Source organism: Azolla caroliniana, unplaced genomic scaffold (genome assembly GCF_043228905.1).
Source record: "Azolla caroliniana isolate FFs.n. ecotype wild unplaced genomic scaffold, voAzoCaro1.0.p SCAF_7, whole genome shotgun sequence".
In the NCBI taxonomy this organism is placed as follows: domain Eukaryota; kingdom Viridiplantae; phylum Streptophyta; class Polypodiopsida; order Salviniales; family Salviniaceae; genus Azolla; species Azolla caroliniana.
In genome coordinates this window covers 14,682,687-14,826,865 of record NW_028230442.1, presented here as the reverse complement: position 1 = coordinate 14,826,865, position 144,179 = coordinate 14,682,687, and the positions used below count along the sequence as shown (strand labels likewise).

The window sequence follows — 144,179 nt, the reverse complement described above, 5'->3', positions numbered from 1 at the left end:
TTGAACACCCACTTGTTACGGAGTGCCCGTTTTCCTTTCGGCAACTCCACAAGTTCATATGTGTGGTTCTCATGCAGGGAATCCATCTCCTCCTGCATGGCACTTAACCACCTGCGGCTATGGGTGTCATGCTTCGCTTCTTCAAAGCTCTCCGGCTCCCCCTCGTCGGTTAGCAGCACGTGCTCTGGTTCCGGAAATCTCCGGGGGGCCCTTCTCTCTCTTAGAGGATATCTCCGTTCCGGAGCTTCGGTAACCGGTTCTTCCGATTCTTCTTCATCCGAATCCATTTCGGGATCAGGGCCGGTTCCGGTATCATTTTCATCTTCTTCGGCCGGTTCTGTTTCTTCACCGTCTTCGGCCGGATCTTCGAGTGTTAACCGGTCCCTTGCCGGTCGGGACTGCTCCTCGTAGAGTTGATCCTCACCGGTCGACTTGGAGCTCTTCATCTTCTTCTCCGACTCCCAGTCGGCGAGTGTCTTGTCCTCCATGAAGATGATATCTCGACTCCTGAATATCTTCCTGTCGACCGGGTCCCATACTCGGTAGCCGAACTCGTCATCGCCGTAACCGAGGAATATGCATGGCCGGGTCTTTGGATCTAGCTTTCCTCTCCGGTCCTTTGCCACATGCACATATGCGAGACACCCGAATACCTTCAGATGCCGGTAGGACACTTCCTTACCGGTCCACACTCTCTGTGGCGTGTCTCCGTCCAAAGGTACTGAGGGTGATCTGTTTATCACGTATGTCGCCGTCGACATTGCCTCAGCCCAAAATCCCTTGGGTAATTTCGCATGTGCCAGCATACTCCGGACCCTCTCCATTATGGTCCGGTTCATCCTCTCGGCCAGCCCGTTCAGTTCCGGCGTCTTCGGCACAGTGAACTCGAGCCAGATTCCCATCGAACGGCAATACTCCGCGAACTGCCCTCGGTATTCTCCTCCATTATCCGCTCGTAGTGCTTTCAGCTTCTTGCCGGATTCTCTTTCCACTCTTGCGTGGAGTTCTTTGAAGACGGACAATACTTGATCCTTTGTCTTCAACGGTGCCGTCCACAGCTTCCGGCTGTGGTCATCTATGAATGTTACGAAGTACTGGGCTCCGCCATGTGACTTCGTTTCTACCTGACACACATCAGTGTGCACCAACTCCAATGGTGCACTACGTCTCGTCGGTGGCCTTGAGTGGAAGGAGGTTCGGTTCTGTTTACCGGCCAGGTAATCGGTGCACTTCTCCAGGTGCACATGCTTCACTGGAATGAGGTTGTCTTCTGCAAGCCTCTTCATCCCCTTCTCACTCATGTGGCACAGTGTCTTGTGCCACAGCTCACCGGCAGTGTCGGCTGCCACGTTCAACTCTTCCGGACACAACCGGGCATTCATAAGGTACAGTGTGTTGACTTTCCGGGCCCGAGCCACTATCAGGCTCCCTTTGCTGAACTTCATAACACCGTTCCGGATGCTACCCGTGTAGCCTTCATCGTCTAGCCTCCCGGCCGAAATCAGGTTCAATCGAACCTCCGGAACGTGTCGGACATCCTTCAGCAGCATCTTGCATCCGGTTGATGTCATCAGCCACACGTCTCCTATGCCGGCAATCCGGCATGTACCTTCATTTCCCATCCGGACACAGCCGTGCTCCCCGGCTGTGTAGGATGAGAAGTATTTCTTCTCCGGGGTCAGGTGGAACGACGCTCCGGAATCAACCACCCAGGTCATCTCTTCACCGGCAAGGTTCAGCTCCCTCTCTTCAGTAATGAGCATTATCTCTTCTTCACTTGCCGCGAGTGCCGTCGTTCCTTTCCGGTCCTGCCCTCGCCGATCCGGACCTCTCCGGTCCGTGGCTCCCCGGTATGCACCGTTTCTCTCCGGTGACTTCTTCGAATCGGTGTCGTCGGCTCCGTTGTCTTTTCGGTAATGCCGACAATTCTTCCGGAAGTGCCCCGGCTTCCCACAGTGGAAGCATGTGGGTCTTCCTCTTGACTGCGACCGGGTCCCCGACTTCTCCCGTCTTTGCAGACTCCGGTTCCATTGTCTTCCCCGTTCCGATTCGGTAAGCAGCGCCTTCGAGTCGGAGGCCGGTTCTTTATCTCTCCGACGCGCTTCTTCGTTCAAAATACTTGTCTTTACCGTTTGTAGAGACAAGTTATCTTCGGTGCAGGAGGTGCTGAGAGTCACCACCAAGTTCTCCCAGCTTTCCGGCAGTGTACACATCAGAATGATGGCTTGCATTGCATCCTCCAACGGGAACTTGATCGCCGCAAGCTGGTTCACAAATCCCATGAACGTGCTTACGTGTTCCACCATACTCTCGCCGTCGCGGTACTTGAGGTTCACTATCTTCCTCATCAGGGAGGTCCGGTTCAACGCATTCTTCCTCTCGTAGAGACCCGACAGCTTCCGCCACATCTCATATGCGTTGGTGTCGTTCGCCACATGTTGTAGAACGCTCACGTCGACGTATTGCCGAATGGTTGCAACGGCTTTCCGGTTCAGAAGCCTCCATTCCGTCTCAAGTACCCCCTTCGGTATTTCCGACCTGTCAATCGGTTCGTACAGGTCCCGAACAATCAGAAGATCCTCCATCTTGATCTTCCAGTCGGCGTAATTCTGCGCATTCAGCACCATCATCCCCGGCTGTCCGCTGCCGCCGCCTTCCATTTTCTGCAGCAACTCGCTCTGATACCACTTTGTTGCGAATCGACGCTCCGATTCACCTTCACCACTCGGCCACAACCGAGGAAACACACGAATCGTTGTTGCAGAGAATGGGAAGTACAGAGAAAGACACGATAACACAGGGATTAGCGTGGAAAACCCTATACGGGAAAAAACCACGGGAGTGCAAGACTCCAACTATCACTATGAACAGAGATGTACAATGGTGAAGCTTCAAGGCAACAACCTTGAGCTCACTGTCTTCGCCACAGGCGGCGGTAATACACAGAGGCAACGACCTCCTCGTCTCTCACGCTCTATCTCTCTCTCGGCTGCTCTCTCTTCACTCCTCTTGAGTGGAAAAACAGAAAAAATGAGTAGCGACAGTAAAACGGTTTGCCCTAAGTCATATTTATACACATATGACTTTCGGGCTATTTACAAATATAGCCTCAAGGGCCCTTGGCAAACATATTCACAAATATGTCCCTGCATCCGGCTCCGTAGCCGGGGTCTTCATCATCCGGCTCCGTAGCCGAGTCTTCATCATCCGGCTCCGTAACCGGGTCTTCATCATCCGGCTCCGTAGCCGGGGTCTTCATCATCCGGCTCCGTAGCCGGGTCTTCATCATCCGGCTCCGTAGCCGTAACCGGGCTTGCCGTCATTCATCTCCGGACATCCTATCCGGAGGGACCGATATCCCAACATTTATAATCAAAAACCCTAATCAGAAATTTCAATCAGAAACCCTAATCAAAAATTTCAATCACAAACCCTAATCAGAAATCCTAAGCAGAAATTTATAAACAAAAACCCTATTCAGAAATTCTAATTTGTAATCAAAATTTGTAACCAGAAACCCTATTCAGAAATTCTAATCAGAAATTTATAATCAAAAACCCTAATCAGAAATTTCAATCACAAACCCTAATCAGAAATTCTAATAAGAAATTTATAAACAAAAACCCTAATCAGAAATTTCAATCAGAAACCCCAATCATCACTAAAGACAGGATTAAACACAAAAAAACTAATATAAACACACCTGTTGCTACTCCCCGATTTGCGAGACATCCTTGTATGGGACTCCAAGGACTTCGCCCTATTCGATTTTGGGGAAATATGAATCGGCACCAAAGTTCAGACAGTAGTCAAAAAGAAAAAACAAATGTTTGGGGTTTCTGTAACTGAAACATACCTGGACGATGATCGAGCGGGTTGTGTTGTAGCTCTCAATCTGCAATGTCGATTTTTTGCTGTTGCGGGAGCTACGTCTGCGTTCGTGCTCTGAGTACTCCATCTGCGTTCAAAATCAGACTTAGGCTAAACAAGAAATTGATGACATTGAAGTCGACCTTAGATGATGGTGATATTCCCCAAGTTCCACTACGTCTGAAACAGAAGTTCAAATATTTGAGTTTTTTCATAAATTAGTTTTTCAAATATTTGATTTTCCCACAAAAAAGACTAGCTAAACAAATAGCTAATTAGCTATGGCCATTTTAGTAGCTAATTAGCTATAATAGTGTTTTCACTCGCATGCTTTTACCCATATTTGAAGTGCCCTTCAAATACCGGAGTATCCATTTGATAGCGTTCCAATGCTCCTTGCCGGGATTGCTCATAAACCGGCTCACCACTCCGATTGCATATCCTATATCCGGTCGGGTACACACCATTGCATACATCAAGCTCCCGACGGCAGAGGCATATGGAATCTTCATCATATCCGCCTTCTCTGCTTTCGTCTTCGGGATTTGCTTACCGGATAGCCTGCAGTTTGCCGAAAGTGTCGATCCGACCGGTTTCGCTTCTGACATGTTGAACCGGTGAAGCACCTTTGTCACGTACTTCTCCTGTGACAGCCATAATTGCTTCTTTGATCGGTCCCGAACGATTTGTATCCCCAGCATCTATCTTGCCGAACCCAAGTCTTTCATTGAGAAGGTCCGGTTGAGAGCCTTCTTCAGCATCCGTATTTTGACTTGGTCACGTCCGACGATCAACATGTCATCCACGTACAGAAGGAGTATCAGGAAGTCGCCTGCTTCGAACTTCTTCACAAACACGCAGTGATCGGCCTGCGTCTTGTGGTACCCTTGATCGTCATGAAGGAATCGAACTTCCGGTACCATTGTCGGGGAGCCTGCTTTAGTCCGTACAGGCTCCTCTTCAACCGGCATACCAGGTGCTCCTTCCCTTTCTCCACAAATCCTTCCGGTTGCTGCATGTAGATCTCCTCTTCGAGGTCGCCGTGAAGGAATGTCATCTTCACGTCCAGCTGCTCTACCTCAAGGTCCATTCTTGCCGCTATACTCAGCACCGTCCGGATGGAGGTCATCTTTACAACCGGGGCAAATATCTCGTCAAAGTCCACACCCTTTTTCTACTGGAACCCCTTCACCACGATCCTGGCTTTGTATCCCGGGGGTTTGCCGGCATCTCCCGGTTTCAACTTGTACACCGACTTGTTTCGGAGTGCCCGCTTTCCTTTCGGCAACTCCACCAATTCGTACGTATGGTTCTCATGCAAGGAATCCATCTCGTCCTGCATGGCACTTAACCATTTGCGGTTGTGGGTGTCATCCTTCGCTTCTTCGAAGCTTTCCGGCTCCCCCTCATCAGTCAGCAGAACATGATCTGCATCTGGAAATCTTCGGGGGGCCCTTCTCTCTCTAAGAGGATATCTCCATCTTCGGGCTTCGGTAAACGGCTCCTCCACTTGCTCTTCATCCAAATCTGATTTGGGGTCTTGGCCGGTTCCGGTTTCAGCTTCCACTGCTTCTTCTTCAGCCTGTTCGGTATCCTCACCGTAACCGGCTGGTCCCTCGAGTGCTAACCGGTCTCTTGCCGGTTGGGTCTGCTCATCGTAGAGTCGATCCTTACCGGTCGACTCCGAGTTCATTATCTTCTTCTCCGACTCCCAGTCGGCGAGCTTCTTGTCCTCCATGAAGATAATATCTCGACTCCGAAATACCTTCTTGTCGACCAGGTCCCACACTCGGTAGCCGAACTCATCGTCACCGTAACCGAGGAATATGCATGGCCGGGTCTTTGGATCTCACTTTCCTCTCCGGTCCTTAGCTACATGCACGTACGCGAGACACCCGAACACCTTCAGATGCCGGTAGGACACTTCCTTACCGGTCCATACTCTCTGTGGCATGTCTCCGTCCAAGGGTACTGAGGGTGATCTGTTTATCACATATGTCGCCGTCGACAGTGCCTCGGCCCAAAACTTCTTGGGTAGTATTGCATGCGCTAGCATACTCCAGACCCTCTCCATTATGGTCCGATTCATCCTCTCGGCCAGTCCGTTTAGTTCCGGCGTCTTCGGCACGGTAAATTCGAGCCGGATTCCCTTCGAGTGGCAGTACTCCTCAAACTGCCCCCGGTATTCTCCTCCGTTATCTGCTCGAACCGCCTTCAGCTTCCGGCCGGTTTCTCTTTCCACTCTCGCGTGGAGCTCTTTGAAGATGGATAGCACCTGATCCTTCGTCTTCAACGGTGTGGCCCACAACTTCCGGCTGTGGTCATCTATGAACGTCACGAAGTACTACGCTCCGGCATGTGACTTCGTGTCTGCTTGACACACATCCGTATGCACCAACTCCAGTGGTGCATTACGTCTCATCGGTGGCCTTGGTCGGAAGGAGGTCCGGTTTTGCTTACCGGCCAGACAATCAGTGCACTTCTCCAAGTGCACGTTCTTCACTGGAATGAGGTTGTCGTCTGCAAGCCTCTTCATCCCCTTCTCGCTCGTGTGACACAGCCTCTTGTGCCACAGCTCACCGGCAGTGTCGGATGCCACGTTCACTTCTTCGGGACATAACCGGGCATTCATCAGGTACAGTGTGTTGACCTTCTGGGCCCGAACCACAATCAGGCTCCCTTTGCTGAACTTCATGACACCGTTCCGGATGCTACCCGTGTAGCCTTCATCATCTAGCCGACCGGCTGATATCAGGTTCAGACGAACCTCCGGAACGTGTTGGACATCCTTCAACAGCAACTTGTATCTGGATGGTGTTGACAGCCACACGTCTCCTATGCCGACAATTCGGCATGTACCTTCATTCCCCATCCGGACACAGCCGTGATCATTGGCTGAGTAGGATGAGAAGCATTTCCGGTCCGGGGTAAGGTGGAACGATGCTCCGGAGTCTACCACCCAGGTCATCTCGTTGCCGGCAAGGTTTGTCTCACTCTCCTCGGTGATGAGCATCAACTCTTCTTCACTTGCCACGATTGCCGTCGTTCCCTTCCGGTCCAGCCCCCTCCGGTCTTTACCGTTCCGGTCCGGGGTCCGCTTCGAATCGGTACCGTCGGTCTCCTTATCTTTTCGGAAATGCCGACAGTTCTTTTGGAAGTGTCCCGGCTTGCCGCAATAGAAGCAAGTGGGCCTCCCTCTTGACTTTGACCGTGTCCCCGACTTCTCCTGGTTCTGGGGACTACGGTTTCTATGTCTTCGGCATTCCGATTCGGTAAGGAGCGCTTTGGAGTCGGAGCTCGTATCTTTATCTTTCCGACGCGCCTCCTCATCTAGCAAGCTCGACTTTACTCTTGCTAGGGATAACCGTTTTCCTTCCGGCCCGGCGTTGCCCAAAGTGACAACCAACGTCTCCCAGCTATCCGGGAGGGAACAGAGCAGGAGTAGCACTAGTACCTCATCGGTGAGAGGTACTTCCAATGACGTTTCCTGGTGTATCAGCCTCTGGAAAGAATTCATGTGCTCCACCATGCTGTAGCCATCTTGGTACCGGAGTCTTACTAGCTTCCGGAATACCGAAACCTGATTAACAGCATTTTTGTTTTGAAACATAATGTCTATCTTCTCCCAGAGCTCATTAGCCTTGCTCTCTTCATTGAAGTTGTTGTATAGGCTCATATCGATGAAGCACCGTATGTACGCCGTTGTCTTCATGTGCATCACCTCCCATATCGCAGCGTCGATTTTGTCCGGTCTCTTGTCCCCGAACTGAACCGGCAGCCAGAGGTCTTTAACCACGAGCATGTCCCTCATCTTCGACTTCCACACTGAATAGTTGGAGCCGGTGAGCTTGAACATGCCACCAAACGATTCGTCCATTTTCTGTGTCATTTCGCTCTGATACCACTTGACGAGAACTCAACGCTCCTTATGCACAACGCTCGGCCACAACCGAGCTTAGAATCATACACAGAAAATAGGAAACGGAAAAACACGACACAAAGGAGAGAAAAGGTACACAGGATGTTTACGTGGAAAACCCAAACTCAAGGAAAAACCACGGCAGCCCACAGCTGTAAACTATCACTATGTAGGAATGTACAAACAGTGAGTTCACGGAGGCAACGACCTCTTTCTCACGATCTTCGCCACAGGCGGCGGTTACTACAGAGGCAGCGACCTCTTTCTCTCTCTCTCTCTCTGTACACTGTTACGTTGTCGTGAAGATTTTCGTCCACAAGTGGAAACCCGAGCAACGAGAGCCAAAGAGCGATGTGCAACGTTGCACAGGTACATAATGTATTTGTAATAGTAATAAAGGTATAAAGGTGATGTGGTTGTACGCACATCCACGCGAGAGAGAGAGAGAGAGAGGTACTATGCGGTACATAGGTACCTAGTTGTTTGTGAGGAGGTGGGAGTTAAGGGGCCATCAATCTCACCCTCCCCCAAATCAAGGCAAATATCCCCTTTGAATGAAAGGGGATATTTTAGTCTCACCTTTGTAAGCGGTCTTCCCTCCTTGTGCTATAAAAGGAGAGAGAAGGCACCATTGTGGGGGTTGCCTATTTTGAGTGTACGAGGTATACCACATAGGTCGAGCGTTAGGGTTCGGTTAGGGTTTTCTTCTTGGGTTTTCATTTAGGGTTTTTCATATAGTCGTTTGGTGCGGCCACGGCGGCCACCATTTTGTTGTAATCATTCATTTCTTAATAGAACTTCTTGTTGAGTATCTTGATTGCATCTTCTTCTTCTATCATAATATCATATTCGTTCTCTTCTCCTCTTGAGCTAATCTTTCTCCTCCACTCCCTAGTCCAAGACCCCCGTGGTCCCGCCCTTCTACACGCACGCGCGTAATAACGTGACATATTTGGTGAACCCGACGTGAAGGGCGGCAAGGGAGCATGGAGATGGAAGAAGACTTCGACTTCGAGGAGATGATGGAAAAAATCGTGATGGAAGCCGGACGGAAGATGGTGAAGCGAGATGCGGCTCAACAAGCCGTCGAAAGGGTGGTCGATCGAGTCAGCCGGTTCAATGGGAATGAGGTCCCAAAATTTTTGGGAGCCTACAAGGCCGAGATGGTGAAAGGGGGCGTAGACAAGGCGATGCGGCTAGAGTATTTTCCTCGCGTGGCGGCCGTATCGGTGCAAAAGGAAGTCAAGGAGCTACGAGAAGCTCATGAGTCGTGGGTGTCCTTTGAGGGAGCCCTATTGGAGGCGTACAGGTACACGGAACCGGAAGGAAGAGGTCGACATGAGTTCGATCGGTGGGTTTGCCGGCAACATGATGCGAGGCGGTCGGCCACAACACGGCCCGCGAGCAGTGGAGAAGAGAGAGCGGTGAGTGGGTATGCACTACTGCCGGAAGAGAGCTCAACGCAAAACGGTTCGGAGGAGCTCGACCTAGAAGCGCTAATACGGGAGGCATGCGAGCTTGTGAAGGGGAAAATTGAAGCTGAAGAAGGGCTTATTATGGAGTCGGGCCGGAGGCGATCGAAGGATGAGGAGGCCGAAAGAGAATGGTACATCGGTACCACGGGAGAGGGTGCGGAGCGAGCCACCCTCTCGACATGCGGAGAAAGATCGACCGAGGATGAGGTCGGGGACGGTGAGGCGGTGATCGCCGATTCGAACGGACATGAGGAAGTTCGGGCACGGAGGCCCAAAACATCGAGTGGGGAGAAGACGAGCGGTGGTGCCGCGACCTTACGCACACCGGGCCTAGAGACTCCGGCAACCGGCCCGAGAGCCGGTGTGAGACCTAGAGTGACGGGCGGTGGCGGTGGCAAGGCGGGCGACCACGACGGCGACGATGTGGGAGAGGGTGCGGAAAGAGAGACTCTCTCGTCTTGCGGCGAATGGACGGCCATGGAGGCCGGTAACTACGGATTCGGGACATGGCGGCCCGAAACATCGAGGGAGGAGGAGACAAGCGGCGGTGCCGCGACCTTACGCACACTGGGCCTAGAGACTCCGGCAACCGGCCCGAGAGCCGGTGTGAGACGTAGAGTGACGGACGGTGGCGGCGGCAAGGCGGGCAACCGAGACAACGGTAAGGAGACCGTGGAAGAGGAGGCGGCAAGCATAATTGATGCTTGCATATACGGAGGCGGGGTAGCCACGAACGACGATGTCCGAATGGAGGTGGCTACGGGCATAGCATCGATGAGCGGCGGCGTTGCTACCTTACACGCACCGGTTCAAGAGACCCCGGCGGACGGCCCGAGTGCCCGCGTGAGACCTAGGGTAATGAACGGTGGCGGCGGCAAGACGGACGACCACGGCGACGATCTGGGAGAGGGTGCGGAGCGAGCGACCCTCTCGACTTGTGGAAAGCGGACGGCCATGGAAGAGGTCGATATCTACGGAGCAATGGACGCCACTTCGAGAGTGGGCGAAAGTTTCGGGACGCGGTTGCCCGAAACGTTCTACGAGGATTTCGCGAGCATACTCGAGGCTTGCGAAATCGAGGAAGAAGAGGAGACGAGCGGCGGTGCCGCGACCTTCCACACACCGGTCCTAGAGACTCCGGCGACCGGCCCGAGAGCCGGTGTGAGACCTAGAGAGACGGACGGTGGTGGCGGCAAGGCGGGCAACCGAAATGACGAAGAGGAGGTTTGTAGCGGACAGAGGTGAGATCCCTCGACACCGGGGCCGGAGACTTCGGCGGTTGCGCACGAGCACGGACATAAGACCGGGGTGATGGGCGGTGGCCGTGAGGATGAGAGGCCCGGAGTGGGCACGTGCGAAAAGACCGAAGCGGACAAAGTTATCGGAGCGGGTATCCGGTATAAGATAATGGACGAGCGGGTCCAAGATGGCGAGCTCGGGTCGGAACGGGCTACGGTGACAAAGGAAGAAGTGGCTGAAGCGGAGGTCGGGTCTACGGTAGATGAAGGGCGTAACACGAAGCATGCACTACGGTCGGTGAAGGGCCCAAGAACGAGCATGCATCCGAGAGAGCGTCAACGAGTGACCGGAAACGGTGGACCGATTGAGCCTTTGAGAGGCGAGGACTCGGTGATGAACCGAGAGTGGGAGGAACCCTCCACACCTACCCGAGAGGCATCGGCGGTCGCGGATCGAAAGGAGAACGAAGAAGCGGTGGGTTGGAGACCGACGCGGAGGTCGGGTCTACGGCGGAAGCACGACACGAGACGCATGCAATACGGCCGGTGGAGGGCCAAGACACAAGCATGCATACGGCGGATGGGCGACAACGATTGACCGACGATGACGGTCGGGTCAAGCCTTCGAGAGGCAAGCGCGGGACGAAGGACGGCGCGGCGAAACACCACCGGAGGATGTGCGGTTAGGTGGGGGCGGATGTCGTGAAGATTTTCGTCCACAAGCGGAAACCCGAGCAACGAGAGCCAAAGAGCGATGTGCAACGTTGCACACATACATAATGTATTTGTAACAGTAATAAAGGTATAAAGGTGATGTGGTTGTACGCACATCCACGCGAGAGAGAGAGAGAGAGAGGTACTATGCGGTACATAGGTACCTAGTTGTTTGTGAGTGACAGGAACTCAACGCTCCTTATGCACAAAGCTCGGCCACAACCGAGATTCTTTTCATACACAGAAAACAGGAAACGAAAAACACAACTCAAAGGAGAGGAAGGTACACAGGAGGTTTACGTGGAAAACCCAAGGAGGGAAAAACCACGGCAGCCCACAGGCTGCAAATTGTCACTATGTGGGAATGTACAACAGTGAGTTCACTGAGGCAACGACCTCGTGCTCACAGATCTTCGCCACAGGCGGCGGTTACAACAGAGGCAACGACCTCTTTCTCTCTCTCTCTCTCTGTACACTATTACGTGCTCTCTCTTCTTCTTGCACCAACAAAGAAAAAAAAAATGACAACAACAACAACAATTGGTTTGCCCTAAGTCATATTTATACTAATATGACTTTTCGGCTATTTACAAATATATCCTCGATGGGCTCTCAGAAACATATTTACGAATATGTCTCTTCATCTGGTTCTCACCGGGTCTGTACCATCCGGCTCTCCGTAGCCGGGTACTCCTCATCCGGTTCATACCGGGCCTGCACCATCCAGCTCTCCGTAGCCGAGTACTCCTCATCCGGTTCATACCGGGCCTGCACCATCCGGCTCTCCGTAGCCGGGTACTCCTCATCCGGTTCATACCGGGCCTGGACCATCCGGCTCTCCGTAGCCGGGTACTCCTCATCCGGTTCATACCGGGCCTGCACCATCTGGCTCTCCGTAGCCGGGTACTCCTCATCCGGTTCATACCGGGCCTGCACCATCCGGCTCTCCGTAGCCGGGTACTCCTCATCCGGTTCATACCGGGCCTGCACCATCCGGCTCTCCGTAGCCGGGTACTCCTCATACGGTTTCATACCGGGCCTGCACCATCCGGCTCTCCGTAGCCGGGTACTCCTCATCCGGTTCATACCGGGCCTGCACCATCCGGCTCTCCGTAGCCGGGTACTCCTCATCCGGTTCATACCGGGCCTGCACCATCCGGCTCTGCGTAGCCGGGTACTCCTCATCCGGTTCATACCGGGCCTGCACCATCCGGCTCTCCGTAGCCGGGTACTCCTCATACGGTTTCATACCGGGCTATCGGCCTCAGCCGAGTTTGTTCATCGGCATTGTTCTTCTTCCTTCCCATCCGGAGGGACCTGTTTCCCAATAGTGAGGAGGTGGGAGTTAAGGGGCCATCAATCTCACCCTCCCCCAAATCAAGGCAAATATCCCCTTTGAATGAAAGGGGATATTTTAGTCTCACCTTTGTAAGCGGTCTTCCCTCCTTGTGCTATAAAAGGAGAGAGAAGGCACCATTGTGGGGGTTGCCTATTTTGAGTGTACGAGGTATACCACATAGGTCGAGCGTTAGGGTTCGGTTAGGGTTTTCTTCTTGGGTTTTCATTTAGGGTTTTTCATATAGTCGTTTGGTGCGGCCACGGCGGCCACCATTTTGTTGTAATCATTCATTTCTTAATAGAACTTCTTGTTGAGTATCTTGATTGCATCTTCTTCTTCTATCATAATATCATATTCGTTCTCTTCTCCTCTTGAGCTAATCTTTCTCCTCCACTCCCTAGTCCAAGACCCCCGTGGTCCCGCCCTTCTACACGCACGCGCGTAATAACGTGACATATTTGGTGAACCCGACGTGAAGGGCGGCAAGGGAGCATGGAGATGGAAGAAGACTTCGACTTCGAGGAGATGATGGAAAAAATCGTGATGGAAGCCGGACGGAAGATGGTGAAGCGAGATGCGGCTCAACAAGCCGTCGAAAGGGTGGTCGATCGAGTCAGCCGGTTCAATGGGAATGAGGTCCCAAAATTTTTGGGAGCCTACAAGGCCGAGATGGTGAAAGGGGGCGTAGACAAGGCGATGCGGCTAGAGTATTTTCCTCGCGTGGCGGCCGTATCGGTGCAAAAGGAAGTCAAGGAGCTACGAGAAGCTCATGAGTCGTGGGTGTCCTTTGAGGGAGCCCTATTGGAGGCGTACAGGTACACGGAACCGGAAGGAAGAGGTCGACATGAGTTCGATCGGTGGGTTTGCCGGCAACATGATGCGAGGCGGTCGGCCACAACACGGCCCGCGAGCAGTGGAGAAGAGAGAGCGGTGAGTGGGTATGCACTACTGCCGGAAGAGAGCTCAACGCAAAACGGTTCGGAGGAGCTCGACCTAGAAGCGCTAATACGGGAGGCATGCGAGCTTGTGAAGGGGAAAATTGAAGCTGAAGAAGGGCTTATTATGGAGTCGGGCCGGAGGCGATCGAAGGATGAGGAGGCCGAAAGAGAATGGTACATCGGTACCACGGGAGAGGGTGCGGAGCGAGCCACCCTCTCGACATGCGGAGAAAGATCGACCGAGGATGAGGTCGGGGACGGTGAGGCGGTGATCGCCGATTCGAACGGACATGAGGAAGTTCGGGCACGGAGGCCCAAAACATCGAGTGGGGAGAAGACGAGCGGTGGTGCCGCGACCTTACGCACACCGGGCCTAGAGACTCCGGCAACCGGCCCGAGAGCCGGTGTGAGACCTAGAGTGACGGGCGGTGGCGGTGGCAAGGCGGGCGACCACGACGGCGACGATGTGGGAGAGGGTGCGGAAAGAGAGACTCTCTCGTCTTGCGGCGAATGGACGGCCATGGAGGCCGGTAACTACGGATTCGGGACATGGCGGCCCGAAACATCGAGGGAGGAGGAGACAAGCGGCGGTGCCGCGACCTTACGCACACTGGGCCTAGAGACTCCGGCAACCGGCCCGAGAGCCGGTGTGAGACGTAGAGTGACGGACGGTGGCGGCGGCAAGGCGGGCAACCGAGACAACGGTAAGGAGACCGTGGAAGAGGAGGCGGCAAGCATAATTGATGCTTGCATATACGGAGGCGGGGTAGCCACGAACGACGATGTCCGAATGGAGGTGGCTACGGGCATAGCATCGATGAGCGGCGGCGTTGCTACCTTACACGCACCGGTTCAAGAGACCCCGGCGGACGGCCCGAGTGCCCGCGTGAGACCTAGGGTAATGAACGGTGGCGGCGGCAAGACGGACGACCACGGCGACGATCTGGGAGAGGGTGCGGAGCGAGCGACCCTCTCGACTTGTGGAAAGCGGACGGCCATGGAAGAGGTCGATATCTACGGAGCAATGGACGCCACTTCGAGAGTGGGCGAAAGTTTCGGGACGCGGTTGCCCGAAACGTTCTACGAGGATTTCGCGAGCATACTCGAGGCTTGCGAAATCGAGGAAGAAGAGGAGACGAGCGGCGGTGCCGCGACCTTCCACACACCGGTCCTAGAGACTCCGGCGACCGGCCCGAGAGCCGGTGTGAGACCTAGAGAGACGGACGGTGGTGGCGGCAAGGCGGGCAACCGAAATGACGAAGAGGAGGTTTGTAGCGGACAGAGGTGAGATCCCTCGACACCGGGGCCGGAGACTTCGGCGGTTGCGCACGAGCACGGACATAAGACCGGGGTGATGGGCGGTGGCCGTGAGGATGAGAGGCCCGGAGTGGGCACGTGCGAAAAGACCGAAGCGGACAAAGTTATCGGAGCGGGTATCCGGTATAAGATAATGGACGAGCGGGTCCAAGATGGCGAGCTCGGGTCGGAACGGGCTACGGTGACAAAGGAAGAAGTGGCTGAAGCGGAGGTCGGGTCTACGGCAGATGAAGGGCGTAACACGAAGCATGCACTACGGTCGGTGAAGGGCCCAAGAACGAGCATGCATCCGAGAGAGCGTCAACGAGTGACCGGAAACGGTGGACCGATTGAGCCTTTGAGAGACGAGGACTCGGTGATGAACCGAGAGTGGGAGGAACCCTCCACACCTACCCGAGAGGCATCGGCGGTCGCGGATCGAAAGGAGAACGAAGAAGCGGTGGGTTGGAGACCGACGCGGAGGTCGGGTCTACGGCGGAAGCACGACACGAGACGCATGCAATACGGCTGGTGGAGGGCCAAGACACAAGCATGCATACGGCGGATGGGCGACAACGATTGACCGACGATGACGGTCGGGTCAAGCCTTCGAGAGGCAAGCGCGGGACGAAGGACGGCGCGGCGAAACACCACCGGAGGATGTGCGGTTAGGTGGGGGCGGATGTCGTGAAGATTTTCGTCCACAAGCGGAAACCCGAGCAACGAGAGCCAAAGAGCGATGTGCAACGTTGCACACATACATAATGTATTTGTAACAGTAATAAAGGTATAAAGGTGATGTGGTTGTACGCACATCCACGCGAGAGAGAGAGAGAGAGAGGTACTATGCGGTACATAGGTACCTAGTTGTTTGTGAGTGACAGGAACTCAACGCTCCTTATGCACAAAGCTCGGCCACAACCGAGATTCTTTTCATACACAGAAAACAGGAAACGAAAAACACAACTCAAAGGAGAGGAAGGTACACAGGAGGTTTACGTGGAAAACCCAAGGAGGGAAAAACCACGGCAGCCCACAGGCTGCAAATTGTCACTATGTGGGAATGTACAACAGTGAGTTCACTGAGGCAACGACCTCGTGCTCACAGATCTTCGCCACAGGCGGCGGTTACAACAGAGGCAACGACCTCTTTCTCTCTCTCTCTCTCTGTACACTATTACGTGCTCTCTCTTCTTCTTGCACCAACAAAGAAAAAAAAAATGACAACAACAACAACAATTGGTTTGCCCTAAGTCATATTTATACTAATATGACTTTTCGGCTATTTACAAATATATCCTCGATGGGCTCTCAGAAACATATTTACGAATATGTCTCTTCATCTGGTTCTCACCGGGTCTGTACCATCCGGCTCTCCGTAGCCGGGTACTCCTCATCCGGTTCATACCGGGCCTGCACCATCCAGCTCTCCGTAGCCGAGTACTCCTCATCCGGTTCATACCGGGCCTGCACCATCCGGCTCTCCGTAGCCGGGTACTCCTCATCCGGTTCATACCGGGCCTGGACCATCCGGCTCTCCGTAGCCGGGTACTCCTCATCCGGTTCATACCGGGCCTGCACCATCTGGCTCTCCGTAGCCGGGTACTCCTCATCCGGTTCATACCGGGCCTGCACCATCCGGCTCTCCGTAGCCGGGTACTCCTCATCCGGTTCATACCGGGCCTGCACCATCCGGCTCTCCGTAGCCGGGTACTCCTCATACGGTTTCATACCGGGCCTGCACCATCCGGCTCTCCGTAGCCGGGTACTCCTCATCCGGTTCATACCGGGCCTGCACCATCCGGCTCTCCGTAGCCGGGTACTCCTCATCCGGTTCATACCGGGCCTGCACCATCCGGCTCTCCGTAGCCGGGTACTCCTCATCCGGTTCATACCGGGCCTGCACCATCCGGCTCTCCGTAGCCGGGTACTCCTCATACGGTTTCATACCGGGCTATCGGCCTCAGCCGAGTTTGTTCATCGGCATTGTTCTTCTTCCTTCCCATCCGGAGGGACCTGTTTCCCAATAGTGAGGAGGTGGGAGTTAAGGGGCCATCAATCTCACCCTCCCCCAAATCAAGGCAAATATCCCCTTTGAATGAAAGGGGATATTTTAGTCTCACCTTTGTAAGCGGTCTTCCCTCCTTGTGCTATAAAAGGAGAGAGAAGGCACCATTGTGGGGGTTGCCTATTTTGAGTGTGCGAGGTATACCACATAGGTTGAGCGTTAGGGTTCGGTTAGGGTTTTCTTCTTGGGTTTTCATTTAGGGTTTTTCATATAGTCATTTGGTGCGGCCATGGCGGCCACCATTTTGTTGTAATCATTCATTTCTTAATAGAACTTCTTGTTGAGTATCTTGATTGCATCTTCTTCTTCTATCATAATATCATATTCGTTCTCTTCTCCTCTTGAGCTAATCTTTCTCCTCCACTCCCTAGTCCAAGACCCCCGTGGTCCCGCCCTTCTACACGCACGCGCGTAATAATGTGACAACGTGCTCTCTCTTCTTCTTGCCTCAACAAGAAAATGACAACAATAGTTTTACTAAAAGTTTGCCCTAAGTCATATTTATACTAATATGACTTTTCGGCTATTTACAAATATAGCCTCGATGGACTCTCAGAAACATATTAACTAATATGTCTCTTCATCCAGTTCTCACCGGGTCTGCACCATCCGGCTCTCCGTAGCCCGGTACTCCTCATCTAGTTCTCACCGGGTCTACACCATCCGTCTCTCCGTAGCCGAGTACTCCTCATCCGGTTCTCACCGGGTCTACACCATCCGGCTCTCCGTAGCCGGGTACTCCTCATCCGGATCTCACCGGGTCTGCACCATCTGGCTCTCCGCAGCCGGGTACTCCTCATCCGGATCTCACCGGGTCTTCACCATTCGGCTCTCCGTAGCCGGGTACTCCTCATCTGTTTCTCACCGGGTCTGCGTCATCCGGCTCTCCGTAGCCGGGTACTCCTCATCCGGTTTCGGCCGAGGCTGTTCATCGGCACTGTTCTTCTCTCTTCCCATTCGGAGGGACCTGTCTCCCAACACGGCCCTAGATCTGTGCAGCCCATTAGTGGTTCCATTCCCTCTAAGCAAGTTAGTGATGTGTTCGTAGCCCAAGTAATAGTTAGTACTAAAAGTACCCCTCCAGTACATGTCCTAGCACTCCTAGATTCCGGAGCTAACTCTTGCTTTATGGATAAGAAATTTGCTCAAGCTCATAAGATATCCCTAAGAAAACTCCAGTGTCCAGCCTTTGTAGTAGTCATTGATGGACGTCCCATTGCTTCCGGAAATATCATAGAAGAGTCAGAGCCCATTAATATTGTCCTAGATAACTTAGCATGTATAGTATCATTTAATATTGTTAGTATCCCAGAACATCCCATAGTTTTAGGATTACCGTGGTTCGAGTTACATAACCCAAACATAGATTGGAGAACAAGAGAAATCCAGTGTCGACAAACCCAAGGGTCAACTCAGAAGATGGCAACCATTTCGCTACGTTAGTTGTGTAAAGAAGGGCACAAGGAGGAAATGTTCCTCTTTGCAATATCAGTAAACCCCTCCAACACCACTAAAGAAGGATCCACTGTTCAACTTCCCGAGAGGTATCGTCATTACGCCGATGTGTTCGATAAAGTACAAGCCAACACACTTCCTCATCATCGACCGTACAATTGACCCATCGATTTACAACCGGGAAAAGAGCTGCCATGGGGACCGATCTACAATTTGTCACCAACCGAGCTGGAAGTCCTTCGGGCCTATATAGAGGAGAATTTGGAAAATGGTTTCATCCGACATTCGAAATCTCCAACCGGCGCGCCCATTTTCTTCATCAAGAAAAAGGATGGATCGCTTCGTCTTGTTGTAGATTACCGTGGCCTGAATAAGGTTACAATCAGGAATAGGTATGCTCTTCCCCTTATCTCAAGTCTTTTAGAACGGATCAATGGTGCCAGGTTCTTCACGAAGATCGACTTACGGGGAGCATATAACCTCGTACGGATCCGACCAGGAGACGAATGGAAGACGACGTTTCGCACCAGATATGGGCACTTCGAGTATACGGTCATGCCGTTCGGCCTCACTAATGCACCGGCAGTCTTCCAGCACATGGCTAATGATATATTCCGAGATCTATTGGATGATTGTTTGATCATCTATTTGGATGATCTACTGGTTTATTCAAAGACCCAAGAAGAACATGATTCTCATGTACTATTAGTACTAAAACGACTTCGAGAACATGGTCTGTATGCAAAGCTGGAAAAATGTAGTTTCGAGTGCAACCAAGTGGAATTTCTTGGCTACATCATTTCGTCAGAAGGCATCTCCATGGACCCAGCTAAGGTCAAAACGGTGGTAGAATGGCAGACTCCACGTTCGGTGCGGGATGTGCAATGCTTCCTAGGCTTTGCCAATTTTTACCGGAAGTTCATATAAGATTACTCAAAGATCGTTCTACCTCTCACACAACTTACCAGGAAGGGACAACTGTTCATTTGGTCTGAAGAAACGGACGTGGCTTTCGAGAGTCTTAAAAAGGCATTTACATCGGCTCCAATTCTAGCTCATGTCGATCCGGAAAAAGCATTTATTATCGAATTGACGCATCGGATTTTGCATTGGGGAGCATTCTGTCACAACAGGGGAATGATGAGAAGCTACATCCTATGGCTTTTCACTCACGCAAGTTTGACGCCGCTGAAATCAACTACGAAATTCATGATAAGGAGCTATTGGCAATAGTGGATTCTTTTATGCAATGGAGGCATTTTCTGGAGGGATCCTCTCATCCGGTCACCGTATTTAGTGACCACAAGAACCTTGCCTACTTTCAGGATGCTCGTGTGTTGAATCGACGTCAAGCTCGGTGGGCCCACTTCCTCACGCGTTTCGACTTCACGGTGTCGTAGTGTATTTTGTACACTACGTGAAAAACGTATATAGTATTAGATTCAATAAAAAATGAAGAAATAGAAGAAAATAGCAAAATAAATGAAACATGCATAGGGCAAGATTCGAACCTTGCACCTCCATGTTAATAATGTAATGTCTTACCATTACACTAGCATTTCATTAGTGTTAAAGCATAGATGTCCCACATAGAAAGGTAAATTCACGCTAGGATAAACATTAGAAAAACGCATAACAAAAGAAAAAGCTACACATACACATCTAGCGTGCATGATAAAAAACGCACAAGTTAGAAAAAAAACATGATCACTTTAGATAAAGCATATAGTCTATCTATAGGAAAAGCATGGGGTCTATAGTTAGAGAAAAAGCATGGGTTGCAAAAGACTCTCTCATCTCTATATAAGGATGAGGAGCACAATGTAATTGTGTGTGAAATATTTGGAAATTGGATATATTTCCGAAAACACCAACCGATTAATATAATCGTGGGATTCACGAAAATAATATAATCTATACTTGTGGGATTCACAAGTTTCTTATATCTTTCTAATAATATATTCATTACTAGCCTCATCTCATATTCTTCTTTCTCCTAGTCCAAAACCTCGGCGGTTCCCACCCGACTCACGCAACGATCCGGAGCCGAAAGGCACGACAACGGCGTTCGTACCTAGCACCCCGTCCCGGCGAGCCAGCTTTCGATAACCAAAAACAAGTCATCTTGGGACCGGCCCATGGATCTTTGACATGCCGATGGATTCCCACGTTATCGATACCATACGCGAAGACTTGAAGACAGATGCGTTCGCCCAAGCTATACTAGCACAAATTGATCCCTCTCGAACGTCGTGTTCACAGTCGCAACCACCAGGTACGGACTATCGGCAATTCAAATACCATGATGGATTACTCTTCTTTAAAGAACTTTTGTATGTTCCTAATGGTTCTTGCCGCCTTCAAGTAGTACAAAACTATCATGACACATATACAGTAGGGCATTTTGGTAGTACTAAAACACTACATTTAGTACAACGATCATTCTGGTGGCCCTGTATGTGACAATTTGTCAAGGATTTTGTTCGGACTTGTGATACATGTTGCAGAGCGAAAATGCCAAGGCATCATCCATATGGTTTATTAGAACCATTACCAATTCCAAGCAAGCCGTGGCAATCCATTGCTCTAGACTTCATCACTGATCTTCCAGTCTCTAAGGGGTTCAATGCGATTCTAACGGTGGTCGATCGATATACGAAGATGGCTCATTTCTTGCCATGTACTAAGGAGATCTCCAGTGAAGACATTGCCGAAATTGTCATGCGTGAAGTATGTCGGCATCATGAACTTCTCGATAGTGTCATCAGCGACCGTGGACTCCAGTTCGTGTCAAAATTCTGGAAGCACCTTTTTAACATGCTCAAGGTCACTTGTAACCTCTCCTCCGGCTACCACCCACAAACCGACGGCCAAGCCGAACGAACCAATCAAATGCTGGAGCAGTATCTGCGGTGCTTTCTCAGCTATCATCAGGATGACTAGGCAGATATTCTCCACTTCGCCGAATTTGCGTATAACAACTCTATCCATGCATCCACGAAAGTTACGCCATTTTATGCTTATACGGGATGTCACCCCCGGTGGTGTGTACTTGAAACCCAGAGGTGTCCACAAATCCTTGCGCAAAGGATCGTTTGGAGAGGTTACGCAAGATACAAGCGGATTTATCTACTCATCTCCAACAAGCTCAACAAACACACAAGGTTTATGCGGATCGTCATCGACTCCCATCTAGTTTTAACATTGGAGATTGGGTATGGCTACTCCGATGACACATCAAGACTACTCGCCCATGCGAGAAGTTGGATTATCGGCGATTAGGTCCTTTCCGTATTATCGGAAAGATTAATGATGTCGCTTTTTGTCTTGATCTACCTCCACAACTTCGGATACATCCGGTGTTTCATAGTTCTCTCCTCGAACCCTATCAAGAAAGCACCATTCCAGGACGTATTACACAGCCTCCACCCCCGATCGAGCTTGAAGATGGACCTGAGTACGAGGTTGCCGCCATCCTTGATTCCAAGCTTGTTCGCAACAAGCTCTACTATCTAGTTGACTGGCTAGGATATAGTCCCAACGAGCGTACTTGGGAACCGATAGAGAATGTCACCAATGCTCGTGCTCCTCTTGAATACTTCCATCGTCAATATCCAGACAAACCGAGTCCTCAATCCAAAACGACTCGTTACACTCGTCGTTTTAAAAGGGGGATAGTGTCATGATATGGAAAGACGCGAACCCATGACCTTATACTACATGGGTCGAGCTCTCGACCATTAGACTATACATTGTAATACATAAAATATTATTTTCATTTATGTTTTATTATAGAAAATTGATGGATATTCCAGATTTCTCTGGAACATTCTTGAAACTTCAGGAGTATTCTTTAGAACACTATAAAAGGAGGCACAAGGCATTATTTCGAACCAAATCGATTCAACGCCAGTCTTAAGCCTCCTAGCTACTGTACATTTTCTTCACATAATATATATCTTTTCTTATCATCACACTCTCTCGATCGATCGATCTCTCTGTCCCTCCCTCTCACTCACTCTTTCCTTCTCTCGAGAGTTCTTCACCTCTCTTAGTACTAATACTTCTTTTAGTACTAATTCCTTCTCTATCGTAGTATTGTTCCTGACAGTGATAGTCATGGTGATGTTGTTATGTCGAAAAATCCGGTTCATCACAACGTCTCCAACCATATGGACGTTCAATATCACTTTGTTTGGGACTGCGTAATCTTAGGAAAAATCGGCCTCGATATCTACATCCGAAAATGTCGCAGATGGGATGACCAAATGTCTTTCGACGGATTGATTCCGATCCCGACGACACCAGATGGGCGTAACTAAGAATCAGTCTCATTAAGTCGGATACTCAGGATGTTTTTCGAACAGTCGACTTCGACAGCTCGAAGCTCGGTCTTAGTTTTCCCAATCTCACCCAGTTCACCCTTTTGTTGTCGAAGCTCACCGACTCGAACGAAATTTTCCATTTGTTCGAAAAATCTTGTATCAATCTGTATTGTACATTTATTTTGATCTACAAATTTTCGATGTATACACCCATTACAGGGGAGTGTTGAATACGGGTCTCTAATGAACGTATTCACATTGTCTCCCTTTGTACACACTAGGTTTAGGCTATTTATGTAAATAGTGAGAAGGGCAGTCGCCCTAAGTTAGTTAGTATATAAACTGACTTTGTAACCTAGCCTTTTGGTTGTTGCAAATATAGTTCATCTTGTGCCTAACGTCTCTCTCTCTCTTGCGTTCTTGTTGATCTTCCTTCTTGATTCTGTTTCTAGTTGCGATCAATCTTCTTCATTGCATCTATTAACAATCTCCTAACAAAAGAGTGTTGAGATTGTTCCGCACCTAGACGACTGCATTGTCGTGAGGTTGCGTGTCCAATGGGAGAAATTGTGAAATAGTATAGTTCCACGCACATTACACAAACGATTATAAATATGAAAATTATCCTAGGGCCTAGTGGCATTCGAGTGCATATAGAGGGGTGCAAGCAAGATTTGAACCTTGCACCTCCAAGATAGAAAATATTCATCTTACCATTAGGGCTATTACCAAGTACTTTAAATGTTATGTATTTCTTTTCATATTCAAAAGGCATAGGAAAAAAACCGTACAAAACCGTGTGCACAAAACCATGTTCCAAGCCCATGGTTTTGTGCATGCCACAAGAAAAACCATGTGCCCAAAAAACCATGGGTCCAAGCCCATGGTTTTGTGCATGTTAGAAGCATGCATAGACCTATAAAAACCCTCGTAAGGCTTGTGTAAAGGGGGGTTTGAATATGTGATATCATTATCATCACTATCAATATAATCTTCTTCTTGAGTCTAAAACTCTTTGTTTTTTTCAAATGTGACATTGGTTTCCTTGACTGTAACATCCACATCATCGTCGTTTGGACAAATTCGTGAACGTCCTCCCTGGTTCGTGGCCCCGGTGGTCCCGCTCAAGTAGCACATGCATGCGAGCATCTTCGCAACAACGTTCTCAAGATCTTTCTGGATTACTCATGTATCAACTTATTGCCCCCATACTGGACTTATCAGCTTTCTGTCCCGAACTATGTGCATCCCTAAAATCTGTTTAGTCGGTTCAAGATCTTTCATGGCAAACGACTTGCTTAATGCTTTCTTCAAGCTCACGATCTTCTTTGTGGCTTGTCCGACTATCAACATGTCATCAACATATAATACGAGAATTAAGAAGTCACCTTTATTATACCTCTTTACGTACACACAATGGTCAACCTGGGTTTTCGGGAACCTATGTTCCAGCATGAAGCTCTTGAACTTATTGTACCATTGGCATGGAGCTTGTTTCAACTCATACAAGCTTTTCTTCAGTCGACACACCAACCTCTCTTTCCCTTTCTCCTCAAAGGCTTCGAGCTGTTGCATGTAGATTTCTTCATCTAGCTCACCGTGCAAGAATGTTGATTTGACATCCAATTGTTCGATCTCCAGATACATGCTAGCAGCTATGCTTAGAATAGTTCTGATTAATGTCATCTTTATGACTAATGCAAAAATTTCGTCAAATTCGACACCCTTTTTGTGTTGAAACCCCTTCACCACTATGTGGTCTTTATATCTGGGTGTGTTGTCGACTTCTCTAGTCTTCACCTTGTAGACGCATTTATTTCTGAGTGCTCTTTTACCTTTCAGTAACTCTACTAGGTCATAGGTCTTGCATTGCACTTTGCCATTTCTCCTTGTGCTCATCGACAGTGGCTTCATCATAGCACTCTACTTCACCTTCATGAGTCAAGAGGATGTACTGACTAGCATATGTAGTTGGTGCTCTTCTTTCTTTGAGTGGGTATCTTCATCCACCCGTTGTCGGCTCCAGTCTGAATTTCTCTACCGACTCTACTCTTGGCTCGGGTTCATATGTGTTGATCGGTCGTTGAGGATTAGCCGATTGCAACGTAGTGCTCGATCGACTTCAATAGGTCCACCGACCCCGACTCATCTGTATTTGTCGGTTGCTCCGAATTGACCGACTCGGATTCGGCTCTGCCGACTGGCTATCTCCGAACAACTGATTGTGTCGGTTCACTTGGCCTTAAGTCGGTTGTAGTGGGAGAGACTTTTGTTGCTTCCAATCCTCCATCTTCTTGTCTTCCAAAAAGACTACATCCCAACTCCTCGCTACCTTCTTGTCGACTAAATCCTACAGCCTATAGCCGAACTCATTCTCTGAGTATCCCACGAATATGCATGGTTTCGACTTACTGTCGAGCTTCAACCTCTGATCCTAAGCCACATGCATATACCCCAAACATCCGAACACCCTCAGGTGTTGGTAGGATACATCCTTTCCTGTCCACACCCTATGTGGGACATCACCTTTCAATGGTACTAAGGGAGACCTATTGATCAGATAAATAGTTGATACATCGCCTCAGCCCAATAAGGTTTTGGCAGTTTAGCATGCGACAACATGCTCCTTCTCTCTCCATGATCATCTGATTCATTCTCTCTGCAAGCCCGTTCAACTCAAGGGTTTTCGACACTGTGTATTTGATTCGAATACCTTGGGCCTTGCAATATTCTTTGAACTGCCCTTTATATTTGCCACCATTGTCAGTTAAGACAGTCTTCAACTTCCGACCTGACTCTCTTTCAGCCCTTGCTTGGAACTACTTGAAGAATGACAATACTTGGTCCTTCAACTTTAGTACGAAATCCCACAACTTTCGATTGTAGTCATCAATGAACGTCATGAAGTACTGTCCACCTCGATGTGATGGAGCATCTACATAGCACACATCTGTGTGTACTAGTTCCAGTGCAACTTCTCTTCTCTTTGGTGGTCTTGAGTGGAATGCAGTTTTGTTCTGCTTTCTGACTAAGCAGACGACACACTTCTCCAAGTGCACTCCTTTCACTTCTAAGAGAAGTTCCTAGTCAGCTAGGATATGCATCCCTTTTTCGCTCATGTGGCCTAGTGTTTTATACCATAGCTCTCCACTCGAGTCGGCTGCCACATTCACTTCCGACTAGCACAGTCGGCCATGCATCATATACAGTGTGCCCTCTTTCTGTGCTTAGGCCACTATGATGTTTCCTTAGCAGAACTTCCACTTGTCGTTTCGAAAGATACCACTATAGCCTTCATCATCCAACCTTCCAATTGATATCAAATTCAATATGATATCGGGGACATGTTGAACTTCCCTTAGAGTCAGTTGACAACTTGTCGACGTCATTAGGCTTACACTTCCTATGCCGACTATCTTGCATTCCTCATTGTTTCCCATCTTTACATAGCCATGATCACAAGTTGTGTAAGTCGAGAAACACTCTCTCGACGAAGTTATATGGAAAGATGCACCAAAGTCGATAACCCATGTGTACTCTTCACTTGCAACATTTGTGCTTGCCTGCTCACAAATGAACATGATCTCCTCTACACTTGTAGCTATGACTGATGTGCCCTTTTCATCAGGAATCTTCCTGGGTTCGACACTCTTGTCCTTCTTGAGGTGTCAACAATCCTTCTGAAAGTGCCCAGGCTTTCCACAATAAAAGCCTGTCAGCTTTCCTCTGGACTTGGACCTGGCTTGAGACTTATCCCTTCTCTATGGACTTCTTTGTCGGTATGTTGAGTCAAGTTTGACTCCGACTGGAACATGACACCCTTGTCCTTCCTCCTTGTCTCCTCGTTCAAGATGCTTGTTTTTACCATTTGTAGAGACAAGTCCTCTTCCTGACACGAGGTGCTGAGAGTCACCACTAGGTTCTCCCAGTTGTCCGACAGGGTACACATTAGTAGGATGGCCTGCATAGCATCATCAATGGGAAACTTGATTGCCACAAGTTGGTTCACATACCCCATGAATGTGCTTACGTGCTCCACTATGCTTTCTCCGTCCTTGTATTTCAACCTCACAATCTTTCTCACAATAAGATGGAAGACCTTCTCATAGTCAAAGACCTGTACGAGCCCATCGACAGAGGAGAAATACCCATGGGGGTATTAGGGTTAGAATGGAAACTTCTGAACAGAAAGGCAGTGGTCACCATAAGATAGTGCATCGATGTAAGTGTCCTTCAACATATGGCGAACGACACAAATGCCTACAAGATGCAGCAAAAGCTGTCAAATCTATATGAGAGGAAGAATGCCCTCAACAAAACATCTTTATCTTCTTGTCTACATAATTCTGAGAGTTTAGAAATGTCATACCCGGGAAGCCACTCACATCTCCTTCCATCTTTCACCTACGCTCTAATACTAGTTTGATGGGTTTCGATCCCTTAGATTCGTGAGAAAGAACGACTGTGAAATACACAATAATGCGGAAATAGAAAACAACAAAAATAGACAGAGATATACAATGCACACAGTCTTATGTGGAAACCCTAAACGGGGAAAACCATGGGAGAACAAATCTTCCACTATACACGGAGAGTACAAGAAAACGGTTACAACTCTTCTTTGATGCTCAAAGGATAACCACTTAGGGTTCTTAATAGGTTAGCTCAAACTCTTCCACCGGTCTCTCTCACGTACTCTCTGCACTCTCTTTAACTCACAGCTACAAGAACTCATAGTATTTATCCTGTTTTTTGTTTTACTATATTGTTCTACTGTCTAAAGCATTGCCCTAACTGTATTTATACTTATACACCTTATGGGCTATTTACAGATATAGTCCCTACTACTCTCACTTCTATTATTATACTAATAATAATAGCAGTTAATTACCCGACTAATCGACTAGTCGATTTGACTAGCCGACACTAGTGTCAGCCCGACTAGTCGGTCATGTCTTCGACTTGGATCACTTACTATGTTGTCGACTCCCCACAACATCGATTTTCGGCTCTTGGCCCGACTAGTCGACTACTCCTTGTCTTCGACTGTCGACTCTTGGTCCGACTAGTCGGCCCCTCCCATGGGAGGGACATATTCCTAACACTGACCTCAACGCTTGAGGCCCGTCTTCGCTTCGGTTTGTGTCAAAATCTCCATGATCCGATGCATCTTTGTCTGTGCCATACTCCGGCATCTTCATCTTCCCCTTTTCTTTGCGCGTGAACCGTCTCCGCGGTTCCTTGCGCGGGGAGAGCACGGCCGAGTCGTCACTGCTCGCCGATTCTTCATTCAACTGGTCATTCCAACTCATGTCTTCATTCAGCGCACTCAGCCGAAATGACATTAGACTCTCTTCCAGAGTGCTGAAGTCTTCTTCTTCTTCTTCTTCTTCTTCTTCTTCTTCTTCTTCTTCTTCTTCTTCTTCTTCTTCTTCGGGGATCATGTCAGCCTCACTGACCTCATCCTCATTAATCAGGAGGTTCGAGTTCTCGGGGGTTGGAGTCGAAAGTTAATACTAGGACGCCAACTCGTCGAAGACAACATCTTGGCTCACTCTCACGTGTTTGGTCTGGGGGTTGTAACACTTATACCCCTTCTATTAATGTGAGTGGCTGACCAATATGAACATTTCCAATTTTGCGTTGTCGTGCCTTTCGGCTCCGGATCGTTGCGTGAGTCGGGTGGGAACCACAGAGGTCTTGGACTAGGAGAAAGAAGTTCGTGAGATAGAGATTAATTATGAGTAAATAGCAAAGAGAAAGATAAGAAACTCGTGAATCACACGAGTATACTATATTAATTGGTACTTAGGGTGTTAAGAGAGAAGTAGACGTATAAATCGTGAATCCCCACGAATAATTTTTGTATTGATTAATACTTAATCCAAATAATCAACAACCCTTTACATATTTCTCTCCTCCTTATATAAGGAAAGAAGAGCTAAGCATGGCTTCATGCTTTTTTTTTTTTACAAAAAGTGTTCATGTTCACTAAATGTGCATGTGATGCTTTTTTATTTCCTAAGTATAGGGCTCATGCACGCTAGATGTGCATGAGTTATTTTTAGTGTCTCGCGTTTTTTCTTTTTCATATATTAAAAAAATACACGATTTACCTTTTAATAAAGGTATGCATAAATAAAGGTCTTATACATATTAAATCTATATTTAGAACACTTAAGATAAGTTAATGTAATGGTAAGGTTGGGGTTTGTCAACGTGGAGGTGCAGAGTTCGAATCACGCCCTGCGCAGTAGTGAGTATTTCCTTTCTTTTTACATTTATGTCTCTTTATCCGGCTCTTCCTTGCCGGTATGCCGTTTTCTTCCTTGCCGGTATGCCGTCTTTCCTCCTTGCCGGTATGCCGTTTTTCCTCCTTGCCGGTATGCCGTTTTCTTCCGGTTCTCACCGAGCACTCCATTCTCTATCCGGAGGGACAAAAATATAATTTCCACATAGTGTGCAACCTACACTACGACACTCGCCCCCTCCAAACCCGCACATCCTCCGGTATGTGCCGAAGTTCTTGATTCTTCGTATCCGTCTTCATCCGAAGCTTCCTCCGATTCTCCCCTTATGTCGACTATGAGTTGTAATCCACTTTCTTCGCTTCCCGCATCATTGTGGTCTTCGTCCGATTGCTCCTCGTTGTCGGCCTCGACTTGGATCACATAAGGTTTGTCGTCGGTCCGCTTCTTGAAAATCTTCACCCGCTTCCCGGCTATAGGCACTCGTAGTATTGTTCCATCCAACTCGGACAGTCGGTACGTCCCGTTGTCGAAGACCTTCCGAACCTCGTACGGCCCGAACCACCTTTTCGCGAATTTCCGTATCGTTGTATGTTGATGGTCCAAGCTACTATCATAGACGATCACCCAATCTCCTTCTTCAATCCTCCTCGGTCGTAGTCGGTGCTTTGTGTCGAACCGGCTTTTGTTCCGGAACCGTGCTTCTTGTTGTCGGCGTGACGCTTCCGCTACATCTTTCGGTCTTCCCTCCAGTTGTCGTATCCGGACCGCTAGTAGTTCTTCCCGGCTCATCTCTTCCTTCCACGGTAGTATTGTCCATGTCGTGATTGCGGTTTCCGTTGGCATTACCGGTGCTTGTCCGGTCATGAGTTCTGCCGGCATGTAACCGGTCACGGAGCTATGCGTTGTCCGATCCGCCCATAGTGCATACGGAAGCATTTGTGGCCAATCCTTCACCCTTCCGTCGCATGCCTTCGCAAGTGCTTTCACGATCGGACTATGTCCTCGTTCGATCTTCCCGTTGGCCTCCGGATTGTAGGCCGTTGTCAACGTTAACCGAACTCCATGTTTGGCGAAGAATCCCCTAGCTTTGTCCGAGTCGAGTTCTCCCCGGTCCGCAATCACTTGTCCTACGCAGCCGTACCTACAAAACACTTCTTCCAAAAGAAATTGGCACACCGCGGCACACGTTTTCCTCCGAAGCGCTCGACCTTCAACTTGGTTTGTGAGATCTTCTCGAGCTAACACCAAGTATTTCTTTTGTCCAATCCCGGTCGGCATAGCTACAATGTCGACCATCCACTTGAAGTTGATTGTCGGTGAGAATGTCGGATGCAGCTCATCTCGGTGTCGGACCCCGGAGTAGACTTGACATTTCTCGCAGCTTTCTGTGAACTCCGCGACATCTTTATACATGTTCTTCCACCAATATCTTTGCTTGATTTTCACAAAAGTTGCCCATGTTCCTCGATGTCCAGCCCAATCGGATTCGTGGAACTCGGACATTATCCGGTTTCGTTGCTCTTTCGTCCCGACTACTCGAAGTGGTATCCCATCCGGTCTTTTCGGCGTCCTCCATATTAAACCGTTTTCCAAGAAGAACCTTTGGACTTGCCTCTTCTTCCTTCGGATCTCGGCTCTCCTTTCTTTATCATTGGTTGAATCCTCGACCTCTTGTAGCATCTTCCCAATCATCAAGGTTTCCCCCTCGTATTCTTCTTCCCGGAATTCTCGGATCACGTTCACTCGGCATATGTGTTCTGACGTGAAGTAGTCTTCGGAAACTTCTTCATTATCTGATTCGGTTATGTCGTCTTCAAACCGCGCCCTCGATAACATGTCCGCTACCGCGTTGTCCTTCCCCGAGATGTGTCGAACCTCCGGATTAAGTGACTTGACATATGCAATCCACCTTAGCATAGCCACATCCGGTATCGTACAACACCGCATCATCCCGAGTATCGGAAGACAATCCGTCTCGATCACCACTTCAGCTCCGATCAAATAATCCCGATCCGATTTTATCGCCGACACGACTCCCCACAATTCTCTTTTGACTTGTGCATATCCGCGTTGCCTTTCGTTGAGGACCTTTGCTCCAAATCGGATCGGATACCGCGAACCATCCGAGTCGGCTTGATTGATGACCCACCCGATACCGGTTGGACTTGTATCAACCGTTACTATGATTGGCCGCTCGTAGCTTGGCTTCTTAAGTGATTCCGCCCTCCATAGTGTCTTCTTGAGCTTCCTCATGGCTTTAGTGTGTTCCAGTTTCCACTCGAATTTCTTACCTTTCCGCAACAAGTGATAGAGCGGGTCCGCTATATGTGCATAGTGCGGAATCCATATGTGATAGAATGCACACGCACCCAGAAACCTTCGGACTTCCGATGTTGACTCACATACTTCCTTCATAGCTTGAATCGCATCGATCTTTGTTGGTGACGGTCTTCGGCCGTAGGGTCCACATAGATGTCCGACCACCAATATTTCTTCTTGCCCGAATGCCGATTTCTCCCCGGAAAGTGTTAGGTGCACATCTTCTAGCTTTCGCAACACTTTCTCGCAATCATGAATATGGTTGACCACGAACTTTCGGCATCCCCGATCATCCATAGTCTCATCTTTTTCTTCCACCGCGCATCCTTTCATCGGAATGTCATCTAGAAATGGCATCGTTATCTCCGGGATGCAATCTCGAAGCACCTTGTTCATCGCGTTCATCATATGTGCAACCGAGTTTGTCGCTCCTTGTGGTAGTGTGCACATTCGAACTAGTCCTATCGGTGTCCGCATGGTAGTGATGTCTCGGCTCTCCACGGCTAGTTGGAATTGGTCATACCCCGAGTATAGGTCCCCGATGGAGTATATCGCACGTCCGGCAAAAGCTTCCGCGAATTCGTCCACTATCGGACCGACTCCCGAGTTCCGGATCGTGACCTTGTTCACCGGTTGCAAGTCTTGGATGAATCGGAGTGACCCATTCTTCTTCGGAACCGTAAACCATCGATTTGAGTACGGAGCACTTGATGGCTCTAGAATCCCCATCGCCACCTTCTCCTTGAGCAAGTCGATGACTTTCGGAATATGTGCCCGTGGCACCGGAATCGGCTTCAGGTTCCACGGTACATGATCAATCGTGAAAATCACCATCGGCTCCACTATCTTTGGATCAATGCATCCGATCTCCCTCGATGTGAACGCGAATGCTTTGCCATGTTGCTCCAACATCTCTCGAAACCGTTTTTCTTCTTCTTGTAACAGGAACCCACCTCCACCGATCCGAAGTTTCTTCCGGGTCTCATCTGTGAAGGCATGTCCGATATCCACGGACTTCCGAAGTGTCGGATCTCCCGAGACTTCTTTCTTCTTTTGTTCGCTATCGGCGGGTAGTGGTCCCGCGGCCGGTTTCACCTTCTTCTCCACGGTCTTGTATTTCGTACTTACCATTGCTTCTTCTTTGCGGAGCGCATCCGGCCCCATTTTCGCAATGATCTCGTACATCTCGACCGATTCCACCGGGACTACCCGGTTCCCTTGGCTTTTATCTTCCGCAAGCTCTTCAAGCCGTTGTAGTGTATTCCCATAGAACACTTCCTCGATCACTCCCACGATTTCTTCGTCTTCTTTTATTATTGATGCCGACCGTAACTTATCCTCCACTTGTCGGTATTGTTTCTTCATTCCTCCGGTTACGGCCGTGTACGTAGATGCCCCATCCGGGCCGATTCGTACTTGTTTTGCTCCGAGAGTTTTCTTCCTGTGTGGGGTATCAGGGCTTCTCGGACTATCACTTCCCCACTCCGCAACAGTCCGCTTTAAAAATCCATTCCCACTTGGGACAAGAGTTCCCTCTTGTTCCTTTCGTGATTTGCCGGCACCGTTAGGAATTGGACGGATTTCCCTCCGTTTTGGCTCCGAATTCGCGCAAAAGCCGCACCACTATCGAGCACCTTCGTCTCCATCCGTGAAGCCGTGATAAAGGGTTGGCCGAGGATGACAGAATGTGAAACCTCATCCTGCACAAAGAAATTTTGGTCAATTTCGACATCCCCGATCTTTACCGTCACATCCGGACAAGCCGCAAATAGGTCTTCTGTCGTTTTCGTGGCTGCCCGAATCTTCCATCCATGGTTGGTGTTTATAGGCCACTTCCCCTTTCGGTAGAACTCCTTGGACATCAAGTTGATCTCCGATCCGTGATCAATCAATGCTAGCACGGGTTCTTTGATGTTGCCGATTCGGACCGGAGTCTCCGTAGTCGCACGTGCCCAGTGTGGCCTTGTATAGTGGGAGTTCGGAATTTCGCCTTCCACTTCGGTGTCGTTCATTGAAACGGTATTTGCATTCACCCTTGGAGCATTTTCCTCCGTACTTTGTCTCTTCCTTTTCACGAGATCCACGAGAAGATCGTGAAACTCCTTCTTCGCTATTCCGAGTAGTTCCCGCAGCGAAAAATCTACCCGGCTATCCAAGATTCTTTCCTCGAACACTCTTTTCAAGTCGGTTTGTTGTTCTATGTCCGAGGCGAGCTTGAATGCCGGAGTCGCCTTTTCTTTTCCCTTACCTCCGGAGTTCCAGCTTTCCGGTATCTTCGATGGTCCGGCCGCATCCTCCGTGCGCCGTCGTTTCTCGTCCACATACACCTCATGTAATTGACACAGGGCGTATATGCTATTCTTGTCGACAGGGCACTCCCATCCCGTAGCTTCCCGGACGCCTTCCGCGGTGTTTCGGATATCGTTGGAGTCGGTTTTCTCGGTGTTTCCTAGCACCTCCGGCCAGAAAGACGCCTTCGCTCCCGATGATTCCCCGACACATATTCCCGCGGTTGTCGCATAGTTGCTTCTTGCCGCTAACTCCTCCTCGAGCACCTTCTTCATGCCGCCTTTCCGGAAGTTCGGTCGGAGTGGCTTCCGAGAGTCCATCGAATGAATCCGGTTTCCCTCGCAGTAGATGAGATCCCGTCGTAGTGCCTCCTTATGGTCGTCGCAATCCCTCCGATCGTGTTCGGCGCTATCGCACCATATGCACCGTCGATCCGTATATTTGGAGCTTGTGGGGCGGTCATCCGACTTCTTCACCATCGCGATCTTTAGATTCTCCATCTCCTTCAGCAGCTGCTCCACCGTAGACGCGTCGACTCCCTTCTCGGCCGTAATCTCCCGAGCCCTCGGTTGATGGTCTTCCAGTCCCGTTCTCGGTTTCGGAATCGGTTCCGAAACCCTCTTTTCTTCGTTGGCAAGCCATTGCCCCCTCTTCGTGTACCGCGCGACGATATCCCGCACGCTTTCCCATGTTTCGGTGAGGCCGCTTTCGGTGGTCGTGTCCTCAAGAAGCACTCCGAGATCTTTCCGGTCCCGGACGTCCACAGCTCGCAAAAACATGATGACTTTGTCCGGTGCAAGAATAGTTTGATCTCTCGCGGACAACCTCCCGAACCGACTTTCGAATGTCGAAAACACTTCGAGGACCTTCAGCCCCTTACCTGACGTTTCCACCCAATCCTCGAATCCCCTCCGCGTTGCCTTGGAGGAGTCCTCGATGGCGAACGTGGTCTTTAACGCCTCTTCGAATGCTTCCCACGTCGGATTTTGTTGTTGCAACCCGTGGATACTCCCTTGAAGCCCGTCGGTCGCCACCCGGTTAAAGGATGTCACTTGCAGTCCTTCCGAAGCCCGGCACCGGAGCATCTCCGCCTTGTAGTCCTGCAAATATCGCGACACATCCTTACCATTAAATTGCCCGTTGCGTTGCACGAGCCGCTCTACTGATGCCGAAATCTCCGACATCGTGCGTTGTTCTTGAAGCATCCGTTCGAACATCGCCATCATATTGTTAGCTTGTTGAGCCTCCATCTCCTTGCCACCCGTCTTCACGTCGGGTTCACCAACTGTGTCGTGCCTTTCGGCTCCGGATCGTTGCGTGAGTCGGGTGGGAACCACAGAGGTCTTGGACTAGGAGAAAGAAGTTCGTGAGATAGAGATTAATTATGAGTAAATAGCAAAGAGAAAGATAAGAAACTCGTGAATCACACGAGTATACTATATTAATTGGTACTTAGGGTGTTAAGAGAGAAGTAGACGTATAAATCGTGAATCCCCACGAATAATTTTTGTATTGATTAATACTTAATCCAAATAATCAACAACCCTTTACATATTTCTCTCCTCCTTATATAAGGAAAGAAGAGCTAAGCATGGCTTCATGCTTTTTTTTTTTTACAAAAAGTGTTCATGTTCACTAAATGTGCATGTGATGCTTTTTTATTTCCTAAGTATAGGGCTCATGCACGCTAGATGTGCATGAGTTATTTTTAGTGTCTCGCGTTTTTTCTTTTTCATATATTAAAAAAATACACGATTTACCTTTTAATAAAGGTATGCATAAATAAAGGTCTTATACATATTAAATCTATATTTAGAACACTTAAGATAAGTTAATGTAATGGTAAGGTTGGGGTTTGTCAACGTGGAGGTGCAGAGTTCGAATCACGCCCTGCGCAGTAGTGAGTATTTCCTTTCTTTTTACATTTATGTCTCTTTATCCGGCTCTTCCTTGCCGGTATGCCGTTTTCTTCCTTGCCGGTATGCCGTCTTTCCTCCTTGCCGGTATGCCGTTTTTCCTCCTTGCCGGTATGCCGTTTTCTTCCGGTTCTCACCGAGCACTCCATTCTCTATCCGGAGGGACAAAAATATAATTTCCACATAGTGTGCAACCTACACTACGACAGCGTCCAGTTTCTTTCTCTTCTCATTCGGCACATGCACATAGGCAATGCTACCTAATACCCTCAGGTGTTTCAAGTTCGGCTTTCGCCCGAAATACAACTCGTGTGCGGACACCTTCTCTCTGATTCAATTATGGATGTAGACCGTTGTCCGAACCGCTTCGGCCCAATAAAACTTGGGCATGCTTTTCTCCTCCAACATTGCCCTTGCCGCTTCCAGAACTGAGCGGTTCTTCATTTTGGCTACGATGTTCAACTTCGGCTTATATCTACAGTTGAATTCTCTCCTAATTCCCATTTGTTGAAGATAACAACTGAATTGGCCGGAAAAGTACTTTTTCTCGCCATCTGACCACAGGCACTTGATCTTTCTCTCTGTTTCCCTTTCCACTAAGCTTTTTAGGTTCCAGAAACAGTCCAAGACTTCACTCTTCTTTTTGATGAGGTAGATCCAAGTGTGCCTGCTATAGTCATCGATGAAGGAGACGAAGTATTGACTCTCATCTAAGCTCACATTCAGTGTTAGTCCCCATACATATGAATGTATCAAGTCGAGCTTGTTCCGGCTACGATTTCGCTCGTTGGGGAATGGAAGTCGGTGTTGCCTCCCTAGTTGGCGGCAGGCTTCACAAACTTGGGCCTTCCAGCCACTGAACTTCAGCAAACCAAACTAAACTTGTTTCGTTTGCAACTCCTGAAGCCTTGGTAGTTGACGTGGCCAATCCGCTTATGCCACAAGCCGATGTCTGATTCGACATTTTGTCCCTTGGCGAACAATGCGGTGCCGACATCATTTGTGTCGAGGATAAATATCCTCCCTTCTCTGCACCCTTGCGCGATGATCTGGCTTTCCTCTTCGATGAAGCACCCGAGATGGGTGAACCGGACTTGCATCCCTTGGTCGACGATCTTTCCGACTGACACTAAGTTCTTTGTAATTGTCAAGATGTGTAATATGTTCATTAGTCTCCCCTTTTGTCCGACATGACTTAGGGGCACATTGCCAACATGTTCGATCGGATGTGATGTGTTGTCACCGGTTTCTACAACTCCCGGTTGTTCCTGTTTCTCCAAATATGAGAACCACTCTTTGTGGCTCGTCATATGATTCGATGCTCCGAAGTCAATGTACCACACCTCGTTCGGTTTTGAGGTGCTCTTCTTCATCGAATTTGCCTTGTGCTTCATCACAAAGGTTGGGCCCTTTCCGGTTTTGGGTCCTTCCGACCATTCGGCGTAGTGCAATCGTTGTCGATTCCCTTGTTCGGCTTTGCCAGACCCGGACTTGTCTGAATCCGCTTTCTTCTTTCAACACTCGCTTTCTCGATGACCCTTCCAGCCACAATACCAGCATTCCATTTCGGCTTTCCCTTGCTAGTTTCCGGCGTCGCCTTGACTCCCACTACTCGTGGAGGGTCCAGAACAATTGTCGGCATGTCGATTATGCCTTTGATTCTGCTCTTGTCAGCTGCTTTTCTAACCTAAATTATGTCATGCAAAATTGGGTAACTAAATGTTTGCAATGTTCAATGGATAAGGCTCAACGACATAAAGTTGTAGGTCTTGCACATCCATTAGATATTTTTAATAATAAATGGGAAAGTCTATTGATTGATTTTAATGTTAGCTACCCTTAAACACAAACATAATGGAACAAGTAAAATGACGATAATAGCGCATCAATTGGTTTACCAATTCATTGATGAGTTACCAAATAGACATTGTAGTAAGTGATAGAGATTCTATGCTTACTAATGAGTTTTGGACTTAGGTCTTTAAAAATCTAGAAACTACTTTGAGCATAAGTTCTTCCAATGATCCTTATCCCGATGGTCAAAATGAATGAATCTATCAAATTATTGAGGATATGTAAGCCTATGTGACAAAGAAGCCTACAAAATGGGAAAAGTACTTCTCTTTATTAGAGTTTGCTTACAATATAGTCCATCTACTTTGATATAGTCCATACTTTAAGTACATTTAGTCCATCTACTTTGATATACGGTTTTAAGTTGTATACGAAGTGAATTTTAATTGAGATAAATTGCATTAACATTTCCTAGAGATATGTGAGAAATGTTGCATATTGCATGAGATAACATTAAGGTTGCTCATGATAAAGCATGTTTTTATGTTGATCATAATAGAAATCCTCATGTTTTGAATCCTACTAAAAAAGGTCTTCTTCATGTACCTCCTACTGCCAAAACTTTCTTTACAATTAGTGCGCTAAATTAGCCCCATAATATTGTGGATCTTTCATACTCCATTGATTTCCTTAAATCTCTTAATAATTTTTTTGTCTTTAGTTTGATCCATAATAGTCAAACCCTAATAATACACATACCTACCTCTTACAATGTGATTATGACCTTCCACTAAAATCACATCTTACATCAAGTGATTGATAGGTATTTAAAGGCTGGTCTTACAATTGACAAGCTATGTCTTTATTTATCTATCCCATAGTTTTAGAGATCCACATTGTTGTACTTACATGTCTCTCCGTCACATGGCTAGAATTTGGTGGAGTCAAAAGTAAACAAATTGATTTTTATTTTTATTTTTTCCAAAAAAAAACTCCTTCCATTAGTTATAAAATTTTACAAATGAGACAATTATGTACAAATCCCTGAAGGGACACAATAGTTCCATCTTATGTGGATGCCCACTGACTCAAGAAAGGGAGAGGACGACCATTGTTGGATGAAGGCTATTCATTGTCTTTCAACTCCCTTGGAGCCGCCCTTAAGGCCATCATATTGGCTCTACAAAGTGGCTACAATTTCACTCCATATCTCTTGTAGTAACCTTGTTGGATGTGCGGTTTGGTTGGAGAAGACTCGTCTACATCGTTGTTTCCATAGAATCCAAAGAGTTATTGGGCTGACCAATTCCAACACCTCTTGAGATTTGTCATTAAGAGGAGTGGAGTGGACATTGCTGTTGGAGGAGAAAAGGACCTCTTGTGCTTTTATCATCAAAGTCATCCCCTCCTCCTGATGCTCATATCTGCCAATTGCGGCCTGCCATGATAGCCAACATATATTTCCCCACTTGATTGAGCCTTGCACCTGGCATAATTGCGATAAGCGGCCAAACCCCCGCCATATTCGATGGGAAGTTGGGTCGTCCCACCGAGTGTGTTGTATTGATTCTACTACATGTGGGCACTCTACACATTTAGGAGAGCTAAGGTTCCCACGTTGCCATGCTCCCACCGGTAGGGACTTATGTATTAATAGCCATTGGAACGTGGTATTTCGCCTCGCGTGTTCTTGTTTCCAAATTTTCTGCCAAAACTTGGTGATTATTGTGAGAAGAACTTGAAATGTGTGCCAGACCTTCGCGGCAGCCGGTTCTCGAGCGGTTTGAGCAGCTAGAATGTGGCGACCCAATCTAGTTGTGAATTGGAAGAAAGGGATGGGTTTGCTTCCTTGCCCCACGTAGGGATCACGCCATATCCATTGTAAAGGGTCCCAATTGACCATACGTAGCCATGTGTTTTCATGAGTACATATGTGCCAATCTGGTTGTACTTTGATTGGATCAAGATCTACAATCCATTTATGACCAGTATATGCGAGTACTCGAATTGCGTTATTCTATGTTGGTGTCTCAATGTCTCGCAAATTCAGAGCCTTCGAGTCTGTCTGGTGGTCCCCTATCTCTCGGGATAAGAGATCCCTCCTCCTCGTGGCCTATCCATTTCTCCATTGTCGTCCTTTGAGTAGCGGAGTCCCTAATCAATAGAGCGTTAATTATTTCTGATCTCATAGTCCATCCGCCCCTGATTCCATGGAGTATGTTCGCCTGATCTTGTAGTGGCATTAACATAAACTGTCGCCAACATTCTATACTTTTTCCTAGACCTTCTGCAATGTATCCCCATGACAACCCCTTACGTGATCCCAGTAGTTGATTAGATTCATCCTTGATACATGGGTTCCATAGGATACGTTGACTGCGCCAAGCAAGTTTGGATCTCGGTTGATCACACTTGAGCCCTCGACGAATGTCACACCATGCCTTCCACATGGATGCACTGAATCTATCCTCCAATTGGTGGGAGAAACTAGGTTTGAGATCCATGTTTAGAATCCATCCTGATTGGGGGGCCCAATTGACCCCTTTTCGTGGCCTAAAGTAAGCGAAACGTAACCTCAATAGCATTTTCCAACAGTCATTTCCTGGTTGGAGTCCTCTCACCACAAATTTGGCAAGTAAGGCTTTTGATTATGAAAGGGGATCAATAAGACCCAATCCCCCTCTCGACTTAGGCGTTGTGAGTATAGCCCATGCCACCTTGGCGCGAGCTACATGGTCTTCCTTACTAGACCAAATGTAGTTGCGGACCAGTCGTTGAATCTGATGTATACTTTCCTTGGAGATTGTCTAGCATGATAAACTATACCATGTTGTTGCGAGTAGTACCTGATTTGCCACTATGATGCGACCCGCTAACGACAATTTTTTCGAGCTCCAATGTATCAACTTTTGTCGAATGGAATGGATAACGGGTGCAATCATAGTCTCCGACGGTATGTTGAAACCAATTTGGAAACCCAAATATTTGGTGCTCGCTCCTTGATTGGTCCATTTGAAAGTGGGATGTGGGTGCCACACCGGATGTGTTTCCTGAGAGATCCATATTGTGTAGGATTTGTGCCAATTGATCATGGCATTGGATCTCTTGCAAAATACAGCTAGCCCACTTTCTAGCTTTTGGAGGTTTTCCAAGTCCCCTTGCAAGTAGACTGTTGTGTCATCTGCAAATTCTATATCCAGCATGCTTTGGTGAGAATGAGGTATAGGAAGACCACGTAGGTTGAGATGTCATGAGTTGAGAGGGGTCTTCCTATAAAGTCCTGCAATGCCTTTGATCCATGTCTCTTGAAAGCCGAGTTTCCTCATCACACTTTCTAGAAAGTTCCAGCTACCCTATCATATGCTTTCTCAAAATCTAGTAGCACCACCACTACCTTGTTGTTGGTACGCTTGGCAAGGGCTACTGCTTCGCAGAATGAGAAGAGGTTGTCTCGGATGCTCCGATTTCTAACGAAACCTGTCTGGGACGGATGAATGAATTGAGGGAGAAGTGGTGTTAAACGGCGTGCCACGATTTTTGCTAGCAACTTATAGACAGTATTAAGAAGAGTTATGGGCCACCACTTGCTAATGTCGTTGGCCTTCCCACCACTTTTAGGAATGAGATGTATCATCCCCTGTCCAAATTCCTCCGGCATGCTTCCAAAGGTGATGATCTCCTCATATGCCTAGAGGAGGTCTTCTTTAATAGTGTCCCAAAGGCATGTGAAAAAGTGCGGGGTGAGGCCGTCGATTCCGGGGCAGCTATCGGCATCTAAATTAGTGAGGGCCTCCCATATCTCGATGATTGATAGGGGACGCACGAGCCATGTATTCATTTCCGGCGTGACTTTCTCGGGTATGCTTTGGAGGATAATATCTTCTCTTATGTCTTCCCCTATAACTATAATATCTTCGGTAAGTAGGTGGCTATAATAACTTGTGGCAATATTCCTCATTTCGTCGCCATCCTCAGTGGTCATTCCATCCTCTCGGTTGAGGCTGCACATCACAATTCTAGCATGCCTTGGGCCATTGGAGCGGAAGAATTCCTTTGTAGTTTTGTCCCCTACTTGAATCCATCGCGCCATGCTTCCATGAAACTCCATGTCATAGATTTCCTTTTCCACCATGCTAAGTTCATGTTTGGCCGTGGCGACTTGTCCTGCGATCCAAATACAGGACGAGTATCTCTGTTTGAGTCGTTGTAAGGCTATTAGTCCCCGTTTTGTCCTTTGTCGCTTCTCTTGAGCATTCTTGCTTCTGGTCTTGACAATCTCATGTAGGAGAGTAGAACCTCTTGTTAATTTAGCTAAAAGTTTGTCCGATGTTGATGAGCCATTGACGGGTAATGACCATTGGTTGGATAGTTGGTCCTTCACGTCTATAAGTGTGTAAATAGTGTGTGGGATGCGAGTCTGGAATGGGCCCCATTTTCGGTGCAATTGAAAATGACCAGCTACTGGGTAATGGTTAGAGAAAGTCGTGCCTGGAGTTATGCGACACCACCCTCCCTTCACTTCTAGAGCTTCCCCCACATAAATGCGGTCAATGCGAGATAGGGTGGGCCCACTATTCCGCCCGTTTGATTGGGAGAATAGGAGAGAATCCCTTTTCCATTGGAAGTTGGCAAAATGCCAGATGTCTCGCAAATTAAGGTGGACACATAGCTTCTCCCATTGTTTACGTTCCCTTCCTTGTAGAACTATGGGGTTGTTGTTGGAGCTATCGTGAATGGATTCGATCATATTAAAATCCCCTCCAATGCAACAATCTTCCGCACCCGCTACTTGTAGGCGGATGCGATCCTAGAATGTTGCCCTTTCTGTTCTGCTATTTGGAGCATAAACATTCATGAAGTTCCATCATTGCCCTTGGATGGCCAACGTGCAAAAATGTGCCCTACTAGGTATAAGTGATTCTTGGTGTATTAAGCCTTGGGCTAGATGTTCTCGAATCAAAGTGCAAATACCACCATGATTTCCATCCTCCCCAATTGCTAGCTCACCATGATCCTGGTAGAAGGTCTCCGATTTCCTTTAACAGCGTGCTATCGAGGTGGTGTTCCTGCAACATGATGATGTCATCACCACTCCCTAGTAAATATTCTTCAAGATCCCTTCTCAGTTTCCATCCATTTTGTTGGTCTAGTCTACTTGTGAGCCCTTGCATGTTCCATGTTATATTCTTCATACTCATGGAATGGGGTGGGAGATTGCCAGTTGTTCCTGGTGCTTTGCACAATAAGTCGTGAGTGGGGAGCACTCACCATTTAGACATCCAGTCATTTCCAAGGATGGAATAGTGGTCCACATCCATGAATGGAGTTTGTGGGCTATCTTGTGAGCTTCAATAACCCCTTCATGCTTCTCATAGAAATAGAAAAAGCTTGGAGTTAGTTGGGTGTCTATGATAGTCCGGAATGTGGCGAAGATGAGGTTCCTCTTCATCCATGATGCACCAGAATTCAGTGTTATGCCAATGCTACTTTAGTTCGTTCATGAGCTCTTCATCTCTTATTTGTGCTACAAAGCACGCTGCTTGGATACATAACGTATCTTTAATCTTGGATTTTGACCAATCTTCCTATGTCAGAAGCAAGAGTAGAAAGGAGATTGAGGTCGTCAGAACTCCGTTATTGTGTACCGCTGATACATGTACCCTTATTTTTTCCACTGTCTTGAGCCCTATACCTAGCCATTTCAAGGCGTTTTGCAGGTGTGGTTCAAGGTCTTGGCTAGAGGAAGCACACTCATTTGTGTCCGGGAAGACTATGATCTGAGGCATGACATTCAAACTTCTGCCTTGGTTTGTTGCTTCTGCATTGGGTGTCGTTCCACTAAAGCTCCTTATTAAGGTCTTTACATGACTTATTCGTCTTCGCTTCCCTGTTTTGTAAGCTTTAATGAGAACTTTCTCTTGTGTGCTTGGTGTCACCTTAGGCCATTCCTTGGGGCTTAAGAAAGAACTAGGGGAATGCCCGTCCGTGGGGGGGAGCTCTTGTAGTAGACCAAATTGATTGGGGCTCATAGGCGATGGAGGATTTTGTGCCGATGATGTTTTTGGAAGGACATGGGTTTTTTCCACCACTCGTCATTCCATCACAGCCTTATCGGGTCGTGGTGGGGGAGGCTTCTGATGTCTTATGGTGTCCTGACCTTCCAAAGTCTCCTTTGTAGGATCTTTAATACGTCTTGTGGGGCAGTTCTTTTTTAAATGACCAAGTTTTTTGCATGCAAAACATTGCCCCGGTGCACCAATCACTTCTATGTGTTGTTCAATCTGCATTCCGTTTTTCCCGAGAATGAGGATCTTGGAGGGAAGTTTATTGATGTCCTGCACCAAGAGGCGGATAGAGGGAGGGCCTATGTGCTTCTTTAGCCAGTCTGCTAGCGTTAGTTCCTCATCCAACATCATACCAAAGGAGTTGCCAATAGTAGGAAGTAACATGTTGTATTCTAAGGATAGTCCAGGAAACAACATTGTTACCTTTTTAATGGAATCATCCTGTTGTGCGTCATTCTCTGGGTTAAAACCATGCGTCCATTTACGCATGAACAACCATGTGTACAAATTGATTTTTTGAAAGAACCTGTAGCTTTATATTTTAATTTTGCTTTTTGGTATGTCCAAGAAATATATTCAATTTTGTGCTAGCAACTTGAGGAAATTCACAATATTGCTTAATTATTTCTTGTCACTTAGAATTTGAAATTGCCTCCATGAGTATGCGTATCACAAATTTACAACCTTGAATTATTGGAGCATGGTTATCCTAAATTGTTTCAATTTTGATCCCAATAACCTTTGATGGATCATTCCCAACATCTTTTTCGACCACATTCATACTCCTATAAAACTCCCACATTTTTACTTATATTTCCTATCCTTCTGTTTCTTCATATCTTCCCTTCACTAAAGTAACAAACGTTTTTTGTTGATGTACTGAAGCATTCTTTAGCAAAAAAAGTTCACATTTCCGGCATCAAGCGTTATAAAAATATTTCATTATTTTCATGAACACTAAATAATAATTTTTGGCCTACAATGTTGACATTAAGATCCTTTACTAAAAGGCTAAGAATGACATCGGGCATTATAAAAATATTTCATCATTTTCATGAATACTAAATAATAATTTTTTGGCTAAAGAAATGGCTCTACAATGTTGACATTGAGATCCTTTACTAAAAGGCTAAGAAAGACATTGGGCATTATAAAAATATTTCATTTCATGAACACTAAATAATAATTTTCGGTTAAAGAAATGGCTCTACAATGTTGACATTGAGATCCTTTACTAAAAGGGTAAGAAAGAATGTCCGTACTCTTGTCTGTTGAATGGCTCAAACTTGGTATGGGCAAAAGAACTTTGCAATTAGGGTGAAATGAATGGGATAAAGATGTTGTGTACCTAAAGAGATGAGGGATTGATATTATATAGACTGAAAAATTCAATGGCATGCCACTATTCCAACGTATATTTTCTAAATATCCTTGTGACAAGTTAAGATGTGTGGATTGTGTATTCAAGATATTTACATTAACTCTCTTTTTCAAAGAGGCGCCTTCTTTGCCATGCAAACACCTTCCAGAAGGGATAGTGACCATGTGATAGAACTTATAGATATAACTCCTAGGAATATGTTATGATTGTTGTATGTAGTGATCAGAATGACGGGACATAAAAATCAATGTGGAATGGATGTTCATTGACTCTAAACAATGTTCAAGTTGATGGGGTATTTGTGGGACTTTTTTTTACTTGGAGGTGTTATCATGGCAAGGGAATGATTTTATTGCATAATTTGATGATAAACATAGTTCAAGTAAAGGAGATTTTCTTTTGGTGACGCTTCAGTTAACTCCTTCCACATTTGTTAGTAGAAAACTGTATGGGCAAGATGGGAATACTTTTTTGTCAAGTATGTTTTCTGGAGATAGCACACAAGTGATTGGTATTTCGGGAGCTCATAATATTGTGGTGTACCGAGCAAGAAGTAAGACAAGCTAGTTTGGGGTTCTCTCTATGTGCATTTCACTATATAATTAGAATTGGTATGTTTGCTAGAGGGAAATAAGTAGTTGCATGTGTTCATGTAGGATGCCAATGGTGACTAGTAGTGTTGAAAGGAGAGCCAATGATGACCAAGCTAGAGGACATGATGAGGGCGAGGGTGTAGGTGTGGATGAGGAAGTTGTGAAACTGAAGTTGTAGACCTTGGTACCATTGGGCCAGAAGAGGCCATAATTGCGCTCGGACACAGGGCCGGGCTTTTGATTCTCGTTGAAGAGGGCGAACAAGTAGATCTCGGGGGTTTTGTCCGGGCGCAACGGTGTGCCTGATTTGGAAGCGACGTGCTGGACAAGATTGGTATGATAGGTCTGTGCATTCGCCAACGTGGCGCCCGGTTCATCGTCCCCACCAAGAGATGGCCACCCGGTCTCCGATACCAACAACGTTATGTTGTTAAACCCGAGGGCCGAGATGGCCGAGTAGACGGCGTCCATCTGGGCATCGAACATGTTGTAGTAGCGGAGGCCTGTGGTGGGGTCTAGGACCCCGGCATTGGTCTGGAAGAGGACATATTCGAGGGACACGGTGGTGGGGTCGGCCTTGTAGGCGAAGAAAGGGTAGACATTGATCATGAAAGGTGCACCCGTTTCAGACAAGAATTGGAGCACGGGCTTCATGTAGGCATTGGCAATGGAAGGGTAGAAGGCCCCCGCGGACGGAGGGTACGACACGGACAGCGTAGAGAAGGCGTGGGCAGTCGATACGAAGATCTGGTGCTCGAGGCCGAGGCTACGGAGGGCCGCGTACACATTTTGCATGGCCGGGAGCACGAACTCCATCGATGCCACGCTGGCTTCATCGGTCGCGGATGTGAAGATCTCGTTTCCCACTACGATCCCAATGATTGTTGTGTTTGGGTAGAATGACAGGATATTCATCTTGACCCATGCGTCCGCATACCCCGATTGTTGGGCGAGAGGGACTAGGTCACTGTTGAATGTCCCGACCACGAATGAGATCCCCGTGTGCTTGAAGGCCGACAACACAGTCGCGTTCGTGTCGTAGAGCTTCGACTTGGTTACCGAGACAGAGCTGATGAGGTGGACCACTTCTTGGGGAGGTGGCAAATTGTTGGCCAATTGGCCATAGTTCACGCCCAACGTGATGGTTGTCGCCCCAGCCGTCAATACCCACAGATTTGTAAAGTAATTCTGTGTCACCACCAACACAACTGAACCCATAAACAAAAGAAAATCCATAAGCAAGGTGAATCGGGTGTTATGTGTAGTGATGATATTAAAAATCATAAGAGAAGGCAGGTTACAAAACCTCAAGGGATTAAAGTTACCTCGTTTTTTTCACGAATTTGTGTCTCACAAAGAGCCTACACTTGTAGGTTGTTTTTCCATGAGATACATTGTTTCCCACTCAGATTGATCACTACCCATTCGACATCGTGAGGGGCCTAAAGCTAGGACCTTTAGTTGTTCAATTCTAAGCATAGGGGACCTAAAACTATGAGCATTTGTAGGTGATGCAAGACATAGGTTTTCCCTAACAATGTGTAATGGAGAGGATTGGGTTCAAATCCCTATGGTTTCTCTCATCGTACGATTATGGGGATTAGGAGTTAGGACCTAAGATTGTGGACCTGAACCGGCAACACAACACATGAATAACTGGGTGGGGTGGCTAGCAAGGGTCCATCTTTAAAGTAAGATAATTGAATCTTCCTCCCCTTGGATGCCCCATTTGTGCACTATCATTTCCATAATGCCGACTCATCTCACCACCACAATCCCCACACTGTCAGTTAGTACGTTACTTGTGTCAAGAAGGTGAAGCATACCTTGCGAAACAAAGATCAATATATGATTCCTACAAAGGAAATGATGTGGGGGATTCCATCTTGTCAATCACTTATCCAAAGGAAAACACAATGAAAATTTCCACTGACCAAGGGAAATGTCTAGCAAGGGTAGAGAGAACATTATGTATTGATTTTAATTTTCGAGTTCTGAGCATTTGCTATATTATACCTGTTAGTATGTTTGTAATGATTGCATTATTCCTAATCGCCATTAATGTTTGCTATGATGTATTTGGGGAAAATCTATGTAAAATTCAATTGTGAAGCACTCTTGGATGTGTCTTTGGATCTTCTCTTATATGTAACAAAGCCAAATGGAATCAAAATTAAATATATTAGCAACTATGTCAAACGAGAATTTGTCATATCTCTAATATGCTTAAACATGTCTATTAAACTATTTTGGCTCTATAATTGACAAGTAAAATAAGTTTAAGTCACCCACCCATTGAATATTGAACTATTGATCAAGTCGTCGCCACTCTTGTGCCTTATTTAAATACGAATTTCTTTACCAAAGGATCAAGGTTTCATTTTTATGGAAATGTGACTTATTTAAATGAACAATAAATTCACACGGCTTTTGTGGACAAAATTAGTTATGTTTTTGCTTTCACACCTTAATTTATAGGAAAAGGTGGAATTTAGGTGCATGAAGCATCATTATATGATTTTTTTGAATTTGGTTCTATGCAGAGACATATGTCCAAAAGAGAATCTCAAAAGTATGCCCTATTGAATGATCTTTATCATATATGATTAGATGTGTCTGCCCTATGTCATATTCGTACATCAACTCCCTCATTTTGAATGTTCAAATACAACGGCTCTTTCATGTCCAGCCAAGAGTGTATATTTTGATTATAAAATGTAGCAATGAATGAAGCCCAAAGTTTCAACCACCGACCAAAACTTTTTGGAAAATAATGTATATGCACACAAATATACATACATACACACATTATTATGTAGTTATATATATCCTCACTCACAATACGAATATTGGATCCACTTAATAACAATGGGCTTCGGGGGGTCTCCATTATGCTAGGGTTGCATTGAACATGTCCACCATTAAGGCCATTTGATAGTGTACTATTTTATCTTGTCCACCATTATAAAATTGCATGTGTGCATCTCACTCTTGCACTATGGAGGCACGAGGTTCCTCGCAATTCAGATTTAGAAACCATCCTAAAACATGTACGTGTTCACATTGACTTTTGTTCACATCGAGGATATGATATGTTTTGAGGAATCCCGGAAGCCCCAACAGTTGTCAAACATTTTAAAGAAAACTACTTCAATTTTGTTTAAAAGTTTCCACCAAAAATACTAAAACAATGTTTGTATTTCAAACATGTGGTAAAATCTCACACACCCTTTCATTCTAGAAGTCACTTATTTGATAAGAAAAATGTTTTTGTTGAGGACATAAGATCAGTTACTTGTTTCTACAATAGGGTTTACTATTGACCTTTATCTAATTAGTATCCATTCGCTAAGTACATCTATCATGACTTGGAAAGCATAGACATAATGTGATGTATATATATATAATAATATTGGACATATAGTAATTATCCTAAATTCAATTGAAGAATTAGATTTACAAAATCCTGTTTATGAAGGAAAGGCACTTGAACATTAGCTACTTATTTGATAAGAAGAATGTTTTTGTTGAGGACATAAGATCAGTTACTTGTTTCTACAATAGGGGTTACTATTGACCTTTTCCTAAGCATTATCCATTCGCTAAGTACATCTATCATGACTTGGAAAGCATAGACATAATGTGATGTATATATATATAATAATATTGGACATATAGTAATTATCCTAAATTCAATTGAAGAATTAGATTTACAATAGCCTGTCTATGAAGGAAAGGCACTTGAACATTAAAGTAGCATCATGTGTCCTTAAAGCATTCAAAATTAAAAAAGTTTTGCCATTTACCCAAAACTTAATTACTTCTCCTTAGTTTGATATGAGTATGATAACGCGAGACGTTTCAACATATTACACCCAATTGTGGATGTTATGGGTTCATATAGTGTGGCACACATTATTTTCCCTTATGAAATAAATGGCCTTATAAAAGGAGTGATAATCCCTTTCAAGTTTGTGGAACATATGTCATCGCTTATTCACTCTATTATTTCAAAAGTCCTTAGTTATTGAAAGTGTTTGCAAGTTTTATTAAAAGAGTATGGTAGACGACCAAGCAAGGTTCTTTAAACATAGTTTATAAACATGAATATAATGGAACATTAATAAAAGATGCTATATTTGCATGTGATTTTGTGTGCATGAATTATATATATTTGAAGAATGTTAAATCCATTACTAATAACGTGACATAGAAAACCTACATTCTTGTATCAATATTTGCCGCATCCAATAAAAAATCACAATAGATATCTAAAGGATGAGAAGCAAGTGCACGTTGCAACTTAAACTTTTTTACCGTACATTGCTATGAGATATAACTTTATAAGTTAGTATACATCATGGACTAATACAAAAATTAACATTCAAGTCAAAGTCAAGTGCTTCAAGAAGTTGATTTCTATAAAGGTAACACATTTTTTTTACATACCAAGCTTAATTTCATTCATATGAAAATCATGGAAGATTTCTCAATTAGAGTGTTGGTGAAGACTACTCAATTTAGGAAATTCTAGTACTACTTAGGCTAGATTCATATGAGAAACATAAAAAAAGAGTCACTCATGTTGGTATGAAGAAAAGACATAGTGTTAAAGCATTGCCTATATAGAGTTAACTAACAAATTATTGTGTAGAGATTTACCAATTCATAGTTTTAAACTCTTACTAATGTTTGGTAAATATTACATAGTTTATATATTTAGTAAATATTTCAAAAAATTCCCCGAAACAATTAAGTTGTTTAAGCCATGGTTCCAAGCAGGATAAATTGCAAGCCATTATACCAGTAGAGACATAAATTGAACTCGCTCTTAAACCCCCAAGCCAAACTAAACCATCAATTCACCTCAAAATGAACCATTGTTGATTCCTACGTGTCACACTACTTCAAACATTATGAGCCCTCAAATATGGAACATTGCTACATTACATACCAGTTATGAATTTCATTAATTATTTGCGGCCCTTCAATTTTTAGTCGATAAAATTTTAAACGTTAACGAATCAAATTGTCAATTCAACACAAGTTGAACAATTGCCAATTCCTATGTGTCACATTATTCGAGACATTATGAGCCTTCAAATATGGAACTTTATTGCAGTGCATACCCATTGCAATATGCTATGAGAAGAGAATATCCATATATTTTTTTCATCCATGTCTTGTCTCTATTCTCATGCCTCTTTCACTCATATATATTATAGACTTCTCCACACATAATTCATGTCAAACCACATTTCTCTTCATATTTGGAGGCCCACTTTACATTTCTTTATGCTAAAACTCCAATGAATGTTTAAGGTTTGCATGTATCATAACATTATGATCATTATTTACAGAAAAAATATTTGACAAAAATGCCAGAAGCATAATCATTTATCATCACTTCCAAGATTATCATTATCATCACCATTATAATTAACATTTCATCATCATCACTCTTTTGGTAATGAATTTGGTTCTTACTTGTTTGATTTTGTCCTTCCTATATTATCCATGTAGTATAATATATTATCCATTTAAAACATATAACTTATTATATTGAAATTTATTTAGTATACATGCATTAGATACAAGCACAATAATACTCACTAATTTGATGTGGTGGATGTTAGCCACATTTGGGTCGTGATGGCTTCATCCACACACAATCTTCCACAAATTGTGCACCCACTCACTCACAATGTGCTACTTACACTCTTTGGCTCAAGATCATTTATACCAACAATATGAGAACAAACAGAATGAAGGGATCAAATAATGGTGACCAACACTAAAACTACTTAATCCACCTTGCCTAAACATTTACAATGCAAGAGGATAACCTATCCCTCAACTCCACAATATCAAGTTCACTCTACCTTAAGGTTGTGTGGAATGGGGCTCGGCCACAACCGAGTCTTAAACACTCAATGGAAGAAAGCAAGAAATGAAAATAAGAATAATGCACTTACGCAGAATGAGATGACACCAGATGTTAACGTGGAAAACCCTAAATGGGGAAAAACCACGAGAGCCCACAGACTCCAACTATCACTATGAGAAGAGGATACAAAGAGAAATTCAGAGGCAACAACCGCGAGCTCTATGTCTTCGCCAACCAACGGTTACAACAGACAAGCTTTTATGTTTCTCTCTCTCTCTCTCTCTCTCTCTCTCTCTCTCTCTCTCTCTCTCTCTCTCTCTGTGTACTACAACAATAATAACACCTCTAATGACCACTATATCTTTTATAAGTGGTTGCCCTAAGTCATATTTATACTTATATGACTTTAGGACTATTTACAAATATGGCCATGACAAGCCCTCTAGAAACATATTTACAGGTATGTCCCTGGATCCGGTTCACACCGGATTCATCCGGAAAGCTTCCGGTTCCGTCCGGTCCAGTTCCTTCCTTTGGCTCATTCGATCCAACTCGTTCGGTTCTCATTCGTAGGGACCGAATTCCCAACAAGCTCCCCCTTCACTCTGACATGGGATGTCTTGTCACTTCGATCCGTCTCCTGCACACGTCTAGCTTGTCGGTTGACAACACCTTGGTCAGCATGTCTGACCCGTTCTCCTCTGTATGGATCTTCATCAGTAGGAACTTTTTATCTTCTACCGTCTCCCGGAGCCAGTGATATCGCCTCTGGATGTGCTTGGTCCGGGAGTGGTAGGTCATGTTCTTCGAAGGTGGATGACACTTTGACTGTCCTAGTGGAGCCGGATTTCCTCTTGTTGAATCCCTAGCTCTCCAATGAAGTCCTTCATCTAGATTACCTCTTTACCGGCTTCTACGGCCACCACGTACTCCGCTTCTGTTGTTGATAGTGCAAAGACTTCTGCAACCTCGATTGCCACGATACAACTCCCCCTGCATATGTCATAATATAACCGGAAGTTGACCGACTGGTATCCGCATCAGCCAACATATCTGAATCCGTGAATCCTTCAAGTTGGGGTTTTCCAGAGCCGAATTTAGAGGCACAACTCGAGGTGCCTTTTAAGTACCGGAGTATCCACTTGACCACGGTCTAGTGTTCTCTTCCGGGATTGCTCATGAACCAGTTGATTACTCCGATAACGTATCCAATATCCGATCGGGTACACACCATTGCATACGTCAAGCTTCCGATGGCAGAGGCATATGGTATCTTCATCATTTCCGACTTCTCTGCCTTTGTCTTTGGACTTTGCTTTTTGGACAACTTGCAATTTGCCGAGAGTGTCGACTCGACCGGCTTGGCATTCGACATGCTGAACCGTTGCAGTACCTTTGTCACATACTCCTCCTATGACAACCACAATAGCTTCTTCATCCGGTCCCGGACTATGTGCATCCCCAATATCTGTCTCGCTGGGCCCCAATCTTTCATTGAGAAGGTCCGGTTCAAGGCCTTCTTCAGATTCCCGATTTTGGTTTGGTTTGGTCCGACGATCAACATGTCATCCACATATAGTAGGAGTATCAAGAAGTCTCTTCCGTCAAAATTTTTACAAATACACAATGATCGGCCTATGCTTTGTGGTATCTTTGATTGGTCATGAAGGAGTCGAACTTCCGGTACCATTGCCGGGGAGCTTGCTTCAGTCCGTATAAGCTCTTCTTCAACTGGCATACTAGGTTCTCCTTCCCTTTCTTCACAAATCCTTCTGGTTGTTGCATGTAGATCTCTTCTTCGAGGTCGCCATGTAGGAACGCCGAATTGACGTCTAGTTGCTCTACCTAGAGGTTCATGCTTGTCGCTATGCTCAATACCGTTCGGATGGATGCCATCTTCACTACCGTGGCAAAGATCTCATCAAAATCCACTCCTTTCTTCTGTGGGAAGCCCTTCACCACAATGTGGGCCTTATACCTTGGTGGATTTCTAGAGTCTCCCGGTTTTAGCTTGTACACCCACTTGTTCCGGAGTGCTCTCTTTCCCTTCGGCAACTCCGTCAGCTCATATGTGTGGTTCTCATGTAGGGAATCCATCTCATCCTGCATGGCATTTAACCACTTGCGGTTGTGGGTGTCTTTATTTGCTTCTTTGAAGCTTTCCGGCTCCCCCTCATCGATCAACAACACATGTTCTACATCCGGAAATCTCCAGTGGGCTCTTCTCTCCCTGAGAGGATATCTTCTTCCGAATCCGATTCGGGGTGTTGTCCGGTTCTGGTGTCCTGATCTTCTTCTTCTTCGATCGATTTGGTCTCTTGTCTGACTCTGGCCGGTTCTTCGAGTGTTATCCGACTTTCGGCTGGATGGGTCCCATTGGTCGATCCGGAGTCTGCTATCTTCTTCTTCGACTCCTATCTTCTCTTCCATGAAGACTATGTCTCAAGCTCGGAACACCTTCTTGTCGACCAAATCCCACACTCAGTATCCAAACTCATCATCGCTGTATCTAAGGAATATGCATGGCCGGGACTTCAGATCCAATGTCGCTCTCTTGTCCTTTGCAACATGTACGTAAGTGAGACAATGAACACCTTCAGATGCCGATAAGACACGTCTTTACCGGTCCATACTTTCTGTGGCGACTCTCCTTCCAAGGGCGTTGAGGGTGATCTGTTTATCACATAGGTCGCCGTCATTAGCACCTCAACCCAAAACATCTTAGGTAACTTTACATGTGCTAGCATGCCCTAGACTCTCTCCATTATGGTCCAGTTCATCCCTTCAGCCAACTCGTTCAGTTCTAGCATCTTCGGCATGGTGAATTCGAGACGGATTCCCTTCGACCGAAAATACTCCTTGAACTACCCCCGGTATTCTCCTCTGTTGTCCGCTCGAACCGCCTTCAGCTTCCGATTGGTTTCCCTTGTTGGGATTACGGTCCCTCCGGATGGGATGGTCGGATGTCCGGAGATGAATGACGGCAAGCCCGGTTGCGGTTACGAAACCGGAGCATGAAGAGTACCCGGCATGAAGCCGGATGAAGAGTACCCGACTACGGAGCCGGATGATGAAGACCCCAGCTACGGAGCCGGATGATGAGTGTACCCGGAGAGAGATCCGGATGCGGGGACATATTTGTGAATATGTTTGCCAAGGGCCCTTGAGGCTATAGTTGTAAATATCCCGAAAGTCATATGTGTATAAATATGACTTAGGGCAAACTGTTTTATTGTTGTTGCTCATTTTTCTGTTTTCCACTCAAGAGGAGTGAAGAGAGAGCAGCCGTGAGAGAGATAGAGCGTAACAGAGGAAGAGGTTGACGCCTCTGTGTAATACCGCCGCCTGTGGCGAAGACAGTGAGCTCAAGGTTGTCGCCTTGTAGATTCACCATTGTACATCTCTGTCTATAGTGATAGTTGGAGTTTGAGGACTCCCGTGGTTTTTCCCACTTAGGGTTTTCCACGCAAATATCCTGTGTACTCTTCTCTCTGTTGCCTTCGTGTTTCTTTTGTACTTCCCGTTTTCTGTGAGTTGAACCTATTCCTCGGTTGTGGCCGAGCACTGAGTGTAACAAAGTGGTATCAGAGCGACGGTAACACAGAAAATGGAAGGCGGCGGCAGCGGGCAGCCGGGGATGATGGTGCTGAATGCGCAGAACTACGCCGATTTGAAGATAAAGATGGAAGACCTTCTCATCATTCGAGACCTGTACGAACCGATAGACAATGCTGAGATACCCAAGGGGGTAATAGAGTCGGAGTGGAAGCTCCTGAACCGGAAAGCCGTAGCGACGATCCGGCAATATGTCGATGTAAGTGTCCTGCAACATGTGGCGAACGATACGAATGCCTATGAGATGTGGCAGAAGCTGTCCGGACTGTATGAGAGGAAGAATGCTCTGACCCGGACCTCCCTGATGAGGAAGATAGTGAATCTTAAGTACCGGGACGGCGAGAGCATGGTCGAACACGTCAGCACATTCATGGGATTCGTGAACCAGCTTGCGGCGATCAAGTTCCCGTTGGATGACGCAATGCAAGCCATCATGCTGATGTGTACCCCTCCGGAGAGCTGGGAAAACTTGGTAGTTACTCTCAGCACCTCCTGTAAGGAAGAGAACTTGTCTTTACTAACGGTAAAGACAAGTATCCTAAATGAAGAAGCGCGTCGGAGAGATAAAGAACCGGCCTCCGACTCGAAGGCGCTGCTTACCGAATCGGAACGCGGAAGACAACGGAACCGGAGTCCGCAAAGACGGGAGAAGTCGGGGACACGGTCGCAGTCGAGAGGAAGACCTACATGCTTCTACTGTGGGAAGCCGGGGCACTTCCAGAAGAACTGTCGGCATTTCCGGAAAGACAACGGAACCGACGGTACCGATTCGAAGAAGTCACCGGAGCGAAACGGTGCATACCGGGGAGCCACGGACCGGAGAGGTCCGGATCGGCGAGGGTAGGACCGGAAAGGAACGACGGCACTCGCGGCAAGTGAAGAAGAGATAATGCTCATTACCGAAGAGAGGGAGCTGAACCTTGCCGGTGAAGAGATGACCTGGGTTGTCGATTCCGGAGCGTCGTTCCACCTGACCCCGGAGAAGAAATACTTCTCATCCTACACAGCCGGTGAGCACGGCTGTGTCCGGATGGGAAATGAAGGTACATGCCGGATTGCCGGCATAGGAGACGTGTGGCTGATGACATCAACCGGATGCAAGATGCTGCTGAAGGATGTCCGACACGTTCCGGAGGTTCGATTGAACCTGATTTCGGCCGGGAGGCTAGACGATGAAGGCTACACGGGTAGCATCCGGAACGGTGTCATGAAGTTCAGCAAAGGGAGCCTGATAGTGGCTCGGGCCCGGAAGGTCAACACGCTGTACCTGATGAATTCCCGGCTATGTCCGGAGGAGCTGAACGTGGCAGCTGACACTGCCGGTGAGCTGTGGCACAAGAGACTGTGCCACATGAGCGAGAAGGGGATGAAGAGGCTTGCCGAAGACAACCTTATTCCAGTGAAGCATGTGCACCTGGAGAAGTGCACCGATTGCCTGGCCGGTAAGCAGAACCGAACCTCCTTCCACTCAAGGCCACCGACGAGACGTAGTGTACCATTGGAGTTGGTACACACTGATGTGTGTCAGGTAGAAACGAAGTCACATGGCGGAGCCCAGTACTTCGTAACATTCATAGATGACCATAGCCGGAAGCTGTGGACGGCACCGTTGAAGACAAAGGACCAAGTATTGTCCATCTTCAAAGAACTCCACGCGAGAGTGGAAAGAGAATCCGGCAAGAAGCTGAAAGCACTACGAGCGGATAACGGAGGAGAATACCGAGGGCAATTCGAGGAGTATTGCCGTTCGAAGGGAATCCGGCTCGAGTTTACTGTGCCGAAGACGCCGGAACTGAACGGGCTGGCCGAGAGGATGAACCGGACCATAATGGAGAGGGTCCGGAGTATGCTGGCGCATGCGAAATTACCCAAGGGGTTTTGGGCTGAGGCAATGTCGACGGCGACATATGTGATAAACAGATCACCCTCAGTACCTTTGGACGGAGACACGCCGCAGAGAGTATGGACCGGTAGAGAAGTATCCTACCGGCATCTGAAGGTGTTCGGGTGTCTCGCATATGTGCATGTGGCAAAGGACCGGAGAGGAAAGTTAGATCCAAAGACCCGGCCATGCATATTCCTCGGTTACGGCGACGACGAGTTCGGCTACCGAGTATGGGACCCGGTCGACAAGAAGATATTCAGGAGTCGAGATATCATCTTCATGGAGGACAAGACACTCGCTGACTGGGAGTCGGAGAAGAAGATGAAGAGCTCCAAGTCGACCGGTGAGAATCAACTCTACGAGGAGCAGTCCCGACCGGCAAGGGACCGGTTAACACTCGAAGATCCGGCCGAAGACGGTGAAGAAACAGAACCGGTCGAAGAAGATGAAAATGATACCGGAACCGGCCCCGATCCCGAAATGGATTCGGATGAAGAAGAATCGGAAGAACCGGTTACCGAAGCTCCGGAACGGAGATATCCTCTAAGAGAGAGAAGGGCTCCCCAGAGATTTCCGGAACCAGAGCACGTGCTGCTAACCGACGAGGGGGAGCCGGAGAGCTTTGAAGAAGCAAAGCTTGACACCCATAGCCGCAGGTGGTTAAGTGCCATGCAGGAGGAGATGGATTCCCTGCATGAGAACCACACATATGAACTTGTGGAGTTGCCGAAAGGAAAACGGGCACTCCGTAACAAGTGGGTGTTCAAGCTGAAACCGGGAGATGCCGGAAAACCCCCGAGATACAAAGCCAGGATCGTGGTGAAGGGGTTTCAGCAGAAGAAGGGCGTCGACTTCGACGAGATATTTGCCCCGGTAGTGAAGATGACCTCCATCCGGACAGTGCTGAGCATAGCGGCAAGCATGGACCTCGAGGTAGAACAGATGGACGTGAAGACGGCATTCCTTCACGGTGACCTCGAAGAAGAGATCTACATGCAGCAACCGGAAGGATTCGAGAAGAAAGGGAAGGAGCACCTGGTATGCCGGTTGAAGAAGAGCCTTTACGGTCTGAAGCAGGCTCCCCGGCAATGGTACTGGAAGTTCGACTCCTTTATGACAGACGAAGGGTACCACAAAACGCAGTCCGATCACTGCGTGTTTGTGAAGAAGTTCGAAGGAGGAGACTTTCTAATACTCCTCCTGTACGTGGACGACATGTTGATCGTCGGACGGGACCAGGTCAAGATACGGATGCTGAAGAAAGCACTTCACCGAACCTTCTCAATGAAGGACCTGGGTCCGGCGAGGCAAATACTAGGGATGCACATCATCCGGGACCGGAAGAAGAAGCAGTTGTGGCTGTCACAGGAGAAGTATGTGACAAAGGTGCTTCACCGGTTCAACATGTCGGAAGCAAGACCGGTAGGTTCAACCCTCCCGGCAAACTGCAAGTTGTCCAGCAAGCAAAGCCCCAAGACAAAGGCTGAGAAGGAGGACATGATGAAAGTGCCATATGCCTCTGCCGTTGGAAGCCTGATGTACGCAATGGTGTGTACAAGACCGGACATAGGATATGCAGTCGGAGTGGTGAGCCGGTACATGAGCAATCCCGGCAAGGAGCACTGGAACGCGGTCAAGTGGATACTCCGATACCTGAAGGGCACGGCAAACGTGTGCCTCCGATTCGGCTCCTGTAAGCCCGAACTCGATGGCTTTACCGATTCGGATATGTCAGCTGATGCAAATACCAGCCGGTCCACATCAGGATATGTGATGACGTATGCAGGGGGAGCTGTTTCGTGGCAGTCGAGGCTGCAGAAGACGGTTGCATTGTCAACCATGGAGGCGGAGTACATGGCGGTTGTTGAAGCCGGCAAGGAAATGATATGGATGAAGGACTTCATTAGAGAGCTCGGTATCCGGCAGGAGGAGTACCGACTCTACTGCGACAGTCAGAGTGCCATCCACCTTGCGAAGAACGCGGCCTATCACTCCCGGACGAAGCACATCCAGCGAAGATATCACTGGATCCGGGAAAGGATAGAAGACAAGGAGTTCGTGCTGACGAAGATCCACATGGACGAGAACGGGTCGGATATGCTGACCAAGGTGCTCACACCCGACAAGCTGGAAGCATGCCGGAAGAGGATCGGATTGGAGAGACATCCCATGCCGAAGTGAAGGGGGAGTTTGTTGGGATTACGGTCCCTCCGGATGGGATGGTCGGATGTCCGGAGATGAATGACGGCAAGCCCGGTTGCGGTTACGGAACCGGAGCATGAAGAGTACCCGGCATGAAGCCGGATGAAGAGTACCCGGCTACGGAGCCGGATGATGAAGACCCTGGCTACGGAGCCGGATGATGAAGACCCCGGCTACGGAGCCGGATGATGAATGTACCCGGAGAGAGATCCGGATGCGGGGACATATTTGTGAATATGTTTGCCAAGGGCCCTTGAGGCTATAGTTGTAAATATCCCGAAAGTCATATGTGTATAAATATGACTTAGGGCAAACTGTTTTATTGTTGTTGCTCATTTTTCTGTTTTCCACTCAAGAGGAGTGAAGAGAGAGCAGCCGTGAGAGAGATAGAGCGTAACAGAGGAAGAGGTCGACGCCTCTGTGTAATACCGCCGCCTGTGGCGAAGACAGTGAACTCAAGGTTGTCGCCTTGTAGATTCACCATTGTACATCTCTGTCTATAGTGATAGTTGGAGTTTGAGGACTCCCGTGGTTTTTCCCACTTAGGGTTTTCCACGCAAATATCCTGTGTACTCTTCTCTCTGTTGCCTTCGTGTTTCTTTTGTACTTCCCGTTTTCTGTGAGTTGAACCTATTCCTCGGTTGTGGCTGAGCACTGAGTGTAACATCCCTTTCCACTCTTGCGTGGAAGTCCTTGAAGACGGATAATACTTGGTCCTTCGTCTTCAATGGTGAGACCCACAACTTCCGGTTGTGGTCGTCTATGAACGTCACGAAGTACTGTGATCCGGCATGTGACTTCGTGACCATTTCACATACATTGGTATGCACAAGTTCTAGCGGTGCATTCCGTCTCGACGGTGGTCTCGACCGGAAAGAGGTTCGGTTCTGCTTGCTGGACAAGCAATTGGTACACTTTTCAAGATGCTCGTCTTTCACTTCCGGAATGAGTTTAACTTCTGAAAGTCTTCTCATCCCCTTCTGGCTCATGTGACACAACCTCTTGTGCCACAACTCACCGGCAATTTTGGATGCCATGTTCACTTCCTCCCGGCATATGAGGGCATGCATCAGATACAATGTGTTGATCTTTTGGGCTTGAGCCATGATCATGCTCCCTTTTCAAAACTTCATGACTCCGTTCCGGATGTTATCCGTGTAGCCTTCATCATCTAGCCGACCATCTGGTATAAGGTTCAACCGAACCTCCGGAATGTGTCAGACATCCTTCAGCAGTAGCCTGCACTCAGTTGATGTCATCAACCATACGTCTCTTATGTCGATAATTCGGCATGCAACTTGATTTCCCATCCGAATAGAACCGTGTTTTTCAGCTCTGTAACATGAGAAGCACTTCCGGTAGGGGGTTAGATGGAACGATGCTTCGGAGTCGACCACCCATGTCGTTTCGTCGCTGACAAGATGCAACTCACTCTCCTCGTTGATTAACAACAATTCTTCTTCAATTGTCCCGATCGCAGACGTTCCTTTTCTTTCCGAAATCTTCTTCGGTTCCGGAATGTCAGATCCCCCTTTGGATTTCCGGAAGTGTTAGCAATTCTTCTGGAAGTGCCCCGGATTTCCACAATAAAAGCAGGTGGGCCTTCCCTTTTACTTCGACCTCGTCCCCGATTTGTCTCGATTTTGGCCTCTTCCCTGGTTATGGTCATCTTCTATGACCAAGGCCTTCGGATCGGTTCCAGACTCCCGGTCCTTCCAGCGAGGTTCTTCATCTAGCAAGCTTGATTTTACCCTTGCTAGGGACAACTGTTTTCCTTCTAGCCTGGCGTTGCCCAAAGTGACAACTAGCATCTCCCAACTATCTGGGAGGGAACCGAGCAGGAGCAACGCAAGTACTTCGTTGACTAGAGGTACTTCCAACGAGGTTGTTTGGTTTATGAGCCGTTGGAATGCATTCATGTGCTCCGCCATGCTGGATCCGTCTTGGTACTGGAGTTTTAGTAGCTTCCGGAATACCGAAACCCGATTTACGACGTTCTTGCTCTCCAGCATGGTGCTGAGTTTCTCCTAGAGCACATGTGCCTTACTTTCTTCATTAAAGTTGTTGTACAATCTCATGCCAATGAAACACCGAATGTATGTTGTTGTCTTCATATGCATCACCTCCCACATCATGGCATCGATCTTGTCTGGCCTCTTGTCTCCAAACTGCGTCGGCAACCAGAGATCTTTGACCATGAGCATGCCCCTCATCTTCGATTTCCACACTGGATAGTTGGAGCCGGTGAACTTGAACATGCTTCCAAATGAATCTTCCATTTTCTTCAAGGTTTAGAACCTTGGCTTTGATACTAGTTTGTGCAAAATGGGGCTCGGCCACAACCGAGTCTTAAACAATCAATGGAAGAAAGCAAGAAATGAAAATAAGAATAATGTGTTACCCTGTACGAGATGTACGGAGAGTCAATGTGATGAGCGAGGGTCGAATGTTATCATGATGTTGTTGTGTATGTGTAGGGGACATAAATGTAATTGTGAGTCTGTACGTATGTGAACACATGCACACGTGTGTGCATGTGGATGGATACGAGGAGGTGTGAGTGAGTGTCCAGTATGAATGCTCGAGGGGGCTTACACCCCTATGTATCTACCCCCTCTTGTACTATTTAACCCCCTATGGGGAATGAATGAAACATGAATAACCATTTCTCTCTCTCTCTCTCTCTCAATCTCTCTCTTGTCATCTCTCTCTTCTATCTCCCCTTACGTTGAACCCCCTTGGGAGGGGGGTGGAGCCATTCTAGGCACCACCCCCCACCCCGCAATGCTTCTCAATGCACATCATGCTATCACCCATAATGATTCTTATCGCCATCACCATTTCCATCTTCATCATTGTCAATGTCATAATCAATCTCTCAATGCTTATCACCAATCATCATAAATGTTAACCCTAAAACATACAACACCTTTTGGCGACCACAACGGCGGACCCCCTTTGATGAAGAAGTCCAAGAAGAGAACGTGGCAGCATGATGTGCGAGAAATGACAGAAACATGCAAATGACGGCGACGATGTTCAATGTATGTGCAAGCGAAGAAATGGAAACGATGACGTTTGTGTACGAGTGCAAGAAATGTTTGTGTACGAGTGCAAGAAATGTTTGTGTACGAGTGCAAGAAATGATGATGCGATGGAGGAATGCATGAATGGCCACAATGGTTGTGCGAGGTTGCGATTAGTGTCAATGTGCGGGTTTCCGATGCGGTTAGCGACAATGTGCGTGTTTTTGAAAGCGTGGTGCAAGACGCACGGCTGTACAAACTGCGATGCAGTGGGAACCGGTGCCAGCACGACCGGAAAGAGAAGCCCACCAGGAGACTGCGGAGAAAATCGCAGTGTGTGGAGCGGAGACCGGCAGGATGTGCTGAGAATGCACGAGAGGTGGTTCTAAAAGAAGCAACACAGAGAGTCGAAACCGGAATCGGAACCAGAACCGGAGCCGGTTAACACCGAAGGGCCGAAGAAGAAGGAGGAGATGCAGATGCAAACCAGATATCAACTAATAGCGCTGGAAAGATACGGACGGATGCACTAGACAAAGGTGACCAAAAAGACACAAGACACGGTAGGATGGGTCAAATGGGCCGAACAGGCGACCACACAGACGGACAAACCAGACACACGATTGGAAGACAGTGGGACGACTGCCGGACAGAGCCGAAGAGCGACAGAGACGATATCCGAAATTCACAGCCACGACAATGGCAACAGCCAAACGATGGGACATGGACACCGAAAAGCGACGGAGCCGACGACGAGGACAGAGCCGCCGAAAAGCGAAGGAGACGATGACAACGACGAACAGCAATTCGAGCGGTCGGATAGGCCGGAGAGTGACCGAACATGAGCAATCGGAGCGGCCCGAGAAGCGCCTGGACAACAACCAAAACAGCGACACCGCCGAAAAGCAACAAGAATGGCCGGAGAACCGACGGCCAGAACGGCGATGACGTTGAAACGACGGGCCGGACAGACAATAACGGCCGGATTTGACTGACTGACCGGACGGAGTCGGAGACACAGACAAACAGCCGAGAACGGACGGGCCGAACATCAACGATTGGAGCGGCAGGATGATGCGGTAGCAGGTGTAAGGACCGGACAGAGACGGACAACCACGGTTGGGCAACGGAAATGACGGCGGCAGCACAAAGAAGGAGATGAGTGCAAGCAAAGGGAGAGTGACGGTCGTGTTTCCTCCCTACCCCGAAACACCAAAATAGAACAGGAAGAAGTGGAAGAAACAAAGGAAGAAAGAGAGAAGATTTGCAGAAGACATCAAACAAGAAGAACTCGCAAAGAAAGAAAGAAGAGAAACGATGAAACAAAGTGGAAAGAGAAGCACCATTAGCAGTGGAAGAACAGAGAAAAGGAAATGAAAGACAAGAAGAACAGAAGATGCAGCAGTTAACACCAAGAAGAAGGAAGCACGCAAGAGTAGAAGACTAGAGAAGACGCAAAATGTAAGGGGGAAAAAAAATAATGTAAGAAAATGAGTAGAAGACAAACAGAAAAATGGAAAAAATGACCTAAAAGTAAAAGTGAAATTATAGATGAAATCGAAAAACAAGAGAGAGGAAAAAAGAGAAGAGAGGGGCATTTGTGAGATTTTAAAAACTTGAGGTTAGCAAATGAAATTTCAAAACCGTGAGGGTACAGAACGAAATTTTAGAAATTTGAGGGTATAATACATCATTTTAAAAACTCATCAACTTGAATGAAATCAATGTAATTGAATCACGATAACTCACAAAATAGAAAGAAGAACACACAAACACACAATGTTATTTTAGACCCATGACGAAGTTCGTAAGCCGACAGAACGAGAATGTTGTGTCGCGGAAAGATTTGTTGACCGACAAAGATGTTCGAGTCAAGCACTCCGATTGAGGGAGTCGATCGTTGAAAGGACCGATGGAAGTTCCGGTCGAAGAAATATCATCATCAAGGCATGTGGGATCGACGTGCAAGGCACTCTCCCACGGGCGTGCCATATTGTGTTACCCTGTACGAGATGTACGGAGAGTCAATGTGATGAGCGAGGGTCGAATGTTATCATGATGTTGTTGTGTATGTGTAGGGGACATAAATGTAATTGTGAGTCTGTACGTATGTGAACACATGCACACGTGCACGTGTGCATGTGGATGGATACGAGGAGGTGTGAGTGAGTGTCCAGTATGAATGCTCGAGGGGGCTTACACCCCTATGTATCTACCCCCTCTTGTACTATTTAACCCCCTATGGGGAATGAATGAAACATGAATAACCATTTCTCTCTCTCTCTCTCTCAATCTCTCTCTTGTCATCTCTCTCTTCTATCTCCCCTTACGTTGAACCCCCTTGGGAGGGGGGTGGAGCCATTCTAGGCACCACCCACCACCCCGCAATGCTTCTCAATGCACATCATGCTATCACCCATAATGATTCTTATCGCCATCACCATTTCCATCTTCATCACTGTCAATGTCATAATCAATCTCTCAATGCTTATCACCAATCATCATAAATGTTAACCCTAAAACATACAACACCTTTTAAAATAGTGTTGTCTGTCTGGCCGGACTAGCCTCAACACAGGTGTCTATCCGACACTTCTCCAAAGGGGTGGTAAGGATTGGATGTTAGGTTACACGCATCAGATAATTACAATAAGCACGGACGGCAAACAATACGAGATACAGATAAATACACGACAATTACTATTGTATTACTTCCGTCAAAACACTTTACAAATCATCGGATCCTTTTATAGGCATCCGGCAAGGTTACAATCGGTGCGCTTAGGCAACCGACATGCGAATCGGTTCGGATCCGGATCGGTACAACTGTACCGAATCCGTCCCTCCGAATAATAATTCTACTATTACTTCCTATTATCCGATCCGCCTTCCCACTTGTCCTTGCTCTTCTGACCGGCCAACACATGGCACGCCCGTGGGAAAGTGCCTTGCACTTCGAATCCACACCCGGCCTCAGTCTTCCTCCAAAATATCGAGCACACTTTGCTCGATAGTGTCAAGTGGTGCTTCTTCCTCCTGTTCCTGTTCCTTGCCTTCCTGGTCTCCGACCTCCTGTTGGGTAGGCTGTTCCGTAAAAATTTTCTGCTCCGGCTCTGCTTGATTCCGTGGTGCCGGTGCTTCCTCACCGTTTCGTCCGGGTTCTTCCTGTTCTCCCTCCGTTCCTGGCTCTGTTCTGTTACCGGTGTCGTTTTCTCCGGTCTCGACTGGTCGACTTGATATGCCTCCTTCCTCTGCTCTGGTGTCTTCCGGTCTCAGCTCTTCTTCTTCTCCGGCATCGGTCCGCTCCTGCTCTTCTTCGAGTTCGTCTTCAGGTATTCCTTGTCGGGGTTGTTCGGTGTCGGTTGGTTCATCTTCATCCGGTCGCGTTCCCTCACCAATAGTGGTTGGCGTCGTTCTTCCCTTAGCTTCCTGTCGTACCCGGTCCTGTTCGTATCTCTCCAACTCCAACTGAGTTGCGAGCTGCCCGTCATCCAACCTCTCTACCAACCCTCGGATTTCTTTGAGGTGTTCTTCTGCTAAAGTGTAGAAATCCTCCGACAATTCCTCCCGAATGGCGACGATACTTTCTTCATCCATCTTGTAGAACCTGTCGCCGGTCTTCTTCCGATTCTCGGCATCCGCTCGGAGTGTATGCAGCTCGGCTGCCTGTTGTGACCACTCCTTCCATAGCTTTTCCGTACTTTCGTTGATACTTGCCTGAGCTCGGGTACTCCATCCTGACATGATGAGCTTGATCCGGTCAACTCCTGCCTTAGCATGCGCATAAGCTTCCTGCTTTTCCTTCCTTGCCCGTTTTATAATGTCGGCCATTATCTGAGCCTGGGCCTCGTAATCTGCTTTCTGCTTTTCATAGGTACTCTGCAGTTTGCTGATCGTGAAGGTCGATTTTTCCTTTTCTTCATTCCTGATCTTGGTCAGGTCCAGCTTTTCCCGCCTTAGCGCCTCTAATTCCTTCCTTCTCTCCGTTGCTTGGGCTATTTCCGCCGACAATGCTTCCTTGTTGGCACTGACCTCATCCATCGCCTTAGCCAGGTCTAATCGGGTCTCTTTGAGCTGCTCTTTCAGCTTCTCTATTTGCCGGTCGTAGTCTGCTGCTCGTTTTTTGTTGTCCGACTCGGCCTGCTTGTGATCTCGGTAGAGACGGTCGAAGTCCTCCGTCTTCTGCTTCAGGCGTCGGTTTGCCTGAGCTCTTAACCGATCGTCCCGGTCCTTCTATTGTCGGAGTTCTTCCTGCAGTCGTTCTATCTCTTGTTCGGCATGTCGACGTAGTCGGTCCTTCTCCTTCTGCAGCTTCTCTTTTTCTTCTTGCAGTCGGTCATTAGCGGCTCGACCTTTCCGAAGGCCTTCTTCCATTTTTCGTCTGTTATCCTCCACCGCTTTCCGCTGCTCCCTTTCTCTTTCCCTTAATACCTCCTGAGCTTGTAACTCCTCTCGTAAGGTTTCTATTATTTTTTCCGTCTCAGGGCCGGTTTGCAAGGCTACCGGTTCCGGTTCTGGTTCTGGTTGCTTCCTTGTTGTCCCGACCGGCTCGGTGACAGCTTGTGCTTGTTGGATTCCTTCCCTTGCCTGCAACAGCTCCCCTTGCATTTCCTCAATCTGTGTTCGGAGCACGACCAACTCCTGCGTTGTTGTATGCGTCAGCTGTTGCCGACACGTTTCTTCTTTCTCTAACTGGTCCGCTACTCCCGATAACTGCTCCGAAAGCCATCTCAACCATTGTGGCTTTGTTCTTCCGATTTCGGGGTGGCCTTGCTCACTTAAACCAGGCTGATTTTCCGGCCTCTTCTCTGGCTCTGGCTCTGGCGCTCGTTCCTTCTTCTTCTCTGGGATGACCGGTTTTCTGAAGTCCGGCCCAACCGGTGTCGGTGCTGCTTCCCTGGGTACAAGTTCCGGTGCTATTTCCGCCTCGGCTATTGGAGATGGTCCTTGCGCCCTCTGCTGAGTTCTGTCCACTGGTGGAGCCGGTCCTTTCGCCCGTTTCTCCCGACCTTGTCTTGCTGGGAGTCTTACTAGGGGTTCGGATGAGTCTTCTGTTTCAGTTTCCTCCTCCGGTGTGGGTACCAGACGAACCTTTTGTCTAGAGACCTCTGGTTCCGGTTCCGGCCGTCGCAGCGTTATATGGATTGGTTTGCGCGCTACCGGTTCCTCCTCAGCCGCTTTCCCTTTGCCTTTACCTGCCGGTTTTGCCTTTGTGGCCGGTTCCTGTTGCTGTCGGGATGGTCCTTCCCCCTGCTGTTCTGCTTCTTGCGGGGTCCATCCGGGGGTGTGTTTCTCCAAGATCTGTCGGCGCTTTGTGACCTGTTTCGGCGTCGTCTCCTGCCGACCTCTTTTCTTTTGTGTGATGGGGAGTACCGGTGGGACTAACACCGTTAGCCATTGTGCTATCCTGGCCCATGGCCTTTTTCCTTCCACCAGATTTTTGATGGCCTCCTTCAATCCTTCGGTTATGAAATGGAGCCAGTCTATTTGTAAGCCCTCGTACGCTGCTATCAAGAATGCTGCCCGATACTTGGCTATGGCTGGGGGACGGGGATTCACGAATCCGTATTCCATCATAGCGCGGGCCACTTCTCCGAACAGCAGGTTCTCTCCGCCCTGCGTTCGGTACGCCTTGCTACTGATAGAGTATTCCCCGAAATATTCGAACAGGATTTCACTGGAAGGGTTTTCGATTGTTTGCAGTCCTCCCGCTTTGATCCCCGTGAGTGCCTGCACCACTCCTTCCGTGACTTCTGATATATCGATCGATGCTGCCGCCTGCTCTGGTTCTGCGTGTGGTGGAGCGTCGGCGATCCGCAGCAAGCCTTTTAACCCATTTTCCCTCATCCATTGGCGTGCCTCTTCCGACAGTACCATTGCTTCGAATTCTTCGTCTGCTGCCTGGTGTTCGGGATCGTGCTGTGTGTGCTGTGTGCGTCGGGTCGCTCTTCTGTGCTTCTTCGCCTGTATGTAGGAAAATTCGTAAAACGTGAGCCCTTCGCAGGCCTGTGTCTTATATAGTGGGTTGTGCCTCGAGCCGTCCTTTTTCATTTCCCGCGCATGTTCCTCTCCCGCCATAATTAGTATGTCCTTTCTTGTTTGCCGCGTGTGAGTGCCCACGTTCTCTGCTTTAAATAGCAAGTGCGCACATGTTCTTCTTTAATGCATGGCGCCTCTTCGTTGCATGGTGGCGCTCCCACCTCTTGTGATCTCCCCATCATTACGATGATTCACGTCGATTCTGCCCACGTCATTTTTTATTTTATTTTATTTTTATTTTTTGCTTGGACCATGTCATTTGCTGGTCCCCCCCGCTTTGTTCGGGTCGGTTCGGGTCGGTTCGTGTCGGTTTTCCGGGATGGTCTTCGTCAGTATCGGTGTCGGTTCTTCCTCGGTCCGAATGTCTTCAGCAGCATCTGTCGGTATCGGTTCTTCCTCTTGCCGGATTTCCGGGTTTCGCTTGAACGGGTTGGCTGGCATATTTCCTTTATACGGCTTTAGCCAAAATCCATTTGCCCACTTGCCGATGACATCTCCAGACAACATGCCGAGCTGATACGACCCATTGTACTCCTTGGTGATCCAGAACGGTCCGGTCCATCGAAACTGCAACTTTCCCGGCATGTTCTCCATCCTTGTCTGGAATAGTAGCACCGGTTTCCCGACTTCGAACTCCTTTTCATTGCCACGCCGGTGTCGGTCCACGAAGGCTTTTCTCCTCCTTTGCTCCAGTTCGAGTTGTAGTAAGCTGGCTATTCGGTTTTCCTCTAATTCCAACAGCGTTGCCAGTCGGATTCGTTCGGACTCGTTCTCACTTAAGTGCTCCTTTACCTGAATCCGTAAGCTGGGGATCTGGAACTCTACCGGCATGACCACTTCTAACCCGAATGCTAGTCGGAACGGGGTTGTCCGGATGCTGGTTTTGTACGTTGTTCGGTATGCCCATAGCGCGCTTTGCAATTTCGTATCCCAGTCGGTCCGGTTCTCGTTGACGATTTTTCGTAGGATGTTCTGCAGAGTTTTGTTCGTTGATTCCGCCAGTCCATTGGCTTGAGGGTAGTAGGGTGTACTCTTTTTATGTACCACCGCGTAAAATGACGTCAGGCTTTCTACTACCTGCCCGAGAAAATGTCCTCCTTGGTCACTTATAAGCTCGATCGGGCATCCATACCGGCACCATATGCATTCGTACAGAAACTTTGCCGTGGAAGCGGCCGTGTTGTCCCGTAAGGCCTTTGCTTCTACCCATTTGGTGCAATAGTCGGTCGCCACTATGACATACCGATTTCCGGTTCGCATTGCCGGTGGTTTGAAGGGACCGACAAAGTCCAACCCCCACTTTTGAAACGGTTCTAAGGGCAAGACCGGGTGGTGTGGCATCCGAGCCTGCTCTGTGGGTTGGCCCAGTCGTTGACACAAATCGCATTCTCTGCTATACTTCACGACATCTTTTAGGGTGGTCGGCCACCACAGTTTGCTCTGCCATATTTTCCGAGCAGTGGCGTCGCCGGCATAATGCCCGCCGGCAATTCCACAGTGGGCTTCCCTGAGGATTAGATCCTTCTCATCGCTCCGCACTGCTCGTCTCCAGATGCCGTCTGCCCCCTTGTGATAGAGGGTGTCTGCAACCAAGCAGAAATGTCTACTTCTTACTGCTACCCTTTTCCTTTCATCGCGGTCCATGTTGTCCGGGGGAACTCCGGTGCTCAGGAACTGGTGCATCTCAGTTAGCCATGTGTCTTCGTTGGCTACCGTTGTATCCGTTGCCGGTTTTGTCGTGATCCGGAACAATTTGGCGTCGGGAAACTCATCCTGGACGCCGTCCCCTGCTTCTCCGGATTCAAGTTTGCTTAGATAGTCCGCAACCACATGCTGCGCCCCGGGTCGGTGGAAAATGTCGAATTCAAATTCCTGTAGTAGCAGTGTCCACCGTGCAATTTTTCCCGTCAGGGATGCCTTCGAGACCAGGTAGAGTAGTGCCGAATGGTCGACATGGAAGGAAAACTTCCTTCCGAGCAGATAGTGCCTGTACTTTGTGACACTATACACCATTCCCAATGCCTCGCGTTCCGTCGTAGAGTAATTCCGTTCGGCTTTTGAGAGTTTCCGGCTTGCGTAGTACACCGGTCGGTACCATTTCGGCTCTGTGAGTTGCATCAGAACGCTGCCGATTGCTACGTCCGAGTGTCGACGAAGACGTGAAAGCTTTTACTCCAATCCGGCGGTTGCACCACCGGAGCTTGCGACAGCATGACCTTCAACGCTTTGTAGGCTTCCTCCTCCGTCTCTGCCCATAGGAAGGGTACCCTATGTACGGCGGTATGTAACGGTGTAGCGAAGTCCGCGAGGTGCCGTATCATCCGGCTATGCCACCTTATCTGGCCCAGGAACCGGCTTAAAGCCTTTGCGTTACTTGGTGCTGGTGCATCGAGAATCGCCTTGACTTTATCCGGATCTACTGCGATTCCTTCCTTACTCACCACGTGCCCTAGCAAGTTGCCGCTTGCCACTCCAAAGACGCACTTGGCCGGATTCAGGCTCAATCGGTACTCGCGGCACTTCTCCAAGCACAGCCGGAGGTGATCAAGATGCTCTCCGTGCCGGCTGTAGACAACGAAATCGTCAAGGAAGACCTGCATAAAACCGGGGATATATTCCCCGAAAATTTCCATTATTATCCTTTGAAAGGTCGCTGGAGCCGTCTTTAGTCCGAACATCATTACGACCGCGACGAACACTCCCCATTCCGTCACGAACGCTGTCTTCTCTTGGTCGGCTGGGTTCATTCGTATTTGGTTGTAGCCGCTAAATCCATCCAGGAAGCTGTAAACTTCGTGCCCGGCTACCGCATCTAACACCCCGTCCGTAAATGGTAGTGGAAACGCATCGGTCACTGTTGCGGCATTTAGTTTTCGGTAGTCCACGCATACCCGGATTTTTCCGTTCTTTTTCGGGACCACCACTATCGGACTCAGCCAGGTTGCCTGCTTGACCGGTCGGATAAATCCGACCCGGAGGAGCTTATCAATTTCCTCCTTCACCTTTGCCGCATAATTCGGATTCATCCGGTACCTGCGTTGAGCAATCGGTTTCGCGTCCGTACTTAGGTGAATTTGGTGCTGATAGAGCTGGGGGTCCAACCCTCGCATGTCTTCGTATGACCACGCGAACACATCCTTGAAGTCTGTTAACAATGCTACCATTGCCTTCTTTTCTTCCTTCGGCAATTCCTTTGCCACATTTACCGGTCGGGGCTTGTCTGCTGTGCCGAGGTCCACCTCCTCGAGTTGGGATGCTTTTACCCTCTGGGATATCGTCATTTCCCTCTCTAGGGATTCCTGCGCTTGTCGTAGTTCCCGGATCGCCGCTTGGTCCGGTTCTTCCGGCGTCGTAATGTACGGTTCTACTGCCGCCGTGATATCCACCTCAAATAGTGGGACGATTCGTGGGTGTTCCTCGAGGTACCGCTCGACTTCCTCGTCCGGTAATCCCTCCAACATGTTAATGCTTTCCGCATACAATGGAGTTGCTTCCTTACTGGTGATCACCCGTGGTTGCGTCGTTACTCGTACCTTTGTTTTCCCTCGCCGGAATGTGATCATGTTCTTTTGCCAGTTCTGCTTGATATGCGCCGTCCGCAACCATGGTCGTCCTAGCAGTAGGGGGTACGCGCCTTGTACATTCAGCTGCAGCACCACGGCCGATATCTGGAATACGTGGCCTCCGATCGTGATTTCCAAATCCCGGATAAGCCCGGTCGGTCGGACTTAGCTAGTATCCGCCATGCGTAACCAGAAGGGGCATGGTTCCCATTCCCGGATGCCCAGGTCGTTGCATATCTGTTGGCTGATGACATTTACCCCGGAGCCTCCGTCAATAATCGTTCCAGCAATTTCCTTTCCTTTTACGATTGTCGTGATCGTCGGGCTACTTGTATCGACCACCGCTGGTCCTTCCTCCGGGTTGGAGAAGAATGCCGGTGCTGGCGTCGGCTTCGGTTTGCTGACGGATGCCTGTAAGTCTGCCGTAAATCGTGGCACTAACTGTAGTAGTCGTGCTAACGGCAGCACGATTTGACAGTCCTGTAGCGCTTGCCACGTCGGGTTTTCTCCTGGCTGTATAATTTCTTCGTCTTTTGGCATATTTTGGTCTCTTACTTCTGCCGCCTTCTGTTCATTGGCCTCCTTGATCCATTGTGTCGCTTGTTTTCTGATTGCCTCTTGGGCTTCCCACTCGGCGGTCTTTCCCTTTGATCGGGTTGTGACCTGCTGTACTTCTGTTATTTCGGCTGTAACCATGTTGACTTCCGGCTGCTTGTCATAGCTTTTGCTTGGGCATTGGTTACTATAGTGGCCTTCCTTGCGGCAGTAATAACAGTACACCTTGTGACTGTTGCTCGTTTCTCCTTTGTCCCCGGTTTGGAGGGTGGGTATGCTCCGGCGGTCGTCTTCGGTTTTTCGGTTATCCGGTACGGATATCGGGTTGTCATTCCTTGCTGCCTCCCGACGTTCCTCTCTTCGGAAAAATCCACGCTTCTGATTCCGTCAGAAATTTCGGTTCCCTTGTCTCCTCTCTTCTCTGCGTCGGTCGTATTCCGGGGCTCCGTCTCGGTCGTACCGGTCCCGGGGGTAGCTATCTTTACGTCTCTCCTCTCGGTCATAGTTGTCGCGTCTTCTATCAGCATATCCTTGTCGCCTCTCTTCTCCGCATCTGTCGTCTTCCGGGGATTCGTCTCTGTCGTACCGGTCCCGAGGGTAGCTATCTCTGCGTCTCTCCTCTCGGTCATAGTTGTCGCGTCTTCTATCAGCGTATCTGTTACCGCGTTCGCGTTGGTAGCGGTCGTCTCTCTGGAATCGATCCTCTTCCGGGTTCTGATTGCGCGGTTCTATGTGTCGAACCGGTGCTGCTTGCCGATTTAACAGGTTGTATTCGCATCGGTCCGTTGTATGAGCTCGAGAGTTGCAGATCACACATTGTGTCCGCAGGGTGCAGTCTACTGTTGAGTGCCCCTAATTCAGGCATGTTGTATATTGTAAGGCCTGTCGGAACCTCAGGTCTTCCTCTTTTGGGAGTGCCTGGTGTAACATCCCCATCGACAAAAGGTGTTGTATGTTTTAGGGTTAACATTTATGATGATTGGTGATAAGCATTGAGAGATTGATTATGACATTGACAATGATGAAGATGGAAATGGTGATGGCGATAAGAATCATTATGGGTGATAGCATGATGTGCATTGAGAAGCATTGCGGGGTGGGGGGTGGTGCCTAGAATGGCTCCACCCCCCTCCCAAGGGGGTTCAACGTAAGGGGAGATAGAAGAGAGAGATGACAAGAGAGAGATTGAGAGAGAGAGAGAGAGAGAAATGGTTATTCATGTTTCATTCATTCCCCATAGGGGGTTAAATAGTACAAGAGGGGGTAGATACATAGGGGTGTAAGCCCCCTCGAGCATTCATACTGGACACTCACTCACACCTCCTCGTATCCATCCACATGCACACACGTGTGCATGTGTTCACATACGTACAGACTCACAATTACATTTATGTCCCCTACACATACACAACAACATCATGATAACATTCGACCCTCGCTCATCACATTGACTCTCCATACATCTCGTACAGGGTAACATAATGCACTTACACAAAATGAGATGACACCAGATGTTAACGTGGAAAACCCTAAATGGGGAAAAACCATGAGAGCCCATAGACCCCAACTATCACTACGGGAAGAGGATACAAAGTGAGACTCGGAGACAACAACCTCGAGCTCTATGTCTTCGCCAACCGGCGGTTACAACAGACAAGATTTTATGTTTCTCTCTCTCTCTCTCTCTCTCTCTCTCTTTGTCTCTATCTCTGTACTACAATAATGACATCTCTAATGACCACTATATCTTTTATAACTGGTTGCACCAAGTCATATTTATACTTATATGACTTTAGGACTATTTACAAATATGGCTAGGATAGGCCCCCTAGAAACATATTTATAGATATATGTCCCTAGATCCGGTTCACACTGGATTCATCCGGATACCTTCCGGATCCGTCCGGTCTGGTTCCTTCCTTTGGCTCGTTCGATCCGGCTCGTTCGGTGCTCATCCGAAGGGACCGAATTCCCAACAAAGGTTTCCATGTTACTCTAAAAAACATCATGGGATGGACTTGATCAAAAGTAAGTGTTGTGATGAAGATGGGGGAACAATGTCTTGTTTCACCTTGAATACAGACCACATGAAAAGGAGCAAAGAGGAACAAACATACAATGATCCCACATATTTCATTCACTTGAATCTAACCAAATCTTAGTTGTTCAACTACTTAGACCCAATACACAATGTAGCATGCGAGTTAGGGGGATGTAAACTCCTTTATGTACCTTTGTAAATCAAGGAGACAAACATAACAAGTCTAGTGGACAACAAGGCAATGATTACCATTTTCTCCTTTGAGATGTGGGTCACACTAAATTTCTTGCACCTAGAACATCGTGATGATACCTTACAAGGATTCAAAGGTACAACATCTTATTGCCTAATGTCATTTTTGTGTCAAAAATTTGTCCACATAAGAGAGATTACACAAGGATCTTGAATGAATCGTGCATCTATCAACAAGTACAAATGAGAGATGCAAAGATCGAGACAATAGTGAACAAGAAAAGTACAGAGATACAAGATCATTTAACGTGGAAACCTTAAACGGGAAAAACCACAGAGTCCACGAACTCCAAAACAAATCACTATAATTGGATGAATACATAGGAGACTCTAAGGCAACAACCTTAAGCTCTTCTTCTTTTGGCGATGGTTACAGAGTTACAACTCTCACTCTCTCTATCTCTCCAACTCTCTAGTTACACCCACTGATGCACTAGTTATAATGCTTCTACGCCCATCATGATTTGCCCTAGATATATTTATACTAATACATACTATGGGCTATTTACAAATATGGTCTATCTTAGGTGTACCAAAACCTATTTACAAATTTGTCCACTTCCGGATACTCCTCCAGATCCGGCTAGATGCCTTCCAACCGGTTCGGCTCTGGATTCGGTCTCTTGTCCGGATCCTCATCTGGCTCTTTCCCTAAACCTCAAAGTGAGGTGAAAACCCACAAAGAATAAAAAAAATATACAAGTGTCAATTAGAAAGTAAAGAGCTTAAAAGCACTCAAAGTAAAGATTGTAAATTTGTAGTGTGATGTCTCTAAGTTGCGGACAATCAAATAGAGATTGCCTGAGGGATTGCTTAAAGAAGCTAACTTCATGCAATTAGATTCAATCAAAGACCTTATTATTGTGGGATGTCCAAATGGTCCAGAGTGCCAAAATCGTGTCCATTGGAGAAAATAGGCATTGTTGGATAGGGTGCACGGAATTTGTCCAAATAGCCAAAAGTGTTTTCCAAACCTTCGGCCAAGAAATCTGTGATAAAGAGACACACTTAGTCTTTGTAAAAATGTTGTAGTGAATCAGCAAGTGCATAATAAATGTGGGACCGTTTCCAATCGTCTACCACATCTTGCACAATGCGGCAAGGCTATCGATCTCTTTTGAAGATTCGACCCAGTCGGGAGAACACCCAATAGACATCTCCATAAGAATACCCGTTGCTTAAGTGGAAGAATAGAGCTCCATAAGCTTGTAAGCATGTTTTTCCATTAGGATTGTGTTTTGTGTAGGTTCCATAATGCATTTGCATGTTCATGAAACCACGGCACACATTGCAACAACATATACACTGAATGTGTTCTAATGTTATTCATTGGAATAACAATGTTCCCTTTTTGTAACATCCAGTCCTGAATCCTATGATCTCCATCTAGAGGTGGCATAGGTACTAAGGAAAGTACCAACTCTATGACTTGATTCCAGATAATGCAATGATGTGGCCCAAGACTATAACGGCATGCCATGTCATTGAAGTGTAATAAGTGACCTTGGTCATTTACCACATCTACACTTCATTTCAGTCCCTTCTTTGCTAAAAAATAAGTTTTCCTAGGCTCTTGTTCAGCTAGTGACCGTGGGAATATAACACTCCAATGTAAGCTTTCGAGGCATAAAGAGTGAACCATGATTCTGAATTCCTACCTCTCCATTTTATGTGGTGCAATACTTCCTTCCAGTGCTTTAGAAGCTTTGAGCTAAACAGACAACCTTTGATGTGCCTGTCAAGCTTTCCAAACACTGCATCCCAATGGTTAGTATCCCATGAGCCAAATGACTTGGTTTTCAAATGATCAAACATATCATATAACATTCTTGCCCACGAAATGTTTTTTCAGCAAATTTTGGCAGTAAAGTAGCTTTTCTAACCAACATATTCAACTGCAAATTAAGAATATTTAGCCCTCCACTCAATTGTGGAGTGCATATCTTCTCTAGTGATATGAGTCGTATACCTCTATGGGATTGCTTAGAGCACCAAAAGATTCTTAAGATTTCTGAGTTAGTTTTTTGTAGCATATGTTTCGGCCAATCAATCTTAATTAAGTAATACTGCATGTAAGCCATTAATATAGATTGCACTATCCTCAATCTGAGATGGAGCAACCATGTTGCAATCTTCCAATAGCTCAACTTTTGTCTCACTTTTTGTAGCACTCATTCAACCTTTCTTTTCCCTATTGCATTCCATCCCAATGGATAGCCAAGATGTCTAACCATTTCATTTGGGCTAACAACTTGACCTGGCCACAAAAGTTGATGCCAACTATATGGTGTCAAGGGTAGGAGTTTGTTAGGAAAATGTTCCTCATATGGGAGGAGCTGACTGGTCGGGTCGAGAGTTGACAATTGAAGTCATGGAGAGTCAACTGGGTGATTCGATTGAGAGAGAGTCAACATAGCAGATGATATCGGTCAAAGACTAGACCGACTAGTGGGGCCGATGGGAGGGTTGATGACAAGGCCAATTAGTCGAGTCGACTGGACAATCAACACTAGAGTTGACTGATGGCTACTTATTAGTATAGATAATAATAGTAGTAATGTATAGTAGGGGCGACACTTGTAAATAGCCCATATGATGTATGAGTATAAAAACACTTAGGGAAAACCTAGAGAGCAGAACATCTCATGACTCCTTTAGTTTCAGTCTTAGAGCTCTCTGATCCAGCTAAATCAATTAAATTCTGCCACACCATTTTAAGTGTTCATCATAAAAAATACACCTAAGTTCTGACTTTCAGTATTAAAGTTATCTAATCCAGAAAATCTAATATACATATGCATATGAACACGTGAAAATAACATTGCTTCCATCCAAGAACAGATGCACTGTTTATACACACACACAAATGTTTATATATAAAAGAATTTAGTAGGAATCTAGATGTTTCTATAATTTAAACTACTACTGCACATGATGCATACTTACTAGCAGTGATAATGTTACATTTTTATCGTTAACGTCAGATGAATGAGGGCTGCTTTCAATTGTCTAATATACATATGCATATGAACACGTGAAAATAACATTGCTTCCATCCAAGAACAGATGCACTGTTTATACACACACACAAATGTTTATATATAAAAGAATTTAGTAGGAATCTAGATGTTTCTATAATTTAAACTACTACTGCACATGATGCATACTTACTAGCAGTGATAATGTTACATTTTTATCGTTAACGTCAGATGAATGAGGGCTGCTTTCAATTGTCTGACCAAAACAAGGTTAATTGATAAGCCATCAAGAATAATATTGCCAGTTTATTTGAGATACACACTAAAACTACTGTGAAATATCACCAGTGTGAAAATTGTATGGCTTCTATTGCTAAACATATTGAAGTTGTTTGATCCCACGTGGTGATCTTCTGATTGGAAGAGTAAACACATCTTTAGGCACATGAATGTTCATGAACTTCCTTTTTTGTTTGAAATTTACATTACCTTCTCCAGCTGCAATAATGGAAAGGGCGTGGGCAGGTGACAAAACAACTTCTTCCTTCACACCTTCAACATATGTTCCCTGCATTAATCATGAAATATATAAAATTCCTCAAACATTATCAATAAAAAGCACCAACTCCAACATGTACAAGAACACCCAAAAATTTCCAAAATATTTAACAAAATGCCCCTTTGCAATGGTCAAATCATTGTGGCAATTTCTTAAGGGTATTGTGACATGTTCCATTTCGGGATTCAAAACTAACCCGCTTGTTGCAATCTTCTTTAAGTGGCCGTGGTCACGTTTCTGTATGTTTTTTCTCTTCGTTGTTTTTTGTAATGAAAGTGGAATTCATTTGTATGTAACCGACATTGTTTGTAATGATTGTGGGTTTTGTAGCTAATCTGCAAAATAAGGAGTGAGTGTTGTTGCAAAGCGTAAGAGAGAGTGAGGAAGAAGAGAGAGAGAGAGTGGCGCCATAACTGTGTTCGTAACAACAGTCGCCAATAGCCCTGTGAGGCTGATACACTCCATAGTCAAGAGTTTTGTAATATTCTCATTTGTATATCCACTGTATATTGAAGCTTTGTTCTCCTGTGGTTTTCTCCCGTTCTAGGGTTTCCACATTAAATCTGTGTGCATTGTTGTCTATATTTTTGAGCTATGTATTTCAACGTATTCTTTCTTGTGGATTAATGATTCGTTTCTGAACAGAGTTTGGACTTGGTGAAGTTAACATGCAATTGAGTAGCTAATCCATACAATTTGAGCGAATTCATAATCACCCTCATATCATTTGGATTGTTTTGTGACAGGAATGAAGTGTCATTTGCATATGCCTGAGCCATGAAATCATGTCAGTCTTTCACTTGCAAACCGTGAAGTTGACCAATTGATACTAGATGATCCATGTACAATAGAAGTGGATGATTTGCGTTTGCATACAACAATGCACTTACAAGACAACCTTGTCGTACTGATTTGGTTAAGCTCCATGAATCTGTCAATTCACCCTCAATACTGCATGAAGATGTGCTAGACCCATAAAGCCAATAGATTACTTGAGACATTTTCGGACCAAATCCCAGTTTGACCATTTTGGCTACCACAAAATCCCATTGGATGGTGTCAAAGGCCTTTTCAATGTCAATTTGCATGAGTAATACATCTTGTTTGGTGTATTTGGCATACTCTATTCCAATATAGGAATTATATGTTGAGAAATCGTTCGGTCAAATCACAATAAGTGAACTGTGCTGAAATACGAATCACAGATATGCCAGAAAACAGGACAACAATGGTGCACAGAGATTTAACGTGGAAAACCCTAAAACGGGAGAAAACCACGGGAACAGAGCTTCACTATGTATAGTGGATATACAACACAGAATGTTACAACACTCCTTCGAGTGTATTAGCCATGCAGGGCTCTCGGCGTCTGCTGTTATGCACACAGCTATGGCACCACTTTCACTCACTCTTTGTCTCACACGCTCATGCGCTACTTCTGTTCTACTCAAACACACACATGTTTGCCCTAAATGTATTTATACTAATACATTGTATGGGTTATTTACACGTGTAGCCCCTACTACATATTATCACTATTATTATCATTACAATAATAATAATCAACTATTGAGAATCAACGCTCCGATTCACCTTCACCGTTCGGACCCAACCGAGAAATCAGGAATCAATGCAGCAGAAAATAGGAAACACAGAGAAAGACACGATAACACAGGGATTAACGTGGAAAACCCTATACGGGAAAAAACCACGGGAGTGCAAGACTCCAAACCAAAACTATGCTCAGAGAAATATACAATGGCGAGCTGCAAGGCGACGACCTTGAGCTCGCTATCCTCGCCACAGGCGGCGGTATTACACAGAGGCGTCGACCTCTCCCTCTCTCACGCTCTATCTCTCTCACGGCTGCTCTCTCTTCACTCCTCTTGGCTGAAAACATAAAAATGAGCAACAACAACAAACAGTTTGCCCTAAGTCATATTTATACACATATGACTTTCGGGCTATTTACAAATATAGCCTCAAGGGCCCTTGGCAAACATATTCACAAATATGTCCCCGCATCCGGATCTCTCTCTCCGGGTACATTCGTCATCCGGCTCCGTAGCCGGGGTCTTCATCATCCGGTTCCGTAACCGTAACCGGGCTTGCCGTCATTCATCTCCGGACATCCCATCCGGAGGGACCGATATCCCAACAAACTCCCCCTTCACTTCGGCATGGGATGTCTCTCCAATCCGATCCTCTTCCGGCATGCTTCCAGCTTGTCGGGTGTGAGCACTTTGGTCAGCATATCCGACCCATTCTCGTCCGTGTGAATCTTCGTCAGCACGAACTCCTGGTCTTCTATCCTTTCCCGGATCCAGTGATATCTTCGCTGGATGTGCTTCGTCCGGGAGTGATAGGCCGCATTCTTCGCAAGGTGGATGGCACTCTGACTGTCGCAATAGAGTCGGTACTCCTCCTGCCGGATACCAAGCTCTCTAATGAAGTCCTTCATCCATATTATTTCCTTGCCGGCTTCAACAGCCGCCATGTACTCCGCCTCCGTGGTTGACAACGCAACCGTCTTCTGCAGCCTCGACTGCCACGAAACAGCTCCCCCTGCATACGTCATCACATACCCTGATGTGGACCGGCTGGTATCTGCGTCAGCCGACATATCCGAATCGGTAAAGCCGTCGAGTTCGGGCTTACCGGAGCCGAATCGAAGGCACACGTTTGCCGTGCCCTTCAGGTATCGGAGTATCCACTTAGCCGCGTTCCAGTGCTCTTTGCCGGGATTGCTCATGTACCGGCTCACCACTCCGACTGCATATCCTATGTCCGGTCTTGTACACACCATTGCGTACATCAAGCTTCCGACGGCAGAGGCATATGGTACTTTCATCATGTCCTCCTTCTCAGCCTTTGTCTTAGGGCTTTGCTTGCTGGACAACTTGCCGGGAGGGACGATCCGACCGGTCTTGCTTCCGACATGTTGAACCGTTGAAGCACCTTTGTCACGTACTTCTCCTGTGACAGCCACAACTGCTTCTTCTTCCGGCCCCGGATGATGTGCATCCCTAGTATTTGCCTCGCCGGACCCAAGTCCTTCATTGAGAAGGTTCGGTGAAGAGCCTTCTTCAGCATCCGTATCTTGACCTGGTCCCGTCCGACGATCAACATGTCGTCCACGTACAGGAGGAGTATTAGAAAGTCTCCTCCTTCGAACTTCTTCACAAACACGCAGTGATCGGACTGCGTTTTGTGGTACCCTTCGTCTGTCATGAAGGAGTCGAACCTCCGGTACCATTGCCGGGGAGCCTGCTTCAGACCGTAAAGGCTCTTCTTCAACCGGCATACCAGGTGCTCCTTCCCTTTCTTCTCGAATCCTTCCGGTTGCTGCATGTAGATCTCTTCTTCGAGGTCACCGTGAAGGAATGCCGTCTTCACGTCCATCTGTTCTACCTCGAGGTCCATGCTTGCCGCTATGCTCAGCACCGTCCGGATGGAGGTCATCTTCACTACCGGGGCAAATATCTCGTCGAAGTCGACGCCCTTCTTCTGCTGAAACCCCTTCACCACGATCCTGGCTTTGTATCTCGGGGGGTTTCCGGCATCTCCCGGTTTCAGCTTGAACACCCACTTGTTTCGAAGTGCCCGCTTTCCTTTCGGCAACTCCACAAGTTCATATGTGTGGTTCTCATGCAGGGAATCCATCTCGTCCTGCATGGCACTCAACCACTTGCGGCTCTGGGTGTCATGCTTTGCTTCTTCAAAGCTCTCTGGCTCCCCCTCGTCGGTTAGCAGCACGTGCTCTGGTTCCGGAAATCTCCGGGGGGCCCTTCTCTCTCTTAGAGGATATCTCCGTTCCGGAGCTTCGGTAACCGGCTCCTCCGTTTCCTCTTCATCCGAATCCATTTTGGGATCGGGGCCGGTTCCGGTATCAGTTTCATCTTCCTCGGCCGGTTCTGTTTCTTCACCGTCTTGGGCCGGATCCTCGAGTGCTAACCGGTCCCTTGCCGGTCGGGACTGCTCCTCGTAGAGTTGATTCTCACCGGTCGACTTGGAGCTCTTCATCTTCTTCTCCGACTCCCAGTCGGCGAGTGTCTTGTCCTCCATGAAGATGATATCTCGACTCCTGAATATCTTTTTGTCGACCGGGTCCCATACTCGGTAGCTGAACTCGTCGTCGCCGTAACCGAGGAATATGCATGGCCGGGTCTTTGGATCTAACTTTCCTCTCCGGTCCTTTGCCACATGCACGTATGCGAGACACCCGAACACCTTCAGATGCCGGTAGGATACTTCCCTACCGGTCCACACTCTCTGCGGCGTGTCTCCGTCCAAAGGTACTGAGGGTGATCTGTTTATCACGTATGTCGCCGTCGACATTGCCTCAGCCCAAAACCCCTTGGGTAATTTCGGATGCGCCAGCATACTCCGGACCCTCTCCATTATGGTCCGGTTCATCCTCTCGGCCAGCCCGTTCAGTTCCGGCGTCTTCGGCACAGTAAACTCGAGCCGGATTCCCTTCGAGCGACAGTACTCCTCAAACTGCCCCCGGTATTCCCCTCCGTTATCCGCTCGTATCGCTTTCAGCTCCTTGCCTGATTCCCTTTCCACTCTCGCGTGGAGTTCTTTGAAGACGGACAATACTTGGTCCTTTGTCTTCAACGGTGCCGTCCACAGCTTCCGGCTGTGATCATCAATGAATGTCACGAAGTACTGGGCTCCGCCATGTGACTTCGTTTCTACTTGACACACGTCAGTGTGCACCAACTCCAATGGTGCGTTACGTCTCGTCGGTGGCCTTGAGTGGAAGGAGGTTCGGTTCTGCTTACCGGCCAGGCAATCGGTGCACTTCTCCAGGTGCACATGCTTCACTGGAATGAGGTTGTCTTCTGCAAGCCTCTTCATCCCCTTCTCACTCATGTGGCACAGTCTCTTGTGCCACAGCTCACCGGCAGTGTCGGCTGCCACGTTCAACTCTTCCGGACACAACCGAGCATTCATAAGGTACAGTGTGTTGACTTTCCGGGCCCGAGCCACTATCAGGCTCCCCTTGCTGAACTTCATTACGCCGTTCCGGATGCTACCTGTGTAGCCTTCATCGTCTAGCCTCCCGGCCGAAATCAGGTTCAATCGAACCTCCGGAACGTGTCGAACATCCTTCAGCAACATCTTGCATCCGGTTGATGTCATCAGCCACACGTCTCCTATGCCGGCAATCCGGCACGTACCTTCATTTCCCATCCGAACACAGCCATGCTCACCGGCTGTGTAGGATGAGAAGTATTTCTTCTCCGGGGTCAGGTGGAACGACGCTCCGGAATCGACCACCCAGGTCATCTCTTCACCGGCAAGGTTCAGCTCTGTCTCTTCGGTAATGAGCATTATCTCTTCTTCACTTGCCGCGAGTGCTGTCGTTCCTTTCCGGTCCTGCCCTCGCCGATCCGGACCTCTCCGGTCCGTGGCTCCCCGGTATGCACCGTTTCTCTCCGGTGACTTCTTCGAATCGGTGTCGTCGGCTCCATTGTCCTTTCGGTAATGCCGACAATTCTTCCGGAAGTGCCCCGGCTTCCCACAGTGGAAGCATGTGGGTCTTCCTCTTGACTGCGACCGGGTCCCCGACTTCTCCCGTCTTTGCGGACTCCGGTTCCATTGTCTTCCCCGTTCCGATTCGGTAAGCAGCGCCTTCGAGTCGGTGGCCGGTTCTTTATCTCTCCGACGCGCTTCTTCATTTAGAATACTTGTCTTTACCGTTTGTAGAGACAAGTTATCTTCGGTGCAGGAGGTGCTGAGAGTCACCACCAAGTTCTCCCAGCTTTCCGGCAATGTACACATCAGGATGATGGCTTGCATTGCATCCTCCAACGGGAACTTGATCGCCGCAAGCTGGTTCACGAATCCCATGAACGTGCTTACGTGTTCCACCATACTCTCGCCGTCCCGGTACTTGAGGTTCACTATCTTCCTCATCAGGGAGGTCCGGTTCAACGCATTCTTCCTCTCATAGAGGCCCGACAGCTTCCGCCACATCTCATATGCGTTGGTGTCGTTCGCCACATGCTGTAGAACGCTCACGTCGACGTATTGCCGAATGGTTGCAACGGCTTTCCGGTTCAGAAGCCTCCATTCCGACTCAAGTACCCCCTTCGGTATTTCCGACCTATCAATCGGTTCGTACAGGTCCCGAACAATCAGAAGATCCTCCATCTTGATCTTCCAGTCGGCGTAATTCTGCGCATTCAGCACCATCATCCCCGGCTGCCCGCTGCTGCCGCCTTCCATTTTCTGCACTGCAGTCGCTCTGATACCACTTTGTTTAGAATCAACGCTCCGATTCACCTTCACCGTTCGGACCCAACCGAGAAATCAGGAATCAATGCAGCAGAAAATAGGAAACACAGAGAAAGACACGATAACACAGGGATTAACGTGGAAAACCCTATACGGGAAAAAACCACGGGAGTGCAAGACTCCAAACCAAAACTATGCTCAGAGAAATATACAATGGCGAGCTGCAAGGCGACGACCTTGAGCTCGCTATCCTCGCCACAGGCGGCGGTATTACACAGAGGCGTCGACCTCTCCCTCTCTCACGCTCTATCTCTCTCACGGCTGCTCTCTCTTCACTCCTCTTGGCTGAAAACATAAAAATGAGCAACAACAACAAACAGTTTGCCCTAAGTCATATTTATACACATATGACTTTCGGGCTATTTACAAATATAGCCTCAAGGGCCCTTGGCAAACATATTCACAAATATGTCCCCGCATCCGGATCTCTCTCTCCGGGTACATTCGTCATCCGGCTCCGTAGCCGGGGTCTTCATCATCCGGTTCCGTAACCGTAACCGGGCTTGCCGTCATTCATCTCCGGACATCCCATCCGGAGGGACCGATATCCCAACATCAACCTATTAGAAAAACAATCGGTTCTGTTTTCGACTCTTCAAATGTCGGGTATTTCCGAATAGTCGGTTCTTCCCTGTCTTCGACTGTCGGCTCTCCTTGGTCCGATCAGTCGGCTCCTCGTAGTTATTGACTGTTAGCTACTCTGGACAGTCGATTCCTCCTCCCACTGGAGGGACATATTCCCAACAAACTCATCCTGTCTTCTGTCGACAGACTCTAAGTCTGTCCATAGGTAGGTTCTTCGTGAGCATGTCGGATCCATTGTCGTCAGTATGAATCTTCACAAGACAAAAATCTCCTTCTTCGACTCTCTCCCACAACCAGTGATACCTTCTCTATATGTGCTTGGTCTGGGAGTGGTATGCAGCATTGTTGGCAAGGTGTATGGCGCTTTGGCTATCACAGTGAAGCAAGAACTCCTTTTCTTCATCCCTAATTCATTGAGAAAATTTCTCATCCAAACTAGCTCTTTGCCGGCCTCTACCGCTGCCATATACTCTCCCTCTAGAGTCGACAAGGCTACAGACTTCCACAGTCGTGACTGCCATGACACTGCTCCCCCTGTAGCATTCTTAGCAAGGTGTATGGTGCTTTGGCTATCACAGTGAAGCAAGAAATCCTTTTGCTTCATCCCTAATTCGTTGAGAAAATTTCTCATCCAAACTAGCTCTTTGCCGACCTCTACCGCTTCCATATACTCTGCCTCTGGAGTCAACAAGGCTACAGACTTCTATAGTCATGACTGCCATCACATTGCTCCCCCTGCATAGGTCATCACGTACCTTGACGTGGATCGGCTCGAGTCGACATCTGCTGACATGTACGAATCGGTAAATTTCTCATCCAAACTAGTTCTTTGCAGGCCTCTACCGCTTCCATATACTCTGCCTCTGGAGTCAACAAGGCTACAGACTTCTATAGTCATGACTGCCATCACACTGCTCCCCCTGCATAGGTCATCACGTACCTTGACGTGGATCGGCTCGAGTCGACATCTGCTGACATGTACGAATCGGTAAAACCTTCTACCATAGGCTTTTAGACATTTTGTGGTCGAGGCATATGGTACCTTCCTCATCTCGGCCTTCTCCTTCTCCCCTCTCGGGCACTGCTTCGCATTTAACCTGTAGTTTGTGGGCAACACTGAGCCGACCGGTTTTGCATCTGACATGTTAAGTCTCTCTAGGATCTTTGTCACATACTTCTATTGTGACAACCATAGCACCTTTTGAGTTCTGTCTCGAACTCTGTGCATTCCCAATATCTGTTTGGCCGGTCCAAGGTCTTTCATGGCAAACGATTTGCCGAGAGCTTTCTTCAAGCTTCCAATCTTACTTGTATCTTGACCGACTATCAACATGTCATCAAGATATAACAAGAGAATCAAGAAGTCTCCTTCTTCGTACGTTTTGACGAATACACAATGATCGGCATGTGTTTTCTAGAACCGGTGTTCCATCATGAAGGACTCGAACTTCTTGTACCATTGGCATGGAGCTTGTTTTAGACCGTACAAACTTTTCTTCAGTCGACACACCAGGTTCTCTTTCCCTTTCTCCTCAAAGCCTCGGGTTGCTGCATATAGATTTCTTCTTCTAGCTCCCTGTGCAGAAATGCGGATTTGACATCCAACTATTTGATCTCTAGATCCATACTGGCCGCTATGCTTAGAACAATTTGAATGGATGTCATCTTTACGACTAGTGTGAGTATTTCGTCGAAGTCGACCCCCTTTTTTTGTTGAAAACCCTTCACCGCTGTATGGGCTTTATACCTGGGCTTATTGTCGTCTTCTCTAGTCTTCACCTTGTAGACCCATTTATTCCTGAGTGCTCTCTTACCTTTCGGCAGTTCTATCAGGTCGTAGGTGTAATTTTTCCCCATAAAAATATCCTCCATTGGTATTAAATAAAGTGGCCAAAGGCAATATACAACAAAACAGTCCAGTATTACAAAAATTCAACAGAGTTAACTAACAAACTATCGAACACTCATGCAGCCAACAATGGGCTCTTGAGACTACATTCCAAACCAAAAGTTCATCAACGAATTCTTAAGACTTATCCCGCATTCCACATTTCACATACATAGTGATATTTAGTTTTTCCCTCCAATATGTCCTTCTTCAGAATGTCATCATAAATCTCTGCTCCTTTATTGATGGTTGTCCTGGTAATATAGGCCTTGAAGATACAATTGTATGTGATGTCATCCAATACGCATTGTGCAACTGGCCGAAGAAATCAAGAGTGTCTTCATTGCAGCCATGTTGGAAGCAATCTTTGATGATCCTGAATCTATCATGATATTTTTGGCCTGTATGTTATCATCAAGATTCACTTCTTCAATATGCTTGGCATTGCCACCACTCTCAATCTTCAAATCCGTAAGCAGGTCAATATTCAGATTTGACATCTTAAAGTGAATGCTTTCAACTGTAGTTTCACTACCCAAAAGAGCTCCGTTCTCTTTATCATTTGACACCTCATCCACAGAAACATTATTTACCTTTCCAGAAGTGTTCTCTTTAAATTGTTTTACCATCTGTGGCTGTTGTTGCTGAACTGATACTCCTAATAAAAATGCACCAAAAAAACGAAGTAAATTTAGAGTATTTCCTCACCCCTCATGATTGCTTCAGCCCCCACACCGTCGTCACTCATCTTGTCATCATACTATTATGCTTCAATCCACACCACCATCTGTGGCTGTTGTTGTTGAACTTGATCCTCCTGATAAAAATGCACCAAAAAATGAAGTAAATGTAGAGTATGTCCTCACCCCTCATCATTGCTTCAGCCCCCACACCGTCGTCACTTATCTTGTCATCATACTATTATGCTTCAATCCAAACCACCATCTATGGCTGCTGTTGCTGAACTTGATACTCCTGATAAAAATGCAACAAAAAAACGAAGTATATCTACAGTATTTCCTCACCCCTCATGATTGCTTCAGCCCCCACACCATCGTCACTCATCCTGTCATCATACTATTATGCTTCAATCCACATCAAAGTTTCCTCACCTACTCATGGTAGCCGGCTTTGACCCCCCCACCATCTTCACTCATCCTTATCATAGATAAGAAATTCTTCATTCAGTCCACATCAACCATCCCACCGATTACCACCTAATATATAATGAGAAACCTAAAAACTTCTTTATTCAATCCACATAACAAAGAAAAGAGAACAACAGTCTCCAAATCTGAAAATTAATGAAGACAAGCAATTCTCCCTTTCACTCCCTAAATGCTTCATCCTTCATAAAAATCATCCATCCCTTCCATTGATTTTACAAAACTTAAGTTCATATGTAAAGAAAATATATTACATCCCAACTTTAAGAATGAAATAAGAATGGACTAGGCGGAGGAAACAACCATCGTGGGGGCATGTAATTCCAACTATTTTCATGTGTCCCATCCAACCATAGAGGTATTGGGCACTATATTTGACGAAATTTCCTTCTTTTCTTACATACCTTTTCTGTTGTTCCTTTGATATTATCATACTCTCCCTTAAATGTGTGTATCAAGTTGTTCCAGAACATCTTTATCATATCCACCACAGTATACTCGATTCCTTCATATTTCTTGTTGCATCGACACTTCCACCATACCCATAAAGCATTAATTGAAACAATATTCCAAACCAAAGACTTTTTAAAATATTTAGCACCTTCAATGTTCGGGACAACCGCTTCAATTCTATTCTCCGATACACGCAATGCTTCTGCACATCGTTCCCCTTCGTACATGGACACCTGCACATCTAAAGACCCCCAAAAACAGCTCCCCATGTAAAAATTGCTCCTCTATATTTACACGAAAACATCCTCAATATTCTTCCCCAATATTTTCGAGCTGCACTACAAGTCCAGAACAAATGTTTCAAAGTCTCCTCTTGTAATTGGCAACACACACATTGACAATCAACAATTTGTCCTTTTAAATGAAAACCTACAAGTAACGCATAATGAAGTAATAACCACTTAAAAGAAATGGCTCTCCGTAGACATGGTAGAGCCCATAAACTCTTCCAATAAGCTGCCAAATATTGAGACGATATTGCACCTGACTCCCAATATTTTTGTGCAGCAGGAGGACTTACGCAATGCCGATGCAACAAGAAGCGTCTCCCATAAGCCACAGAATATCGGAAAAAAGGGATAGTCCTACTTTGTTGTTCATTTATCGAAGACCTTCCAACCAACAACCATGCATAATCAGCCGGATCCCAATTCAATTGTTCCACCGGCTTGCTTTGAAATGCCCATAGTTGTCGTGCCTGATCTTCCAAAAAAGGGTTAGGATCAAGGAAAATCTTCTTGTCTAACCTAGCAATGACCCTAATGGGTTTTTTAGCGGCTAGATGCATAAGTTCAACTTCTTCTTCCACTAAATATAAAAAACCAGCATCTCCAACCTCATAAAATCTTACTCTATCCTCGTTAGTATATGCCCTGGCACCCAATAAAATACCCAAAGGAGAGAAAAGACCATACCATGTATAATTATTATGTAAGTTAATTTGCCTTTGACAATTCCAAAAAGCTTGTTGAATGTGAGCGGGCATCAAACATCCCCCTCATAATGAAGACAAGAGTCATTGTTTGTCCTCATTAGAGAGAAGTTGAAATCGCTCCCAATCAGCCACACTTGCAGCTGGTCCTAAGTCCATTTTCCCCCACGATAAATGTGGTCTAATACCTAAAACACAACCAGAGTTATCTGTAAACAAAGGATTCCATAACAATGGTTTCCTTAGAAACTAGGCTTCTGTTGATGGCAATTGAAATAGAAGAGCCTCTCTAATGTCCTTCCATGCCCTCAAAATGCTTGTAAAAAATTTCCTAGAACCAAAATTTTGAGGCTTAATTGGAAATTCAAAATTAAACAACAATCTAAAACTATCTTGCCACTGTCCTCCTACAGTAGGCTTAATGTTGCTAAGATACAACAACCATAACTTTTTCCACAACTCATCCCTAGGCATAAATGCTCTCACAACATGCTTTGCAAGAAGAGCCTTACTTTGGAGCATAGGATCTATTAAGCCCAACCCTCCTTCACTTATTGGTTGGATTAACACCGACCAAGCAACTTTTGCAATAGCCCTTGAGCCTAGAGAAGCACCCCAAATAAAATTACGAACTAATCATTGTAATTTTAATATAATGGAACGTGAAAATAACCAAGTAGATGCAACATACCAAATTGATGCAAGCAAAACCGAGTTTGCCACAACTACCCTTCCTGGTAGAGACAAATTAGTTGTATCCTAATACAACAATTTATTTCTAACCTGTAACAAAAGGGGTGTTACCATATCTTCTGCTGACAATTCTAGCCCCACTTGACAGCCCAAATACCTTACCGCTTTACCTCGGGGGACCCAAAAAAAACCTGGGGTTGGCACATCTTGTGGAGGAGGGGAAGACGTGACCCAAAATCCCATAGACTTGTCCCAATTAATCAAAGCTCCTGAAGCTTCACAAAAATTGGTTACCACTTGTTGAAGATTCAACAAGTTCTCCTTTTCTGCAGAAACATATAACGCAGTATCATCAGCAAATTCTGAATCAATAACCGTGGCTGCATATCCCTGTGTAGGTAAAGCTATACCATGAATATTGACACTCCTACTCCTAAGGTAATTAGAGAAAGCTTCAGAAACTAAAATAAACAAAAAGGGAGCCAACGGACACCCTTGTCTTACTGATCGTGAAATTGAAAATCCACAACCAACATCGCCTGCAAACAAAAGAGAACTATGAGCAGCCCTATACAACGCTGCCACCGCCCTAATCCATTGCATTGGAAAACCCATTCGCATTAATGTCCCTTCCATGAAATCCCAATCCACTCTATCATAAGCCTTCTCAAAATCTAGAAACAAAATAGCCAATTCCTGTTGTTGTTGCTCTCCAATAGCCACCATTTCCCAAAACAAAAAAATATTATAAAAAATACTTCTCTCTTGAACAAAACCCGTTTGCGAATCATGAATTAAGGTAAAAAAGGTTGCACCCTCCTTGTTATTGTTTTAGCTAAAATCTTATATACAACATTGAGGAGTGTTATAGGTCTCCATTTTCGAATATCATCCAGAGGGCCACCCCCCTTCGGAATCAAATATATTAGGCCTTCTGTCCATTCCTGAGGCATATAACCATGATCAATAATTTTTGGTATCATAAATCCATTGCAAGATGGATTAGACAGGCTGATATCATTTGTAAAGAGTTTTTTCAACCTAACTGTAGAAAATCAAATAAGTCGCAACCGTCAAGTATGAGACGAGTTGATGGATCTTTGACATCGGATGTGGTAGAGATGAGGGACATAGCATCAACTTTTTATAGTCATTTTGTAAAGAATCAAGAGATGGATTCTTGTGAAGCGGAATAGGTGTGAACTGTGTGTGTATGAGAGAGAGAGAGTGAGAGAGAGAGACAAGGAGTAATACATAGAGAATACGCAAGGTAAAATTATATTGACAAAGGAGAAAGACTTAACATTATACAAGGTGGGAGGAGGGTGCTTTATGTAGTCACCCTTTCTCTTCATTAACTACAAGTCTCATGGAGCATGGGGAATGTGAAAGCTCATAAGTTATGTGTCATAGAATATGATTCTATGACTCATACTAAATGCTAGAATACAAAGTGGTGACATAATGGTGACTCTTGACCATTGGAGTGTCTCTTCACTCTCAAGGTGCGTAGTTGCGAAGTCTGTGCTTCGGCTTGCGTCTTTCTTCGCGGCTTTGTTTCGTGGTTGCGGAATCCACGCGTTATTGCATAGTGCCTTCAGTACTCCCCCTCAAGCTTGGCAGGTCAGGGATCGTCAATCCGAGATCGGTCATGAATTGCCATAGCTTGTCGGCTCCTAAGGCTTTAGTGAAGATGTCAGCCGTTTGAAGATTGGTGCTAATGTGTTGTAGGTTGACATCGCCAGCTAGAACGCGCTCTTGGATGAAGTGATAGTGCACTTCGATGTGCTTTGTCCGCGCGTGGAACACCGGGTTCCGAGCAGATAAATACTGCTCATGTTGTCGCAGTAAAGGGGAGTCGGATCCTTGATGGGAACGCCCAAATCCTTCAAAATACTCTTAAGCCATACGGCTTAACATGCAGCTACAACTGCTCCCCAATATTCTGCCTCCGTACTCGAAAGAGCGACGGTAGGTTGCTTCTTGCTACTCTAGGATATTGCTCCGCTGCCGAGGGAGAAAACAAATCCGGAGGTTGATCTTCTATCGGCTTTGTAGCCGGCCCAATCAACACTATGTACCCCTTGAGTCGTATTGGCATTGCGGTTTTGTAGAGGATGCCGCAATCCATTGTGCCGCTCACGTATCGTAGAACTCGCTTAGCGCAATCCAAGTGAGTATCACGCGGTGTTTGCATGAATTGGCTAAGGAGACTGACCGGATAACTCAGATCGGGTCGTGTGATCGTGAGGTAGATGAGACTCCCAATGAGTTGCCGATACTGAGTCGGCTCACACGCCTTGGAGCCGGAGTTCGCATCTAGTTTGAGATTACGATCGAGCGGGGTTGCCATGGATTTGCACTCAGCCATCCCGAACTTGTATAACAAGTTGTGTCATGATATGGCAAGACTCGAACCCATGACCTTAGGTTATATGGGTCGAGCTCTTGATCATTAGACCATCTATTATAATACGTAAGATATTATTTTCATTTACATTTTATTATAGGAAATTAGTGTATATTCCAGATTTCTCTCGAACATTCTAGAAGCTTCAGGATTACTCCTGAAAACACTATAAAAAGGGCACTAGTCATTATGTTGAACCAAATTGGTTCAACGCCAGTCTTAAGCCTTTTAGCCACCATTGTATATTCTCTTCATATTATACATATCTTTCTTATCATCACTCTCTCCCTCTCTCGATCTCTCTCTTTCTCTCCGTCTCGCTCACTTCTTCCTTCTCTCGAAGAAGTTCTACACCTCTCATACTACTAATCCTTCGTTTAGTACTAATTCCTTCTCTGTCTTAGTACCGTTCCTGACAGTTTGAACCAAATTTTCCTACCTTTTATCTCTCTCATTTCCTACTAATCTCTTATTCCTCTTTTCTTTCATCTCATGGCCACTGTTAGCGCTGAAGAATACCAATATGTTTTCTCGGAATTTCAATGCTTGAAAGAGAAGTTCCATGCTTTGGAACAAGAAAACCAACGGTTGCTGGGGGATCTTCAACAAATCTCCTTAGAAAAGCAGCAAACGCGACAACAACATGGGGAACTTGCGTTACGCGTGCAACAACTCGAAGCAACCATCGTAGCGATGCAACAACAAGGGCCCGGAACACAAGGGATTCTTAAAGAACCCAAGATTGGCCTTCCCACGAAGTTCGATGGAACGCGATCACAGTTTAGAGGGTTCCTTAACCAAGTACGATTAGTTATCCAAATGCATCCTTCCCGATATCCCACCGATGCATCACGAGTGGGTTTAGCAGGCACTTTGTTAAGTGGCTCAGCGTTGTCATGGTTCGCTCCACTATTAGAAAAGGAATCTCCGTTACTCAACAATTTTGAAGAGTTTCTAGGTGAGTTTAAAGCATGTTTCGGAGATACTGACAGCATCAGGACCGCAATCAACAAAATTCGGCAATTACGCCAAGGTGACCGTCTAGCCTCCGCATACGCTGCAGATTTTCGCCTACTCGCCGCCGATATCCCTTGGGATGATCAAGCATTGATGGAGCAATTCCGTTATGGTTTACGCAACGACATCAAGGATTTACTCTTGACCTTCCCCGAAGAGTCAAAGTCCTTAACAGAAGCAATCAGTCGCGCGGTGAGATGTGACAACCACCTCTTTGAGCGACGTTCGGAAAGACAACTACAGATGTCGAGGCCAAGATCAGAGCCCACCTACGCCTCAGTGGTAGCAAGACCTTTTCTGAGGGAGTGATATAATGCGCCTCCAGCGAATACTCAGACTCCGATGGAGATTGACACTACACGTCGTCGAGGGCCATTATCCGAAGAAGAAAAGCAGTGACGCTGTACAAATCGACTATGTCTTTACTGCGGTGGACCAGGACATATCGCAATAAATTGCCCCCATAGGCCAAGAAGACAGGTAAACCAAATAGTCACTAGTTCTAATTGTACTAAACCTGAGCCTATTTCAGTAGGGATATCCGATAGTCCTAATAGTACTAATAGCCCAGATCTAGCAAACAAATTTGATGTCCTTGGTCAGTAAGAAGAAGAGTTAAACGACTAAGTCCAGCCAAAATAGGAGCCGTTTGGTTGGACAGCCCTAGATCTATGCAGCCCATTAGTGGTTCCATTCCCTCTAAGCAAGTTAGTGATGTGTTCGTAGCCCAAGTAATAATTAGTACTAAAAGTACCCCTCCAGTACATGTCCTAGCACTCCTAGATTCCGGAGCTAACTCTTGCTTTATGGATAAGAAATTTGCTCAAGCTCATAAGATATCCCTAAGAAAACTCCAATGTCCAGCCTCTGTAGTAGTCATTGATGGACGTCCCATTGCTTCCGGAAATATCGTAGAAGAGTCAGAGCCCATTAATATTGTCCTAGATAACTTAGCATGTGTAGTATCATTTAATATTATTAGTATCCTAGAACATTCTATAGTTTTAGGATTACCATGGTTCGAGTTACATAACCCAGACATAGATTGGAGAACAAGAGAAATCCGGTGTCGACAAACCCAAGGGTCAACTTAGAAGATGGCAACCATTTCACTACGTTAGTTGCGTAAAGAAGGGCGCGAGGAGGAAATGTTCCTCTTTGCAATATGAGTAAACCCCTCCAGCACCACTAAAGAAGAATCCACCGTTCAACTTCCCGAGAAGTATCGTCATTACGCCGATGTGTTCGATAAAGTACAAGCCAACACACTTCCTCATCATCGACCGCACGATTGCCCCATCGATTTACAACCGGGAAAAGAGCCGCCATGGGGACCGATCTACAATTTGTCACCAACCGAGCTGGAAGTCCTTCGGGCCTATATCGAGGAGAATTTGGAAAATGGTTTCATTCGACATTCGAAATCTCCAGCCGGCGCGCCCATTTTCTTCGTTAAGAAAAAAGATGCATCGATTCATCTCGTTGTAGATTACCGTGGCTTGAATAAGGTTACAATTAGGAATAGGTATGCTCTTCCCCTTATCTCAAGTCTTTTAGAACGGATCAATGGTGCCAGGTTCTTCACGAAGATCGATTTACGGGGAGCATATAACCTCGTACGGATCCGACCAGGAGACGAATGGAAGACCGCGTTTCGCACCAGATATGGGCACTTCAAGTATACGGTCATGCCGTTTGGCCTGACTAATGCGCCAGCAGTCTTCCAGCACATGGCTAATGATATATTCCGAGATCTATTGGATGATTGCTTGATTTTCTATTTGGATGATCTACTGGTTTATTCAAAGACCCAAGAAGAACATGATTCTCATGTACTATTAGTACTAAAACGACTTCAAGAACATGGTCTGTATGCAAAGCTGGAAAAATTTAGTTTCGGGTGCAACCAAGTGGAATTTCTTGGCTACATCATTTCGTCAGAAGGCATCTCCATGGACCCAGCTAAGGTCAAAACGGTGGTAGAATGGCAGACTCCGCGTTCGGTGCGGCATGTGCAATGCTTCCTAGGCTTTGCCAATTTTTACCGGAAGTTCATACAAGATTACTCAAAGATCGTTCTACCTCTCACACAATTTACCAGGAAGGGACAACCGTTCATCTGGTCTGAAGAAACGGACATGGCTTTTGAGAGACTTAAAAAGGCATTTACATCGGCTCCAATTCTAGCTCATGTCGATCCGGAAAAAGCATTCATTATCGAAGCTGACACATCGGATTTTGCATTGGGGAGCATTCTGTCACAACAGGGGAATGATGAGAAGCTACATCCTGTGGCTTTTCACTCACGCAAGTTTGACGCCACCGAAATTAACTATGAAATTCATGAAAAGGAGCTATTGGCAATAGTGGATTCTTTTATGCAATGGAGGCATTTTCTGGAGGGATCCTCTCATCCAGTCATCGTATTTAGTGACCACAAGAATCTTGCCTACTTTCAGGATGCTCGTGTGTTGAATCGACGTCAAGCTCGGTGGGCCCACTTCCTCACGCGTTTCGACTTCAAAATTATATATCGTTTGGGGAAGCACCAAGGGAAGGCAGATGCATTATCACGACGTTCGTATCTAGCACCCCGTCCCGGCGAGCCAGCTTTCGATAACCAAAAACAAGTCATCTTGGGACTGGCACGACTACAAGCAACACAGATCTTTGACATGCCCATGGATTCCCCACGTTATCGATACCATACGTGAAGACTTGAAGACAGATGCGTTCGCCCAAGCTATACTAGCACAAATTGATCCCTCTCGAGTGTCGTGTTCACAGTCGCAACCACTAGGTACGAACTATCGGCAATTCAAATACCATGATGGATTACTCTTCTTTAAAGAACTTTTGTATGTTCCTAATGGTTCTTGCCGCCTTCGAGTAGTACAAAACTATCAAGACACATATACAGCTGGGCATTTTGGTAGTACTAAAACATTACATTTAGTACAACGATCATTTTGGTGGCCCTGTATGCGACAATTTGTCGAGGATTTTGTTCAGATTTGTGATACATGTTGCAGAGCGAAAATGCCAAGGCATCATCCATATGGTTTATTAGAACCATTACCAATTCCAAGCAAGCCGTGGCAATCCATTGCTCTAGACTTCATCACTGATCTTCCAGTCTCTAAGGGGTTCAATGCGATTCTAACGGTGGTCGATCGATATACGAAGATGGCTCATTTCTTGCCATGTACTAAGGAGATCTCCAGTGAAGACACTGCCGAAATTGTCATGCATGAAGTATGTCGGCATCATGGACTTCTCGATAGTATCATCAGCGACCGTGGACCCCAATTCGTGTCAAAATTCTGGAAGCACCTTTTTAACATGCTCAAGGTCTCTTGTAACCTCTCCTCCGGTTACCACCCACAAACCGATGGTCAAGTTGAACGAACAAATCAAATGCTGGAGCAGTATCTGCGGTGCTTTCTCAGCTATCATGAGGACGACTGGGCAAATATTCTCCACTTCGCCGAATTTGCCTATAACAACTCTATCCACACATCCACTAAAGTTACACCATTTTATGCTTATACGGGATGTCACCCCCGGTGGAGTGTACTTGAAACCCCAGAGGTGTCCACAAATCCGTGCGCGGAGGATCGTTTGGATCGGTTACGCAAGATACAAGTGGATTTATCTACTCATCTCCAGCAAGCTCAACAAACACACAAGGTCTACGCGGATCGTCATCGACTTCCATCCAGTTTTAATATTGGAGATCGGGTGTGGGTGCTACGATGACACATCAAGACTACTCGCCCATGTGAGAAGTTGGATTATCAACGATTAGGTCCTTTCCGTATTATTGGACAGATTAATGATGTCGCTTTTCGTCTCGATCTACCTCCTCAACTTCGGATACATCCGGTGTTTCATAGTTCTCTCCTCGAACCCTACCACGAGAGCACCATCCCAGGACGTCTTATCCAACCTCCACCCCCGATCGAGCTTGAAGATGGGCCGGAGAACGAGGTTGCCGCCATCCTTGATTCCAAGATTGTTCGCAACAAGCTCTACTATCTAGTCGATTGGCTAGGCTATAGTCCCAACGAATGTACTTGGGAACCGATCGAGAATGTGACCAATGCTCGTGCTCTTCTTGAAGACTTCCATCGTCAATATCCACACAAACCGGGTCCTCAATCCAAGACGACTCGTGACACTCGTCGTTTTAAAGGGGGAATAGTGTCATGATATGGCAAGACTCAAACCCATGACCTTAGGTTATATGGGTCGAGCTCTTGACCATTAGACCATCTATTGTAATACGTAAGATATTATTTTCATTTACATTTTATTATAGGAAATTAGTGTATATTCCAGATTTCTTTGGAACATTCTAGAAGCTTCAGGATTACTCCTGAAAACACTATAAAAAAGGGCACTAGTCATTATGTTGAACCAAATTGGTTCAACGCCAGTCTTAAGCCTTTTAGCCACCATTGTATATTCTCTTCATATAATACATATCTTTCTTATCATCACTCTCTCCCTCTCTCGATCTCTCTCTTTCTCTCCGTCTCGCTCACTTCTTCCTTCTCTCGAAGAAGTTCTACACCTCTCATAGTACTAATCCTTCGTTTAGTACTAATTCCTTCTCTGTCTTAGTACTGTTCCTGACAAGTTGAGGATGTAGTGCCGTTGAGAGATCATGATTCCGTCCGGAGTCCGAATTACCTCGATGCCGAGGAAGTAGTGGAGCTCCTTCATGTCCGTCATCTCGAACTTGTCGGAAAGGAGGGATTTGACTTTATTGATTTCGACGAGATGCTCACCTCCAATGACTAGGTCATCCACATATAAAATGATGACGATCTGACTTGCAGAATCGCTTCGTATGTAGAGGGAGTTGTCCGATTTTGACATACGGAAGCCGATTTGATGAAGATATTGCATCTTCGAATGCCAAGCACGTGGTGCTTGCTTGAGGCCGTAGAGAGGCTTCTTGAGTCGGCAAACAACTTTCGGATGGGTGCTCGAATTGAAGTCTGCACCGTTGTCATCTTTGCCACCGGGGCAAAGGTCTCTTCATAGTCGACGACATGCGTCTGAGAGTATCCTTTCGCTACGAGTCGAGCTTTGTAGCAGTTTATGGAGCCATCATCGTTATACTTCACCTTGTAAATCCATCTGCATCCGATCGCCTTTTTGTGTGGTGAGGTGGGAACGAGATCCCACATCTCGTTCTTCCGTAGTGCCTGCATCTCCTCGTTCATTGCTTCGATCCATCGCGGGTCCTTCGCGGCTTCGGAAAAGGTTTCCGGCTCCCGTACTGTTGCTACCTTCATCATAAAGGCGTAATGGTATGCCATATAATCGTTGTAGCTGAATCGACTTACGGGGTTCTTTTCATGAGTGGATCGGCGGAGCTTTTCATTTGCAGAGATGAGGGCTTTCTTTGCTCTGATTGGGACCTCGAAACCGTTGAACTCACTGTTGAGTGAGTGAGTTGACTCATTGTTGGTGAAGCGATTGTCTTCGTATTCCGCCATTTTCGCCTTGCCTTTGTCCATCTTCGGGCTAGGCCGTGATGTGCTTTGATCGCTCAAAGGCTTTTGTGGTCTGCTCAGTCCGGTCGTGATCGAACTTTCTTCGAACATGCGCGTAAGGTGATCTTCATTCTCTATCTCTTGTCCGGTGGATTCCGGGTCGAGCGGAGTCGGAGGCGAAGTTGTCTCTGGTGCGTACTAGGATGCAAAATCGTCAAAGACGACGTCTCGACTTACCCGAGATTTTCGAGTTGAGGGGTTGTAGCACTTGTACCCCTTTTGCTCCAGTGAGTATCCTATGAGGATACATTTCTCTGACTTCGGGTCGAGCTTTTGACGCTTCTCGTCGGGGATGTGTACGTACGCAATGGAGCCGAATATCCGAACATGTGATAGGTTCGGCTTCTTTCCGAAGAATCTTTCTTGCGGAGTGACCTCGTGCACGCCGGATGTGGTGCACCGGTTCATTAGGTAGACGGCCGTATTTGCTGCTTCGGCCCAATATGACTTGGGCATATGCTTCTCGTTCATTATGGCCTGCGCTACTTCGAGGATGTGCCGATTTTTGCGCTCGGCTACTCCGTTTTGTTGCGGAGTGTGTCGACAAGTGAATTCTCGTCGAATTCCTTCCTTTCAGAGATACATCATGAAATCGTTCAAGAAGTACTCCTTGCCGCCATCCGATCGAAGGCATCGTACATGTCGACCCGTGGCTTTCTCGACTTCATTCTGGAAATTTTGGAAGTGTCCGAACACTTCGCTCTTTTGCCGCATCGGGTAGATCCAAGTGTGCCTAGAAAAGTCATCGATGAAGAGCACGTAATACCGGCATCTGCCGAATGTCGCCGTTTGGGCTGGACCCCATACATCGAAATGAATTACGTCGAGTACGCCTTTGCTCACATCCCGCTCCTTCGGGAATGGGTGTCGGTGTTGCTTGCCGAATTGGCACGCTTCGCATACACCTTCAATCTCCTTCTCTTTGAATGTCGGGAGTCCAATGACAAATCCTTTCGACTTCATTGCTTTGAGTTTGTTGAGATTGATGTGGCCGATTCGCTTATGCCATAGCTCTATGTCGGAGTCGACTTTCGTGCTTTTCGTGAACATGGCGGATTTCATCTTGTGCGAATCGAGAATGAACATCCGGCCCTCTCTTCTTCTGCGTGCGATGATTCGGCCTTCTTTTTCGATGAAGCACCCTTCTTGGTCGAATTGTACTTGCATCCCTTGCTCAACCATTTGGCCAACTGAGACCAAATTCTTTGTGATGGTGGGTACATGCAAGACATTTTTAATGTATGTTTGCTTACCTCTTTTTCCGAACGGAACATTGCCGATGTGCCGAATCGGGTGCGTAGTGTCATCTCCGGTTTCGACATAACCGGGTCGCTCCGGCTCTTGAAGTTCGAGAAACCATTCTTTGTGGGATGTCATATGGTTTGAGGATCCGGAGTCAACAAACCATACGTCCTCCGGATTGAGGGCACTAGTTGAGGTAGAGGCCGACATAGACTTTGCTCTATGTTTCATCATGAACATTCCGCCACGGTAGGAGTTGTATGTGTACATTCCGCCACGATCCTCGTAGTCGGAGTTGTGCCCATACATTCCGCTATACTCTTCGTAGTTGGAATTGTGCGCGTAATTCGTGAGTTGTCGGCTTGTGGAAGCCGATTCACGCATCTTCTTTCGGCACTTTTCTTCGTGGTGGCCAAGCTTTTCGCAATATCCGCATTCGGTTGCGTTTTGACGGCTCAGGCCGGAGTGGAAGCTCCCCCTTCTTGCGAAGGTTCCTCGTTGGCCTCCATTTTGCGGCCGAAATTGGGAGTTGATGTTGTAGGTCGGACCTCGTCTGCCTTGTCCTTGGCCGAATCGGCCTCTCGCTTGTCCGCGTCCTCTTCCTCCATTAGAGTGCGTGTAGAGCATGTGGCCTTCCGACTCATTTCTCCTTGTACGCACGTGGTTTTCTTCGACCAATAGCATTGATTGGAGCTCGAAAAAGGAGGGAGATTTCTCCCGTGCTAGAATGGCGGTTCGCATCGCGCCGAACCGTGGTGCGAGGCCGCCGAGGCATATTTGCACCATCTCATCATCATCTATACTTACGCTTATTGAGCCGAGCGAGTCGCAAAGCTCCTTGATCTTCAAGGTGTATGTCGTGATGGACATGTCCCTTTGTTGAATGTTGTTCAACTCTTGGCAGAGTTGAAGCTTCCTTGTGGTCGTGTTGGCGGCGAAAATCTTTCGTAGATTTTCCCACGCTTCCTTCGGTGTATTGGCTTCTCGAATGTAACCGAGCATGTGGTTGTGAACACATGTCGCCAAACAATACATCACACGGCTTGTGGCTTGCTCCCATGTCGTGTATCCGGGAGCCGCTTCGGCGGGTCGGTCTTCATGCGCTCCTTTGATGTAGCTCCAATAGCCTTGTCTGACAAGGTATTGGTGCATCTTGTACTCCCAAGATGCGAAGTTGTTTCGATCCAACTTCTCGGTAGGGAGAGCGCTCCCCATTTGAGTATTCATTATGTCGATTCTTCTTCTTCTTGTTCTCTCTTTGAATGCGAGCTATGTAGCGAAGCTACGATAGCGATGAGCCGGTTCTTGGTTGTCGGCGTAGAGCACAACACACGATCACGATGAGGCGAATGGGCTAGATCGAGCTACCAAATCGCTCTGATACCATGTAAAGAATCAAGAGATGGATTCTTGTGAAGCGGAATAGGTGTGAACTGTGTGTGTATGAGAGAGAGAGAGTGAGAGAGAGAGACAAGGAGTAATACACAGAGAATACGCAAGGTAAAATTATATTTACAAAGGCGAAAGACTTAACATTATACAAGGTGGGAGGAGGGTGCTTTATGTAGTCACTCTTTCTCTTCATTAACTACAAGCCTCATGGAGCATGGGGAATGTGAAAGGTCATAAGTTATGTGTCATAGAATATGATTCTATGAATCATACTAAATGCTAGAATACAAAGTGGTGACATAATGGTGACTCTTGACCATTGGAGTGTCTCTTCACTCTCAAGGTGAGTTCATACACTAGACCAAGTTGAGCTTGATTCTCAACACATTTGTTGTCAGCAACTCCAATTTCAAGAAATAATTGGATTAAGAGGGATTTGGTGTGGGTGTCGGTCTCTAATCGAGTTTCATTTGAAATGCAGATTCCTTTGCTTGCTCCGTTGCAATCTTCAAAAGTTTTATTAGCAGCAAAGGTTTTAGGTAAGGATGTTTGTCCAGGTGTTGATGGGATGGGGGTTTCATGGTATATAGAGTATTGGGATTTGATAGGTAATGTGTTGACTTCTGCCTGCCAGCAAATTATTGATCAAGGTCGTAGGTGTAATTCTCGTGCAAGGATTCCAACTCATCTTGGATCGCGCTTAGCCATTTCGCTCTGTGCTCGTCGGCAATGGCTTCTTCATAGCACTCCGGTTCACCTTCATCAGTCATGAGGATGTATTGACTAGCATATGTAGTCGGTGCTTTCCTTTCTCCGAGTGGGTATCTCCTTCCACTCGTTGTTGGCTCTCTTTCAATGTCTCTACCAACTCTTCTCTTCGCTCGGGTTTCTGCACGTCAATCGGCATCTCTAGGTTGGACGACTCCAACTCATACTCTTCAATTGACCTTAGCAGCTCTGCCGACTCTAACTCACAGTCGGTCGGTCTCTCCGAGTCGACCAACTCGGATTTGGCTATGCCGACTGGCCGTCTCCGGACAACCGACGTTGTTGGTTCACTTAACCTTAGATTGAAGATAGTCGGGTTTGACTGGGGAATCGTATCCGACTTGTGTTGCTTCCAGTCTTCAATCGTCTTATCTTCAAGAAAGACTACATCCCGACTTCTCACTACCTTCTTGTCGACCAGATGCCAAAGCCTATAGCTGAACTCATCTTCCGAGTATCCCGTGAATATGCATGCCTTCGACTTACTGTCGAGCTTTGACCTTTGATCCTTCGGTACATGCATATACCCCAAACATCCAAACACCCTCAAGTGTTGTTAGGAGACATCCTTCCCTATCCACACTCTCTGTGGGACATCACCCTTTAATGCTACTAAGGGAGACTTGTTGATCATATAAACAACTGTGTACATCACCTTAGCCCATGAGAAAGCATGCTCCGTACCCTCTCCATGATTGTTCGATTCATCCTCTCTCCAAGCCCGTTAAACTTTGGGGTCTTTGGCACTATGTATTAGATCCGAATACCTTGGCACTTGCAGTATTCTTCGAATTTCCTTCTATACTCGCCACCGTTGTTGGTTCGAACAACCTCCAACTTCCGACCTGACTCTCTTTCGGCTCTTGCCTGGAACTCCTTGAAACACGACAACACTTGATCCTTCGACTTCAGTATGAAGGCCCATGTATTTCGACTATAGACCTGTCCACCTCGATGTGATGGAGCATCCACATAACACATGTCCGTGTGTACTAGTTCTAGTGGCTCTTCTCTTCTCCTCGGTGGTCTTGTGTGGAATGCTGCTCTATTCTGCTTTCCAACTAAGCAGTCGACACACTTCTCCAGGTGCACTCCCTTGACTTCTGGTAGAAGTTTCTTGTCTGCTAGTAGGTGCATTCCCTTCTCACTCATGTGGCCTAGCCTCTTATGCCATATTTCTCCTGCCGAGTCGGCTGCCACATTTACTTCCGATTTGCACAGTCGAGCATGCATCATATAAAATGTGCCTTCTTTCTGTGCTCAAACCACTATAAGATTTCCTTGGCAGAACTTCCACTTGCCATTCCAAAAGGTACCACTATAGCCTTCGCCATCTAACCTTCCAATCGATATCAGATTCAATCTGATATTGGGGACTTGTCGAACATCCTTCAGAGTCAGTCGACACCCTGTCGACGTCGTCAAGTGGACACTTCCGACTCCGGCTATCTTGCACTCTCCACTATCACCCATTTTCACATAACTGTGATCTTTGGCTATGTAAGTCGAGAAATACTCTCTCGATGGAGTTATGTGGAACGATGCCCCGGAATCGATCACCCAAGTGCATTCTTCACTTGCACGATTTGCCCTTGTTTGTTCACAGATGAACAACAGTTTTTCATTGCTCGTAGCAATGACAGAAGTGTTCTTCTCATCAGGAATCTTCCTGGGTTTGACATTGTTTCCGACACCTTTGTCTTTTCTCATGTGTCGGCAGTCCTTCTGGAAGTGTCCAGGTTTGCCACAATAAAAGCACACTAGCTTACCTCTGAACTTTGATCTGGCTTGGGACTTTTCTCTCCTTGGTGGACTTCTTTGTTGGTTCCTTCCTTTGTCCGAATGTTGTGTTACATTCGACTCCGACTGGGAGAGGACTCCCTTGTCCTTCCTCCTTGCCTCCTCATTGAGGATGCTTGTCTTTACTGTTTGTAAAGACAAGTTCTCTTCTTGACAGGAGGTGATGAGAGTGACCACCAGGTTCTCCCAACTATCCGGCAGTGTGCACATCAGCAGGATGGCCTGCATCGTATCATCCAGGGGAAACTTGGTTGTAGCAAGTTGATTCACATACCCCATGAATGTGGTGATGTGTTCGATGATGCTCTCATCGTCCCTGTATTTCAGCCGTACAATCTTTCTCATCAGTGAGGTTCTATTGAGCGCGTTCTGCCTCTCATATAGACCCGACAACTTCTGCCACATCTCATGTGCATTTGTGTCGTTTGCTACATGTTGCAAGACACTTACGTCGACGCATTGTCGGATGGTGGCCACTGCCTTTCTTTTAAGAAGTTTCCAATCCATCCAATACCCCCTGGGTATATATGCTCTGTCGACTGGCTCATACAGGTCTTTGACTATGAGAAGGTCCTCCATCTTTATCTTCCAGTCTGCATAGTTATGTGAGTTTAGAACTATCATGCCTGGGAAGCCGCTCACACCTCCTTCCATGCTTGCACCTCAAGCTCTGATACCAGTTTGTTGAGAAATCGTTTGGTCAAATCACAATAAGCGAACTGTGCTGAAATACAAATCACAGATATGCCAGAAAACTGGACAACTATGGTGCACAAAGATTTAACATGGAAACCCTAAAACGGGAGAAAACCATGGGAACAAAGCTTCACTATGTATAGTGGATATACAACACAGAATGTTTGTTGTTCGGTCGATAACGAATATTGTCGACATAGTATAAGTAGAACGTTCTACCAATGAATTGTGGTTAAATGAATAGATACTAAAATGGTTGTAAACTTATCGATGTTAAATAGACATCGAGATCATTATTTACGTAATAAAGTTGTGACAGAAAGGAAATAGATTGACAGAGCGTTTGGTACAGAGAGATTTCCTAAACTAACTTTATGTTACTAAATAAAATGATAGATCTTTACACTACCTTTGGTTCCTTTTATAGGCAACCGGAAGAACTTTCTCATCAAGAAAACATATTGCCAAAAATGGCAAGAACTAGAAAATCTCTAACTAACTATAATTTTGGTTTTAATTTAATTCGGCAAAATGCTGACTCATCGATCCTCTATACCGATCCGACTCGGACTCGGACTCCGAACCTTCTACATTTCCGACTTCAACGCTTTCCCACTTGTCCGGGTAACACTTGGCACACCCGTGGGCCAGGGCCTTGCCTGGCGAACCCACGGTACCCCTTCTACTCCTGCTGTTCCGAAGGAAGGTCCTCGTCTAATTCGTCCTCCATATCATCCTGCAGAATATCGAACAATGAAGGTTCAAGTTGTTGCATGTCTTCTTCGTCTTCGTCTTTGGATTCTGTAAACTTGTGTGTATCTTCAGTCGATGGTCTTGGTTTCTTTGTTTTCGGGGCTCCGAGTCCTGTGGTGTGGTTTCACCTTTTAGATTTAAGGTTGTCTAGTTGGACAGTTGTGTCAACATCGTGTTTGTCGAATTCCGACTTCTTCTTTGTGACAAGCCGCTATCTCATACAAGTCTTTAGCAATATCCTCCTGAACAGTTGATATTGCCTCTTCTGTCATTTTGAAGAAACCTTAGCCGTGAGCCTTCCTATTGTCTCTGTCGGCACGTAACAGTTGAAGTTCGGCTGCTTGTGCCGACCAGGTTTTCCAGCCCTTATCTATGGACTCATTCACCATTTTCAAGGTGTTAAGCTTATGGCGTTTTAGGATAGCTCGAATTCTTTCCTCGGTTATACTTGCCTGAAACTGTGTTGCTACTAATGTTTTTCATAAATCATTAATTTGAGCATTATTTTCTCCTTTTGTCTGCAACAGCTTGTTTTGCGCGAGTAACAGGTCAAGTCGCCTTTTTTCAGACACAACTTCCACTTCTGAACACCTTCTTTCCAGAGTTTCCCTAGCTGATTCCCATTCTTCCTACTGTCGATTATATTTTTCGTTGAGTTCATTCAGCAAGGTTTCTTTTCTGACCAGCTCTTCTACAAAATATTCTTCTTGTATTTTTACATATTCTTCAAGCTCCTCCAGTTTCTCAGCGTTTTGGCACATGGCTTCCTGTTGCTGTGCTAACTTTTGGCACAGCTGTTGAATCAATTCATCCTTTGCATCGAGCCATTTTCCGATTTCCGTCTTTGCCAGTTGTATCCGATCCAAGAATGCAAAGGATGAATTGATTGAACAGCTACGCCGAAAGTTAGCACACTGTGTTGTTCGGTTGACAACGAATATTGTCGACACAGTATAAGTCGAACATTGCTCACCGAACGTTCTACCAATGAATTGTGGTTAGACGAATAGATACTAAAATAACACTAAACTTATTGATGTTAAACAGGACATCGAGATCGTTATTTACGTAATAAAGTTCTAATAGAAGGAAATAGATTGACAGAGCGTTTAGTACACAGAGATTTCCTAAACTAACTTTATATTACTAAATAAAACGATAGATCTTTACACTGCATTCGGTTCCTTTTATAGGCAACCGGAAGGACTTTCTCATCAAGAAAACATACTGCCAAAAATGGCAAGAACTACAAAATCTCTAACTATAATTTCGGTTTTAATTTAATTCAGCAAAATGCTGACTCATCGATCCTCTATACCGATCTGACTCCGATTCTGACTCCGAACCTTCTACATTTCCGACTCTGACGCTTCCCCACTTGTCTGGGTAACAATGTTACAACACTCCTTCGAGTGTATCAGCCATGTAGGGCTCTTGGCGTCTGTTGTTATGTTGTCGTGATGTTCTCAACACAGTGTGAAACCACCCTCAAAAGAGAATAAATAGTGATCCAAATAAACTAATTTTCTTAAGTCAACTATAGTAATAAATGAAAGGCTAAAAAGTTAGAAGAGGTTTTCGAAAGTAGACAAAAATAGAGAAAAAGATGGGAAAAGAAAAGCTAGTCGTGGATATGAGGAGCAAGGTTGAGTAAAAAGCTCATAATTTCCTCGTCAAATGTCCAAATTAGAAAAGAAAATATTCATAAGAAAGCTAACCCAAAGAACTTTCCAAGATTATCTTGCATATGAAGAAAACAGAAATAGTGAGGAAAAGAAATGTTGACTCATATCGACAAGCTTTTTTTAGGGGAAAAAGACAAGCAATCCTAAACCTATAAATAAGAGCCTATTCTAGTGAAGAATGGGGGAAGGGAGAAGGAACGCGGAAGCGCTACTCAATTGGAAAGTGGAAAAAGAAGGATCAACAACATCGAGAGGCATCATCAACAAAGAAACTCCTTCTAAACTCCACTCTCTTCTTTCCTCCACCTCTCTTCCCCCATTCATTTATAAACAATCCTTCATATTCGCATCCAACCCATTGTAACATGATTCTTATATTATAAAAGAATCTATTATATTGATATAAACTAATGTTTTCTTTTATCTACTTATCTTATGTGTAAATCTTGATTGTGCTTATTTGTTATCGTCATTTGTTCTTTGTTTGTTTGTGTGTCTTGTGACAATGGAGCGTTTCGGGCTTGCCCATGCAGCTTTCCTTTCACAAAGGCATTCAAACCTACATGTCTTATATGTTATCGTCGTTTGTGCTTATTTGCTTGTGTGTCTTGTGACAAGGGAGTGTTTCAGGCTTGCCCATGCACCTCTCCTTTCACAAAGGCATTCAAACTTACGTATATTGCGTGTTAGTGTAAATCTTGCTTTTGTGTTTGTGCGACTTGTGGCAAGGGAGCGTTCAGGCTTGCCCATGCACCTCTCCTTTCACAAAGGCGTTCGAAATTGTTTCTCCCGTGTGTAAACCTTGCTTGTGTGTTAGTGCGACTTATGGAAAGGGAGTGTTCAAGCTTGCCCATGCACCTCTCCTTTCACAAAGGCGTTCGAAATTGTTTCTCCCGTGTGTAAACCTTGCTTGTGTGTTCGTGCGACTTGTGGCAAGGGAGCGTTCGGGCTTGCCCATGCACCTCTCCTTTCACAAAGGCGTTCAAAATTGTTTCTCCCGTGTGTAAACCTTGCTTGTGTGTTCGCGTGTTTTGTAACAAGGGAGCATTCGGGCTTGCCCATGCACCTCTCTTTTCACAAAGGCATTCGAAACTCTGTCTCTCATGTGTGTAAGTAAGCCTTTTCCTTGTGTGTCTGTGTGTAAGCCTTCCTCACGTGCCTTCATTCGCCTTGTGACTAGGGGTTGATTCGGGCTTGCCCATGCACCTCTCATTTTCACAAACATGTTCGAATACTCATTCCTAGTTTGTTTAAGCCTTCCTTGTGTTGTGCGTGTAAGCCCTAATTCCTTCCCGTCCATAACCCCGGCGGTTCCGCCTCACGATCCGCACATAGTGATGGATTTTCACGACAACGCACACAACTATGGCGCCACTCTCACTCACTCTCTGTCTCACACGCTCATGCACTACTTTTGTTCTACTCACACGCGCACACGTTTTCCGACGCACACGTTTTCCCTAAATGTATATATACTAATACATTGTATGGGCTATTTACACATGTAGCCCCTACTACATATTATCACTATTATTATCATTACAATAATAATAATCAACCTATTAGAAAAACAATCGACTATGTTTCCGACTCTTCAATTGTCGGCTATTTCCGAACAGTCTGTTCTTCCCTCTCTTCGACTGTCGACTCTCCTTGGTCTGATCAGTCGGCTCCTTGTAGTTATCGACTGTCAGGTACTCTGGACAGTCGGCTCCTCCTCCCACTAGATAGACATATTCCTCCCATTATCTGTAATTTTCCTTTGGGGAATGAACCTGTACTGGTTTACGTGGATGCCTCCCAACAAAGTGTCCTTAATACGATTAGCAATTATCTTTGCAATAAGTTTATAGATCATTGGCATGAGAGTGATTGGTTGCCAATCCAAAAAAGATTCACACAGTTTCTTTTTGGGTATTAATTTGACCAAACCTTCTTTCCATGAGATGGGCATATCCCATTGTTGCCAAGCATTGTTTGCCATAGATAGGATTAAGTGTTAGGAAACAGGTCCCTCCGGATGGGAAGTGAGAAGACCTGGTGAGAACCGGATGACGAGTGCCTGGCAAGAGCCGGATGTGCATGCCCGGTGAGAAGCGCCCACCGGATGAAGGGACATATTCGTAAATATGTTTCTGAGAGTCCATTGGGGCTATATTTGTAAATAGCCGAAAAGTCATATTAGTATAAATATGACTTAGGACAAACTTAGAGAGTTAGTTGTGTGATTATTGTTGTTGCGATAATTCTGTACGTAACTGTGTACAGAGAGAGAGAGAGAGAGAGAGAGAGAGAGAGAGGAAGAGGTCGTTGCCTCTGTTGTAACCTGTTATGTACACATAACGTTGGTGAGGGTAGGTCACTAATATTTACATTAGTGAAGGGTATGTTCACTATTATTAAAAAGGGGACTAATGATTGGATAGAATGAATGATATGTGCATGCACTATCATGATTTAGACAACCAATGAATAGAGAGCCTTTTAGAAAGGCACATCTATTCAAGGGGCCTAGGAAAAGGTATAAATATGAGGCTTAGCTACCCTCATAGGAATCACGTCGGAAGGCTGCTGTCGTAGACACCGGTGGTGCGGGCTAGGCTTTCGTCTCGACGATCGTGTTTATCTCTTCCAAGGTATTAGTCATCCTAATATCCGGCGGTATGGGACGTCGGTGGTAGGTTGGCTATGTCTAGATCATAGATCGGGGGTGGTCGGGTGGAACGGGTTCTTCTATCCAATCTATTTTCTTCCTTTTTACTTGATTTGGTCTATTGATTAGTAATAGACTCTTAACAGTGGTATCAGAGCTTTTACTAACAATTTTTTTGTTGTTTTGATGTTTTTTGCGTGTGAGCGAGGGGGATCTAACAAGGCTCGTCATGCTCTTCTCAGGATCAAAACAACACTCTAAACCCGGTATTCTTCTTTTTTGATCTCTTCTCTTTTTCTATTATGCGTTCTTTATGGTCGAATCAAATTGGTATTACGTTTTATTCTCTTTCTTTCTACCTCCTACTACGCTACGATTTTACTTATTATTATGCATCGGGCCGAGTGTGTTTGCTCTAATCGCACACGCTCAACTCATGGCCTTTTGCATATTGCGATATATATCCCACTCTCTCCTCTCTTGAACTCTTACGATAATAATTATTCTTGTGCATTGGGTCGAGCGTGTTTGCTCTAATCGCACACGCTTATCTCATGGCCGTTTTGCATATGATGTTGAGTATACCACTCTTCCCCTCTATTGAGCCATCACTTGGCCGATTCTAAGGGATGATGTGGCCTTGACGAGGTGTATGTTGCCTACCTATGCCACTCTACTCTCTATTAAGCCATCAATTGGCCGATTCTATGGGATGTTGTGGCCTTTACAAGGTATATGTAGCTTACATATGCCACTTTCCTTTTTAATTAGCCATCAATTGGCCGATTCTAAGGGATGATGTGGCCTTGACGAGGTATATGTCACTTACCTATGCCACTTTCCTCTTTAATTAGCCATTACTTGGCCGATTCTAGGGATATGTGGTGGTCTTGAGGAGGTGCATGTCAACTACCCTAGGGTTTCGTATCTTAGGGCATGTTTGATTTCATACACCTAATTGTTGATTATTCTAATTAAATTTTAATTTCATAAGTATTGTTTCACTTATATGATTTTCTAGTAATTATTATTTACCCGCCCACAATTAACTCTCCTTTTTCCACTTCCTTTTCATGTATAAAGTATTTACATCATTTATTTTTAATGTAACCTTTACGTGTAGACTATTTTTTTCGTATGGAGTGGCTTGTTGAACGATTTTTTTTTTTCAACGGGTCATCTAGGTTTAACTCTTATCATTAAGCCTTAGAAAACGAGTAAAACCATATGAGTTCCCTTATTGATGTTTTACTCATGGATTTGAGTATTACATCTTTGCGCACAACACCGTCATCACTTGTATCAATTTGTGGCTTATGTCACAATTGTGCAAGTTATAACAATCATATTGGGATGTATAAGTGCATACCTTGCACTTCCCATTTATTTGTGACATTGTTTTTTTCGTAGGTAACACATGGGTTCTTTTTTTTTTACCCTTGTTTTCGTCACTACTTAACTCTTATGAGTAGTGCCTTATTTTATCATTTTATCATCACGTTTGCTTATTGCTCGCAAGACTAGAATATTACTTGTGAGTGCACTTGTTTTTTCACGTAATACACTTTCTCGACCATATAATACATGATGGGTTGGCATTAATATAAGGCTATCTAGGAAATTTCATTGATGTAAGAACCATGGTTGAGCCTCGGGGAGCCGCCATGATTACTCAAGATAGAGATCCGAGAAATACATCTTAGCTATGTTTTCCCCCATGGTTTTTAAAACACCATAGTGTTACCATAGTTATCGGATCTCGAATCACATCTCATATGTCTAGAGGGGTAAAGACATGAGATACTTTCTTGGATAAAGTTCTTTCAATCAAAATTTCAAGCATTCATTTTGCTTGTGTATTTTCTGAACCTCCTTATTTTATTGCATACCCACAGCGTGCATCATGGAACAAGTTTTGAACGCAGTTGGAACGATCTCTCCAAATAAGACCTCTCAACCCCAATCCGCATCTCGCACACAAGCTGAGATCACTATTGAGCAATTGCTCACTACTACCTTGAATCAATTGGCCGAAATGAGACAGGCCAATATGGCATTGGAAAAGAAATTCCAAGAATTAACTATTGAGTCGAAGAAAGAAGGTGAACCTTCCTTCGTAGTCACGCCTTTCAAGGGAGATAAGAAAGAAAGAACCGAGGAGGCCATTAGCACTTGGCTTGGTCGTTGGGAGTCTCACTTTGAGCTTCATCCCAAGCCCGATGCAGTAAAAATTGGTTATGTCGGTCGTGAGTTAGGTGGTCGAGCTGCTGCTTGGTGGCGTGGCCTAAGGACCGCAAAAAACTTACCCACAACTTGGGAAGGTTTCGTTGATGTTTTTAAGAAACAATTCTTGCAGCCACCTTCTCAAACCGAACAAGCGCAACACTTGCTCACATTGTCTAGTAAGCCATTTACCTCTCTCGAGGATTATGTGCATCACGCTCGGACCCAGATCCAAAAATCGGGACTTACGGGTGAGAAATGGTTTGTCGCTTGTTTTTTGAATGGTATTCCCAATGGGGATTATCATTGGATTGTCCATGACAAGGACCCCACAACTTTCGAGGAAGCCGTCAACATTGTGCTGCGATACCATAGTACTTCCAAGAAAGACCACAATAAACTTGAGTTCGCCAAAACTCCGAATGTCAAGTTCATTGGGAAACGTAAGCAATCCAGTGACACTCTTGACCGCGACTCAAAGAAACCGAACCTCTTCTGTGCATATTGCAAGAAGCGGGGCCACACAAAGGATACCTGTCGTCGTCTTGAGAGGAAGTCAATGAACACCCCTCCTCAAGACAAATCTACGAGTCACACAGGTGAGTCTTTTGATATTGTTGAAGTTCATACCAATCACTTAAGTTTATGTGAATGCACTTTTCCTTCACATTTACTTGGACCTAATGATTTACTCCGAGCAGTCGGATATATCAATGGAACACAAGCACATTTCTTGTTTGATTCCGGTAGTTCTCACAATTTTCTTAATGATCACTTTGTGCAGCAAATGGAGCTCCACATAAACGCAAGTGATCATATCTATCAAGTTCACATGGCAAATGGAAACGTTCAATACATCAGTGGCATTGTTTGTCAACTGCCAATTCAAATAGATACTTATTTGGAGAAGCTTGACTTTCATGTTATGAAATTACAATCCGCAGATGTCATCTTAGGATATCCTTGGTTTTTTAATAAAAACCCTTCTTTGTCCATTGATTGGGTTAATCACTCAATCACATTTGAACTTAATAATTGTAAACATTTTATTCAATGTTCCAAACTTCCTTCTCATTCACTTGTGTCTTCTAAATCTTTAAGTGAGTATTCTAGTTCATTAATTTATTCGTGTGTAATTGATCCTGCGGTTCAATTTTATTATTTTAATATTGATGCCACACAATTACCACATTTTGAGCAACGATTACTCGACTCTATTTTAGAGGATTTTCAAGATGTGTTTCCTACTGAATTACCGCTTACTTTACCACCTAAACGTAATGTGGACCATCAAATTGAACTCATCCCTGGGGCTGCTCCTGTGAGCATTCCACCTTACCGACTTAATCGATTAGAAGAGGATGAGATCGCTAAACAACTTAAGGAATACTTGAGTATGGGCCACATTAGGTATAGTAAATCACCTTGGGGTGCGCCAGTTCTATTAGTCAAGAAGAAGGAAGGTTCGTGGCGAATGTGTATCAATTATCGCCGTTTGAATAAAATGACAATTAAGAAAGCATATCCATTACCTCGTGCCGATGATTTGATTGATCGTTTGCACGGGGCTCGATATTTTACGAAAATTGACTTACGAACTGGTTATCATCAGATTCGCATCGCCGAGGATGATATTCCTAAAACCGCTTTTCGTACGCGCTATGGCCATTATGAGTTTTTAGTCATGCCGTTTGGGTTGACTAATGCTCCAGCCACATTCCAACAAGCGATGAATGATGTTTTCCGAGATCAACTCGGTGATTTTGTTGTCGTCTTCTTGGATGATATTTTGATATATAGCCGTACCTTGCAAGATCATGTTCAACATGTTCGATTTGTTTTGCGAAAGTTGCGTGACAACTCTTTCTATGCAAAACATTCAAAATGTGACTTCTTCCAAAAATCTATTGTGTACCTAGGTCATTTAATTACAGAAAATGGCGTTGAAATTGAACCTTCTCGTATTGAAAAGGTTAAACTTTGGCCCATTCCTCGTAATATTCGTGAACTTAGATCATTCTTAGGGTTTGTTGGATTTTTACGAAAATCAATTCGTAACTATTCCAAATTGACTACGCCATTAACTGACCTTTTAAAAGGTCATCCACATAAGTCTGTCAAACCAATTTCATGGAATGAACAACTTGACAAATCATTTGAGACAGTCAAGGAGCATGTGTGTCAGGCTCCGACTCTTCTATTACCAGACCCTTCTAAGCCTTTCTCAATTGAAACCGATGCTAATGATTATGCTATTGGTGCCGTTCTTTATCAAGGTGGTCACCCTATTGCTTTTGAAAGTAAGAAGCTTGATGCTGCTCAATCTCGGTATTCGGTTCAAGAGAAAGAGTTGTTTGCGGTGATACACGCACTTAAAACATGGAGGCACTATCTCTATGGAAATAAATTTGTGGTTACAACAGACCATCAATCATTAAAGTATTTTTGTGACCAGCCCAATCTTGTTGGTCGTAAAGGCCGTTGGGCTGACCTTATGCAAGATTTTGATTTTTCCATACGATATCGCAAGGGTTCTATGAACACCGTTGCTGATGCTCTTAGTCGCATTAAAGAAGTTAACATGCTTAGCTTCACGGAAATAAAATCTGATCTTTTAGATCACCTTCGAGGGAAATACCTTGATGACAGTTATTTCTCAAAATACTAGACGAAAGCCGAATCTGGTTTAGATGCCGATACTAGCACCCTACCCTCGAAGGCGACCTTTCACATTACAAACGGTTTGCTCTACTGTAGTGGAAAGGTCTGTGTTCCAGATTTACCAAATGTTAAACAGAAAATTTTTCATGAATGTCATGATGCACCATCTGCTGGTCATCCTGGAATACAACGCACACTCGTTCTCATCTCGTGTACTTTTTTCTGGCCTAAGATGCGCTCTGACGTGCATAAATACGTAACTCAATGCTTACAATGTCAGATTAATAAGTCGGAACGACTTAAAGCTGCTAGTCTTTTACATCCCTTAGATATTCCCAACAATAAATGGGAAAGTATCTCGATGGATTTTATTGTTAGTTTACCTCGTACACAGAGGGGTCATGATGCCATATGGGTTGTCGTTGACAGGCTAACAAAATTAGCTAGATTTATTCCTACAAAAACCACGGTAACCGCTCAACAGTTGGCTTATCAATTTGTTGATGAGTTATTTCGTTTTTATGGATTACCGATGGATATTGTTAGTGATCGAGATTCCAAGTTTACTAGTGACTTTTGGACTCAGGTCTTTAAGAAACTAGAAACTACGTTGAGCATGAGTTCCGCAGATCATCCTCAGTCTCATGGACAAACTGAACGAGTTAATCAAATTATTGAGGACATGCTTCGAGCTTATGTAGCAAAAACCCCTTCTAAGTGGGAGCAATACCTTCCTATCTTAGAATTTGCCTATAATAGCTCTAAACATACATCCACTGGATATAGTCCTTTTATGTTGATGTATGGTTTTCAGCCACGTGCCCCAGTTAATGTCACGATTCATCGTGATACATTAGACAGTACACGCAATTTTTTGCAAGACATGAACCAAATGTTGCATATTGCCAAAGAAAATGTCAAGACAGCTCAAGATCGTGCTCAATTTTATGCTGATCAGGATAGACGTCCTCGTGCATTTACTATTGGTCAAAAAGTTTTTTTGCGTGTCCCGACTGATTCTACGTCATTATCTACGAGCAAGTGCGCTAAGTTAGCCCCACGATATTGTGGCCCATTTGAAATCCTTAAGCGAGTTGGGTCATCTGCTTATCACCTTGCCTTACCTCGTAACGTGGGTATTCATCCTATTTTTCACGTCAGTCGTCTAAAACCATTTTTAGGCTCTGGTGATAACACCATCACAATCCAAGATCTTGTAACATTAGAGGATTTTTCTTACAAACCTCATGTTCCTGAACGAATTCTTGATTCTCGTACTAAACGTTTACGTTCTAAAGAGATTCGGCTATTCAAGATCAAATGGATGGATAAACCTATTGATGATGCCACATGGGAACGCAAGCATTCGCTTAAGGCACAATTTCCTCACTTTATATTGCAAGAGTGCAATCTTTTGAAGTAGGGGAGTATGTTATGTACACATAACGTTGGTGAGGGTAGGTCACTAATATTTACATTAGTGAAGGGTATGTTCACTATTATTAAAAAGGGGACTAATGATTGGATAGAATGAATGATATGTGCATGCACTATCATGATTTAGACAACCAATGAATAGAGAGCCTTTTAGAAAGGCACATCTATTCAAGGGGCCTAGGAAAAGGTATAAATATGAGGCTTAGCTACCCTCATAGGAATCACGTCGGAAGGCTGCTGTCGTAGACACCGGTGGTGCGGGCTAGGCTTTCGTCTCGACGATCGTGTTTATCTCTTCCAAGGTATTAGTCATCCTAATATCCAGCGGTATGGGACGTCGGTGGTAGGTTGGCTATGTCTAGATCATAGCTCGGGGGTGGTCGGGTGGAACGGGTTCTTCTATCCAATCTATTTTCTTCCTTTTTACTTGATTTGGTCTATTGATTAGTAATAGACTCTTAACATAACCGCTGCTTGTGGCGAAGATAGCAAGCTCGAGGTTGTTGCCTCGGTGCTTTACTATTGTACATTGTGATATAGTGATAGTTTGCAGTCTGTGGGCTGCCGTGGTTTTTTCCCTAGTTTGGGTTTTTCCACATTAACATCCTGTGTACTCTTCTCTTTACTGTGTCGTGCGTACATTACCCGTTTTTCTGTATTTGATCCTAGACTCGGTTGTGGCCGAGCGTTGTTTTCGGGAGCGTGTAGTCCTTAAGGGCATCCCAAAATTCTGCAATGAACTCTAACATAATACCATTCCAACTAGGCACTTTGCCTTTCCCAAGGCCCTTCCGAGCCTCCAAAAGCTCCTCCATTGTGAATGTTGCATCCAAAGAAATGGCGTTATCAATGCAAATAGTGGGTTGAACTAGTGCCACGAATGTATCTTTGGCCTGTTGAACTACATCGTAACAACTACATTGTTCTCAAAGATGTGAGAGAAGTGAGTTACACATGCCTTGCCTAGTTCAAGTCGGTTTGTAGTCCACAAACCATAACTAGTTTTGATGAATTTAATGGATTTCTTTTGGCATATTAGATGCAACCTTTTGAAGAAGGATTTAGAACAACATCCTTTGTCTTTCAATGGAAATTGTCTTGAGTTAACTTGCTATTTTTCCATTTTTCTTTGTCACGTAGCATCAATGTGTGTTTGGCCATACACAATGCATCCTCTTCATGTAAAGTCAAAGATCTTCTATGTGCTAACTCCGTTAGGGCTTGACAAGTAAATTTGGCTTGTTCAGTGGAATCTCTCTGTCTTGAGACATACGACTTTCCATACGCTTGTGTTATTGTTTGTAATCTATGTACAAAATGTACCCACACTATATCAACATCTATGTTGTCTTCTACATAAAGAGGAGGTATTATGTAATACACCATCCTCTTGAAGAGCTTGTGCTTGAGGTAGCTGATGAGCATAAGTCTCTTCCTTTGGAGATGCACTTCATAGGAATGATTCCCAAAATGAAGGTCTAGCCAAGAGCATGATCAGACAACTGCAAAGCATGATCTATATGCATTGTACATGTGAAATTTTCATACTAAATAGCATGCAACAAATACCATCTATCAAGCCTTGCATAGTATGAGGAGTGGGTGGTGTGATGAAAGGTAAAACCAGGAAGATATGGGTGCGTCATTTTCCATAAATCAACCCAGTCCAATGAGCTTTGCATATTATACCACTAACCTTGTTCCTCTCTCAACATATGTGAGTTCCCACTAGTGTTATCACCTGCATTTGGGTGTGTCATTTTCCATAAATCAACCCAATCCAATGAGCTTTGCATATTATACCACTGACCTTGTTCCTCTCTTAACATATGTGAGGGCCCACTAGTGTTATCACCTGCATTTGGAGAGTTGTTGAAATCTCCATATATAAATTCATTTTGTGGCCATGGATAAGCACAAATGTCTTGCCAAAGTAAAGCTTTATCCCTTGAGGCATTCGGGGCATATATTCCAACAAAATCCTGTCTCGCCATTTATCATGCATTGCACAACCATCCACCTCCCACGTTGATCATTATAGGCAACCGTAGGATTTAGCTCATGTTTTATGATCATAAGCACTCCAGATGTTGTACCTTGACCTGCATAGAAGATGTCAAAATCTCCAAATGAACTAACTTGACCACTGAATTCAACTTGTTTATGTTCTTGAACACAAATTACATCGGGTTGAGAAGAAATAATATAGTTCCAAAATAGTTTCCATTTACCAGGGTTACAAAGACCCCGTATATTGAAGGAGAAACATTTGAGTTATTTATGCATGATTAATATGGTTGAAGATATAAAACAAAGCAAAATACTAATCTGATTCAATATTAGTATCACCTCCATGCTTATTTACATGAAGACTAATATTTACATTTGATCCATCTTTGTAAATGTCCACATATGAGCCTCTACTCACCCTTTTCCAAGCATTTGAGACTGAAGAGAGCATTGAAGAATTAACCTGTAAAGATGAACCTTGATTTTCAAGTGCGTAAGTGTAGTTCCTCACCACCACAGGTGTCTTGCTGCTAAAGGATTTCTTAGATATTTGCCATCCTTTAATGTTCTCTTTGTCCACATAAGAGGATAGTCTGAAATTGTGCATGTTTGATTGCACATGACTAGTTGTCTGTAGGACTTTACTTTTCCCTTTGTCTTGTACTCTCGGTTTTTGGATGGATTGGTTGGCTGCCTTTGAAGCAGAAACTTGACTATTTTTTTTCTGTGATGCAGGTTTCAACATTGCAGTTTTAGGTGGCTGAATAGTCAGTGTTGTGCAGTCTAATTGCATATGACCAAACTTGTTACATGTGTAACATGCACCTGCAAATTTGCCCCATTTCAACATGAAAGGTCTTGCGCCAATAGTTGGATCATCCTAGTTAAGGGTGATACCTTCCAAGATCGGAACACCTGTGTCCCAAAGAATGCAAAATCTATTAGAAGTACTTGTAGTTTTTGGGGGGCATACTAATCTCCCCATTCCCACTGCAATTGTAGGTAACAAGTGATTCCAATTTCGTGGAAAGTTAGGCACTTCCACCTAGACAAGACATTTGTGACGAATGAGTTCTTGATAGTCTTTTGTCAAAGATCACAACAATGCATGAACCGTTTGATCTCTATATGTTAAAGGATATTGAATTTTGTACTTCAGCTCTAATAGAAACACTTCGTAAAAGCCTCTAGCAGCGAAATAAACTCCATTAACTAAATAGACTTTAAACATGGCTTTTATCCATTGAGCTACGTCATTTGCAGATGGCATCTTCCCAGGAAAGAAAAGAATAATAGCATTTGACATGTGCACTTTTAAAGGATTCAACAAGTCTTGTGATGGGATAGTAAATGTCTTGCTTGGCAAAGACCCATACCATGTCTTTTTAGCCTTTGAGCAGTCCTCTACTAGACTATCCTGAAGCAGTTTTGTATCTACGATCTTCTATAATTTCTTTCTTCTTCTTATTCCAAGCTGAGGATGATTGAGCCATCCTTGAAAACAATAATGTGGTAGACTTGCTACTTTGTGTGTTGAAATGTAGAGAGGTCTAACAAAGGTAATGAGAGGAACATACCTGGGGTCTCACAACTTAGGTCAAAATAGACAGGTCTTAAGTCTTCACGCCACTCAGATTTGAGTGAATTTGACATGCTCAATCCATCCAGAAGGCACCAAAAGCCCCAAAAAAACTCAGAACTCGAGGGACTTGTTTCCTAACAAACTCCCCCTTCACTCTGGTATGGGGTGCCTCGTCAGTCTAACCGTTTTCCGGCATGCATTCAGCTTCTCTACCGACAACACCTTCGTTAGCATATCCAATTTGTTTTCCTCCATGTGGATCTTCACTAGAGCAAAATCCTTTTCTTCTACCCTCTCCCTAAGCCAATGGTATCTCCTCTAGACATGCTTAGTCCTGGAGTGATAGGCAACATCATTCTTGGCAAGATGGATGACACTTTGGTTGTCGCCGTGGAGTCAAAATTTCTCTTGCCTAATCCGCAACTCATTGATGAAATCCTTCATCCAAATTATCTCCTAGCCGTCTTCAATAGCAATCATGTACTCCGCTTCTGCTGTCGACAGTGTTACAACCTTCTACAACCTCAATTGTGATGAGATGACTCCCCCTATATAAGTCATCACATATTTGAGCATGGACCGGTTGGTATTCACATAAGCTAATATGTCCAAATCAGTAAAACCTTCTAATATGGGGTTACCTGAGCCGAATCGGAGGCACACGCTTGAGGTGCTTCTTAGGTACTAGAGTTGTCACAAAATGTCAATATCAAGATTTGAATTTGTAACCTTTAAACAAGGGTCTTACACTTTAACCATTACACCCACGTATTTTAATTAATAGATATATTTTCGTATTATTATTATTCAAGAAGTATGGGGCACTAGACACAGTAGATACCGCCAAATGGCATGCACGCATGTATGCCAAATGGTGATCATGCGCAATCCGATGTACTCTATATAAGTCAAAGATCTGCTTAGTGTTGAACCATTCCGGTTCAATACCAGTCTTCAGTCACCTTGTAATCTTGGTTTACGGTAATACAAATTCTTGTCACCTTGTCATGTTATTGTCTTCTCGTTTTTTATTATCTTCTTTTCTTGGACATCGAGATCTTCTTCGAAGCTTGGGCTGTCATAGTTTGAACTAGAATCGACTCAAATTTTTTTCCCGAGTATCTAGCCAAATCTACTTTTCACAATGGAAACAATTAGTAAACAAGAGTATATGTGTATTCTATCGAAACTTGAGCTCCTAACAATAAAAAATCTCGCATTGGAACAAAAGAATCAAAAACTTCTTGGCAACTTGCAGCGAGTGTTGAAAAGGCACAACAATGTGAGGAACTCTCGAAACATGTCCAACAACTTGAAGCCGTTGTGTTATCTCTTTGACAACAAGATTCAACCTCTCAGAGTTTGTTAGGAAACCCAAAATTAGTTTTCCAACAAAGTTTGATGGTACAAGGTCTCAATTTCGAGGATTCTTAAATCAGGTACATCTTATAATTCATATGCATCCCCACCGATATCCAACTGACGCAACTCGAATTGGGTTAGTTGGACCATTATTGACAGGAACCACACTAGCATGGTTTGCACCATTGCTAGAGAAGAAGTCTCCAATGCTAGATAACTTTGATACCTTTATCAATGAATTCCAAGCTAGTTTTGGTGATACTGATCGTGTAAGAAAAAAATAAACAAGATATGCAAATTGCACCAAGGAGATTAGCCATTCTCAGCTTACGTAACAAAATTTCATCTTCTTGCTTGTGATAAAGCGGCGTTGATGGACTTGTTTTGGCATTGTTCGCGTAATGATGTCAAAGACTTGCTCTTAACATTTCATGATGAACTTAAATCAATGATAGAAGCTATTAGTCACGTAGTTCCATGCGACAATCGTTTGTTTGAACCACATTTTGAGCGCCAACAAATGTCGACACATCTTAGATCAGAGCAAACATATGCTGCAACATTAACCTGACCAGCCTTAGAACCAATGCAAGTTCCCAATCCTTATTCTTTTAATGGACCTACTCCAATTGATATTGATGCGGCACGTCATCGAGGTCCTTTGTCTGAGCCGAGAAACACCGATGTCGAGCAAATCGACTTTGCCTATATTGTGGTGGTCTAGGAAATATAGCAATACATTGTCCTCATCGACCAAAGAGAAAATTAAATCAAGTAAGTACTGTTGAGAATTTTGATTCATGTTCTCCAGTCAAAGTCAATAAACCAAGAACTCCTATCAACGGCCCTCAGTCCAACAGTTTTGATGTTCTAAGCCAATTGGATGACTTGTTAAACGAGTAAGTCTAGCCAAAATTGGAGCCATTTGGTTGGACGAACCAAAGCATATAGAACTTGTTCCTAGCTTAGGTTCCGTTTCATCGAACCAATTCAATGAAGTTGTAATGGCACAAGTTCAACTCAACACATCAAGATGTCATCAAGTTCTTGCGTCTGCACTCTTGGATTCCGGAGCCAACTCATGTTTCATGGATCGGGATTTTGCCATAACACAACAAATTATACTGTATAAGCTTCCTCATCCAACATTTGTAGCAGTAATCGATGGCAATTCTATTGCATCAAGAGATATTACTGAAGAATTACAGACTATTCGTTTAGTTCGTGGTAATTTAGCTTGTGTAATATCTTTCAATATCATAAGCAATCCCAAACATCCAATTGTTCTTGGGTTGCGTTGGTTCGAACTTCATAATCCAAAGATTGATTGGAAGAAGTGTGAAATCATAGATTCACAAGACAACAACAATTCAAAGCTCCTCACCACATCAACCTCAAAGCTATCATCAATACATATATCAACTATCTCTCTCCAAAGATTACGTAGTGAAGCTACAATAGAAGACATGTTTGTGTTTGTAGTGGTCATAACCCTGTTTTCAAACCCATAAGATTTGGAGGTCCATTTACCATCCAAGTATCAAGAATTTTCAAATGTGCTTGATAAGGTAAAGGCTACGACACTTCCTGATCATTGACCATATGATTGTCCCATTGATTTGCATTCCGAGAAGGAACCACCATGGGGCCCAATTTATAACGTTTCGCCATTAGAATTGAAAGTTCTTCAAGAATATATTGATGAGAATCTTGGAAGTGGATTTATTCAACATTCTTGATCTCTTGCTAGCGCTTCTATTTTTTTCGTTAAGAAGAAAGATGGCTCTTTACATTTGGTCATAGATTATCAAGGCTTGAACAGGTTATGATCCGAAATCAATATGCTCTACCATTGATTCCAAATATCTTGGAACGTCTTAGTGGGGCCAAATACTTCACAAGGCTAGAATTACAAGGAGCTTACAACATTGTTCATATTCGACCTAGTGATGAATGGAAAATTGATTTTCGCACGCGATATGGTCATTCGGTCTTACAAATGCTCCAACAGTTTTTCAACATATAGCAAATAATATCTTTCTAGATTTCCTTGATATCTTCACGATAATTTACTTGAATGACATACTAATATCCTCAAAGACACAAGAGGAGCAAGATAACCATGTTCGACAAGTTTTGCAACGATTACCAGAATTTGGTCTTTATGCCAAACTAGAGAATTGTTGCTTTGACCGCAATCAAGTGGAATTTCTAGGGTATATGGTCTTGCTAAAAGGTATTTCTATGGATCCAAAGAAAGTACAAATGGTTCTAGATTGAAAGACACCATGCTTAGTTCACGATTTGCAATGTTTCTTGGGATTTGTGAATTTCTACCACAAGTTCTTTAGGAGTTACTCAAAAGTTGTTTTGCCCCTCACAGAACTAACATAGAAGAACCGACCATTTGTATGGGTGTCAAGCACAGCCGAAGCATTTGATAGCTGGAAGCATGCATTTACATCTGCTCCCATTTTGGTCCAGGTTGACCTTGAAAAGTCGTTTATCATAGAAGCAGATGCATCTGATTTTGCACTAGGAAGTGTTCTATCGCAAATAGTGCATGATGTGAAATTGCATCGAGTTGCATTTCATTCAAGAAAGTTTGAACCTGTAGAAATCAATTATGAAATCCAATTACAAAGAATTGTTGACAATTGTTGATATTTTCGAACAATTGTGTTTACAATGCTCATAAAAACCTCACATACTTTCAAAATGCTCGAGTCCTAAATCGATGACAAGCTTGGTGGGCACAATTTCTGACACGGTTCAACTTTGTGATAACATACCGATTAGGAATACAAGGTAAAGTTGATGCCTTATCACGACACTCTTATTTTGCACCAAAATCGGGGGACCCAACTTATGACCATCAAGAACAAGTCCTTTTGAGCCCTAGTTGTCTACGTTTAATAGTGACAAATATTTCTAAGGCAACTTTAGATTCAAAATTTCTTGATTCTATTTGTTCGAGCATTGGTTCAGATAATTTTGCACAAGATATTTTAGACCAGATTGTTCTAGATCATGCTTTTTTAGGATTTCGGTCCCTCCGGATGGGATATGAGTACCCGGTGAGAACCGAATGACGCAGGCCCGGTGAGAACCTCTCACCGGATGAAGGGACATAGATGTAAATACTTTTCTGTTAGCCCATTGTGGCTATATTTGTAAATAACCCGAAAGTCATATTAGTATAAATATGACCTTGGGCAAACACTATTTAGAGCTGTTGCAGATCATTGTAAGAGTGAGTCTATGTTGTTACCGCCGCCAGGCGAAGATTGTGAGCAAGAGGTCGTTGCCTCTGTGTTCCTTTTGTTGTATTCTTCTAGACATACTGATAGTTTGGAGCTAGTGGGCTCCCGTGGTTTTTCCCGTTTAGGGTTTTCCACGTAAACATCATGTGTACTCTCTCTTGCTATATTGTTTGTGTGTTTACGTGCATTTCTTCCTATTCCCATGTTTCTGTGGTTCATCCTAAGACTCGGTTGTGACCGAGCAATATTCCGCATATTCCTGTCAAACTGGTATAAGAGCGAAACGACATAGAAAATGGAAGATTCATTTGGCGGCATGTTCAAGCTCACCGGCTCCAACTACTTAGTGTGGAAGTTGAAGATGAGGGACATGCTCGTGGTTAAAGATCTTTAGTGGCTGGTTCAGTTCGGGGACAAGAGACCGAACAAGATCGATGCCACGATATGGGAGGTGATGCACATGAAGACAATGGCATACATACAGTGCTTCATAGACATGAGCCTATACAACAACTTTAATGAAGAAAGTAAGGCTTATGAACTCTGGGAGAAGATCCACATTATGTTTTAGAACGAAAATGCTATTAATCGGGTTTCAGTATTCCGGAAGCTAGTAAAACTCCGATACCAAGATGGCTCCAGTATGGCGGAGCACATGAATGCCTTCCAGGGGCTGATACACCAGGCAACATCGTTGGAAGTACCTCTCGCCGATGAGGTACAAGTATTACTCCTGCTCGATTCCCTCTTGGATAGCTGGGAGACATTAGTTGTCACTTTGGGCAACGTTGGGCCTGAAGGAAAATAGTTGTCCCTGGCAAGAGTCAAGTCGAGCTTGCTAGATGAGGAGGCGCGTCGGAAAGACAAAGAGGTGATCTCCGACCCCAAAGCGCTCCTTACTGAATCAGAACGTGGAAGACAAAGAAACCGAAGTCCCGAAAACTGGGAAAAGTCAGGGACACGGTCAAAGTCAAAGGGGAGGCCCACTTGCTTCTATTGCAGCAAGCCAGGGCACTTCCAGAAGAATTATCAGCATTTCGGGAAAGACAAGGAAACCGACAATACCAATTCGAAGCGGTCACCGGAGATGACAGGACCGGAAGGGAATGATGGCAATCATGGCAAGTGAAGAGGAAACAATGCTCATCACCGAGGAGAATGAGCTGAACTTTGCCGATGACGAGATAACGTGGGTTGTTGATTCTGGGGCGTCGTTCCATCTTACTCCAGACCGGAAATGCTTCTCATCCTACATAGTCGGCGAGCACGGCTGTGTCCAGATGCGGAATGAGGGAACATGCCAAATTGTCGGCATAGGTGATGTGTGGTTGACAATACCAATCGGATGCAAGATGCTGCTGAAGGATGTTTGACACGTTCCGGAGGTTCAATTGAACCTTATATTAGCCGGTCGGCTAGATGATGAAGGCTACACGGGTAGCATCTAGAACAGTGTCATGAAGTTCAACAAAGGGAGCCTGATAGTGGCTCAGGCCCGGAAGGTCAACACATTGTACCTGATGAACGCCCGGTCATGCCCGGAAGAAGTGAACATAGCATCCGACATTGCCGGTGAGCTGTGGCGCAAGAGACTGTGTCACATGAGTGAGGGGGGGATGAGGAGGCTTGCCAAAGACAACCTCATTCCGGTGAAAGACGTGCATCTTGAGAAGTGCACCGATTGCCTGCCTTGTAAGCAAAACTGAACCTCCTTCTGATCAAGACCACCGATGAGACAAAATGCACCACTTGAGCTAGTGCATACCAATGTGTGTCAAGTGGACACGAAGTCACATGCTGGATCGCAGTACTTCGTGATGTTCATAGATGACCACAGCCGGAAGTTGTGGGTCTCACCATTGAAGACGAAGGATCAAGTGTTATCCGTTTTCAAGGAGCTCCACGCGAGAATGGAAAGAGAAATCAGTCGGAAGCGGAAGGCGGTTCGAGCAGATAACGGAGGAGAATACCGGGGGCAGTTCGAGGAGTACTACCGCTCGAAGGGAATCTGGCTCGAATTTATCATGCTGAAGACACCAGAACTCAATGGGCTAGCCGAGAGGATGAACCGGACCACAATGGATAGGGTCCGGAGTATGCTAGCAAATGCCAAGTTAACCAAGACATTTTGGGCTGAGGTGGTGGCGACAGCGACGTACGTGATAAACAGATCACCTTCAGTACCCTTGGACGGAGACACACCGCAAAGAGTGTGGACCGGTAAGGAAGTGTCTTACTAGCATTTGAAGGTGTTCGGGTGTCTTGCTTAGGTGCATGTGGCAAAGGACCGGAGAACAAAGTTGGATCCAAAGTCTCGGCCTTGCATATTCCTCAGATACGGTGATGATGAGTTCGGTTACCAAGTGTGGGACCCCGTCGACAAGAAGGTGTTCCGGAGTCGAGATATTATCTTCATGGACGACAAGACCCTTGCCGACTGGGACTCGAAGAAGAAGATAATGAACTCTGAGTCGACCAGTAAGGATCGGTTCGATGAGATTAGGAGCTACCCGGCTAAGAGCCGGTTGACACTCGAAGAACCGGCCGGTTATGGTAAGGATACCGAACCGGCAGAAGAAGAAGAGGAAGTTGGAACCGGAACCGACCAATATCCCGAATCGGATTCGGACGAAGAACAGACGCAGAAGCCGGTTACCGAAAACCAAAGACGGGGATATCCTGTCAGAGAGAGAAGGGCCCCTCGAAGATTTCCGGATCCAGAGCATGTGTTGCTAACTGCTGAGGGGGAGCCGGGGAGCTTCGAAGAAGCAAGGGAGGACACCCATAGCCGCAAGTGGTTAAGTGCCATGTAGGACGAGATGGATTCCCTGCATGAGAACCACATGTATGAATTGGTGGGGTTGCCAAAAGGAAAGCGGGCACTTCGAAACAAGTGGGTGTACAAGTTGAAACCGGGAGATGCCGGTAAGCCCCCAAGATACAAAGCCAGGATTGTAGTGAAAGGGTTCTAGCAGAAGAAGGGCGTGGACGTTGTCGTAGTGTGAATCACACACTACGTGAAATATGTAAAATACTATATCCAATTTAAAGTATGCATAATAAATAAAATAAAATATTAAAAATATTTATTACATGCATAGGGCAAGATTCCAACCCTATAACTCCACGTAGACAAACCCCAACCTTACCATTGTACTAACTTATCCTAAATGTTTTAAATATAGATTTAATATGTATAAGACCTTTATTTACACCTACCTTTATTAAAAGGAAAGTCATGCATTTTTTAGAAGGCATGAACACTTTAGAAAAAGCATGAAGCTATGCTTAGCCTCTTCCATCCTTATATAAGGAGGAGAGAAAGATGTATTGGGGGTTGCATATTTTTACAAGGGGGATTAATATAATATAATCATGGGATTCATGAATTTGCTAACTATTTTTCTTTCTTAATCTGAGTACTCACTAATACACTATACTCGTGGGATTCATGAGTTTTTTTTATATCTTTCTTCCTTACAACATATTTCATATTCTTCATTGCCTTAGAATTTTCTTTTCTCCTAGTCCAAAACCTCAACGGTTCCCACCCGACTCACGCAACGATCCGTCGCCGAAAGGCACGACACAAGATTGTTGTGGGCCCTACGTCCGAAGACCGTCACCAACCAAGATCGATGCGATTCAAGCTATGAAAGAAGTATGCGAGTCACAATCCGAAGTTCGAAGGTTTCTTGGAGCATGTGCATTCTATCACATATGGATTCCGCACTATGCACATATTGCGGACCCACTCTATCACTTGTTGCGGAAGGGTAAGAAGTTCGAATGGAAACCAGAGCATACCAAAGCCGTGAAGAAGCTCAAGAAATCACTACAGAGGGCAAAAGCACTAAAGAAGCCGAACTATGACCGACCAATCATAGTAACGGTTGACACAAGTCCAACAGGAATTGGATGGGTCATCAATCAAGCTGACTCGGATGGTTCGCGATATCCGATCCGATTCGGAGTAAAGGTTCTCAATGAAAGGCAACGCGGATATGCACAAGTCAAAAGAGAATTATGGGGAGTCGTTTCGGCAATCAAATCAGATCAAGATTATTTGATCGGAGCAGAAGTAGTAATTGAAACGGATTGTCTTCCAGTACTCGGGATGATGCGGTGTTGCATGATACCGGATGTGGCTATGCTAAGGTGGATTGCATATGTTAAGTCACTTAATCTGGAGGTATGACACATCTCTGGAAAAGAAAACACGGTAGCGGATATGCTATCAAGGGTGTGGTTCGGAGATGACATAACCGAATCCGATAATGAAGAAGTTTCCGAAGACTACTTTGCTTCGGAGCACATATGCCGGGTGAACGTAATCCGCGAATTCCGGGAAGAAGAATACGAAGGAGAAAGCTTGTTGATCGGGATAGTGCTACAAGAAATCGAGGAATCATCGACCAATAAAGAGAAGAGAGCCAAGATCCGAAGTAAGAAGCGGCAAGTCTGAAAGTTCTTCTTGAAAAATGGATTAATATGGAGGGAGCCGAAAAGACCGGATGGCATACCACTTCGGGTAGTCGGGACAAAAGAGAAATGAAACCGGATAATGTCTGAATTACACGAATCTGATTGGGCTGGCCATCGAGGAACGTGGACAACTTTTGTGAAAATCAAACAAAAATATTGGTGGAAGAACATGTGCAAAGATATAGCGGAGTTCACGGAAAGCTATGAGAAGTGTCAAATCTACTCCGGAGTTCGACATCGAGATGAGTTACATCCGACATTCTCACCGACAATCAACTTCAAATGGATGGTCGATATTGTAGCCATGCCAACCGGGATCAGACAAAAGAAGTACTTGGTGTTAGCTCGGGAAGATCTCACAAACCAAGTAGAAGGTCGGGCGTTACGAAGGAAAACGTGTTCTACAGTATGCCAATTTCTTTTGGAGGAGGTGTTTTGCAGGTACGGGTGCGTAGGACAAGTGATTGCGGATCGGGGAGAACTCGACTCTTATAAAGCTAAGGAATTCTTCACCAAACATGGAGTTCGGTTAACACTGACAACGACATACAATTCGGAAGCCAACGGGAAGATCGAACGAGGACATAGTCCGATCGTTAAAGCACTTGCGAAGGCATGAAATGGAAGGGTGAAGGATTGGCCGCAAATGCTTCTGTATGCACTATGGGCGGATCGGACGACGCATAGCTCCGTAACCAGTTACATGCCCGCAGAACTCAAGACCGGACAAGCACCGGTAATGCCAACGGAAACCGCGATCGCGACATGGACAGTGCTACCGTGGAAGGAAGAGATGAGCCGGGAAGAACTACTAGCGGTCCGGATACGACAACTAGAGGGAAGACTAGAAGACATAGCGGAAGCAATACGCCAACAACAAGAAGTGCTATTCCGGAATAGAAGCCGGTTCGACAGAAAGCACCGACTACGACCGCGGAAGATTGAAGAAGGAGATTGGGTGATTATCTACGACGGTAGTTTGGATCATCAACATACAAGGATGCGGAAGTTCGCAAAAAGGTGGTTCAGGCCATACGAGGTTCGGAAAGTTTTTGACAATGGAACTTACCAACTATGCGAGTTGGATGGAACGATGCTACGAGTGCCTATAGCCGGGAAATGGGTGAAGATTTTCAAGAAGCGAACTGATGAAGAACCCTATGTGATCCTAGACAAGACGGAGAAGAAGGAGCAATTAGACAAGATCGCGGTGATGCGGAAAGCGAAGAAAGTGGATTACAACTCATAGTCGACTTAAGGGGAGAATCGGAGGAAGCTTCGGATGAAGGTGAATAGCAAGCATCGGGGACTTCGGCACATACCGGAGGATGTGCGGGTTCGGAGGGGGCAAGTGTCGTAGTGTGAATCACACACTACGTGAAATATGTAAAATACTATATCCGATTTAAAGTACGTATAATAAATAAAATAAAATATTAAAAATATTTATTACGTGCATAAGGCAAGATTCAAACCCTGTACCTCCACATAAACAAACCCCAACCTTACCATTGTACTAACTTATACTAAGTGTTCTAAATAGAAGAATTTAATATGTATAAGACCTTTATTTACGCCTACCTTTATTAAAAGGAAAATCATGCATTTTTTAGAAGGCATGAACACTTTAGAAAAAGCATGAAGCTATGCTTAGTCTCTTCCATCCTTATATAAGGAGGAGAGAAAGATGTATGGGGGTTTGCATATTTTTACAAGGGGGATTAATATAATATAATCGTGGGATTCCCAAATTTGCTAACTATTTTTCTTTCTTAATCTGAGTACTCACTAATACACTGTACTCATGGGATTCACGAGTTTTTTTTATATCTTTCTTCCTTACAACATATTTCATATTCTTCATTGCCTTAGAATTTTCTTTTCTCCTAGTCCAAAACCTCAGCGGTTCCCACCTGACGACTCACGCAACGATCCGGCGCCGAAAGGCACGACAACGTCGACGAGATATTTGCCCCGATAGTAAAGATGACTTCCATCCAGACGGTGCTGAACATAGCAGCAAGCATGGACCTTGAGGTAGAGTAGTTAGATGTGAAGACAATGTTCCTCCACGGCGACCTCGAAGAAGAGTTCTACATACAGCAACCGGAGGGATTTGTGAAGAAAGGGAAGGACCACCTAGTTTGCCGGTTGACGAAGAGCCTCTACAGTTTGAAGCAGGCTCCCCGGCAATGGTACCGGAAGTTCGACTCCTTCATGACTGATCAAGGGTACCACAAGACGCAGGCCGATCATTGTGTATTTGTGACAAAGTTCGAAGGTGGAGACTTCATGATACTCCTCCTGTACGTGGATGACATGTTGATCGTTGGACAAGACTAAGTCAAGATACGGATGCTGAAGAAGGCTCTGAACCGGACCTTCTGAATGAAAGACTTGGGTCCAACAAGACAGATACTGGGATGCATATCATCCGGGACCGGTCAAAGAAGCAATTGTGGCTGTCACAGGAGAAATATGTGACAAAGGTGCTTCAACGGTTCAACAAGTCAGATGCGAAACCAGTCAGATCGACACTCCCGGAAAACTGTAGATTATCCGGTAAGCAAAGGCCCAAAGATGAAGGCAGAGAAGGTTGATATGATGAAGATACCATATGCCTTTGATGTCGGTAGCTTTATGTACGCAGTGGTGTGTACCCGGCCGGATATCGGATACGCAATAGGAGTGGTGAGCCGGTTCATGAGCAATCCTAGCAAGGAGCACTAGAATGCGGTAAAATGGATACTCCGGTATTTGAAGGGCCCTACGAGTATGTGCCTCTGATTCGGCTCAGGTAACCCCAACTCAACGGATTCACGGATTCGGACATGTCAGCTGATGCGGATACCAGCTGGTCAACATCCAAATATGTCATGAAATATTCAGGGGGAGCTATTTCGTGGCAGTCGAGCCTACAGAAGACGGTTGCGTTGTCAACCACGGAAGCGGAGTACATGGCAGCTGTAGAAGCCGGAAAGGAAATACTGTGGATGAAGAACTTCATCGGAGAGCTAGGGATCCGGGAAGAGGAATACCAGGTCTACTGCAACAGTCAGAGTGCCATCCACCTTGCAAAGAACATTGCCTATTATTCCAGGACAAAGCACATCCAACGCAGGTACCACTAGATCCGGGAGCGAGTAGAAGATCGGGAGTTCGTGCTGATGAAAATTCACACGGAGGAGGAATGGGTCAGATATCCTGACAAAAGTGCTAACACCTGACAACCTAGATGCATGCAGGAAGAGGATCAAATTGACAAGGCATCCCATACCAGAGTGAAGGGGGAGTTTGTTAGGATTTTGGTCCCTCCGGATGGGATATGAATACCCGACAACAGAAGACCTGGTGAGAACCAGATGATGAGTACCCGGCAAGGAAGACCCGGTGAGAATCGGATGACGCAGGCCCGGTGAGAACCTCTCACCAGATGAAGGGACATAGATGTAAATACGTTTCTATTAGCCCATTGTGGCTATATTTGTATATAGCCCGAAAGTCATATTAGTATAAATATGACCTAGGGCAAAGACTATTTAGAGTTGTTGCAGATCATTGTAAGAGTGAGTCTCTGTTGTAACTGCCGCCAGGCGAAGGTTGTGAGCAAGAGGTCGTTGCCTCTGTGTTCCTTTTGTTGTATTCTTCTAGACATACTGATAGTTTGGAGCTAGTGGGCTCCCGTGGTTTTTCCCATTTAGGGTTTTCCACGTAAACATCCTATGTACTCTCTCTTGCTCTATTGTTTGTGTGTATACGTGCATTTCTTCCTATTCCCATCTTTCTATGGTTGATACTAAGATTCGGTTGTGACCGAGCAATATTTCGCATATTCCTTTCATGCTTCATGTTCATGCTCCAAGTTTTCTTGCATAGATTATAGGAACTTCAGTTGGCATGGTGGGTTGCTTTTTCAAAACAACTGTAGTTATATTCCCAATGGACCTTCTCAACTAGTATTCTTGTGGCACTGCCATGATTCACCATTAGCTCGACATTTCAGAGTTTTGAAAACATTGGAGCTAGTTACCCGAAATTATTGGTGGCCTCAGGTTCGTCAATTTGCCATGGACTATGTTTCTACTTATGATGTATGTTATCGATCAAAGATTCCTCGACATCGGCCATATGGTTTCTGTTAGGATTTCGGTCCCTCCGGATGGGATGATGAAGGCCCGGTGAGAACCGGATGATGTAGTCCCGGTAAGAACCTGATGATGAATACCCGGCAAGGAAGACCCGTTGAGAACCGGATGTTGCAGGCCCGGGGAGAACCTCTCACCCGATGAAGGGACATATACGTAAATATGTTCCAGATAGCCCACTAGAGCTATATTTGTAAATAGCTCGAAATTCATATTAGTATAAATATGACCTAGGGCAAACTCTTGCAGTGAGTTGTCATTATTTTGTTGTATAGTGTTATTGAGTGTAACTATTGTACATAGCGTAACAGAGAGCGAGAGAGTGAGAGAGAAACAGAGTAAGTCTCTGTTGTAACCACAGCCAGGCGAAGAGTGTGAGGACGAGGTTGTTGCCTCTGTGTTCTTCATTATATTCTCCTCATATAGTGATAGTTTGGAGTATGTGGGCTCCCCTGGTTTTTCCCGTTTAGGGTTTTCTACATTAACATCATGTGCATTCTCTTCTGTTTGTGTGCTTACATTGACAAGAATCTTGCAAGTGGATTTATTTGACATTCAAAGTCTTCAGCTAGTGCTCCTATCTTTTTCGTGAAAAAAATGACGGCTCACTTCATTTGGTCGTGGATTATCACGGATTAAATAAAGTGACAATAAGAAATAGGTATGCTCTACCTTTAATTTCCAGTCTTTTAGAGCGCATTGGTGGGGCAAAGTATTTTACAAAGATTGATCTAAGGGGTGCATATAATCTTGTTCGTATTCGACCGGGAGACGAGTGGAAAACTGCATTTCGCACTTGATATGGCAATTTCGAGTATACAGTTATGCATTTTGGGCTCACAAATGCTCCTGCCGTGTTTCAACATATGGCAAATGACATTTTCCAAGATTTTCTAGATATCTTTCCTATCATCTATTTAGATGATCTATTGATTTACTCTTGAACACAAGCGGAGCATGATATACACGCACGGAAGGTACTCCAACGCTTAAGAGAGTATGGTCTTTATGCCAAACTAGAGAAGTGCAATTTTGATTGCAAAGAAGTTGAGTTCTTGGGTTATACCATTTCATCCAAAGGTATCTTCATGGATACAGTGAAAGTTCAAACAGTATTGGAATGGCATACTCCAAGTTCTGTTCGCGATGTCCAGTATTTCCTTCGATTTGCCAACTTCTACCACAAATTCATATGGAATTATTCCAAGATTGTATTGCCACTTACTCAACTCACCAAGAAAAATCAATCATTTGTTTGGACTCCTGTGTTAGGATTTCGGTCCCTCCAGATGGGATATGAGTACCCGGCAATGGAAGACCCGTTGAGAACCGGATGATGAGTACCCGGCAAGGAAGACCCGATGAGAACCGGATGACGCAGGCAAGGAAGAACCTCTCACCGGATAAAGGGACATATATGTAAATATGTTTGTGAGAGCCCATTGGGGTTATATTTGTAAATAGCCCGAAAGTCATATTAGTATAAATATGACCTAGGGCAAACAATGTATTGTAGTTGTGTTGTGTTGTCATTATTTGTTGTATAGTGGTATTGAGTGTAACTGTTGTACAGAGCGTAATAGATAGATAGATAGTCTCTGTTGTAACCGCCGCCAGGCGAAGAGTGTGAGGACGAGGTTGTTGCCTCTATGTTCTTCATTGTATTCTCCTCATATAGTGATAGTTTGGAGTCTGTGGGCTCCCGTGGTTTTTCCCGTTTAGGGTTTTCCATGTTAACATCCTGCACATTCTCTTCTGTTTGTGTACTTACTTCCATTTCTCCATTTTTACTGTGTTTGATTATCATTAAGTGATCCAAGTCTCGGTTGTGGCCGAAGATTATTCCGCATATTCTCATCAATTTGGTATCAGAGTGAAACGACACAGAAAATGGAAGATTTGTTCGGAGGCATGTTCAAGCTCATTGTCTCCAAATACTCAATGTGGAAGTCGAAGATGAGGGACATGCTCGTGGTTTAAGATCTTTGGTTGCCGATTGACTTTGGGGACAAGAGACCGGACAAGATCGACGCAATGATGTGGGAGGTGATGTACATGAGGATGACGGGATACATCGGGTGCTTCATCGACATGAGCCTGTACAACAACTTCAATGAACAGAGCAAGGCTCATGAGCTCTGGGAGAAGATCGACATTATGTTTTAGAGAAAAAATGTTGTTAATCGGGTTTTGGTATTCCGGAAGCTAGTAAGATTCCGGTACCAAGATGGCTCCAGCATGGTGGAGCACATGAATGCCTTCCAGGGGCTGATACACCAGGCAACATCGTTGGAAGTACCTCTCGCCAATGAGGTACTAGCACTGCTCCTGCTCGGTTCTCTCTCGGATAGTTGGGAGACGTTGGTTGTCACTTTGGGCAACGCCGGGGTGGAAGGAAAACAGTTATCCCTAGCAAGAGTCAAGTCGACCTTGCTAGATGAGGAGGCGCGTCGGAAAGACAAGGATACGAGCTTTGACTCCAAAGCGCTCCTTACTGAATCGGAACGCGGAAGACAAAGAAACCGGAGTCCCTAGAACCGGGAAAAGTCGGGGACACGGCCAAAGTCAAGGGGAAGACCCACTTGCTCCTACTGTGGGAAGCCGGGGCAGTTCCAGAAGAATTGTCGGCATTTCCGGAAAAACAAGGAAACTGATAGTACCGATTTGAAGCGGTCACCGGATCGGAAGGGAACGACGGCAATTGTGGCAAGTGAAGAAGAGTTGATGCTCATCATCGAGGAGAGTGAGTTGAACCTTGCCGGTGATGAGACAACGTGGGTTGTCGATTACGGAGCGTCGTTCCACCTTACCCCGGACCAGAAATGTTTCTCATCCTACACGGACGATGATCATTGTTGTGTCCGGATGGGGAATGAAGGTACATGCCGAATTGTCAGCATAGGAGACGTGTGGCTGACAACATCAATCGAATGCAAGTTGCTGTTGAAGGATGTTCGACACGTTCCGGAGGTTCGACTGAACCTGATATCAGCTGGTCGGCTAGATAATGAAGGGTGATAGTGGCTCGGAACGGTGTCATGAAATTCAGCAAAGGGAGCATGAGAGTGGCTCGGGCCCGGAAAGTCAACACATTGTACCTTATGAATGCCCGGTTATGCCCGGAAGACGTGAACGTGGTATCCAACAATGCCGGTGAGCTGTGGCACAAGAGACTCTGTCACATGAGCGAGAAGGGGATGAGGAGGCTTGCCAAAGACAACCTCATTCCGGTAAAGTATGTGCATCTTGAGAGGTGCACCGACTTCCTGGCCGGTAAGCAAAACCGGACCTCCTTCCGATCAAGGCCACCGATGAGATGTAATGCACCACTGGAGTTGGTGGATACCGATGTGTGTCAAGTAGACACGAAGTCACATGCCGGAGCGCAGTACTTCGTGACGTTCATAGATGACCACAACCGAAAGTTGTGGGCAACACCGTTGAAGATGAAGGATCAGGTGTTATAATCCATCTTCAAGGAGCTCCACACAAGAATGGAAAGAGAAACCGGCCGGAAGCTAAAGGCGGTTTGAGTAGACAACGAAGGTGAATACCGGGGGCAGTTTGAGGAGTATTGCCGGTCGAAGGGAATTCGGCTCGAATTTGTCGTGCCGAAGACGCCGGAACTAGCGCTAGCGACAGTGACATACATGATAAACAGGTCACCGTCAGTGCCCTTGGACGAAGACACGCCACAGAGAGTATGGACCGGTAAGGAAGTGTCTCACCGGCACCTGAAGGTGTTCCGGTGTCTTGCTTAGGTGCATGCGGCAAAGGACCGAAGAGCAAAGTTGGGTCCAATGTCCCGGCCTTCCATATTCCTCGGATACGGCGATGATAAGTTCGGCTACCGAGTGTGGGATCCGGTCGACAAGAAGGTGTTCCAGAGTCGAGATATTATCTTCATGGAGGGCAAGACCCTTGCCGACTGGGAGTCGTAGAAGACTTCCTTATACTCCTCCTGTACGTGAACGACATGTTGATCGTCAGACGAGACCAAGTGAAGATACAAACGCTGTTACCCGGACAAGTATGGATGCGTCGGAGTCGGATCGACAGTTCGGATCGATGACTCAACAGATAGCCGAATAGGACATAGTTAGTTACGAATTTTTGTAAATCTTGATAATTATAGGCAGCGGGATTTCTTGATGAGAAAAGACCTTCGGGTTACCTATAAAAGGAACCGAAGGCATTGTAAAAATCTATCGTTGTATTTAGTAATATAAAGTTAGCTAGGAAACCTCTGTGTACGGATCGCTCTTGCCATCTACTTCCTTCTGTCTAAGCTATATTACATAAGTCATGATCTCGGTGTCTGTTATCACGCTTAAATTTACAGATAATTCATATCTATTCATCTATCCACAACTTCTTGATAGAACGTTCGGTGCGAACGTTCATCTTATACTATGTCAGCAAAATAGTAATTGTCGACCGAACAACACAATATAATTTTGGCACGCCCGATTACATCTGCACATAGCAAAGAACAAGACGAATGGATTTCGTCTGATCCCGATACACCAATCGGTTGTAAACGTCCTCGTACGCATTCTATTACGAAGGCGCTAGAGACAGAATCGGTTGAGGAATTACAGGCGGAAACAAGTAAAAGGTGGTATGTACTTCCTGATTTAACTGATAGCCAGTCTTCACAAGAAAATCAGCCGGAAGAGGTATCATTTTACGATATCTGGAGTGAGGAAAATATGCCTTATCTGTTCTAAGTTCTGTGAAGGAATTGATGCAGAAGTGCATGTGAGGGATTTCTTGACAACATGGAAGATTAACCATGGGGCTCAGAGACTGTCGGCGGTAGCCGAAGATAAGACTAAGATTGTTGAGTTCGTGTTGTCATTGGAGGGTTATTCTGCTAATTGGTCTGCGCAAAATGGTCTCCGTGGGTTCGAAACCTTCGAACAATTGACCATCAAATTTCTGTAGTTATTTCATTGTCAGATACCTCAAAAGGATTTGATAGCACAATTTTATGCGTTGTATCAAGAGCAGCAGGAAACAGTGTCTCAATTCATGATCCGTTTTCAGAATTTACAACTTCAAATTTCTAAGCCTATTTCAGACAATGAATTGAATGATGCATTCCTTGAAGCAATTCGTGAACCATTACGAACAACACTCAAGGTATTCGATTTCCGGAATCAGAATATCGAGCAAGTGATTGATAAGGCTATCGCTATGGGCCGACATCCGATAAATGTACGGAGTATGGATATGTCAGCACTAAATCGTACACTGCCAATGATGGAGGAGTTACAATTTTGACAAGCAATTCAGTGTACTACTTGTTTAAATACTAGTCATTCGGCGATCGAATGTAGTCTACGAATGCACTACACAATATGTCATTCTAAACTTCATTCGGTCGAGCAATGTGAGTATAACTTGCTCAATAAAACGACGGCTCTGGTAAGACAATTTTTTCTGGAAAACGGGTACCACAATAACCAGAATTCGTGCAATAATGGGTACCAACAGAATAGTTTTCCACAAAAACAACATAATTTTCAACAAAATCAAGCCTTTCAGCAAACTAATTTTCAACAGAATCCAACTTTTCAACAAAATAATTTTCAGCACAATCAAGATTTTCAACAAAATCAAGAATTCTCAGTAGTACCGAATATGAATCAACAACAGCAAAATGGAGGACGGTTTAAGCAGAACCGGTATAAAAATAAAAAAGTCTACAAGTCGAAAGCCTCACAACAGTTTCAGCAATCACTGAATTCCAATGGGAATGATGGTCAACAATTTAATGCAAAATGATGGGACTGGTCAGTTTGTGCATGGCGAGGGAAGTGGAACGTTTGTTCCTACTTGCTATATTTGCCGTTAAACTGGTCATTATGCTAATCAGTGCCCTGCTAAAGGAAAAGGACCAGTAGTTAATATGGTTATACCAGAAATATAGCAAGTAACCACTAGAAGCAAAAGTAAACAATCTCAGTGGGAGATTCTGGAAGCAGTCCGTAAAGCAACCAAGGAATGGGTAGAGGAAGCAAACCAAAATAATGTAAACCGGATGCTCCAAGACAATGAAATTAACCAAGCTACTGAATTACCAAGAACTACGGTTGTACCAGAACAAGAGGAAACTTGGAAGATCTTGGTCGATTGCCAAGTATCACTACCACTAACCGGATTACTTAAGTTGGTTCCTAGATTTACGGAAAAAGTGGCGACATTGATTGCCCGAGAAGGGTCAGAACAAGTATCGGTACACTATAGTCAGCCGAGCACTAGCCCTTCAATCATGGATGAGCAAAATCCATCGATTAAAGTAATAATTCATAGTCAGGAAATTAAAAATGTGATTGTCGATGGTGGCTCAGGAGTAAATGTCATTAATAAAACCACTTGTGATAGGTTGGGTATTACTAAATGGGAACCTTGCCCATTTTGGCTAAGAATGGCAGATACCAGTACGGTACGACTAATTGGCTTACTTCGACAATTAGAGGTGTTGTTGGGTAGTCATAGTTTTCTGATATCGGCAATAATACTTCATTTGGAAGCTCTTGGTGCATATCCCTTGCTATTAGGTCGGCCATGGTTAAAGACTGCTAAAATCAAGCAGAATTGGAATCAAAATCAATTGACATTTAGAGAAGGCAAAACGAAAATCTGGGTGTCTACACAGAACAAGGTTGTGACAAGCAAACAATGTTTGCCAATGCATGCTGAGTCTGTCAATATGATAAAAGGATTAGATGAGGTCGAAGAAAATCAGTATTTTGATGATAATCCGAAAATCATTCCTTTGTTCGAAGTGGATATTTTACAAGCCCTAACACCATATGTGGATTCCCAGGAAGAATCGTCAATAGATGAGCAAACAATGAAGGAAATACGACTCTAGCAAGAAGCTACCGGCAGAGAGATGAAGGTGTCCCAATGAGTTCAAGCTTCAGCATTGGAGGAAATAAATTTGGCAGAAGAAGATAATGACAATAAGTTGAAAACAATACTCATTGCTAAAGATATGATAGAAGATGACAAACAACGGTTAACGGCATTATTAAAGCAATATAAGGATGTCTTTGCATGGTTTTTTGAAGATATGAAGGGACTTGACCCAGCTTTCTGTCAACATCAAATCAACCTGCATAAGGATGTAAAGCCAGTTCAACAACGCAGGTACCGATTAAACCCTAATTATGCTATTAAAGTAAAGGAAGAAATAGATAAACATTTGAAAGTAGGGTTTATTCGTCCGGTGAAAAAATCGACATGGTTAAGCCCAATCGTAGTAGTTCCGAAAAAGAATGGCAAGATTCAGGTATGTGTCGACTACCGAAAACTGAATGCGGCTACCATTACGGATGCGTTCCCATTACCATTTACGGATGTTATACTGGATGCGGTAGCTAGCCATGAAGTCTATAGTTTCCTAGATGGTTTTAGTGGTTATAATCAGGTTCGATGAATCCGGAAGATCAAGAAAAGACAGCTTTTGTTACAGAATGGGGAGTGTTTGTAGCGGTAGTAATGATGTTTGGCTTGAAGACCGCCCCGACGACATTCTAAAGAGTGATACAAGAAATATTTGGGGATTACATTCCTGCATTTATGCAAGTCTTTTTGGATGATTTTGCGGTTTATAGTCGAAAAAACGAACATTTTGAGCATTTATGACTATGTTTGGAGAAATGTCGGATAGGTCGGCTTAGTTTAAATCCAGAAAAATGTGCATTCGGGGTCACTAGTGGCACATTATTAGGCCATATTGTCAGTCAAGAAGGAATTGCAGTGGACCCCGACAAGGTTAAAGCCATACTAGAAGCACTGGCACCCACAAATGCTAAAGCTCTCAGTCGGTTTTTAGGTCAGATTAGATGGCACAACAGAATGATAAGATATCTTGCGGATATCGCCATTCCCTTAAATACAACAGTGCACAGAGTTCCTTTTCAGTGGACAACTGTGGAACAGGATGCATATGACTGTCTCAAGAAAATATTGTCCAAAGTTCCTGTGGTTCAACCACCTGACTGGAATAAGCCGTTCCATGTTTTTGTCGATGTATCGGACATCGCAATAGGAAGTGCATTAATGTAGTTGACCGAACCGAATTGGTACAGGCCAGTGTACTATGCTAGTCGGAAACTCTCAACAACGGAAAGAAACTATTCTACAACTGAGAGGGAAGCTTTAGGAATGATCTATAGTGTCAATAAATTTCAACGGTATCTTTTGGGGAAAAAGTTTACATTTCATGTTGATCATTTGGCTCTTCTTTATTTGGTCTCCAAAAAGGAGTTAACTGGTAAGTTAGCAAGATGGACTCTTCTACTCCAAGAATTCGAATTCAACATTTTACATCGGCCAGGAGTACAGCATGCAGTGGCCGATTATCTCAGTCGACTGGAGTCAGGAGAAGAAGGCACAGGTGTCAAGGATGATTTTCCGGATGCCCAACTTTTTCAAGTGGAAGCAGTAAATGCAGAGGATATAAATGAAGAAAGTGAGGATGCTTGGATCTCAAAGATGACAATCTTTCTTACAACAGGGATACCACCCAAACATCTATCGGCAGACGAAAGGAAAAGGTTGGCGGTACGGATTCGTAATTTTTGTCTTTTGAACGACACTCTGTATCATAAAGGAGCAGATGGTATTTGGAGAAGAGCAGTACGACAATTCAAAAAACTGGTCATTCTTAGGGAATCGCACCGTGGAATTGCAGGAGGGCACTATGCTGGAGAAACCACAGCCAAAAAAATATGGAACAGTGGCTTACGGTGGCTGATAGTGATGAAGGATGTAGTCGAATATTGTCGGAAATGTGATTTATGCCAACGTATGGGACAACCGATAGAAAAGGACGGGATGCCGTTTCAACCTGTGTTACCTCTTGAACCTTTCTAGAAATGGGGTTTGGATTTGTAGGCCCATTCAAACCGGCAGCAGTAAGAACAAGCAATCGATATATTATAGTTGCCACTGACTACTCCACGAAGTGGGTAGAAGCTAAAGCTCTTAGGGATAATACGTCAGCTTCAACAACAAAATTTTTGTATGAAAGTATATGGTGTAGATTCGGTTGCCCAATAGAATGAGTGAGCGATCAAGGTACATGTTTCATTAACAAGATTGTTCACGAATTGTCTACATACTATTCAGTGGTTCATAAGAAAAGCATGCCTTACTATCCACAAGCGAATGGCTTGTTCGAGCTGACAAACAAAACCCTCCAGACAATACTCAAAAAGATAATAAATGAGAATCGTACGAACTAGGATCAAAAGTTACATAGTGCTTTATGGTCATATCGCACATCGTACAAAACATCTATTAAATCAACACCTTTCCGAATGGCTTTTGGATTGGAGGTAGTTATGCCAATCAAATTCCAGATTCTGACACTCCGAATACAAGCAACCGAAAAATTAAACGAACTACAATTGGAGCAATTTCGGAAGGAATCTTTATTGTTGTTAGAAGAAGACTGAATACAAGCTATGTCAGCTTTGGAGCACAAGCAAAGGAAAACGAAGGCATTTGTAAATCGACACCTACGAAAAACCGAAACTCAATTCGGGATCGGGAAACCGGTACTTGTTTTTCAAACCAAGATGGGGGCTATGCCAAGTAAACTTCGCTATAGATGGACAGGACCAGTTTGGATCGTGAACGGTAAAAATGTTACGTATCAACTGGGAACCCTATCAAGTGAGATTTTGCCGAAGTGGGTCAATGGTTTCCAGCTTAAGCCATATTATGGAGACATGTCGGAAAATCCATTTAAGGCTGAATTGGAAGAAAAGTATAAAAAAAAAAACTAACTATACAAAATTTTCTTGCCAAATCATAACTAACTATCAAGAAGAGAATCTTGGAATGATTTAAGAAGGCTATTAGTAAGAAGTAGTGGAGGCATGTTTCTATTAGTCATTATTGCTATGTCTAGCTATTACTCCACTAGTACACCTAGTCATTACCTACATTAATAATACTTTTATTCCCTAGGCATCATGCAAAAAATTAATTCCTTAAAACCTATTTCTGTAATGTCTGTTTCATCACAGAAACAGAAACACATTTGAGCTCACAGGTTTTCTAATCTTCTTCGCCATAGCCCACATCGTTTTCCATCGCCACCACAAAGCGACGATCTATCAATCGACGACGACAATATGTTGATTACCGTATCTAATAACTTGCGCCGCTGGCTCATTCGGAATAATTTACAAGGATTCTTGAAAGTCACAGAAGTAGAGTCACACCCGCACGTTGAAGCTCTGATAGCAGAAATCGATGTCTTGACGATCACTAATAAGAAGGTAAGAGCGGTGTTGGAGATGCCAAGATGAGGGTTCGACGCTGTCAACAAGGTCACAGAAGATGGGTTGCTATCCTATTTTGGTGAGTATTCGCCCTCCGCCAAAGTGTATCAGACACAAGGAGGTAGGGATGTCTTTTTTCATGCAGTACAGTACAATACATACATACATACATACATACATACATAAACATGGAATACAATATAATACATGTATACATACACATGCAATACAATACATAAACATGGAATACAACACAATACATACATACATCCACATGCAATACAATACAATACATACACATGGAATACAACACAATACATACACACACATAACATATACATACATACATATACAACCATGCATAAAATATGCCCAACACATTCAAATAATGCAATGCATATTTATATACATTATAGAATATACATGTGTTTTTCTATGTAAGGGTATTTAAAATAGTTGTTGTCAAAATATATATTGACAATAAGGGGTATTTTTATTAACCATTTTTTACAAAAGGGTTCTAAAATAATGAAAAAACATATGTATAAGGGGTTTATAAAATATATCTTGAACGCACGTGATACAACCTCTTTATATATAGTGGAACCCCCGGGGAAGGTCCGGTTCAGGGCCTTCTTCAGCATACGTATTTTGACTTGGTCTTGTTCGACGATCAGCATATCATCCACTTTTAGGAGGAGTATCAAGAAGTCTCCTCCGTCAAATTTCTTCACAAACATGCAGTGATCGGCTTGCATCTTGTGGTACCCTTGGTCGGTCATGAAGGAG

At 45.4% G+C, this 144,179-nt stretch overlaps 1 protein-coding gene across 2 annotated transcripts; it reads right to left on the bottom strand.

The window, feature by feature from the left end:
- Positions 1-44,676: 44,676 nt before the first annotated feature.
- Positions 44,677-47,404, bottom strand: LOC147862026 (glucan endo-1,3-beta-glucosidase-like). 2 transcript variants are annotated; one of them, XM_087322693.1, is made up of 3 exons: positions 47,262-47,404; positions 45,259-46,453; positions 44,677-45,191 (listed from the first exon to the last, which is right to left on the bottom strand). In XM_087322693.1, exons 1-2 carry the CDS (start codon positions 47,302-47,304, stop codon positions 45,273-45,275), a joined length of 1,224 nt encoding a protein of 407 aa, XP_087178819.1. In that variant the 5' UTR covers positions 47,305-47,404; the 3' UTR covers positions 44,677-45,191; positions 45,259-45,272. The 2 variants fall into 2 exon arrangements, with proteins under 2 accessions (XP_087178819.1, XP_087178818.1); XM_087322692.1 differs by having other exon boundaries at positions 44,677-46,453.
- Between the last annotated feature and the right edge of the window lie 96,775 nt (positions 47,405-144,179).

Coding starts and splice junctions, on each gene's coding strand:
- LOC147862026 (XM_087322692.1), bottom strand. CDS start 47,304: ATGGCGATTAGGAATAATGCAATCATTACAAACATACTAACAG. Junction 46,454..47,261: donor CATTACAAACATACTAACAG/GTATAATATAGC, acceptor TTATGGGTTCAG/TTGTGTTGGTGGTGACACAG.